The sequence below is a fragment of the Somniosus microcephalus genome, chromosome 12 (assembly GCF_052327205.1).
Source record: "Somniosus microcephalus isolate GS21.2 chromosome 12, FLI_Smic_1.0, whole genome shotgun sequence".
Taxonomy (NCBI): domain Eukaryota; kingdom Metazoa; phylum Chordata; class Chondrichthyes; order Squaliformes; family Somniosidae; genus Somniosus; species Somniosus microcephalus.
The window spans coordinates 141,149,534-141,293,712 of record NC_140998.1 but is presented as its reverse complement, the minus strand read 5'-3'; the positions used below and the strand labels follow the sequence as shown (position 1 = coordinate 141,293,712).

The 144,179-nt window shown below is 47.5% G+C and overlaps 1 long non-coding RNA gene across 1 annotated transcript; it reads right to left on the bottom strand.

The window, feature by feature from the left end:
• Positions 1–37,421: 37,421 nt before the first annotated feature.
• On the bottom strand, positions 37,422–121,212 carry LOC147109568 (uncharacterized). The gene is made up of 4 exons (XR_015080436.1): positions 121,142–121,212; positions 120,677–120,762; positions 116,534–116,589; positions 37,422–37,713 (listed from the first exon to the last, which is right to left on the bottom strand). It is a non-coding gene; the product is annotated as an uncharacterized LOC147109568 (long non-coding RNA).
• Between the last annotated feature and the right edge of the window lie 22,967 nt (positions 121,213–144,179).

The following is a 144,179-nucleotide window of genomic DNA, read 5'->3' as shown; positions in this document are numbered from 1 at the left end:
CCCCGAGCCCTCATTCCCGTGAGCCTCCATACTCCAATCTCCCCGAGCCCTCATTCCCGTGAGCCCCCATTCCCCAGTCTCCCCGAGCCCTCATTCCCGTGAGCCCCCATTCCCCAGTCTCCCCGAGCCCTCATTCCCGTGAGCCTCCATACTCCAATCTCCCCGAGCCCTCATTCCCGTGAGCCCCCATTCCCCAGTCTCCCCGAGCCCTCATTCCCGAAAGCCCCCATTCTCCAGTCTCCCCAAGCCCTCCTTCCCGTGAGCCCCCATTCCCCAGTCTCCCCAAGCCCTCCTTCCTGTGAGCCCCCATTCCCCAATCTCCCTGAGCCCTCATTCCTGTGAGCCCCCATTCCTCAGTCTCCCCAAACCCTCATTCCTGTGAGCCTCCATACTCCAATCTCCCCGAGCCCTCATTCCTGTGAGCCCCCATTCCTCAGTCTCCCCAAACCCTCATTCCTGTGAGCCTCCATACTCCAATCTCCCCGAGCCCTCATTCCTGTGAGCCCCCATTCCTCAGTCTCCCCGAGCCCTCATTCCTGTGAGCCCCCATTCCTCAGTCTCCCTGAGCCCTCCTTCCCGTGAGCCCCCATTCCCCAGTCTCCCTGAGCCCTCATTCCTATGAGCCCCCATTCCCCAGTCTCCCCAAACCCCTATTTCCCTGAACCCCCATTCTCCAGTCTCCCTCTCTCCCCAAATCCCCATTCCTCCGAGCTCCCACTCCCCAGTCTCCCTCTCTCCCCCCACTCTCAAGCTCCCTCCCCAATTTCAGAAGCCTTTGATTTCAGAGATCCCCTCAATATCAGAGGCCCCCCAATATCAGAGACCCCCAATATCAGAGACCCCCAATATCAGAGACCCCCAATATCAAAGAGCCCCGATTTCACAGCCCTTTATTGCAGAGAATCCTGCTTTCAGAGACTGACGATTTCAGTGACCCCCAATTTCTCAGCAGACCCCGCCCCCCGCAATTTCAGAGACTCCTTGGTGTTGGGCTCCGTGGAAAATGCAGAAAATTATTGTTTAAAATTAATATGGTTTAATCTTGTTCTCACTACCAATGCCAGGCTAACAGTTAGTCATTACATACACTGCCTCACGAGGCCCCTTGGGTCGGAGCGATCATAATATGATCGAATTCTTCATTAAGATGGAGAATGAAGTAGTTGACTCAGAGACAAGGGTCCTCAATTTAAATAAAGGAAACTACGATGGTCTGAGGAGCGAGTTGGGTAGAATTGATTGGGGAATGGCACTCAAAGGGTTGACGGTGGATAGGCAATGGCAAACATTCAAAGACCGAATGGATGAGCTACAGAATTTGTTCATCCCAGTTTGGCATAAAAATAAAACAAAAAAGGTGACTCAACCGTGGCTAACAAGGGAAATTAGGGATAGCATAAGATCCAAGGAGAGGACATATAAATTGGCTAGAAAAAGCAATAATCCTGAGGATTGGGAGCAGTTTAGGAGTCAACAAAGGAGGACAAAGGGATTAATTAAGAAAGGGAAAATAGAATATGAGAGTAAACTAGCAGGGAACATAAAAACTGACTGTAAAAGCTTTTATAGATATGTGAAGAGAAAAAGATTGGTGAAGTCAAGCGTAGGTCCCTTACAGTCAGAATCAGGAGAGTTTATAATGGGAAACAAGGAAATGGCTAACCAACTAAATACATACTTTGGTTCTGTCTTCACAAAGGAGGACACAAATAACATCCCAGAGATGCCAGAGAACATAGGGTCTAATGAGAGGGAGGAACTGAAAGAAATCAGTATTTGTAGGGAAATGGTGTTAGGAAAATTGATGGGACTGAAGGCCGATAAATCCCCAGGGCCTGATGGTCTACATCCCAGGGTACTTAAGGAAGTGGCCCTAGAGATAATAGATGCATTGCTGGTCATCTTCCAGAACTCGATAGACTCTGGAACAATACCCATGGATTGGAGGGTAGCTAATGTTACCCCACTATTCAAAAAAGGTGGTAGAGAAAAAGCGGGGAATTATAGACCGGTAAGCCTGACATCGGTAGTGGGGAAAATGCTAGAGTCTATTATAAAAGATGTAATAGCAGAGCACTTGGAAAGCAGTGACAGGATCGGACAAAGTCAACATGGATTTACAAAAGGTAAATCATGCTTGACTAATCTACTGGAATTTTTTGAGGATGTAACTGGTAAAATAGATAAGGGGGAACCAGTGGATGTGGTGTATTTGGACTTTCAGAAGGCTTTCGATAAGGTCCCACATAAGAGATTAGCGTGCAAAATTAAGGCACATGGGATTGGGGGCAAGGTATTGACTTGGATAGAGAACTGGTTGGAGGACAGAAAGCAAAGAGTTGGAATAAACGGGTCATTTTCCGAGTGGCAGGCAGTGACTAGTGGGGTACCGCAAGGATCGGTCCTAGGACCCCAGCTGTTCACAATATATATTAATGATCTGGGCGAGGGAATTGGATGTAATATCTCCAAATTTGCAGACGACACAAAGCTGGGTGGGAGGGTAAGCTGTGAGGAGGATGTCATGAAACTCCAGTACGATTTGGACAGGTTGGGTGATTGGGCATGTAATGAAATCTGTTTGTCTTGATCCTGTATTCGTTTTGCACTCATGTATATTACCCTCCCCCACTTTGTATAGTTTCACTTCCTCTTTCCCGACTAACCTGGGAGGTTCCAGGTCTTGGCTCTTGGCTCCGCCCCTGACTTCTCTTACATAAAGATCCCAGGATCTGTATGACTCATTCCTGTGAACCAGTCGGCGTGTTGAGATGTTAGCTCTGATCTTAGTGATTAAAAGCCAACTTGTTTAAGTCTATAACTTCTAGTTTTGTGGTTATTGAAGGCCCATCAGTGCAGAAATATGGCAAATGCACTATAATGTGGATAAATGTGAGGTTATCCACTTTGGTGGCAAAAACAGGAAGGCAGATTATTATTTGAATGGCAATAGATTGGGAGAAGGGGAAGTGCAAAGAGATCTGGGTGTCCTTGTGCACCAGTCGATGAAGGTAAGCATGCAGGTGCAGCAGGCGGTTAAGAAGGCAAATGGTATGTTGGCCTTCATAGCAAGAGGGTTCGAGTACAAGAACAAGGATGTCTTGCTGCAGTTGTACAGGGCCTTGGTGAGACCGCACCTTGAGTATTGTGTGCAGTTTTGGTCACCTTACCTGAGGAAGGACGTTCTTGCCATGGAGGGAGTGCAACAAAGATTCACCAGGCTGATACCTGGGATGGCAGGAATGAAGTACGAGGAGAGATTGTGTCGATTGGGCTTATACTCACTGGAGTTTAGAAGATTGAGAGGGGATCTCATCGAAACCTATAAAATTCTGTCAGGTCTGGACAGACTAGATGCAGAAAGGATGTTTCTGATGGCCAGGGAGTCCAGAACCAGGGGTCATAGTCTAAGGATAAGGGGTAAGCCATTTAGGACTGAAATGAGGAGGAATTTCTTCACCCAGAGAGTGGTGAACCTGTGGAATTCTCTGCCACAGAGGGCGGTGGAGGCCAATCCACTAAATATATTCAAGAAAGAGTTGGATATATTTCTTGAGGCTAAAGGGATCAAGGGATATGGGGAGAAGGCAGGGACAGGGTACTGAATTTGGATGATCAGCCATGATCTCATTGAATGGCGGAGCAGGCTCGAAGGGCCGAATGGCCTACTCCTGCTCCTATCTTCTATGTTTCTATGTTTGTATATATGTCTGTTATTCATGTGGGTGCACTGCGGAAGGAAATGTAAATTGCTGATCTCCCAGGCTGCCAGAGGCATCGCTCAGGATAGGAACCCCCGATTCCGGGAAACTCCCGGTCATCCCAGGAGGGTTGGGAAACCCACAACCAGACCAGAAGGACCTGGATTTTCATTGAGGAGTCGGGTTGGAGGCGGGACTTCAACTTTCGGGGTTGTAGTCCCGTTCCATCGAGTTCTAGCCAACCCACGCGATTTTGACTTGATTGACCTTGTTGAGCCCACCCAGCGGGCTCAGCAGGCCAATTAATGGCCACCCAGCAACAGGTGACATCATAGATTGAAATTTCATCTGTCAAGACCTTTTGACAGATGAAATATCAGCGTTTCACAGCTATTTGAAGCTGTCAAACACTGACAATCTGTACTACAAGTTAATTCCTTCCTCTCAGGGTGATTTAGAGATCTCCCCGGAACAGAAAGCTGAATGCTGCAATTTTTGACAGCTCGCAGCCATTCTGCCTTCTGTGCCGGTGAGGTGAGGGACTCCCAAGACCTGAAGGAAAGAAGGCTGTAAAAGTAAGTAAAGCTATGTAAAACTTCTTTAAACACTTTAGACACACCAAACACACTTACCTTTGCACTCATGCACCCATCACTCACCTGAACATCGGACATCTCAGCCCCTCCAAGCCCTTCATCCCGACGGTCCGCCTCCTCTAACTTGGCGTGGTTTGGAGCCATCGGGAATCCCACACTTCAACCTTAAAAATAGGGATTAGGCTAAAAACTGCCTGTTAACTACCTGTTAACAGGCAGTTAATTGGCACTAATCCCCTTCCCGCCTCGGGGAGGCGGGTCCCAGTGCGGGGTGGGTACCCGCCTCCTTTGAAACTGGCATGGAGGTGGGTTGGGGGCGGGATGATGTCGGGACCCCCGATTTCGGAATTTTAAACCCCCACATGCCTCCAATCCCGCCTCCATGGCTCAATGAAAATCCTGCCCCGGTTTGATTCCTGGTCTGCGGTGAGTTAGCCTTAATCTCATCCCAGGTGGTAATAGGGGCTCGACCACTAGCCTTAAGCTAAGGAGAGGAACATCAGGCATGGTTCCCAGCATTCTCACCTCTGAGTCAGAAGGTTGTGGGTTCAAGTCCCAATCCAGAGACTTGAGCACAAAAATCTCGGCTGACACTCCAGTAGCCTGATCCTGCTCCTATTTCGTGTGTCCAATTCTGTTAGATACAGGAGATGGTTCTGTGATAGTGGATTGGCGGTTAGGATCAGATCAGCCATGATCTTATTGAATGGCGGAGCAGGCTCGAGGGGCCGGTTGGCCTACTCCTGCTCCTATTTCTTATGTTCTTATGTTCTTTTGTACAGTGCTGAGGGAGTGCTGCACTGTCAGAGGTGCTGTCTTTTAGATGTGACGTTAAACCGAGGCCCCGTCTGCTCCCTCAAGTGGACGTAAAAGATCCCATGCCATTATTTTGAAGGAGCACTGGGGAGTTCTCCCCGGTGTCCTGGCCAATATTTATCCCTCAATCAACATCATTAAAAAACAGATTATCTGGTCATTATCACATTGCTGTTTGTGGGAGCTTGCTGTGCGTAAATTATCTGTCACGTTTCTTACATTGCAACAGGGATTGCAATACAAAAAGTTCTTCATTGGTTGTAAATTGCTTTGGGACGTCCTGAGGTCATAAAAGGCACATGTCTTTCTTTTCTTTCTCCTGAATACAATCCAGTGCACCATGTTTTAACAGTGGGCTTGTGTGAGCATTAGATGAGGGCAGGATTGAGTTCTTTGTGATGCGGCCCCCTCTACAGCCGGATAGCCTGATTACACTGCCTGGGCTCACACGTGAAGAATAGTCACTCAGTCTGTAAGGGGTTTTAGATCACAGAGCTTTCTCTCTCTAGAGGCCTCTCTCTCTTGCACAGTAAAACCTTGAGTGGTTCGACCCACTCGCCCCTTAGATTCTATACTCTGGACTTTGGGGCAGGAACTACAATGTAGAGAAAACTCTTATAGACCAAGTTTGATGAAACAAAATGAAATTTTATTGCAAATGGAAACACAAATCAAATGCAAGCAGATAAGAGAGTACATGGGAGGGAAAAACACAAACAAATCATAATGACACAATACTAACTGTCACGGGTATGGGGAGCCATGGGGCCGTGCTCTCCGGGTAATGTAGGTTCTGGACCCAAGTGCAGAAACGAGGCGAGAGGCAAATATACAGTACTTTGTTTGAACTTTACTAGATTCACACATAACTAGATTCACACAAGGAACACAACAACATACATAAGAACTCGAGACAAGTTACAAAACGGCTAGTCAAGATAGGAACTCAGGACAGCTTCCATGAGGCAACCTACTTGTCCATACTGAGCTGGGATAAGCTTACCACAAGCGTAACCAGCTTGCCGAGACGAGACTCGAGACAAGCTATCACAAGGGGCTACCACAAGGGTAAAGGCTTATCAATACAGAGCTCAAGACAAGCGCCAGCATGGCAACACGCTAGTCCAGCCCAGCACCTTATCAAGACTAAGAACAACAAGAACACAGACTTAGATACATCTTAAATACAGAGCTCGAGAACCATGGCAGCCAGCTAGTCAAAGCCAGCAGCCACAGAGCGAAGGCTAGTCCCCGGTTCCCCGGTTAGGACTGAGCACAGAGGAAAGCAACCACAGAACTTATATACCAAGAAAACCAGGTGAAACCCATGAACAGCTAACAGGCCGTTAAGAATTAACACAGGAGGCTAGGAACAATTAACAAAGGGCTAGAAACAAACAAGTGAAGGTGCCATCTAGAGGTTACAGAAGGAACTGACTGGCACCCTCACAACTAACTAAGGCAAATACAGGCATATTATACTCTACAAAAATCATCATGAAATAGGGAAACACACGGAACATTGAGGGATAACAACTCATGTTAATTATACCCTTAAATATCCACCCCCTTAAACCTATCTAGATCTGGTTATGGAGGGCCAGAAACATGCTCACCAATCCAACTAGGAAGTGCAAGGATTTTGAACCAGTCTGCATTTGGTCCTTTCAGGCGTCCCGTCTCCACGTGGATCGTGGAGCCCCAGCGAGCTGCGCCTCACCTCTCTCCTGAGGTGAGGGTCGGGGGCGGCTTGACACCGGCTGCTTCTGTCGTTTTATTTTGTCTCTTCTCCCGAGCCGGAGCGGGTCGATGGCCTCTCGTTTTCGTCAATGGCCCGGGGTTGGTCAATGATCTCCTGATGTTTGACCCCGGGGTGGGACGTCGACTCGAACGGTCTTCTTGATGGTGGTTTGGTCTTCTTCTCCTCCCTCTCCGTCGATGGAGAGGAGTCCCGCTGATCTTCTCCCGAAGCGACTCCTCTTCACCCAGCTCAAAAAGCTGGGCAGGCCTGCAAGCTGACGAGCGTGTCTCCTGTGTCTCCTTGTCCACCTTCATCTCGCTTCTCCCCCTACCCGTGTGTCCTCACAATTATACTTCTTTTCCAGAAGCCCTTATCTCGCGCCAAATCAGGTTAGTCTTTGTTTAACTTTTGGCGGGCTTGTTGCACAACGGGGTAGTTATTATATTTTAAACTGTTCTTGGATGGCCAGTAACAGCCCATCTCTGGTCTGGAATGACCTTCATTGTTTTTAATGTCCTGGGGATGTCCTTAACGGGCCCTTGATGCTCTTCTCATGAATATGAAACTGTTCCCTTTTGTCTGGGTCAACATTTAGATGGCCTTTATCTACAGGCCGATCTCGACTGGATCTGTATCCAATCTATATGTATATGTGGGTGTCTGGTTTCATTCTCTCAGAAACGGCTTCCAGAACTTACTTTGGGCTGAATCCACAAAGCTGTCTGAGGATTTGCAGGAACCATTTTAAAGTGTCCCAATAAGTTGATCACGGGGTCTGGCGGCCATTTTGAATGCCCCCTTTTTCTGGGCTTCTTTTAAAATAGTCTTTAAAATCATGGCCTCTTCTGCCATTCGACCCTTTATAATATAAAGTACAATTTTGCGAATCCTACAAGTCAAGGCACTGGAGGGACGCTGGCATCTACAACAAGGCAGCAGCGCTAGGAGTGATTTTTTTTTTAAATTCCTGGGCCATGCATTATTCAAAGGGCAATGGGACAGTGATGCAACCTGCCCCAGACCTCTGTCAATGCCACTGGTGAGGAGCTCTAGGAGCTACTCAAGTGTGGCCTGGATGACCCCACCCCAATTTTCTCTGCTTTCCAGCACAAGAAGCATTGTGTGAGGCCAGGGGCGGGTTGACCAGGACTGGCTTCAGAAAAAAAAAAGTCTTCGTTCATTGATGCAAAGCAAACAGCAGCAGTTTTATGTACATTTAAAAAAATGCAATGGTCAAGAATTTCTTGTGGTGGGGGGGTGGGGGTTACTTCAATCAGCCACCATAACTTTGGTGGAAATTCAAAAGAAACTCCATTTGCGCGGTTCATCTGGGGTTCCGCCGAACTTCCGCCAAAGTTACAGCGGCCGATCGGGAGAACCCCCCACCCCACCTCCCCGAGGAAATTCCCGATGAATGTTCATTTGCAACAGCAGAGGTAATTTCTCCCTAACATCAGCCCAATTACAATTACCTCCCCTCCCCTTTCAGCATTCCGTAGGGACCGCTCCCTCCGAGGCACCCTAGTCCACTCCTCTATCACCCCCAGCACCCCTTCCCCTTCGCCTGGCACCTTCCCATGCAAGCGCAGGAGATGTAACACCGGCCCTTATACCTCCCACCTTCCCACTGTCCAGGGCCCCAAGCACCCCTTCCAGGTGAAACAGCGATTTACTTGTACTTCTTGCAATCTGGTATACTGTATTCGCTGCTCACGATGCGGTCTCCTCTACATTGGGGAGACCAAACGCAGATTGGGTGACCGCTTTGCGGAACACCTCCGTTCAGTCCGTAAGGGTGACCCCGAGCTTCCGGTCGCCTGTCATTTTAATTCACCGCCCCATTCCCACTCGGACCTCATCGTCCTTGGCCTCTTGCATTGTTCCACGGAAGCTCAACGTAAACTCGAGGAACAGCACCTCATCTTCCGATTAGGCACTTTACAGCCTTCCGGACTCAATATCGAGTTCAACAATTTCAGATCATAACCTCGGCCTCTATTACATTTTCACTTATTTTTTTATCCACACCTTTGTTTTGGCTTTCCACCCCACTTTTTCTTTTTTTTTCTCTCTCCCACACCGCAGAATCATAACAGCGACTCATGCTATGTCAATGAGAGAGATGGCAAACTATTCTGTCACCAGCTTGCGGGACTGCCCTGTCTCCCATTCTGCCAGTGCATTTCACACCTAATCTAGAGTCGTCTTTTGTCTCCACTAGTCCTATCACCATCTCGTCTCGTTTTGAATACCTCTTAATGTCTCTTCTCTTTTGTTCTCTCCCAGCCCAGCCTCTTAATCTATTTCATTCCCTGTGCCTCTTTAGTCTTGATAAAGGGTTTTGACCCGAAACGTCGACTCTAATTTCTCTCCACGGATGTTGCCTGGCCTGCTGAGATTTTCCAGCATTTTCTGTTGTTATTTCGGATTTCCAGCATCTGCAGTATTTTGCTATCATACCAGAAAATGATGTTGCATTCACCCTGCGGAACTGAGGGGAGGGCCAGTGGCTTCACCTTGTAGCAATCCACCCTGTCACTGGGTCTCACAAAATATGCTTCTGTGAGGGGGACAGGCAAAACAAGCCAATGCCTCGTAAATACATAGGGGAGGGGTTTTTATTTGCCTCTGCCCACCCAATGCCAATGGGTCTCTCCAATTGCGAGAGGGATCAGCATACAACAACTGCAGTGCTCTGGGAGATGGTCAGGAACCTGCTTCATATGCATCTTGTTTAACACACACATCCTTTCCTGTGGAGAGAAAGTCAACCCAGCTCTGCACTACATACAAATATTGTTTCAAAAAAACATTTATAACAGGACACAAACTGTTGAAGCTTCATAGCTCTATTGCCATTCCATTAATATAACACTGCTAAACAATGTACAGCTCTAAACTATAGCACCCTAAAGGAACACGGCTGAATATCTCAGTGGTATAATTGCCTGGCTTCTGCTTGCGCTTTGGGATGTCCTGAGGTCGTGAAAGGCACTATATAAATGTAAGTCTTTCTTTTTTTATATCTCTGCAATGGCAAAACTGAGGTTGTAAAATCCAATGCGTGGGGAATCATGGTGAATCGGCATCCTGCCGATTCATGCACGGTATAGTGGAGTAGAATAGCATGCCAAACTCAAGGATTTAGCCCACACTTCATCCCGAGTATTCAAAACATGCCAAAGTCCTGCCTGCAGCTCTGATATTAGACTGCAGGTGTATTTATGCTCCCATTGCCAACCACCCATTCCTAACAAGCAACTCCGGCGCTATCAACGTTGGAAAATTCCTATACATGCGATTTTCAGTTGTGAGCTGTATATCTGAAGTGCTGCCTTGTGTTAAAATAGAAACATGGTTACAAGTAACAATCTGTGTCTGATTGAGCCACAAGAGACAGCAGCTTGGAAAGGTCCAGTGTTGATTCACCAGGATAAAACCTGGGATGAAGGAACTTATTGTAGCTCCCCAATTGCCTGGCTGAGACAGACATGGGATTGAACATGGAACTTCTAGTCTATATAGTTTGATACTGGGGCCGTTCATTTACCCAGTAAGAGCTAATGAATAAGCAACTAGTCTGTAAAACAAATACATTGGCAGAATATAATATATGTATACTATTTGCAAATGGTTCATCCATTGATGCAATTGATCATTCAAATACACTGTTAAACTAGCCTATTGTTGATGTGCCCCTAGGAAGGTGCAAGTATATTTAGATCCAAAAGCCTGAAATATTCATGATGCAAAAATAGTTTCTTTTTACAGTGTAGGGTACTGACGTTTCATGACTGGTAGAGCAGGGGACATATGTCAGCAAGAGTCAGCATTCTGATGCTGAAGAGCTACTTAATCTCAGAAACAAATGGTGCACCAACTGAGTGTCTCTCTTAAAGCAACCACTTTAAAAGAAAGCATCGCATTTTCATGCTGGCTGGTCATTATACACCGCAAGGCCCTTTGGATAATAGTGCATGAATGTTTGAACTTATTCACCTGGAACTCCTCGTTCTGCTATTTTGGCGTTAAATCAATTTCTTATGAATGTGTTTAGCATCCGCATGTAGATATCCCACTGTGTAATTTAAGAGCCCCTGTCTATTTGAAAAATAATTTCAGCAGCTCTTCATTATTTCTGTGCCTATGTTTTTTTTAAAGTGCTGCTTCTGCTTTAAATAGCAGCACTGTTACCTTTGTGTTATATCATTGCATTGCTGCTAGAGGTTGATTGCTTGCTTTCTCTTACACACTGCAGCTATAATACATTCTCATTAAAGGGATACTGTCTGGAACTGTTTGACTGCTCAATTGTTAAAGTCACTAAACCGTACACACCAGGGCAGTCACAAATTAGATTCCTGGTCCCTCAGCTGATCTCTTGCAGGGTGAGGGTGGGGATGCTATAATGGCTCTCAATGCCTCTGGGCTAGGGAGAGAGGAGAAAATATCAGGCATGGTTTCCATTCCCTGATCACTATTTTTTTTTATGGGATGTGGGTGTCGCTGGCAAGGCCAGCATTTATTGGCCATCCCTAATTGCCCTTGAGAAGGTGGTGGTGAGCCGCCTTCTTGAACCGCTGCAGTTCGTGTGGTGAAGGTACTTCCCACAGTGCTGTTAGGTAGGGAGCTCCAGGATTTTGACCCAGCGACGATGAAGGAACGGCGATATATTTCTAAGTCAGGATGATGTGTGACTTGGAGGGGAACTTGGAGGTGGTGCTGTTCCCATGCCCCTGCTGCCCTTGTCCTTCTAGGTGGAAGAGGACGTGGGTTTGGGAGGTGCTGCCGAAGAAGCCTTGGCGAGTCGCTGCAGTGCATCTTGTAGATGATACAATCTGCAGCCACGGTACCCGGTGGTGGAGTGAGTGAATATTTAAGGTGGTGGATGGGGTGCCAGTCAAGCGGGCTGCTTTGTCCTGGATGGTGTCGAGCTTCCTGAGTGTTGTTGGAGCTGCACTCATCCAGGCAAGTGGAGACTACTCCATCACACTCCTGACTTGTGCCTTGTAGATGGTAGAAAGGCTTTGGGGAGTCAGGAGGTGAGACACTCGCCGCAGAATACCCAGCCTCTGACCTGCTCTTGTTGCCACAGTACTATCCAGTGACCCATCTTGGAAAGAGTGCTTGAGTAGATTTGGGGAAGGATAGGAAGACTCACAGAGGAAGAATGGCTACTTATGTGAAGTACCAAAGGGCAGCGGCTACTTATGGACATGTATCCCAGCAGAGCTCAGTGCCTTTAAGAGAGAAGGGATCAAAATTGGCAGGTAGAAAAAATTTAAAGTGAGGAGTGTTTGGCAAAGTTATGTTTAAAAATACACAATATAATGACATAAGTTGTTGCAGAATATATCATTGTCATGACAAACATAACGTGGCTCTCTTCCCTAACAAAAGTAGATTTTCAAATGCGTTTTCATGCAGCCTTTAAACTGGAGCTTAAATGGCACGGCCAAGAGGTGTAGGAACACTCTTCTCTTAGTCAGCATTTACCGAAGAACATTAACCCCTTCTGTTAAGTCTGTGTGTTCCAGTTGTATTAAGATTAATTACTGACACAGACTACAAGAATAAAGTTTCAACAGGTCTTTACTAGTTGGAGGTCTGGACTATACTAAATACAATATCACTACACAGTACTTAGATACCGGTGGTCACCACCGGTATTACGTATACAGCAGCCAGAGAAAGTAGTACATCACTTAAGGTGGAACAGGCTTAAGTTCTCTTAAGGTGGAACAGGTTGCATACACCACAATCCTCCCTTTTTAGCTTAACAGTCATATCCCCATTTAACATAACATAATAACATATATACATATATAACTTCAGGTATAAACAGTTCAAAGGTTCAGTCTCTCAGGAGGCCTTCTGATTCGGTTTGGATAACGCCTTTCAGTGGTCTCTGATTCTTGTTGCTGAGGTGACTCTTCTTGTTGGTTTCCTATGTATTGGACGTCATCATCAGGTACAGTCCCTGCCGAGGTAGATGCTTCAGGTTCATTAACATCTTCCACAGTTGTCTCTGTCGCAACCATGGGTTCGACCCTTGCTCTTGATTCTACCAGTTGATCCGCATGACGCCTTATCACATTGTTACCAATATCTACTGTGTACATCAGAGGTCCTTGTCTGGCCCGAATTGTTCCGGACTGCCATTTTTCGTTTCCATAGCCCCTTGCCAACACTGGTTGTCCTACGTCGAAACTTCGAGTGGACTTGTTATTAATATGCCGGAACTGTTTGTTTTCCACTTCCCTCCGCACATTTGGTTTTAACAAGTCCAACCTGGACCGCAACCTCCTGTTATAAAACATCATGGCAGGACTTTGGTTAGTCACTGCATGAGCGGCGTTTCGATATGCCATTAGGAAATTGTCCACCTTGTGTTGTAACAGAATCTGATCATCGTTCATGGCCTTTATTGCCTTTTTGAATGTTTGAACAAATCTCTCGGCCAACCCGTTTGTCGCCGGATGATATCGGGCAGAGGTATAATGTTTCACCCCATTCTTCTTTAAGAATTTTTGGAATTCTTCCGACACGAACTGTGGTCCGTTGTCTGAACATATCTGTTCTGGCAATCTGTTCCTTGCGAATATTGTTCTTAACACCGCAATTGTCTTTTCTGAAGAAGTGGTATTCATCTTGATCACTTCTGGCCATTTGGAATGTGCGTCCACCGCAATTAGGAACATGGAGTCCATGAATGGACCAGCAAAGTCAATATGTATGCGTTGCCATGGGGCTGAAGGCCATTCCCATGGGTGTAGCGGTGCGATCGAAGGTGCATTTTGCACTTTTTGGAACCCAGCGCAGATTTTTGTCAACTCCTCTATCTGTTGGTCAATGCCCGGCCACCATACATAAGCCCTAGCAAGACTTTTCATCTTAACTCCCCCCAGATGACCTCCATGCAGTTCCTTTAGAACTCTTGCCCGTAACTTCGGAGGAATAATCACTCTTGTCCCGTACATCAAAGTACCATGGCAGACGGACAGCTGGTCTCGCCTTGCCGAGAATGCCGGTAACAGAGGATCACCATGTGTTGGCCATCCCTTCACTGTCACCTCGTAAACTCGGGACAGTGTCGGGTCGTTCCTGGTTTCTCTTTCAATACTTGCATTGGTGACTGGTAAACACTCGATGATGGTCGAATGAAATAACTCAACAGGGTCAACTTTCGTCGCCTCTTCTGCTTCAGGTAGTGGCAGGCGCGACAGCCCATCAGCATTGCCATGCTGCTTTGTACCTTTGAATTCTATTTGATATTGATGTGCCCCTAGGAAAAGGGACCATCTCTGGAGTCGCTGTGCTGTCATCACCGAAACACCCTTCTTAGGGTTAAAAATGGATGCCAACGGCTGATGGTCCGTCAGAAGTGTGAATTTTTTGGCCCTGCAGGTAATGATTAAACTTCTTCACTCCCCATACAAGGCTGAGAGCCTCCCTATCGATCTGCACATAGTTGCGCTCAGCGGAGGTCAATGATCTGGATGCAAACGCGACTGGCCTTTTGCGAAATGCCTTCTTACAGTTTTCGCTCCATTCCCATGGTACCCCCTTCTGTAAAAGAGCGTTCAGCGGGTGCAGTACCGTGGATAGATTCAGTAGAAACTTATGGCAATAGTTAATTAATCCCAGAAACGACCTCAACTGAGAGACATTATCCGGAGCGGGAGCCTTTACAACTGCCTCTATCTTGTCAGGAGACTTATGAAGCCCCTCCCGGTCAATGACATGACCACAGTACGAGATCCGCTTCTGAAAGAACTCACATTTCTGCCGATTAACTCTAAGTCCATACTCTTTCAGTCTGTTGAGCACCAGTTCCAAGTTTGCGAGGTGTTCTTCATCACCATCACCTGTAATCAGAATATCGTCCAGGTAACATTGTGTGCCTGGAATTCCCTGTAATACCTGCTCGATGGCCCTCTGCCAAATTGCCGGAGCCGATGCCACTCCAAAAACCAGCCTATTATACCGGTACAAACCTCTATGCGTGTTGATCGTGAGGTATTGGCGTGACTCTTCTTCCACCTCCATCTGCAAGTACGCCTGTGCCAGGTCTATCTTGGTGAAGTGTTTCCCGCCAGACAACGAAGCAAAAATATCCTCAATCCGCGGAAGCGGATACTGCACCGTGTGAAGCAGCGGATTAACGGTGATCTTGAAATCTCCACAGATGCGAACCTTCCCTGGTTCTCCTGGCTTGTTGCTCGAAGGACGTTTCATAACGGGAACAATGGGCATAGCCCACTCACCCCAATCTACCTTAGATAGTACACCTGAACATTCTAGCGCTTCCAGTTCCGCTTCTACAGTAGGTCGTATTGCATAGGGTACCGGTCTGGCTTTGAAAAATTTTGGTTGCGCATGTTCATCAATCTTGATGTTTGCCGTAATTCCTTTCAGTGTTCCCAGTCCTTGCTGGAACACCTCTTTAGCATCATCCAATATTTTGGACAATCGTTTAGGTTTGACATCTGTTTCCCCGGAATCTACCGTTAGTGCTTTTAAGGAGTGCCAGTCCATATTCATTTTCCTAATCCACTCCCGTCCCAGTAGTGGTGGACCTCCTTCAGGTAGCACATATAAGTCCATTACTTGGCTTTCTTCGCCCTTGTGGACCACTTTTACCTCTATCTTTCCGATGGGGTACACTCTTTGCCCCGTGTATGTTTTCAATATAATCTCCGTATCCTGTAGGGGAATATGTTGGAATAACCTTTTGTAATCTTTCTTATTCATGACCGTCAATGCCGATCCAGTGTCCAATTCCATCTTTACTTGGACTCCTGCTATCTGAAGAGTGACCCAAATTTTCTGGAGATCTGCATCCTTACCAACGTTGTGTACTCTTAAGCTACCCAGTTCATTACTGCTAGCGTCTGAATCTGACTTCTGTTCGTTCGAACTGGTCTTTGTCACCTTGTGCACCTTTATGTATTTTCCTTGCCGTGACTTTTTGTTGCTGGTCTTCTTTCCTGACCGGCATACTTTAGCTATGTGGCCAAGCCTGCCACATGTTCTGCATTCTTGGTTTTTAAACCAACACTGGTTCTGATCGTGTGTTGTCTTTCCACAACGATAACATTTTACAGTACTCAAACCCAATTTATTTGTACTGAGTTCCGGTGACCGTAGCTGCATTACTGCCGTGCCTCTCGCTGCGGCTTCGTGTGCTGCTGCCATAGTGACCGCTTTCTCAAGCGTCAGCTCATTCTCTTCGAGCAGTCGCTTTTGTGTATCTTCTTTTAATAATCCACACACAAATTTATCTCTTAGCGCGTCTGTTAATCCCGTTCCAAACTGACAGTGCTTTGCTAGCTTACGCAATTCCATTAAATATTCAGCATTGCTTTCATCCTTCAGCTGCCTTCTGCTGTAAAATTTAAATCGTTCCGCTAGCATCAGCGGCGTGGGGTTTAGATGATTTTTCAGGACAGTAACAATCTCCTCGAACGTCTTATCCGCCGGTTCATCTGGTGACAAAAGGTGTTTCAATTGCCCGTATGTCTTCGCACCCATTAAGTTTAATAAAGTTAGTGCTTTCTCTGCATCTGGGATTTTATTTGCTTTACAATAAATTTGTATGCGTTCTACATACATGGCCCAATCTTCGATGTCGCTATCAAAGGTATTAATGTTCCCATGTTTAGGCATCGTTGCAATTTTTTTATTTTTTTATTTTAATTTTATCTCCAGATGGCGGCTTCCCGCTCTTGTCTTCGTCCTCCGCCTACAAAATGGCGTTTTTCCCGCGCTTGGCGGTCTTCACCCACTGGCTGCAATGGCGTTTGGCGTGCCGCTGCTGCTCCCCTTTCCCAGCGGTTAGTAACTCCCCCGACGCTGTCTCCGCTTCACCGCGGCTCCCTCGGGCATTCACGCTTCCCTGATGTCGCGCCTCGCAGCCCTTCTTGCAGCCCGGTTATTAGCACCGGCTGCGTTCGCCTTCACCGCGGCTCTCGTGCCTTCAGTCGCCCCAGACGCTGTGCCTTTTTGGCCCGAAAGCGGCCCGGCCCTTATCACCAGCTGCGATCGATGTCCCCGCGCTGCGCCTTTCGGCCCGAATGCGGCCCGGCCCTTATCTCCGGTCGCGATCGATCTCACCGCCCTTATTCCTCCATCTTCCTCCCCCCCCGTCTGTACAGCCAACGCGGCCGACTTTCTGCTCGCGTCGCTGACCGGCTTACCCACCACCGAGGTAGAAAGAAGATAGCTGACTGCCGCTGATGGAGGCTTCGAGTTCAGGATGTCTTCTGCACTCCGGGTTCTCGATGCCTGCCGCGCGACGTGTCTTCCAGCAGGGTGATGAGGGTGGATGCCTCTCTTCGACGCCCGTTCTGTGGACGAAGCCGCCGTGGATATAAACTGCCGCAGGGTAAGAATCGGACTCGTCGCCACTGTTAAGTCTGTGTGTTCCGGTTGTATTAAGATTAATTACTGACACAGACTACAAGAATAAAGTTTCAACAGGTCTTTACTAGTTGGAGGTCTGGACTATATTAAATACAATATCACTACACAGTACTTATATACCGGTGGTCACCACCGGTATTACGTATACAGCAGCCAGAGAAAGTAGTACATCACTTAAGGTGGAACAGGCTTAAGTTCTCTTAAGGTGGAACAGATTACATACACCACACCTTCTGTACTATTTCTCTGTGGTGTTTAAAACCTGCCGCTTTTCATCAGCAAACAAATGAATGATATTGAATCAAGCAATTATGTCAAGTATTGCAAAATTGCCTCCTGATAAGAAACAGGATTCCCACAATTTTCTCCCTTTTCTCCCCCTCGAAGATTGCGAGTCGCTCTGGTATACGAGTGCCGGCCACACTTCAGCACCTCACCCAAGTGTGGCCTTTGACAGTAACCTTGAGCAGGTTATTCGATTGTGGAGCCTTATATCAGTTAAAGTCCACATAGGTGCTTTTTCCACCAGGAGTCACTGGATAGCGATCAGAAAAGGAAGCCTGGCTTAGTCTTTCCATTTCTAACCCAGAGGTGCTGTGGCCAATTGTGCTTGTACTAGGGTTGCCAACTCTGGTTGGGCATGTTTCTGGAGGTTACATCACATGACCTCCCGCTTCCAACCACCTCGTCCAGTCAAACCGCCTTTTGTCCCAATCAAATACTATACAGTGTGGCAAAGCCACCAACGGACTCCTGTACAAACGTATAACTGTCTTTAACAGAGTGCTACAGCACCTATTCACAGAAATTCACAGAAACCCCACAGTGCAGATAGAGGCCATTTCGGCCCATCGAGCCTGCACCGACACATATCCCACCCGATCCCTGTAACCCCCCGTATTTAATCCCCCGAACACTAAGGGTCAATTTATCATAGCCAATCAACCTAACCTGCACATCTTTGGACTGTGGGAGGAAACCGGAGCACCCGGAGAAAACCCACGCAAACACGGGGAGAATGTGCAAACTCCACACAGACAGTCACCCGAGGCCGGATTCGAACCCGGGTCCCTGGCGCTGTGAGGCAACAGTGCTAACCACTATGCCACCGTGCCGCCCACCTATGTTTGTTTACTGCATGTAAATAGCCTTTCTGGAGAAGTCCCAGAATCAACGCGATGACGTCATCACGTTGGTCACGTGATGCCCCGAACGGCGGGAAACGTGATGACGTCATGACGTCAGAGAGTGGGAGATTCCCAAACCAGACCTCGTGAAACCAGCACCTGAAATGACCTGTTTACTGTTGCTCCTGCATGCCTTTGTTTTGTTCTCTAGTTTTAATTAAACTTCGTTTATTTATCGAACTGACTCGACCTCAGTACTTTAGTTGGGGATCGGTCGATTCCTACAACAGAAGTGTTCAAGGAAATTTAAAAAAAAAATGTTTTTACTGCCTCTATGCATTTTCTCCCAGGTCTCTCTCAGCAGCATCCAGGAGATTAATCTTCAGTTGACTCCAGGACAGTGCTGGAGGGTTGGCAACCAATGTTTCCGGTTAGCTGCATGGCCGCACCACTGTCTGAAGCTCCCGCGCAGGCCGCTTGCCGGTCTCTCAATGGAAAAACCGTGCGTGCACGGAGATTTGAATGGGCCGCACAGCCCCCACCCAAAAAAAGTTAGAGGGAACATTGTTGGTACCCCTAGCCCCCTACTGCTACCGAAGCTAACTCAACAGAGTGCGGACCTGAGCGGGAGTGGCGGTAGCGGAGGCAGCGGCAGCATGAAGGGAGCTGAGCGGCGATTCACAAAAAACACAAGGAGCGACGTCACAGGATAGCTGGTAACTGATTGGTTGGTAAAGGTCACACCAGTTTCTTTTCTCTTCAGGTTAGGGGCTCGGGTTAAATAGTTGGTTAGGGTTAAAGCAGGAGCTTGGAGATTAATAGCTGTTAATACTATATTAAATTAGTAACTGTTAATACTATATTATATTAATAACTTGAATTAGATACATCGGCCTAGAAATTCGGTTGGTAGCACCAGCGATTAGCGCCTAAAGAGCCCGAGAATTGGGGCGTTACCCAATTTTCAGGCGGGTGCAGTGAATATAGCGCCACCTCCCATATTGAGTATCCTTTTAGCGCCGGCGCTAACTCTTTTCGCTCGCCCACGGGCGCAGGCAGATCATGAAGTCATTTCAGTGTGCAACGCCTTTTTGGCGCCCCGGATCAAATATTTGGTGGCGCCCGCAACCTTTTCGCCTGGCGCTATTAGTGACAGTTGGATGGAGCGTTCCCAGGCCCTTCTCGGACTCGGGGGGCGCTATTTAAAGGGGACAGCACTAGTATAAAAGCTGCAGCCATTTGGGCTGGCCATTCTGATCGTTGCTGGAGAGAGTTGCTGACCTTCTGTTGGACAGTAATTTTCTCATTGAGCCTTCGGAGGCACTGGCACTGGCAGCTTGAGGGCCCAGCTCCCGAGCTGGTGATGCAGCATCTGAAAGCAGGGAGGTGGAAAAGTGGCTTTAGCAAAAGGACAGCTTGGCAGCAAGGGATGCCAGATTGCGGCAAGGATATGACATGGGTCCACAGTGAGAAAGCATGCTAGAGGGGGGAACAAGTGGAAGGAGACAGTTGTAAAAGGTGAGAACCTTACCATTGCTATCGACAATGGGGTCGGCAGCTGCAGTGGTTACAGGACCACTCAGACGTCCTCCAAGAATCTGGCGAACTCTCTCCTCGAGATCCGTGAGAGTGACTACTTGTGGAGGTCCTCCACCGGTGCGAAGCTGGTCCTTGCCAATCCTCGCCAGCTTGGACTGCAGGGGAAAGGAGGGGAAGTTATGTTACATGATGCCCTGAGTGATCATCTCATCCCCCCCATGGTGCAAGAGCCTTTACATGACGCCTTGAGTCAAATGTGCATGTGTGTGCCCAGAAAGGGCCATGGGTGCTTGCTGGCAGATGGCCAATGGGGCACAGCCCACCCTGTAGCCATAAAGTCAGGTGCAAATGAAGGGATGCAGAAGTTTGCAGGAACAACACTCACCCTCACGACCCGAGTGAGGTCGTTGAATTTCTTTCTGCGTTGGACAGGGCTTCTGGTCACCATGCTGCTGGAGTTGACCCTCTGGCATACATCCCTCCAAGCTCGTCGGTAGTCCTTATGATTCGGCCTCGTGCCATTGTTTGGGTAGAGAACATCTCGCCGGCGCTCCACTGCGGCCACCAATTGCTCCAGAGCCTCATTGGTGAAGCGCTCTGCTCTCTGTCTCACCTTCTCCATCTGGTCCAAGTTTTTAGCGCCAGAGAAGGGCCTGCGCCGATTCTGAGGCCTGCAAGGTGAAGAGTGTGCATGCTGAAGCTGACTGACCCACCCCTTTAAGAGCTGGCCGGCGCCTGGAAGTCTCGTGGCCATCAGTAATTGAGAGCACCTGCGCTGCGCCTGTCCGCTCCGATATTGGGTTGCGCCGGAAGTTTAGCGCCTTAGGAGTCCCGTGTAATGCCTGAATTCGCGCCTCAATCCCCTTATGGGGCGATGCAACCCAATATCGCGCCAGGTGGCGATAAGTTTCGTCTGGCTATAAACTTTGCGCAGCGCCAGTTCTAACGCCTCAAGCGGGGCTAAACCCAATTTCTAGGCCATCATATTCTTAAGTTTCTGTAAAGTTAGTTAATGGTCGAATAAATAAAGGCATGGTAGGGCAGCTCAGTCCCGTGGAAAGCATATCCTGTGCCATGTGGGAACTCCAGGACGCTTCCCATGTCCTGGGCAACCACATGTGCAGGAGGTGTCGTCAGCTGGAGGAGCTTGAGCTCCGGGAATCAGAGCTTGAACAGCAGCTGACGTCACTGCGGTGCATCCGCGAGGCTGGGAGCTACGTGGATAGCACGTTTCAGGAGGTGGTCACCCCACAGCTAAGAAGTGAGCAGGCAGAGAGGGAATAGGTGACAGCCAGACAGAAGAGGAGGACCAGGCAGGTAGTGCAGGAGTCCCCTGTGTGCATCTCACTCCCCAACCAGCATTCTGTTCTAAGTACTGGTGAGGGCGATGGTTCCTCTGGGGAGTACAGCCAGAGCCAAGTCCACAGCACCACGTGTGGCTCAGCTGTACAGGGGGGAGAAGGAAGAAATGGAAAGCAATTGTGGTAAGGGATTCGTTAGCTAGGGGAGCTAGGGGAGCTAGGTTTCTGCAGCTGCAGGCGTGACTCCAGGATGGTATGTTGCCTGCCTGGTGCCAGGGTCAAGATGCCACTGAGCGGCTACAGGACACTCTGAGGGGGGAGGGTGAACAGCCAGAGGTCGTGGTGCATAACGGTGCCAACGACATAGGTAGAAAGAGGGATGAGATCCTGCAGGCACAGTTTAGGAAGCTAGGAAAGAGGTTAAAAAGCAGGACCTCAAAGGTTGTAATCTCTGGATTACTCCCGGTGCCACGCGCTAGTGAGTATAGAAATAGGAGGATAGAGCAGCTGAATGCGTGGCTGGAGGGAGGGTTTCAGATTCCTGGGGCATTAGGGACAGTTCTGGGGGAGGTGGGACCTGTACAGGCCGGACTGTTGCACCTCAACAGAGCCGGTACCAATATCCTCGCGGGGAGGTTTGCTAGTGCTGTTGGGGAGGGTTTCAACTAAGTTGGCAGGGGGATGGGCACCAGGATGTAGCATTAGGAAGGAGAAACAAAGGGCAAAAAGGATTGGGAGAGAAGGATAGCACTAAAGTAAGAAATAGTAAGGTATTAGGTGGGATCAGACTAAGAGAGAACACAGGATGGTTTACAGTGTACGTATGTGAACGCACGAAGCGTAGTAAACAAGGTAAGTGAGCTGCAGGCGCAAAACAGCCACATGGGAATATGATGCTGTGGCAATAACTGAGACCTGGCTCAAAAAAGGGCAGGATTGGGTATTAATTTTTCCTGGTTATAAGGGGCTGGATTTTCATTGAGGAGTCAGGTAGGAGGTGGGACTACAACTTTCGGGGTTGTAGTCCCGCCTCCATCGAGTTCTAGCCAACCCACGCGATTTTGACTTGATTGACCTTGTTGAGCCCGCCCAGCAGGCCAATTAAGGGCCACCCGGCAACAGGTGACATCACAGATTGAAATTTCATCTGTCAAGACCTTTTGACAGATGAAATATCAGCGTTTCACAGCTGTTTGAAGCTGTCAAACACTGACAATCTGTACTCCAGGTTAATTCCTTCCTCTCAGGATGATTTAGAGATCGCCCCGGAACAGAAAGACCTGAAGGAAGGAAGGCTGTAAAGGTAAGTAAAGGTTAGTAGAACTTCTTTAAACACTTTACAGACACCAAACACACTTACCTCTGCACTCATGCACCCATCAATCACCTGAACACCGGACACCTCGACCCCTCCAAGCCCTTCATCCCGACGGCCCGCCTCACTAACTTGCCGTGGTTTGGAGCCATCAGGAATCCCACATTTCAAGAATGAAAATAAGGATTAGGCTAAATACTGCCTGTTAACTACCTGTTAACAGGCAGTTAATTGGCACTAATCCCCTTCCCGCCTCGGGGAGGTGGGTCCCAGTGCGGGGCGGGTACCCGCCTCCTTTGAAACTGGCATGGAGGCGGGTTGGGGGGCGGGATGGGGTCGGGACCCCCGATTTTGGGATTTTAACCCCCCACACGCCTCCAATCCTGACTCCACGGCCCAATGAAAATCCAGCCCAAGGTGTTCAGGAAAGATAGGGAAGAAAAGATAGGAGATGGTGTGGCAGTATTGGTTAAGGAGAATGTTACAGTGCTGGAGAGGGAGGATGTCCTGGAGGGGTCAAGGACAGAATCTATATGGCTAGAGTTAAGAAATAATAGAAGTGCCATTACACTACTAGGTGTATTCTATAGACTGTTGAGATACCGCGGCAAACGTGGGAGTCGAGACCAGAGTTGATGGAACACAACTGCTTTTATTTACATCATGGCAAAAACAAGTGCTTAAAAAGCCCGCTCAACCACTTAAATACTCCCCAGACAGGAAGTGCTCCCGGCGGGAAACAAGCTGCCGGAGGAAAGGGCCCACGGCTGGGGGCGACTGCTACCGGCAGTGCGCCTGCGTAAACTGTCCGTGCCGCCGTGAGCGGATTATGTCCAATGGTGGCATGTCGCCACAAGACCACCAAATAGTGGGAAAGATATGGAGGAACAAATTTGTAGAGAAATTACAGAGAGATGCAAGGACTATAGAGTTGCGATAATGGGGGACTTCAACTATCCTAATATAGACTGGGATAGTAATAGTGTAAAGGGCAGAGAGGGGGAAGAATTTCTGAACTGTGTTCAGGAGAACTTTCTTGATCAGTATGTTTCCAGCCCGACGAGGGAGGAGGCATTACTGAATCTGGTTCTGGGGAATGAGGTGGACCAGTAGGCGAACATTTAGGGAACAGTGATCATAGTATCATAAGGTTTAGATTAGCTATGGAAAAGGACAGGGAGCAATCTAGAGTAAAAATACTTAATTGGAGGAAGGCTAATTTCAGTGGGATGAGAACAGACCTGTTCCGGGTAAATTGGAATTAAAGATTGGCAGGCAAAACTGTAATGGAACAATGGGCTGCCTTTAAAGAAGAGATGGTTTGGGTACAGTCAAGGTACATTCCAACTAGGGGGAAAGGTGGGGCAACTAAAGTCAGAGCTCCCTGGATGACGAAAGAGATAGAGGCCTAGAAATTCGGTAGGCTTAGCGCCGCATTTGAGGCGCTAGAGGGCCTAGCGCCGGAGTTATGGCCAGTTGAGAAATTCCCTGGGGCCCTAAATCGGCGTTGCACCAGTAGCGCTGCGCCGGCACCGATGACGTCATCGGTGTGCGCAGCGTCCCGGTTGCCGTGGTAACCCGGCCCCAAGCCGAAATTCAGTTGCGCCCGCCTCGCCCGTGGCAGGCGCAACTAAGACTCTGGCAACAGAGTCTTCCCCCAGTGTGCGCCGGCGCATAAAGGTGGAGCGGCGGCCGGCCGCGTTCCCGGCGGCCGCCTGCCCGCACCTCCCTTCCCGGACTCCTGCATTCCCCCCCCGCGGCCCTGATCAGTGTCTGATGCGAGCCCGGCACTTCCCCGAGGTGCCGGGCTCAGATGTCGGGTCAATCCGCTGGACAGTTGTCGGCTGCAGGCAGCTCCTCCTTAACAGGAGGAGGAGGCCTGCAGTTCCCCCGCCTGCCGCACCGCATCGGGTGCCGCAGCGGGGGATTAGCGCCGGGAAACCCAAGTTCACGCCCGTTTTGAGGCGCTAAAGGAGGGTTTTAGCGCCCGCCGCCGTCTGGGCCCGGCGCACCCGAATTTTCGTCGCGCGCTGCCACATTACCGCTGGCGCAAACTTTCTGGCGCTACAGCCCTGGCAAGACCAAAATCCAATTTCTAGGCCAGAGAGTAAGATGAAGCAGAAAAAGAGTGCATATGACAGATGTCAGGTCGAAAATACATCTGAGAATCAGGCTAAATATAATTGTTCAGGGGAGAAGTGAAAAAGAAAATAAGAGGAGCAAAGAGCGGTTATGAGAATAGAATGTCAGCTAACATAAAAGTTAATCCAAAAGTCTTCTATAGGCACATAAATAGTAAACGGATAGTAAGAGGAGGGGTGGGGCTGATCAGGGTCCAAAAAGGAGACCTATGCATGGAGGCAGAGGGCATGGCTGAGGTACTAAATGAGTACTTTACAACTGTCTTTAACAAGGAAGAAGATGCTGCCACAGACATAGTGAAGGAGGAGGTAGAGGAGATACTGGATGGGATAAAAATTGATAAAGAGGAGGTACTAGAAAGGCTGGCTGTACTTAAAGCAGATAAGTTACCAGGACCAGATGGGATGCATCCTAGTACACTGAGGGAAATGAAGGAAGAAACGGGGGTGGTGCCAGAGGACTGGAGAATTGCAAATGTCACACCCTTGTTCAAAAGAGGGTGTAAAGATAAACTCAAAAACTACAGGCCAGTCAGTTTAACCTCAGTAGTGGGGGAGCTTTTAGAAACAGTAATCAGGGACAAAATTAACAGTCACTTGGACAAGTGTGGATTAATTAAGGAAAGCCAGCACAGATTTGTTAAAGTCAAATCGTGTTTAACCAACTTGATTGAGTTTTTTGATGAGGTAACAGAGAGAGTTGATGAGGGCAATGCAGTTGACGTGGTGTACATGGATTTCCAAAAGGCATTCGACAAAGTGCCACATAATAGGCTTGCCAGCAAAGTTGAAGCCCATGGAATAAAAGGGACAGTGGCAGCATGGATATGAAATTGGCTAAGTGACAGGAAACAGGGAGTAGTGGTGAAGGGTTGTTTATCAGACTGGAGGAAGGTGCACAGTGGTGTTGCCCAGGGGTCCATTCTAGGACCACTGCTTTGCTTGATATATATTAATGACTTGGATGTGGGTGTACAGGGCACAATTTCCAAAATTTGCAGATGACACAAAACTTGGAAGTATAGTGAACAATGAGGAGGGTAGTGATAGACTTCAAGAGGACATACACAGGCTGGTGGAATGGGCGGACATGTGGCAGATGAAATTTAACGCAGAAAAGTGCGAAGTGATACATTTTGGTAGAAAGAGTGAAGAGAGGAAATATAAACTAAAGGGTACAATCCTAAATGGGGTGCATGAACAGAAAGACCTAGGGGTATATGTGCACAAATCATTGAGAAAGCAGTTAAAAAAGATTACGGGATCCTGGGCTTCATGAATAGAGGTATAGCGTACAAAAGCGTGGAAATTATGATGACCCTGTTTAAAACACTGGTTTGGCCTCAACTGGAGTATTGTGTCCAATTCTGGGCACCACACTTTTGGAAAGGATGTGAAGGCCTTAGAGAGGGTGCAGAAAAGATTTACGAGAATGATTCCAGAGATGAGGGACTTCAGTTACATGGATAGACTGGAGAAGCAGGGGTTTTTCTCCTTAGAGCAGAGAAGATTGAGAGGAGATTTGATAGAGGTGCTCAAAATCATGAGGGGTCTAGACAGAGTAGATAGAGAGAAACTGATCCAATTGGCAGAAGGGTCGAGAACCAGTGGATACAGATTTAAGGTGATTGGCAAAAGAGCCAAAGGAAAAACTTTTTTACTCAGCGAGTGGTTAGGATCTGGAATGCACTGCCTGAAAGGGTGGTGGAGGCAGATTCAGTCATGGCTTTCAAAAGGGAGTTGGATAAGTACCTGAAGGAAATTTTTTTGCAGGGCTACGGAGAAAGGGCGGGGCAGTGGGACTAGCTGAAGTGTTCTTGCAGAGAGCTGGCACAGGCTCAACGGGCCAAACGGCCTTCTTCAGTGCTGTAACCATTCTATGATTCTATGGTTCTATGAACACACAAGGAATGAAACCTGGGATCTACTGGTCTGCATTGCTCAATAATACACGGTTTTCACCAACTGAGTCACTAATGGAACCACAAACTCCTGTTAATGTATTTTGATCTACAATTCGCAGAATTCTGCACTACCACTGTTATCTCCCAACACTAGGTAACACATCAGATAGAAGCAGCCTCTCAAAGGTTCTTTTGTATTCTTCACACCAGCAGTTGCTTACTTGGAAGGTTCCTTATTGGCAGGAGAAGGTAATGAGCAGAGGGAGGCGGAGGCGGAAAAAAAAATCAGTCACCTCAAGGAACCCTTGTAGCTCCACCTTGGCCCAGTTCAAGAATGGCAAAGGAAGAGGCAACAGGTTTGGTCACTGTCATTCTCCTGAATCCCTGCCATTATTCTAATGCAGTGTTTTACTTTTATTATCATATGTTGATGGATCTTTGTGTCTTTGTGAGGAAGGGAAATAGAATCAGCCCAGATTCAGAGCTAAGCCCCCTCTACTCTGTGTCAACAGCTTGCCTTTCATTATTACACTTAATAAATTAATTTTTTTAGAAGAAACGCAAGAGAATTACCTAGCTCACAATTCCGTTTCCCACACCATTCATCCTTAGGGAACCTCTGAGTGATACCATTAATTAGTGCTGAACAATGAGGCATTTTATGCTAAACCCCCAGCACCAAACCTGGCCATAATTTAGCACTAATTAGCAGTAAAGCTCAGACAGACTGTAATGATGTCTGGTGTGGGAAATGGAAATGTTCTTCAATGGTATAGTGGACAAAAGGCCTTCCCAGTGTAGTACTGAGCCATTCACAGCAGAAAGTGCCGTGCTCAATTCCAGATCTGTGTCTACCTAGTTGATCTCAGATGGGGCAGCACCTAGAGAGTTACAATTGACCACAGTGCCTTTGGGTTGTGGAGGAAAAACTCAGCCTGGTTTTTGGCGCTTGTTTGTTGTTCCCTGATGGAAGGTGTCCCTGTTTGTGTGTATGAATATTGAATGAAAATGGGATGGGGAGAGATTTCCTCTGTGTATTCTGTAGCAAGGTCATAAACGGGTTCAACAAAGGGCTTCAACTCTCTTACACTTGCCTCACAAGAAATCTCTGCCCATGGTCGGGTTCTGTTGTGATGTCTGTAAAGGCAGACTAGCTTTCCAAAGACTTATGGTCTAGGCTCATAAATGAAGAGGTATTAGAGAGCTGGGTGAGGTATTAGAGAGCTGGGTGAGGTATTAGAGAGCTGGTTGAGGTATTAGAGAGCTGGGTGAGGTATTAGAGAGCTGGGTGAGGTATTAGAGAGCTGGATGAGGTATTAGAGAGCTGGGTGAGATATTAGAGACCTGGGTGAGCTACCAGAGACCTGGGTGAGGTATTAGAGACCTGGGTGAGCTGCCAGAGACCTGGGTGAGGTATTAGAGACCTGGGTGAGCTGCCAGAGACCTGGGTGAGGTATTAGAGACCTGGGTGAGCTGCCAGAGACCTGGGTGAGGTATTAGAGACCTGGGTGAGCTGCCAGAGACCTGGGTGAGGTACCAGAGACCTGGGTGAGCTGCCAGAGACCTGGGTGAGGCACCAGAGAGTTGTCAGCACCCATGGAATCGTACTTCAGCGAGAGTTAGCATCTTCAGGAGAGGAGTGGAGAAAAGGTTGCTGGTGCAATAAGGGTGCTATGTTGTGGACATCAAGCACATAGTTAGTGCACAGTAGAGGAGCTGTTCTCTGTATCTGGCCTGCCCTATTGCTGACCTAGAAGTGTTTGATACTGACAGTGGTTGACAGTAGTAGAAAAATGGCACCACTTTACAGCATTGACATCTTGGAACTGAGCATTTGTTAGAAGCTGAGGTAAGACTGTCCAAAGACTGTCATTTAATTTGCAGTTGTCAGAAAGAGGAGAATTTTAGCTTGACTTGAAGTTAAACCCAGGTCTCAGAGCTGAAAGGACGGGTGCTGGCTGCCCAGTGTTGTTATGATAAGCACTGGCGTGCCCCAGTTAGAATAAGTGCAGCAAAATCATTATAGATGAGATGTGAGATTATAGAGCTATACATTGGGGACCCATTAGATACAATAATTATCCAACAGGCAGACATGACAAACAACTTAATGTTCAATCTGTTCAATATTAATATTGTATTAATATTGTATCCAAGGCAGTACCAGTAAAAAGATACAATTTATATATTTGAAATAGGTCCAAAATTGAAGCATAAATAATAGGGACGTACCCTCGTTTAACATGATGCAGGAAACAGCGACAACAGGACTTTGCTGATGCCAAAAGAAGTGACAAAATTATTAGTTCCATAAATTATAACAGGCGCTGTTTTAATTGGATTACTTTGGTTTCCTGTTCATTAATAGCAGGGTTGTTGCTAGGGAAACATTATGGTTTCAGATATGATTGTCAGACTGAGTGAGCAAACAGGAGGCAATTATTAAAGTTTAAACAGTGAATACAGGATGGAACTGGTTGTGTAAAATGATAGCTCCGATTTTAACCTGGAGCGGTAATCGGGTGGGCGGGCGGGCGAGGGGCATGGGGTGAAGGGGTAGGCAAACAGCAAAGTTCCCCACCCATCCCCCAGTGGCACCAGTGTGAGGCCCAGGTGATTTCAACACTCACGCCTCATTATTTTAATATGATGACTGGCTGCTCACCTGATTGTATCAGGTAACCGCTAGCCCGCCCATTCTCGCAGCACCGAGGCCTAGTTAAAATGGGAATGCACCTCTTAAGGTGAGGTCACAGTCCTTGCGTTCACGGCCTAGAGATTTGAAGGCGCTGTGCCCATTTTGCAGTCATAAAATGCAATTTGGCGGGCGGCATGGGCACGCCAGAACTGCACCACCCGCCGTATATGGATCATTTAAAGGCCTCATTATCAGATTTAAATAAGGGTCCTACATTTGTTCTAAGGCCCTTTTATGTAATTGGTCTGCCCCAGCGCCTGACTCACCATGTGATAAACTCACCCAACAACTTGTGGCGCTAGCAGGCAGCAAGGACCCTTCAGCAGTGCTTCTTAAAGGGCTCATCCACTCCATACAAGTTAGTTGCTGGTTTGTCATTTTAAGCTGCAGGTTAACTTTTGCATACTGCGGATGCTGGAAATCCGAAATAACAACAGAAAACGCTGGAAAAACTCAGCAGGCCAGGGCAACATCCGTGGAGAGAGAAACGGAATTAATATTTCAGGTCGAAGACCTTTCGTCAGAACTGGAAAAAAAGCAGGAAAAGGAATAGATTTTAAAGCAAGTGGGGGCTGGGAAAAGGGGGAGGGGATGAAAGATCAAAAGGGAAGGTCAGAGATAGGTTAAAAGCAGGAGAGATTAAGAGACATTAAGAGATATTCAAGGAATAAAGGATGGCTCTAGATGAAGTGTGAATGGCCCGGGCAGAATGAAGGACAGCTGCCATGTGGGAGGAAAGAAAAAAGCCCAGACAAAAATGTGGATTAAAAAAAAAGAAAGGGAAAATATATATATGTGATAGGGGCCGAGGTTATGATCTGAAATTGTTGAACTCTATGTTGAGTCCAGAGGGCTGTAGAGTGCCTAATCGAAAGATGAGGTGCTGCTCCTCGAGCTTACGCTGAGCTTCCGTGGAACAATGCAAGAGGCCGAGGATGGTGAGGTCTGAGTGTTAACTTTTGTGTTGTTTTTTGCCTTTGGGGCTGGAGGACGAGGGGAGCATACCAGTCTGTGCCCGCTATCCTGGCAGCAATCATGACTCTTTCATCCTGTGCTAGTCCTCTGTACTGCCTTTATTCCAACCAGGCCATCAGGTTACAGGATGACTATTGGGCAGCAAGGGCTTTCTCCTCTGGACATGGCTCATGACTCCTGTCAGGGACCCGGAACCAGCTGCAGAGCAGGCCTACAATGAGAGCCATGCCGCCACCAGAAGCGTCATCGGCGCGCTCAGGCAACACTTCCACTGCTTGGACCGTTCCAGAGGAGCTTTGCAGTTCATCCCTGGGCAGGTATCCAGATTTGTGCTGGTCTACTGCATGCTGCACAACTTTGCGATAATGAGGGATCAGTTCCTACCAGCACCTGGGCAGCAAGAAGTGCAGGAGAAGGAGAAGCAACTCGTGCTGGTTGCTGAGGCTGCTTCTGTTGCTCATCTTGCTTCACCTCTTCTTCCATTCAAGCCAAACTTGCAATAACAACACCCATGATAATCAGTTGGAGCTTACTGAGGTAAGGTAAAAAAAAAATCACAGAAAGAAGCAATCTCTAAGCTGGAAGCTCTCCTGGCAATCCAAACAGCACAATGGCACACAGATCCTATTAATGAATAACCTGCAGGTAAATGTCCCTTTAAATACTGCTTCCACTGACTCTGAGAGACCAATCTTGCTAGGTTTTACTGGCGGGTTGGGCACTGACTGGGATTTCCATGATTTTGCATTAAAATCACGTTGGGGTCCCAATGACATCATCGGACCGCGATTTGCATGTATTGATGAGGGTCCCGCCTGTTTCTGGCAGGTGCCTTGACTGAGCAAAAGAACTGCGTGGTTAAACAGACAGTTGGCAGGACCAAAGCGGCACGTGCTCTGAAGAGATTTTGCCGCCCGCCCATCCTGTTGCCTCCAGATGGGCCGGGTTAAAATGACCCCTAATATCTCAAAGCTAAACACCCTACTTCAAAGCACCGTTATGATTTTCATTTTAGGATACAGGGTTAGTGCGAGATTAATATTCTTCTTTCTCCTCCGGGATCTGGAAATTATTTGAGACTCAACCAATGGGATATGAACCTCTGTCTGCTGACTCTAAAGAACCTATACGTGAAATGAGTTTGGAAAGATTCAACTCAGTTCCTATTGGGTTTGGACACAAAGCAAAAAATTGTTTTTCTTCAGATCTTCACCTGTAATCAAGCTCCCCCTTTTACCCCCCGCCCCCCACTCCATGTCACACGTCATGGCGGAGCTGATAAGGTGACTTTCCCCCAGCCTTTTGTCAATGTAATCAAAATCTATTGGTGTAACACACCAGATTGCATTGACTCACCGTCTAGTTTTACCGTCTTCCTGGACAAAATGACACTGCCCCCTCATTAATTCTACATGGATTTTAGCAATGCTTTTGACAAGGTTCCACATGGCAGACTGGTCAGAAAAGTAAAAGCCCATGGGATCCAAAGGAAAGTGGCAAGTTGGATCCAAAATTGTCTCCGTGGCAGGAAGTAAAGGGTAATGATCGAAGGGTGTTTTTGTGACTGGAAGGCTGTTTCCAGTGGGGTTCCACAAGGCTCAGTACTAGGTCCCTTGCTTTTTGTGGTATATGTCATTGATTTAAGCTTCAATGTAGAGGGCATGATTAAGAAGTTTGCAGATGATACAAAAATTGGCCGTGTGGTTGATAGTGAGGAAGAAAGCTATAGATTGCAGGAAGATATCAATGGACTGGTCAAGTGGGCAGAAAAGTGGCAAATGGAATTCAACCCGGACAAGTGCAAGGTAATGCATTTGGGGAGGGCTAACAAGGTAAGGGAATACACAATAAATGGTAGGATACTGAGTAGTGTAGAGTAACAGAGGGACCTTGGAGTACATGTCCACAGATCCCTGAAGATAGCAGGACAGGTAGATAAGGTGCCAGGAAAAAGACCAGAACAATGAACTCCTTTAAGAAAGAGATAGATGATCTATTGGGAAGAGAATAGGGTTGGCCTTCTGGAAGGTGGAGATCAAACAGGCAAAGGGGCTTCTTGATCTGAAGCCATCTTGTGAAGTCAGTTCCAAAGCTAATCGGTTGGCAGTAGATGCTGTTCGAGTGGGAGAGCTGGAGAGTGTTACTTTCCCCTTTCCCACCCGCCCTCCACAACACATGTACCGGGTATCTCCCACCTGACAATACAAAATAGCATCCTAGCTGAGAATTCACTCAGTTTAAGTGAGAGACAAGCCTTGGACCCATTATCTGCTGGCCGGAAAGCAACTGCTCACAGTCCTGAGCCGTCTGATAATTTGAAACCTCTGGCAGTTTTCCAATTCACAGTATTTCTGAACCCTTTTTCACCTTTAATTACAGGAAAAGGTGTCAGTGATTGGTATGGAGTTTTGGCACAAATTATGCCGTTTGATTTGTTTGTACAAGTGATAGCCAGTGGGGAAACGAATCACATCAAGAAAGTGCATAGTTGTGGAAACAGCAAACTATGAACCTCAAGGTCAACATCAATGACTGCTATTTTTTTCTACAAGCTGTAACCAAAATTTTCTGAGTCCATGTGGGCACATTGCCCAAGATTGTTCAATTAGTGCTGGCAGCAGGCGAGGTATCTCACTGCTGCCATGGGCTTGGAAATTTTGTCCCTGTGGGTTATCTTTTCTATTCCATTTTCTCCATTGTTCTCCTGAAGGCGCTGGCTTGTACTGGGTTATTGTTCCACTGATAGTGGCATCCTATTCCCATTTGGCTGTGAGTCTCAGTAGGTTATCATGGCAGGCACTAAAGTCAAACTAAATCCTGTCCTCAACCGACATCCAGGCAAACTCCCCTTCAGTCACGGGTCGCTGGATCGCGATCCAGGTGGCAACCTTGACTGATATTTACCCTTTCTAGCCTTGGGGTGCTGAGGCCTATTGCCAGCCTGGCCAAGATCAGCTAACTCAGCACAGACTATGGATTGAACTAGGTACCTTCTGGTCCTTATGACTCAGTTGCTCACTTTAAGCAGTCCTTCCCTGTAAAAACCGGAGTTGTTTTGCAGGCTGTTCTTCAGCCATTAATAATAGAAGTTTCCTCTCTGTACCAAATGATGAAGAGCACCTTGTGGAGGTATCTGCAATTCAGCTGACATGAAGTTGAAGTTAATTGCTAACCTTCAATATAATTCAGTGTTTTAGTATTCACATGGCCTTTCACTTGAAACAGTGACAAAATGCTTTTGTTATTAAGGGCTGGCATGTACTGTTTTCCACAGAGTACTCTGGCAATAGAAAGTTGCTATCTATCTTTTTCTGGGCTTCATTAAAGATATTCCTTATGGATTACCCCAGCACAAGCGAGCACGGTCATAATTCTTTTTCGCACAACATAATTGTATCGACATAAGAATAAAAAGCTTGAGACAGCGGAATTTGCCTAATTTTCAGAATGCCATTACCGATAGTCCAGTGATACATTTTGTATTTGCTTGGGATTATTTAGAATTATTTTAAAGCTCCCACCAACTACTGCATCCCTTCTCAGATAATTCCAGTTGTTGTAACAAGCTTGCCAAAAAAGCAGGTCATATATCATTAGGTTAGTGACTTAAAATCCAGTGCGTCTATGGCTGGCAGAAGAGCCAACTCATGCTATTGCGTGTAATGGGGGCATCAAGGGTGATGTCTGTTAGAAAGATGGTGGGGTAGAATTTCTGCGGAGCTCTCCTGATACCCTGATGAAATAGCTAAACCGCGTTTAGCGCCAGTTCTCGAGGTTTCCGCTGATTTTCCGTCAAAGTTGTAGCTAGACGTCTGGAAAACCCTTGAAGAGCACCCATACTCATCCAGACTCCAAAAAGGAAATGTTTTCACTTGCCTGGAGATCCTCTTCGTAATGATGTAATAGGACCCTGATCTGCATAAATTCATGAGGACCTAACCTGCTTTAGGTGGATGCCTCAACCACCAGCAGAACCCTGAAGGTTAAAATTGGAAATGGCAGGACAGGGTCGAGATCCGAGCAGGTAAGTAACTTGTTCATTTTTAATTGCCCAACCGTCCTGTTTCCGCAGGGCAGGTGGGGTTAAAATAGGCCCCAAATACGTGTAATACTCTCACTGTCCTCGCTGTGATCAGCGAACTCACACTGACCAGGTACTGAACTGGTAATCTGTGTGGCTCAGTACCATAGCAAGCAGTCATTTACACACTGAGCCATTGGGAATGTCACAGCTTTCACTGTCTGAGGCTTGGCGAATAAGGAGCTGATTGGGGTTTGAATTTCACTGAAAGCTATCAAACCATACTCATTAGGATTAATGCTCATTTCGGGTTAATAATGTATCCTATTTTGTTGCACAACATTCTAAAAAGTAACATGGCTCCATATATTTTAATTAGTTTGCAATCTGTCTCCTACGTCGTGATCATAAATCTCATTCCTAATATTTCCTCAGTGCCGACAGCCCGGCGTTCATTTGCTTTTCAGTCTGCTCCAACAAGCAGTAATTTTGTAAGTCATGAGCAGGACAGAAAATTAATCTGCCTTGTTGTTTTCTTGGAAGTGCTCAAGAGTCATGATTGAATAGTTCCATCTCGGCTTGAGGTCTTTCCAACTCAGTAAATGGAATAATACAAACACAGAGGTCTCAGTTCAGTTTGGAGTAAGCAATGATGCTAAAATAATGAAATCAATGTAGGTGCACTTGTGATCATATTGATAGCACCATCTAGGACCATTAAAAAAGCTGTAAATTATACAAGTTGCAAAGGTTAATCTTGACTGTTTCCAAAGCTGGCTGCCAAACAGGACCATAGCTGGAGCCAAGCAGGCCCCATCCTTGGCTCCAACTTAACTAGCTAATTCACTTTGAAGGCAATTGTATTTATTCAAGTGTTTTCCTCATTGCCAGCATCTCCCAGCCCCAGCAGTGACAGGAGGTGAAAACTTGATTCAGCAACCCTTGCTTCTTCATACTGTGAACCGTAAAACTCCCAGCTATCATTGCTTTCTTGGCTCATCCAGAGGGTGAGAGACACTGAGAGAAAGGGACAGATTCCCTGACCTCGCTCTACTGTTTAGTTTCAGAAGCTGAAAGAAAATTTCAGCGAGAGTCAGTGGGAATTTTAACCTCCTTGAAATGAGCGGGTTGTGGGTCGGGTGGAAAGTAAAAATGTTAATAATCTCAAACCCACCTCAAACCCGCCTACTTCCGCTTTTAACGGAGGCAGGAATAAGGGCGGGTGACCAACACATTTTCAGGTGGCAGGTCGCTCATTTAAATATTTTAATGAGGCTGCATGCCTCAGATTTTTTTTCTCTGTTCCAGTTTTAACGCTGGTTGGCCGGGTTAAAGGCGCCATATAAATGCAAGTTGTTGTTGTTGTTGTTGTAGGTAGGTTGGCCCGGTACCTGATATCACACAGTGACAGCACATGGTTTTACAACTACACCGGGGGTACAGTAGAGTAAGTGGTTATGGTACTGGACGAGCAACCCAGAGGTCACAGGTTTAAAATCCACGATAGCAAGGCGTAAAATTCAGTTCAATAAACCTAGTTAATTGTATTATAGCGCCAGAAGAAATAAGCAAGATAAGCTGTTTGACTGTTGTAAAAGCCCAACTGGTTCACTCAGGTCCAACTGGCCACCCCTGCCTGGTCTGGCCTACACATAACTCCAGCTCCACATTATGTGGCTGACTCTTAATGTCCTCAGGGCAATTGGAATGGGCAATAAATGCAGCCTTTCCAGTGTTGCAGAACAAATGTGCCCTGAAGATTTGTATCCTGCACTTGCTACTTCAATTCAGTCCAGCAATCATAAAAATCAGCATTTATATAGAGAGGTACTAAGATTAAATCAGAATGAATATGTGATTCAATTTGAGGAGAAACATTTACAAATCCAAAATGAATCTGAATTACATTGAGTCCTGATGGATTCAAATAGAATTTGACTCTAGTATTGAACATATAAATTGACCATTTAGTTTATTTTATTTTTATGGTATTGCCTTTGAATTAGAGCATAACAGTTAAGAGTCCTAATACAAAAGCAAAATACTGCAGATGCTGGAAATCTGAAATAAAAACAGAAAATGCTGGAAATACTCAGCAGGCCAGGCAACATCGGTGGAGAGAGAAACAGAGTTAACATCAGAGTCATCGACCTGAAACGTTAACTCTGTTTCCAGCATTTTCTGGTTTTATTTTTGTTAAGAATCCCTATACTTTCAGTTCTGGAAACTGTGTTGCCAACCAGCCTAAACTCTCCTCTTGGTTAGAGCTCTGTTAAGGATCCAAAATAAAACATGTCTGAACAGTCACAATCCATTCCTAATGAGTATGTAACCACAGCACCAACCTGCTCATAATTTGGAACTAATTAGCATAATTTACACTGTCTCACTCAAATAGGCCAATGGGTGGAGGAAATGTCAACGTCGGACAGGTATAGTAGGAGGTACCCTTCAGAGTTTAGGGTTCAGACATACTGAGGCTATTTAAATAAAGCAATTAGGGCTGAGAATAATATTTTAAGCACCAGACCATTTAAGCACAGGAGTCCTGTAATATCAGGTGCAGAGTAGGCCTGAGGCTCACTCCTTACCTGCTGGCGTGAGTGCTTGGAAATTCAGGTAGGCAGCACTGAGCAGGCCAGGAGCCTGCGTGCTGACTTTGCATTAGACTCTTCGAGGCCCCACATTGCATGTAAATTAAGGGGCTTACCCAAATGTGGCTGGAATGTCAGGACAGCAGTCCAGATGTTGAGCACTTGATTTCAACAGGCACTTCAGGAAGACTGGCTTTAAAAATTAGACATTTTAATCGTGGTTGGCCCTCTCCTAATCGGGCCACCGTTCCTTTCTGTCCTAGTTATTCCTTGGTCTCCAATAGTCAATTCTGTGAAGGAAATTTTGTGCCATCTAACATTGAAAACAAAATAACAGCCCTGCAAGGACAGCCAGCAACCCTTCACTAGCTGCTAGCGTTGACCTTGCATTATCGAGTAAGGCTGATGCAGTTTGGGCACGGGTGCTGAGCATGATTGCATTATTGGCCCCATTCTGCTCTTTATGATGGTTTTTTTAATTCTCATTTTTAAATAATGCAAAGGCTAGTTTAATTTAGTCGGTAAATTTCTCAATTTAGTCAAAAAAACACTCATTAAAATTCATCAACACAAACGAGCCACTTCTGTTTACCTGGTGCCCATAGGTCCTGCAAACTGGTTGCTAAACCACTCAACACATTTAAATTGTGCGACTTTTGTGAGCCAACAGTTTCCTGCCTTCAAAAAATTTGATACACATTTGCTGATCGCTTCTGGCATTGTGCACTGGCAGTCGAGGTCTGTAGCATGGCTGTGATGTATTGTACAGTACTTGATGCTAGTAAGGCATTTAATACGGTTCCACTGGAAAGGCTGGTTCTGAAAATAAAGAAAGCAGGAATCAGTGGAAATATTAAACGGGCAATATGAGCCGAAGTAGTGAGTTCATCCTGCCACTTTATAAATCATCGGTGCTACCGCACTTCGAATAATGAGTACAGTTCTGGTCATCACAGTACAAAAAGGATATTGCAACTATTGAAGGGATGCAGAATGATTGAGGGGATGGAGAGATTGGATTATGGGGAGCAATTAAGTAAATTGGGCACGTTCTCACTGGAAAAGAGTTGAGAAGTGATATGATTGCTGCATTTAGGAGTCTAAAAGAACGAGATAATGTAGACAATAATGAGCTATTTCATTTTGTGTGGAACAGTAGAATCACAGGACATGGTCTGCGCTTGAAGGGGGGTAAATTCAAAACTGATCTGCGGAAACAATAGCGGTCAATCTCTGGAGCAGCCTCCATAGAGGAGACGCTGGAAGCAGTTAGAATTGATTCATTCATAAACAAATCAGATAGATTTCTTTCAAAATATAACATTTTGGAATACTTTATATTAGTAATTTGAGACATGACATGTGGTAAGTGTAGCATGCTTGGGAGGAACAGGTGACTTTGGACCTATGGGTCTCAAAGCTCTCCTTGCCTCATTTCTGGGTCTGTTGCAGACTAATTGGTGGAGATTGATTGTCATGATTAATCAACAACTCCATTATTGTTGTATCATGTGACTACAAGGATGGTAGTGGTGAATTAGGTGCACCGTAGTCTTTTTTAGTCTAGCAATTCCTATGTTCCTATGAGATTTGGCTGCTAAGATGGAGTTGGCCTTTCCCTTTGAGCCATTGCTCAGGGCAACTAAAAATGGAACTAACTGTGGAAAAGTGGAGTTGGAAGTTGGTAGTGTGAGCTGTTCTGCAACCACTTCTGACATTGAATACACTCCCCCATTTTTGGGTGGCATAATTAAGTGATGCATTAATGAGCGGAATATGTTATCCAATGTATTTCCTATTATTATTGCCTTAGTGATGCAGGGCCACAGGTATGCAATTGCATTCCAGGCATTCAACATTACCAGGATGTGGGGGAAGGGTAAAAACCATAGGCTCCCTTGCCTAGTGGCACAACGATTGTTTGCACTAGCCAATCAGCAAGTTCTTTTTATATCTGTAACCCTGGGGTCTGCACTACACTGCAGTAGTGATAGAGCCATTTACCTCCCTCCCCCATCCAAGATAGGTGAAATGAAGGCGGCAGAAGTACCACCAAAAACATTACAAATGGGCATGACTCCAGGAGCTCTGCCAGGGTCAGAACTCAGGGGTAACAACAGACGAAAGGTCCCAGACCTGAAACGTTAACTCCACGGATGCTGCCTGGCCTGCTGAGTGTTTCCAGCATTTTCTGTTGTTATTTCAGATTTCCAGCATCCGCAGTATTTTGCGATTGTATCAGAACTCAGGGGGATGGGTGGGTACAAATCCTGCCCACCACTAGTCCGGCAGGACTCCAACCCAATTGGAAAATCAAAGCCGTGGTCTAAATTGGCACATCCTAAGGTTAATTTTTGAAGGAAATTTCTGTAGTTGCTTGTAAAGGGAAGAGGCCAGGTTATCAAGGTCAAAACAAAAGAATCAGCAGAAAATTAGGTTTTGATGGATTTGTGCTAAATGTAGGATTATACATGAGTAAAAATCCTGCTTCTCTGCTCCCAGCACACACCAGAAGTACAAACCACGAGATAATGCATCACCAGCGCATGACTTTATGTCCATTAATTTGAACGGGATTGTGCAATTTTGTGATATGTGTACCTGACACGTGCTAGGAATGCAGAAATGGAATTTTTACACTTATACTGCATGACGTTGTAGGTCCAGCTATAGGTGAAGTTGAGAGATGAGTGGTGGAGGATGGTAGATGTTGGTAAACGCATCGCTTTATTTGTCCATTTACTGTTGACCAGCAATCTATGAAGTGAAAAGAGTGGAGAATTATATTGCTAAGTCGATGAAGGATGTTGGTATAGGTCAGAGGATGTCATGCTAAAACTGAATATAACTCTGGTCAAACTGCATCTTGAGTACAGTATCCAGTTTTGGTCACAAAATGGCACATATGAAACACCAGGTCCTGGAGTTGGGACAAAGAGGTACAGGGTTGGTACCCAATGTTAGAGAACTGAGCAACAAGGGATAATTGGAGAAATTGGGGCTCTTTATTTTTGAGTTAAGATTATTATAGGGGACCAAGATGCTAAATAGTATTGAAAAGGCAAATTAAGAGCATTATTTTAAGATAAGCCATGCCATGGGGAACAAGTCTAATTGGCTCACACTTGTGAGAGCTGCGATTAAGACTGACATCAAAAAGATTTTCTTCACACAAAGAGCAATTAACACTTGGAATAGACTTTCAGATTGTGTAGTGGAGACGGGATGTGATGGGAGATTTTTCTTTTCAGGCAGATGGGCTAAGATGGCCTAATTGCTGCCTTTTCCCTTATTCACCTTGTGAACAGAAGTTGGGAAATTCAAGAACTGTCAGCAAATCATTTATCAACTCAAAGTTTGTCCACAAATTTTTGTGATGGCATGTAATAGGTTAGTTCAAAATTTTTGCTTCCATTTTATCAACAGGCTCAAACATTCAGCAAAATAACTTGTATCAGTGTCACATAGACAGATTGAAAATAATAATCGGCTTCAATTATAAGATCATGGGTCTGGTACACTCTTTCCAAACATAAATTCTTCGAGCGGAGCCTACAGGACAAAAAAAGAGGAAAATGAGACGTTCTCTGAGATGAGTAATAATATATAGTCAGGTCAGAGTAAAGCCTTACTTAATGGGGAAGAGGAGAGAAAGGGAAATAAAATAATGATTTGTTTTCATGAGAGAGAAGTGATGGGACGAGCTGCGTCTCGTCTTGCTGTAGATTGGCCGATGTCCAACCTGTTTATCATCATGTAATTTATTTTCAACATACCATTGTCGACAGGTGTTTGAAGAGGGATAATACTGTAATAAGCAAGTGATTAACCCAGCTAACTATGATTAAAGCAGCATTCCATATAGGGGCGATAAAGTCACCTTTCAGGGTACAAATATTCATGTTACTTTAGCAAGCAGCTTTTCCCTCCAGCCAGTAACTGGTTCCTTTCTATGTGAATGCAATTCCCTGTAGATTATCAAGGGTTTCTGGAGATAGAAGCCTGACCACCTGGTTGGCTCCTGCTATTCAATTATTAAAACTCAATCCCGCTTGCCTAAACCAAGCAGTGTTAGGGATTGAATGGCTGCGATTTTGCAACTGGACGCGACTTGGGAACGGGTCAGCTGGCTTCCGGGTTCCAGTCCCGCCCCCAACTGCATCCGGCCAACGGACGTGATTTTACGTCGAATGGCCTTGTTAAGCCCACCCTGCGGGCTTGCCGGCCAATTAAGAAGAAGCCGGTCAGATGATGTCATTTGATGATGCGTCATCTGCCGGTTTTCTTAAAAGGACCACGCACAATTTTTCTTTGACAGCTCATTTCTCAGTGTTTGACAGCATTGAGGTGCTGCAAACACTGACAATGAGTGTTCCCAGGTGAGCTCTTGCACCCAGGCTCTCCAGTGACTCCCTCCTCAGGCTAGAACAGATGGCGGCTGCAGGTGAGGTTACAGAAGCGATCTGTCACTGGTGAGAGAGGTTCTCCCAATGAGGTGGGACTAGACAGCCAATTCAAAACTTGTTACCGACAGAAAAGTGTAAAAGCATTAAAAATTATTTTCCCAACATTTCCTTACCTCTGAAACTCACCAGTGCACCATTGGATCCTTCACACCACTTCTGCAGCTGTCATGAATGCAGAAACATTACAGTAGACTCACAACACGCCACACTTACCTGGCGTGGTGTCCGGACATCGGGGAGCCCAAGGCAGAAGTGGCAAAATTGAAACAGAGCCTGTTAACAAGTATCAAGTACCTGTTAACAGCCAGGTAAGTGGCTATAATCCTCTTCCCGCCGCTAGATGTCGGGTCCATGTGCAAATCGGGGACCCGACACTTGGGAAGATTGATTGGAGGTGGGTTGACAGCGGGTTTCCTGCCCGCTGTCAATCTTTGCCATTTTGACAGCGGTCCCACCGCCAATCCCGCACTCTGAGGACCGGCAAAATTCTGGCCAATGTGTGTGTTGACTGTGCTCAGTCCATTTGCCCAAACAGCTAGCAAATTCAGCCCACAGAGGACCATACTGAAAGGTTTATGTGCCTTGTTATGAAATGAGAACTCTTTCCCAAAAATATACTGAAAAACCACAAATAGTGCAATGAGAGTGATATTACAGTGAATTGGGAGAGACAGGAGTTATAGGAATATAATCTTGCGATACACTCCAGCAGTGAGAGTGTAGACTGTGGTGTATGTAACCGTTCCACCTTTAAGAGAACTATTTTAAGAGATGCACTACTTTATCTTGGCTGCTGTATACTGTAATACCGGTGGTGACCACACCGGTATATAAGTGCTGTGTAATGATTTATTGGGCAGTTCAGCCTGACCTTCGACTAGTAAAGACCTGTTGAATTTATTCTTGTGGTCTGTGTGCAGTGATTCTTATTAACAATAACTAGAACACACAGACTTAACAGTGGCGACGATGACGATCTTACCCTGCGGCAGAGATATATCCAAGGCAGTTTAACGGGTGTCGAGAAGAGGCATCCGCCCTCATCATCCTGCTGAGAAAAGACTCAGGTCTGAAGAGCAAGGAAGAATCCTGACACGAAGCCTTCCATCAGCAACAGGCAGTGATCATCCCTTCTACCACAGGTGATTGCAAGGATGCCTAAGCGTGGTAACATCAACGATTTCGATGCCGATGTTGAAGATTGGGCCACGTATGTAGAACGCATAGAGATTTATTGTAAGGCAAATAAAATATCAGATGAAGATAAAGCACTAACCTTACTAAACTCAATGGGTGCGAAGACATACGGGCTATTGAAGCATCTTCTATCACCAGCTAAACCGGCGGATCAGGCTTTCGCTAATATTGTTGCTGTCCTGAGAAATCATTTGAACCCCACACCGCTGATGTTAGCGGAACGATTTAAATTTTATGTGAGAACGCAACTGAAAGAGGAAAGCAACGCGGAGTATTTAATTGAACTGCGTAAGCTAGCGAAATACTGTCAGTTTGGGGAAAGACTGACAGAGGCACTGAGAGACAAATTCGTGTGTGGATTGTCGAAAGAAGGAACACAAAAGCGGCTACTTGAAGAGAATGATCTTACACTTGATAAGGCTGTCACTATTGCAGCATCACACGAAGCCGCAGCGAGAGGCACTGCGGAAATGCAGCTGAAGGCAGCGGTACTCAGTGTAGATCAAATGGCTTTGGGTACAGCGAAATGTTATCATTGTGGAAAGACAACACACGATCAAAACCAATGCTGGTTTAAAAATCAGGAATGTAGAAAATGTGGCAAGCTTGGTCACATAGCTAAAGTATGCTGGTCAGGAAAGAAGACCAGCAACAAAAAGTCACCACAGGAAAAGTGCAGAAAGGTACATAAGGTGGCTGAGAAGAGTTCGGATGAACAGAATTCGGATTCAGACTCCAACAGCAAGGAACTGGGTAGTCTGAGAATTCACAATGTGAGTAAGGAAGCTGACCTACAAACTATCTGGGTCACACTTCAGATAGCAGGAGTCCAAGTGAAGATGGAATTGGACACCGGATCGGCGTTGACGGTCATGAATAAGCAAGATTACAAAAGGTTATTCACACATATTCCCCTACGGGATACGGAGATAGTATTGCAGACATACACGGGGCAAAGAGTATACCCCATCGGAAAGATAAAAGTCAAGGTGGTACACAAGGGCAAAGAACACCAAGGAATGGACTTCTATGTACTACCTGAGGGAGGTCCACCACTTCTGGGACAGGAGTGGATCAGGAAAATAAATATGGACTGGCACTCCCTAAAAGCAATAACGGTAGATTCCGGAAAAAAAGATGTCAAACCTGAACGATTGTCCAGAATATTGGATGAGGCTAAAGAGGTGTTCCAACAGGGACTGGGAACACTGAGAGGAATTACGGCAAAAATCAAGATTGCAGAACATGCAAACCCAAAATTTTTCAAAGCCAGACCGGTACCTTATGCGATACGACCTGCTGTGGAAGCTGAGCTGGAAGGGCTAGAACGTTCAGGAGTACTGTCTAAGGTGGACTGGAGTGAGTGGGCCACGCCCATTGTTCCCGTCATGAAGCGTTCATCGAGTAACAAGCCAGGGGAACCGGGGAAGGTCCGCATCTGTGGAGACTTCAAGATCACGGTTAATCCGGTGCTTCACACGGTGCAATATCCGCTTCCGCGGATTGAGGCTATCTTTGCTTCATTGTCTGGCGGGAAACACTTCACCAAGATAGACCTGGCGCAAGCGTACTTACAGATGGAAGTTGAGGAAGAGTCGCGCCAGTATCTCACAATCAACACGCACAGAGGCTTGTATCGATATAATAGACTGGTTTTTGGAGTGGCTTCGGCTCCAGCAATTTGGCAGAGGGCCATGGAGCAGGTATTACAGGGAATTCCAAGCACTCAATGTTACTTGGACGATATCCTGATTACAGGAGATGACGATGAGGAACACCTTGCAAATTTGAAACTGGTGCTCACCAGATTGAAGGAATATGGACTTCGAGTTAATCGCCAGAAATGTGAGTTCTTTCAGAAACGGATCTCGTACTGTTGTCATGTCATTGACCAGCAGGGGCTGCACAAGTCACCTGACAAGATCAAAGCTGTTGTGAAGGCTCCCGCTCCGGAAAATGTATCCCAGTTGAGGTCGTTCCTAGGGTTGATTAACTATTACCATAAATTTCTGCCAAATCTATTCACGGTGCTGCACCCACTGAACGCACTTTTGCAGAAGGAAGTACCATGGAAGTGGAGCGAGGACTGTAAGAAGGCCTTTCGCAAAAGCAAGGCATTGATCACCTCAGAGGAAGTGTTGGCTCACTTCAACCCAACGCTACCTATTCGTTTAGCTTGTGATTCTTCTCCTTATGGTATTGGAGCAGTACTCTCACACAAGTTGCCAAATGGCTTGGAAAGGCCAGTCGCATTTGCATCCAGATCATTGACCTCCGCTGAGCGCAACTATGCTCAGATAGATAGGGAGGTTCTCAGCCTTGTGTGGGGAGTAAAGAAGTTTAATCATTACCTGCAGGGCCAGAAGTTTACACTGCTGACAGACCACCAGCCGTTGGTATCCATTTTTAACCCTAAGAAGGGTGTTTCGGTGATGACAGCACAGAGGCTCCAGAGATGGTCCCTTTTCCTAGGGGCACATCAATATCAGATAGAATTCAAAGGTACAAAGCAGCATGATAATGCTGATGGGCTGTCGCGCCTGCCACTACCTACTGAGGAGGAGGCACCGACGGTTGACCCGGTGGAGTTATTTCACTCGACCATCATCGAATGTTTACCTGTCACCAATGCAAATATTGAAAGGGAGACTAGGAATGACCCGACACTGTCCCGGGTCTACGAATTGACAGTAAAGGGATGGCCAGCCCATGGTGATCCACTGTTACCGGCATTCTCAGCAAGACGAGAACAGCTGTCCATCTGTCAGGGAACATTGATGTATGGAACAAGGGTGATTATCCCTCCTAAGTTAAGAGAGAGAGTTCTAAAAGAACTACATGAAGGTCATCTGGGGGGAGTCAAGATGAAAAGCCTTGCTAGGGCTTATGTGTGGTGGCTGGGTATCGACCAACAGATAGAGGATCTGACGAAAAGCTGCTCAGGGTGCCAAAAAGTCCAAAATGCACCTCCAATTGCACCGCTGCATCCATGGGAATGGCCTTCAACCCCATGGCAACGTGTACATATTGACTTTGCTGGTCCATTCATGGACTCCATGTTTTTAATTGCGGTGGACGCACATTCTAAATGGCCAGAAGTGATTAAAATGACTACCACTACCTCGGAGAAGACGATCGCGGTGCTAAGAACGATATTTGCAAGAAATGGATTGCCAGAGCAAATATGTTCAGACAACGGACCACAGTTCTTGTCAGAGGAATTCCAGAAATTCCTGAAGAAGAATGGGGTGAAACATTATACCTCTGCCCCATATCATCCAGCTACGAATGGGCTGGCCGAGAGGTTTGTACAGACGTTCAAAAAGGCAATAAAGGCCATGAGCGAAGATCAGATTCCACTGCAACACAAGGTGGACAATTTCCAACTGGCATATCGAAACGCCACCCATGCAACAACAAACCAAAGTCCTGCCATGATGCTCTATAACAGGAGGTTGCGGTCCAGGTTGGACTTGTTAAAACCAAATGTGTGGAGGGAAGTCGAAAACAAACAGTTCCAGCATATCAATAACAAGCCCACTCGGAGTTTTGAAATAGGACAACCGGTGTTAGCCAGGGACTATAAAAATGAGAAATGGCAATCTGGAACAATTCGGGCCAGACAAGGACCCCTGATGTACACAGTAGATGTTGGTGAAAACGTAATGCGACGTCATGCTGACCAACTGGTGGGATCGAGAACAAGGGTCGAGCCCATGGTTACGACAGAGACAACCGTGGAGGAAGTTAGTGAACCTGAAGCATCTACCTCAGAAGTGAATATACCTGATGATGATGTCCTATCCATAGGGGATCAACTAGATGAGTCACCCCAGCAATGAGAACCAGAGACCCCTGAAAGGCGTTATCCGTCTCGGATCAGGAGGCCTCCTCAGAGACTGAATCTGTGAACTGTTTTTACATGAAATTGTGTATATATGTTATTATGTTATGTTAAATGGGGAATATATACTGTTAAGCTAAAAAGGGAGGATTGTGGTGTATGTAACCGTTCCACCTTTAAGAGAACTATTTTAAGAGATGCACTACTTTATCTTGGCTGCTGTATACTGTAATACCGGTGGTGACCACACCGGTATATAAGTGCTGTGTAATGATTTATTGGGCAGTTCAGCCTGACCTTCGACTAGTAAAGACCTGTTGAATTTATTCTTGTGGTCTGTGTGCAGTGATTCTTATTAACAATAACTAGAACACACAGACTTAACATAGACCACCTCCCTCTTGCATAGCTTTGTACTCAAAGAGTAGCTATACACTTGTATACTTGAATCCATGCAAAGAGCTCCACTCAATAGTTCCTCAAGCTAATGAAACGTTTATTTAAAGATAATAAATAGCAACTGCCCTGTCAGCACGCTAAAAGTTTAAATTGGCACTGGGAGCTTTATATTTTTTAAAGTTCCCTTTGAACCATTGTAGGTATACTGCAATCTGTGCAAAACTGAAATGTGGGCTCACCTTACTTCTGAGAAATTACTTCTGGTTTGAACAGTTACCTTAAAGACCAGTTACATAGAATTACATAGAATGTACAGCAAAGAAACAGGCCATTTGCCCAACTGGTCCATGCCAGTGTTTATGCTCCACACGAGCCTCCACCCACCCCTCTTCAGCTAACCCGACCAGTAAAGCCTTCTTTTCCTTTCATAAGAACATAAGAACATAAGAAATAGGAGCAGGAGTAGGCCAATCGGCCCCTCGAGCCTGCTCCGCCGTTCAATAAGATCATGGCTGATCTGATCCTAACCGCCAATCCCTCACGTGTCTAGCTTCTCTTTAAATGCATCTATTCTATTCACCTCAACCACTCCATGAGGTAGTGACTTCCACATTCTAACCACTCGCTGGGTAATGAAGTTTCTCCTGAATTTCCTATTGGATTTATTAGTTATAGGACTGGACTATCAACCTGGAGCAACCATTTTATGCCTTACATTATACATGGTGTTGAAATGATGCAGGAACTGCAGTCTAACTGGCCTTTAACACCATAATTAGGTCAACAAGTAGAGATACTGCAATTTAAAAATACAAACCAAGCTGAAGTTTTAATGAAAATACAGACTTATTAGTGGCAACAAAAATGCTTTTCTTTGGGTTTTTTTTAGCTGAAGACTTTTTAACAAAGAAAAGCTTGACAATAAATTCCTTACAATTAATCGGGCGTGCCTGGATTGTGTGCGTCTCTGGTTTAATTCGCTGTTTATTGAAGCTGTGACCTTTCCCTGCCATTCAACAAAAGGACACATTTCTGAGATGCTCAGTGGGCCTGGAGACAGTCGATGTATTTGTTCCCTGCAGTTGCTCCCCCGACAGCCATGTAAACAATAATAATCTGGTGTATTAAATTCACGAATGCAATACATGGAGCATTTTTCCAGCCAGTGAAGTGTTCGACTTATGAATTTGAAAAGCAACAAGTTAACAACGGCTGCGAAGAGGATGCGCACACTATTCACATTAGATGGGCTGAAGGTGGTCAACAAGTTTGAAATGGAAGTCTCTTCCAGTTTTATTAATGTCTTTCCAAAGTATATCTATTTACGTAAACTTGAGGTCATACAAAACTCGGCTGCCCGTGCCCTAACTCGCACCAAGTCCGTTCGCCCATCACCCCTGTGCTTGCTGACCTACATTGGCTCCCGGTTAAGCAACGCCACAATTTTAAAATTCGCATTCTTGTTTTCAAATCCCTCCATGGCCTCGCCCCTCCCTATCTCCTTCAGCCCCACAATCCTCTAAGATATCTGCACTCCTCTAATTCTGTCCTCTTGAGCATCCCTGATTATAATCGCTCAACCTTTGGTGGCCGTGCCTTCTGTTGCCTGGGCCCTAAGCTCTGGAATTCCCTGCCTAAACCTCTCTGCCTCGCTACCTCTCTTTCCTCCTTTAAGACGCTCCTTAAAACCTAACTTTTTGACCAAGCTTTTGGTCACCTGCCCTAATTTATCCTTATGTGGATCAGTGTCAAATTTTTTGTCTTAAAATACTCCTGTGCAGCGCCTTGTGATGTTTTACTATGTTAAAGGTGCTATATAAATACAAGTTGTTGTTGTTGTTGTAGCACACATACTGAAATAGTTGTGGGCCAGTAAGATGAAATTAATGCAATACAGAATGCGCAGTAACTATCAGAAACCTTGTTCCAGATAACTAATAGGACCACCAGTTGCATAATGATTGAGTTTGCAATTGAGTTATGGGTGAAGTTTATTTTGCAATGTAAAAAAAAAATCACATATGCAAATTAGGTCTGATTAGCACACCTCATTACCCTGGTTCTTTATTAGCATACTAGATTTACCCATGACGTGTTATCAAGCTATGATTTATGGTTTTGAATTATTGAGGAAAATCTATTTAGTAAGCAAAGGTCCATTTAGAGTAATTGATTAAAATGTTATGGATTTTGCAAAGGAACGTAGGAACAGGAGTAGGCCATTTAGCCCCTCGCGCCTGTTCTGCCATTCAATGAGATCATGGCTGGCCTGCGATCTAACTCCATATACCCGTCTTTGGCTCATATCTGTTAATACCTTTGGTTAACAAAAATCTATCAACCTCCGATTTAAAATTAACAATTGATCTAGCATCAATTACAGTTTACGGAAGAGAGTTCCAAACTTCTACCACCCTGTAGCAATGTTTCCTAACTTCACTCCTGAAAGGCCTGACTCTAACTTTTAGGTTATGTCCCCAAGTCCAAGACTCCCCAACCAGTGGAAATAGTTTCTCTCTCTCTACCCTATCAGTTCCCCTTAATATCTTGAAAACTTCAATCAAATCACCCATTAACCTTCTAAATTCCAGGGAATCCAACCCTAATTTGTTTAATCTCTCCTCATAATTTAACCCTTGAAGTTCTGGTAAACCTACACTGCACTCCCTCCAAGGCCAATATCCTTCCTAAGGTGTGGTGCCCAGAACTGCTCACAGTACTCCAGGTGTGGTCTAACCAGGGTTTTGTACAGCTGCAGCATAACTTCTACCCCCTTGTATTCTAGTCCTCTAGATATAAAGGCCAGCATTCCATTAGCCTTTTTGATTATTTTTTGTACTTGTCCATGTCATTTTAACGATCTGTCTCTTTGGACCTCCACTGTTTTTAGCTTTTCACCATTTAGAAAGTACCCTGTTCTATCCTTTTCTATCCTCACAGTTTCCTACATTGAAATACATTTGCCACAGTTTGGCCCATTCACTTAATCTGTCGATATCTCTTTGTAATTTTATGCTTCCATCTACACTGCTTACAGTGCCACCTGTCTTTGTATCTTCGACAAACTAGGATATGTGGCTTTCTATCCCATCATCTAACTTGTTGATAATACTGTGAATAGTTGAGGCCCCAACACAGATCCCTGCGGGACATCACTAGTCACATCCTACCAATTAGAGTACCTGCCCATTATCCCTACTCTCTGTCTCCTGCCGCTCAGCCAATTTCCGAACCAGACCAATAATTTGCCTTGAATTCCATGAGCTTCAACTTTAGCTAACAGTCTCTTATGAGAGACTTTATCGGATGTCTTCTGGAAGTCCCTATAAATAACATCCATAGACATTTCCTTGTCCAATACTTTAGTCACTGCTTCAAAAAATTCAATCCGGTTCGTCAGGCATGACCTACTCTTTACAAATCTATGCTGGCTCTCTCTGATCAGCTGAAAATTTTCAAAGTGTTCAGTCACTCTATCCTTAATTATAGACTTTAGTAATTTCCCAACACAGATGGTCGGCCTCACTCACGTTTCTTAAATAGTGGAGTGACATGTGCAATTTTCCAATTGAAAGGAACGTTTACTAAATTGAGAGAACTTTGGAAGATTATAGTTAGGGCATCTGCAATGTTCTCACCTACTTTGTTTAAAACCCTGGGATAGAAGCCATCTGGTCCTGGGGATTTGTCACTCTTTAGTGCCATTATTTTCTTAATTTCTTCATTATTTTGCTTACGTTACTTTTAGTGAGTCCCTGTTACTGATTCAATTTTAGTTTCCTTGGGATTTACTCTACTGTAAATACTGACAGAAAGTAATTATTCAACATGTCCGCCATTTCCTTATTTTCATTTATAATATCACCGTTGTCAGTTTTCAAGGGGCCCACATTGCTCCTTACGCCCCTCTTTTTCCTAATATAATTTTAAAACAGATTTGTGTTGATTCTAACATCCCTTGCAAGTTTCTTTTCATATTTCCTTTTTGTAGCTCTTACTATCTGTTTTGTTACCTTTTGTTGTTCTTTGTATCTCTCCCCGTTGCCAGGATCTGTGCGATTTTTTGTAATTCTGTATGCTTTTTCTTTTAGTTTTCTGTTGTCCCTTACCACTAGTTGGCTTTTTTGGGGGCAAGTAGAGCTCTTAATCCTTAGGGGTATAGATTGGTTCAATATCGCGTTAAATTCTTTTTTGAACACCGCCCACCGATCTTCTGTTGATTTATCCGTTAACAGACTTGTGGGCAATCTCTGTCTCGTCCCATTGAAGTTAGCTATTGAGGAAATTATTGAGGAAAATGTATTTAGCAAGTAAAGGTCTATTTAGAGTAATTGATTAAAATGTTATGGCCCGGATTTTGCTGGGGACTTGCGCCATTGTAACGGAGCATCTACGTCGTAGGGACCCTTGAACAGTGCAACGTAAAGAGGAAATTATGCAGTGAGTGACTTACCGCCACTCCATATTTTCCTGGGACCTTTACGCCGCTTCGCCATTACCCTCGTTGACACAGTTAGAAGGCATACATCATAGCTCCGCCCCCATTAAAATCAATGGGATTACGATTTTCCTCCATTTAAGCTCATTTTCATGCTGCTGCCACTGAGACTGAAGAATAATGGGGCTGGAGACCTGGCACCAGCGTGATTTATTATTCCATGATTGGCTTCCTTTAAACATGTTTGCTTAGCTCCTAGTATTTCTCGTTTTTTCACTTCTGAGGTGTTTTGAAAGATTTACAAGTAAAATAGCTCTGAAAACTTTTAATTGGCTACTGGAATCTCTAATCATTTCCTTTTTTTAGTTTTATAGGAGGAGAAATTGTGTTAGCCAGTAAAGTTGCCAGTGTCACTGGCAACTGGAGTTAACGGCTGCTGAAAATGGCCGCAACACAATGTTGGCACAGCGCTTACCTTCCATGCAACGCTGCCCTGGTGGCATTACTGGAGGCATCCAAGGTGAAGTTCGTGTGCAGGTGTGACACTGCAGCTTCCCACAGCCTCTGGAAGTGAGGCTGTGGAGCTCGCAAGGAATTGTGGGCAATTAAGAGGCCTGAGAATTAAAGGGGCCATGCACACCGAGCACTACAAATTAAAATGAAGTGAAACAATGCAGTTTTCAGACCTTTATGAATTAAAAAAAATGTAACATTAAAAAGAAGTCTCAAATGTGAATATTCAGCTCTTAAAGCTGAGTTCCCTTCCTAACTTCAAAAAATGGGAAAAATGCCTCAGCACTAACACAAATGGCTCAGCAAGCCAGGGAAGGGGCACCCAGGATCTCGCACGCAGCACTCCAGCTTTGTGCAGGAGGTCAACACGACAAGAGAGGCCCTCTACCCACAGGGGCCAGGAGGCCCTCCAGAAAGAATGATGTGGGACCAGATCACCAAGGCCGTCACTGCCAGCAGTGTGGTCTCCACCACCTGGCTCCAGTGCCCAAAGAATCTTCATGACCTCAGACCACTGGTCAAGGTAAGTGAATGCATCTTCAAAAGCCATCTCCTACCAACTGCACCACTAGCCTCACACACTGCTCAATGCATGACCCCCCCTCCCACCGCAATCACTCACCTACCAACAATCTGCACCAATCACGAGGAACATCCCCTATTCCAAGCCTCACCTCACCTCCTTGAAGGAGACAGTTCAGGCCATTCTTGGCAGGAGCATGGCTGAGCCCTTGGCCAGCGGCGGGGCTGAAAGGATACAAGATGCTGGTATCCTCATATGTTATCCTCCTTCTGGCACGCACTAGGAGCAGTCATAAACCTAAAGATGCGGTGGTACCTGTAGTGTATGTAACCTGTACCACCTTAAGAGGATACCTTAAGGTGATGGACTACTTTTTGGTGGCTCCTGTACATTGTAGTACCGGTGGTGACCACACCGGTATATAAACCCTGCGGAGCAAAGTTTATCCCAGTTCAGCCCTGACCCTCAATCACTAAAGACCTGTTTAATTATTTCTGTAGTCTGTGTCCTGTTATTCAGCATAACTACATTTGAAAACACAGACTCAACAGTACCTTCTACTCTCCCTCCTCCACCAAAATAGTTAAACCTGCCTGTGCTGTATTTCATTGTATCCTTTTCTTTACTTGATAAAAACCAGCCTTCCTCCGTGAGATATTGTTTGTTCCATTGATGTAATAATTCTTACTCAACGATGTAACAGAAAGTTTAATGCACACTCAACAAGGAGTCTGAGAACCAGAATCAGGCATGGCAACACGTAGGTTAAAAAAAATGAATGGCCATTAGGGCAAATGATTTGTTATAAGGGATTTGTTGCCACTCAGATCTGCTTAGTAACCTACACTTTCATTGTCACCAGTGCATTATTATGTGAAACTGGGGAGCTTGCTGAGCAAACCATGCACACAGAAATGATAGAAATTCAAAGGATGTCAAAGCACTTGCCGTAATGTCAGTTGATTCCAACAAATGAATTCAACAAATGAATATCTTCAGAATATGGATTTGCTTTTCATTTCCAGGAGGTGCAGAGATTTGCTGACAATCATTAGTATTGTAGAAAGCCATAAGAGAAAACGCTGGAAATAATCAGCAGGTCAGGCTTTTCTGAAATTGTTGAACTGGATGTTGAGCGCGGGAGGCTGTAAAGTGCCCAATTGAAAGATGTGGTGCTGCTCCTCGAGCTTACATTGAGCTTCATTAGAACAGCATAGGAGGCTGAGGACAGAGAGGTCAGAGTGGGAGTGAAGTGGAGAATTAAAGTGACAGGTGACCGGAAGCTCAGAGTCACGCTTGCGGACTGAACGGAGGTGTTCCGCAAAGCAGTCACCCAATCTGTGTTTGGTCTCCCCAATGTCGAGGTGACTGCATCGTGAGCAGCAAATACAGTACACTAAATACAGTATACAGAAGTATGAGTAAATCGCTGTTTCACCTTTGAAGAAGTGTTTAGAGCCCTGGACGGTGGGAAAGGAGGAGGCGAAAGGGCAGGTGCTGCAACTCAGGCGCCACTCAGCCTGATCTGCATTTTCTCTTTTTATTTTCTACTGTATTAATCAGTCAGCAAATCCCTGCGCCTCCTGGAAATGAAAAGCAAATCCATATTTTGAAGATATTACCAGAACATACAAAGAATTCACTTGTTGGAATCAACTGTCATTACAGCAACTGCTTTGACATCCTTCGAATTTCTATCGTTTCTGTGTGCGCGGTTTGCACAGCAAGCTCCCCAGTTTTGCATAAAAAAAGCATTTTCTCTTTTTATTTCAAATTCCAGCATCCGCAGTATTTTGCTTTTGTATTAATGCAGTAGATGTAGGCTGGAGAGAGATCTATAGTGCCTATATCAAACGTTCATGTGCTGAAACGGCAGTCATAATGAATTACCATCCTGGGGAGGAAGTCAGTTGTGGTTCAATGCCTAAGAGCGACACCTAAACTTTGGCAACTCAAGTAACATTTGCAACATAGTGAAGCACCTTCTAGCCGGTTTCTCAGGCAACTCAAGAATTCTCTCCCAGATGCAAGATATTTCAGAATGGGTCAACATAGAAACATAGAAACATAGAAGATAGGAGCAGGAGTAGGCCATTCGGCCCTCCAAGCCTGCTCCGCCATTCAACGAGATCATGGCTGATCATCCAAACCCTAGCACCCGGTCCCTACACCGACAGCCATCCCACCCAAGCCCTATCCCCGTAACCCCGTAACCAATCCCCCCTAACACTAAGGGTCAATTTAAAATTTTTTTTTTTTATCATGGCCAATCAACCTAACCCGCACATCTTTGGACTGTGGGAGGAAACAGGAGCACCCGGAGGAAACCCACGCAAACACGGGGAGAATGTGCGGGAGAATGTGCAAACTCCACACAGACAGTCACCCGAGGCCGAATTTGAACCCGGGTCTGAAGAGTTTGTGAATAGTTCTGCTATTAGCAGTCGGTAGCACACTCGCCTCTGAGTCAGAAGGTTGTGGGTTCAAGTCCCACACCAGGGACTTGAGCACATAAAGCTAGGCTGACTCTCCAGTGCAGTGCTGAGGGAGTGCTGTACTGTCGGTGGTGCCGTCTTTCGGATGGGACGTTAAATCGAGGCCCCGTCTGCTCTCTCAGGTGGACATAAAAGATCCCATGGCACTATTTTGAAGAAGAGCAGGGGAGTTATCCCCGGTGTCCTGGCCAATATTTATCCCTCAACCAACATAACAAAAACAGATTATCTGGTCATTATCACATTGCTGTTTGTGGGACCTTGCTGTGTGCAAATTGGCTGCCGCGTTTCCCACATTACAACAGTGGCTGCACGTCAAAAAGTGCTTCATTGGCTGTTAAACGCTTTGAGATGTCCAGTGGTCGTGAAAGGCGCTATATAAATGCAAGTCTTTCTTTTTTAGCAGGTAGTATTGGTTGTGTAATTCATCATTATGTAAATCATTTCATGGATCAAGTTGAGCTCCCAATAAACAATTAGAAAATATCAAGTAATGGAAACAAACACATTGGAAAGATTAGAGCAGGAAATGAAATCTATAGCCAGTGATTTCAGCATTTGTATTTTTACCCAAGGGAAAGAAATTCAAGCATAATAATCCTTTTACATTTTTACAGCAGAACAGGCAAATTACTTTTTGGGGAGGAGAACAGTTTATTTTATGCTTCCTCTCCGTTTTCCCCAAGCCAAGTGCTTTCCCCCAACTATGATGGCAGGCAAGTGAACTGTGCTCAGTGCTGCTCACTGGGAGCCAAGGGCGATTAATGCTTGGATTCGCTCACTCTCCACATGAGGCAGCCCCGGCCTCCACTCAGTGTCCCAGTGGCACGAGCGAAATGGAAATTGATAACTTGCACTAAGCTCTTGGTGAAGGGGAAACACAGATGCAAACATTAGATAGAATTTACAGCACAGAAACAGGCCATTCGGCCGAACTGGTCCGTGACGGTGATTATGCTCCACACGAGCCTCCTCCCACCCTACTTCATCTCACTCTATCAGTGTATCCTTCTATTCCTTTCTCCCTCACGTACTTATCTAGCTTCCCCTTAAAACCTACACACATCCACCCTATCACATCACTGTGCTTTCCCTCTGTGTGCTATTTTTAGTGTACCAGTTAACCCTTGCACATTAACTTTCTGTGTCCCCTATTCCAACACAATCATTTAGCTGTTTACTTTAAATGGATTGATGACACTGTTAAAATGGAGACAGCAGTTGTAAACAGGCCCATTAAGCTGTGCAATAAAGAGAGCATCCAGAGAGAAGGAAATCCCCTAAAGTACACTTTATATATTTCACCTCCATATGTTTTTTTAAAGTTCCTGTATTTTAAAATATTCTTATTTTGTCTCAGGAAGCACTTACATTCTACAAGGTTATAGAACCAGATTTCACTTACTAGGAAAATATAAACTGTGATGTGCAATTCATTTGAATAAAACCATTTCATAGTCATAAACTTAATCACCATATGCCTCCAAAAAAAAACTCCAAATGATCTGATTTAAGCCTGCTCGAGTTTTTGGAAAGCTGCCTCAATTGGAATGTTCTAGTTTCTAGGCAACCTGTTTTGCTGAGACCTTTCCTGAAGGAGTAACGATTTCTTGCTGCGCATACAGTTGCAGATTTCAGATTTTATATTTACAGTTTGCCTAAAGCTATACTCATTCTTTGTTCCATCACAACTTAACTGCTAGTTTAGCTTTACTTTTGGCCCATGTGTGCACACGTAAATTAAAATTTCACCAACCAAGCTTTCACCTAGCGTCCCCAGTGGCTCAGTTGCTGGATGCACACTGTGCAGTATGGAACTGACATCCCGATGGAAAGGGCTGAGATTCTAGCGTTGGGCTCCGCTGCTCGACTTGGAAGCCCATTCCAACTACTGATCACTCCTTGTGCTAAGAAGAGCTTCTCAACATCGGTCCTAAATTTTCCTTTTTCTAGTTTGAGCCAATATCCCTTCATCCGAGTCTCTGGCTGCGATTTTGCCAGCCGTGGCGAGTCCAGTGTGGCCGGAGCAGAGAGCGGCCGTAAACTCCACACCCGTCTTCATCTCGCCTCCTCCAAGTGATTTTGCCCTGATTTGGCTTGTTGCGCCCAGCCTGTGAGGTTCCTGGCCAATTAAAAGGAAGCGGGTCTGGTGACGTCACTTGATGACGTGTCATCAGCCGGTTTCCTTAAAGGGGCCATGTCAAAATTGATTTTGACGGTTGTGCTGTCAGTGTTCTACAGCATTGAGATGCTGCAAACACTGAGAAACACTGCACAGAGCTGCACGCCTGCACCCAGGCTCGCCCATGACTCCCTCCATAGCACGCAGGGAGGTTCACTTCCCTTCCAATGGGCGGAAGAGACCTCTCCAGGAGACCAACGCAGCATGGTTGCACATTGCACAGGAGGACACAAGCAGGGATATGGTCAGGAGGACCAGGCTGCAGTGGCGCAAACCTTTCAATGATCTCAGTAGGTCATGAAACGTTACTGCAAAGCCACACTCAACCTCATCCTGCTGTGCCACTCAGCACATCCACATCACTCTGCCTTCCCTACCCTACTCCTGCACATCCTTACTCACACCAACTTACCTTCCCCATCTCACTAGCCACCCTTCAACACTCACCCTGATCCTAGTGCAATCATACCAACTAACAACACACAAGGGTAGGCACTTGTGTGTTTTAGCCAATGGTTGTGTAAGCTTTCTCTTAATGTGTTGTCAAGCATTGAAATTCTTATTGCCAGCACTTTGCCTTCTTGGACAGATTTGTGTGCAACTTTGAAAGTGTGTTAGTGAGTTCCAGTGAATGGTGAGATATAACATTCCACCCGCCCCCCCCCCCGCCAATGGTGATGTGTGTGAAAGGAATGGCTTGGACATTGTAGGGATGCTTTATGGTGCTGGTGTGGGGTGGTATCAACCTGGTGCATCATGTGGCAGCCAGGGTGTACAGTATTAAATGAAGCAAATCTGGACATGGTGAGGCCATCGCTGGCATCCTGGACAGCAATGTGCATGGGTGATGATGCCCTGTGTCCAGTGCAGCGTCAGTTGATTGCGGAGAAGGCTGGTGTGGGTGTTGGTGCTGCTGGTGTGCCCAGTGATGCTGGTGTTGGGGCCAATTCTGCTGGTATTCTGAGGACCAAGGTGAGATTTTTTCAAGGGCACCGATGCTGATGGAATAGATGACATAGAAGGTTGAGATGACAAGCAATCTGTCAATGTTGAGATAGGTTGTTCCAAGGAGATGAGAGTGGATAGATAGATTACTCCAAACACTTCCAAAGTGCATAAAACTCAAAAGTGGGTTCCAAATCATTACTGCTCCAGCTTCTAAGATTGGGAAGTGAACAGCTGTGAAATGGTAGGTTTTATACCATTTTTGCAGCTTTCACCTATTCACAGCAATGGAGAGTCATTGAGAACACGACATACTTGACGTGATACCCGCTCTCCGGGAACCTCGTTATAAACCTGGTAAAATGGTAAGTACGTGGAAAAATGGCGCTTAACTACCTTTTAACAAGCTTTTAACTATCTAAATTGGCTGCCCTGCCACTTGGTGTCGGGTCTGTTCAGGGATGACAGATCTGACAATTGGGAAACTGACAAGGTAGCGGGTTTACAGCGGGATACCGACCCGCTGTCAATCTTTGTGATATTGACAGCGGACACGCCTCCAAACCCACACTCTGAGTGCCAGCAAAATTCAGCCCTCTATTTCTGTATGGTCGCTTCTCAAATTCATCTCCTTTCAACATTGAAAATCTCAAGTTTCTCCAGTCTATCTTCAGCCCTTTGATGTTAGGGATCAGTCTCATGGCTCCTCTCTGAACTGCCTTCAAAGAGTGAATGATTCCCTTGTGTCTCGGTGACTAGAATTGGACCAGAGCACGACTTCCTCTATTTTGTATTCTGTCTCTGTCTTCTAGTATATAGTTCAGCATTCTATTTGCTTTTTGGTTCTGTAATGGTTGATGTTAGAATTATAGAATCTTACAGCACAGAAGGAGGCCATATAGCCCATCTCCCTAACATCTGTCTGAGGCTGAGCCACACTGTTCGCAACCTTGGTGTCATATTTGACCCTGAAATGAGCTTCTGACCACATACCCGCAGCATAACAAAGACCGCCTACTTCCACCTCCGTAACATTGGCCGTCTCTGCCCTTGCTTCAGCTCATCCACTGCTGAAACCCTCATCCATGCCTTTGTTACCTCTAGACTTGACTATTCCAACGCACTCCTGGCTGGCCTCCCACATTCCACTCTATGTAAACTTGAGGTCATCCAAAACTCAGCTGCCCGTGTCCTAACTTGCACAAATGTAAGAAGTCACACAACACCAGGTTATAGTCCAACAGTTTTATTTGAAATCACAAGCTTTCGGAGCGCTGCTCCTTCGTCAGGTGAAGTGGAGAGATGCATAAAGACACAGCTCTGACTATATAAGCTGTGTCTTTATGCATCTCTCCACTTCACCTGACGAAGGAGCAGCGCTCCGAAAGCTTGTGATTTCAAATAAAACTGTTGGACTATAACCTGGTGTTGTGTGACTTCTTACATTTGTCCACCCCAGTCCAACTCCGGCATCTCCACACCATAACTTGCACCTGTGCTCGCTGACCTACATTGGCTCCCGGTTAAGCAATGACTTGATTTCAAAATTCTCATCCTCGTTTTCAAATCCCTCCATGGCCTCGCCCCTTCCTATCTCTGTAATCTCCTTCAGCCCACAACCCCCCAAGATATCTGCACTCCTCTAATTCTGCCCTTTTGAGGATCCCTGATTATAATCGCTCAGCCATTGGTGGCCGTGCCTTCTTTTGCCTAGGCACTAAGCTCTGGAATTCCCTGCCTAAACCTGTCCACCTTGCTACCTCTCTTTCCTCCTTTAAGACGCTCTTTAAAACCTACCTCTTTGACCAAGCTTTTGGTCACCTGCCCTAAATTATCCTTATGTGGATTGGTGTCAAATTTTTTTTTGTCTTAAAATACTCCTGTGAAGCGCCTTGGGACATTTTACTACGTTAAAGGTGCTATATAAATACAAGTTGTTGTTGTTGTTGTGCCTGTGCCAACTGTTGAGTCCACTAAACTCTAGATTTCCTTCAGGTTCATCCTGAACTACTTTACCATTCATGTATATATATATCGGCATTTTTCATCAGATGCTTTCCACATTAAAATAATCGACTGACACTCACTGTATGGTTGACTTATAAAGTACAGTTGTGTGGATGAGGTGCTCAGAAGACCCCTGGCACCTGTGGAACTCTAGCACAATATAAGTCCGCACCTGTAGAGATGATGGGGAGAAGAGGAGAAGATCTACATTTATTGAAGATCTGCAGGTTTCATAAGGCTGTTTTTCCAGGCCACGAGGGAATCTTTTAAAGCAAACTGAAGGGTAACCAGATGCATCCAGTCTGAAAGTAACTTTGCCCATTCTGGGACTTACCATATTGTTTATATATTAAGTGAGACGATTTAACTGGAATGAGTTCCAAAGCTATTTAATTTAGTTTGAATTTGAGCTGCTGTATTTATTTTAATTTGAGTGTATTTTACGTCCCGTTTCCTGAAATCCCTTGGACCGAGTTGGCTCCCATCTCTGTACAATGCTTTGAAACTAGCTGCTGGGATAAGCATCAGTGCAGCCTAAAGACAATACTGCATATGGTTTAATTTCCAGCTTCCCTTTTGAGAAATGTCTCAGCCTAGTTGAGTGTTTTCCCATTCAAGTTATACAGTAAGCGCATTTACAGATGTTCCTTTATTTTAGTAATTGTCAATATTTCCTATCCGTTTGAGTAATTAATTTCGAGACCTTCCCTTAACAATCAGTGTCTGATAAGGTATCAATTAGCTGACTGGTTTGAGGCAGACTACCACCGTCAGAGATACAGCAAGATGGATTTCTGTCATCCAAGGCCTGAATAAAGTTATTCCTCTTCATTCAAACTCAGATTAGTACAATGAACCCGAAAACAAGCTTGAAACAAGAGCATTGCTTCCAAAGGATCATTGGTGCAGACAGCTGTCTCATCTCCTTGTCTTTGCCGCTTTATTCAAATTCTTAAAATCGAGCCCTTTCACATGACTCAGACTACTCAGACTATTCAGATACTGGTGTGTCAGTTCTTGACCCTTCAGGAAAATGGCACAGGCCATGGGGAGTGGGACAATTTGTTGTTTTTCTGTCTATTCTGCACATGCATATTTTTGTTAGTATCCCACCAACGTTCAGTGCATCACCATGTTTCACAGGCTTCTGGTGTCCAACAGTGAAAAGAAGTGGCTGACAGGCCTTCTTATCCTTTTGTTGTCAAGGAGGCTCATTTATATGGCTGTCAGTGTGGAGATAGTCAAGTTCCTGTTAGTACAACTGATGTCAGAAGAACATGAATCTTTGCAGAGAAGCTAGTATTATCTCCTAGCTGATCTGATTGTAGAATAAGTAGTTTCTGAGATAGTATTTAACACATCTGCAGCTAATGTCAATAGGCCACATTAAAGTCGCAATTTTGTCCCTCCAGTTAGGTTAGACATTTAAGCCTAGAAATTAATATTTGAGATATTAGCCTTTAAACAACAGACACATTTATATGATATTCCTGATGCGATTTTATTGCAACTGTTTGGTTGAATCCTCTTTAAAGTAACAGAGGAATGATTGCATTAAACGTTTGCTAATCTCACAAACAGTCATTTCTGGGCTTTATTTTCCCCCTCTCCTTTCTTTTTGCTGTGTCTCTTTTTGTTGCACTCTTTGTTTCTGCTTATACTTTCTCTGCTCTCACTCATTTTTTCAAACGTTTATTTTTTCATCTGATTCTATTGACTATTGTTCCCTGCTCAAGGACAGGCAACTCATTGCGAGGACATGTTGGTGAACAGCCTGGCTGACTCAGCCTGTAGTTTTCTCTCCCTCTTTGTGAGGTTGACATGGACGCTCATGGGTCCTAATCTAGTTGATTATTTGACAGCATTTTACATTGGCACATTAATGTGTTACGTGACTGGATCACCCCAGACGACTACTTCCTTGTATTTTGATGAACTTAGTGTTGAATGACTCCAGTTGGAGAGTCCAGGAAAGCTCCTGAAATAGCATGGAAATACAATAGAAAATGTCATGTCAGAAAGAAATAAACATTGCCTGCTTGGGACCGGAAGGATAATATGTATAGAACTGATCACCTCTCAGCCAAGTGTCCAAAGTCCAGAAATCGGAACAAAGGCAAACTTCAGCTATCGTAAATAAAGCTATTTGTGACTCAGATGAAAATCACATTCGCTTGCTTGAAGTTATTAGATCTGTAAATGACCAATACATCAAAAAATTGTATGCCACCATGCTCATAAACAACAAGCAAGGCAGCTAATCAGTCTTGTGCAATCCCTTACTGTTCTCTGCAGCCGCGACCGAGAGTTCCGAAGGTCGTGTTGCCTGCCCAGTGCCAGGGTTAAAGACCTCTCCTTGCGGCTGGAGAAGAACATGGAGTGGGAGGGGGAGGATCCAGTTGGCATGGTCCACGTAGGAACCAACGACATAGGTAGAACTAGGAATGAGGTTCTGCTGAGAGAGTTTGAGGAGCTAGGATCCAAATTAAAAAGCAGAACCACAAAGGTAATAATCTCTGGATTGTTACCTGAGCCACGCGCAAATTGGCATAGGGACAAACAGATTAGAGGTTTAAATGTGTGACTCAAAGAGTGGTGTGGGAGGAAGGGGTTTCAGTTCATGGAGCACTGGCACCAGTGCTGGGGAAAGAGGGAGCTGTTCCGTTGGGACGGGCTCCACTTAAACTGGGCCGGGACCAGTGTCCTGGTGAAATGAATAACTAGGGCAGTAGACAGGGCTTTAAACTAATGAAGGGGGTGGGGGGGTGGGGTGGGGGGAGGATTCAGGAAAGAGTAAATTTAAAAGCAGCAAGAGAAATTTCAAGGCTCTAGAGCAGAGTAGAATTTTGGGTAAAAATAAGCAGAGTGGGTCAGGAAGGGTCAGAGAGTAACAAAGGTAATAGGGCATCAGTGACTAAGGTGACATCAGGCAAAAATTAAAAAAACTCAAAGCTAAAGGCACTGGGCTGGATTTTGATTCAGGGGCGGGCTGGGGTCGTGTGATCCGCATTTCGTGTTAGCCACCCGATTCTAAATCGATGTGGGAGAATGATGCGATTTTAACTTAATTGGCTAATTGTTCCAACATGTGGGAACCCATGGCCAATGAGTTTTTCCAGTCTGAAAGTCGCCCCCGATGATGTCATCATTGCTGCTGCATTTAAGGTCTGCAACAAGCCTTGCTTCTTCTGCAGACTGCCAACCTTTTGGCCTTTGCAGTGAGAGGGACCTGGAGGAAGAATGACCAGCCAGAGACCTAGGGCTGCTCCCAGGTTCGATGACGTTGTCCTGCAGGCTTTAGCAGAGGGAGCAAGAGCACATAAAGAGGTGCTCTTCCCTTCTTCAGGGAGGAAGAAGCCTCCCCAGCAGACCAAGGATGTGTGGATCCAGGTGGCAGAGGAGGTCAATTCATTGTCAGTAACCCACAGAACCTGGCTTCAATGCAGGAAGAGATTTCATGACCTTCTGCGCACTGGAAAAGTGAGTATGAATTTCCCATCACTCTCAATCTGATCCCCATTGCCTTTCCTCACCAGCACTCAGCTTTAGCAATCTCTTCCTCCACATCCCACTTGACACTAACATCCCTGCACCCTTACCCATTCCCTCTCTCTCTATGGTCACATTTACCTAACTATTCGACTATGCAGCCCTCACTCTCCCTAACACTGAGATGCTATGAAAACAACTGACAACACACAGGGAGGGCCCTTGGTCTTGCCACCTCACTCCATCTTTGTCTCCTTCTAAGTATCTATGCTGTGGAATCTCTACACTCACTCCTTCATTCTCACTCAACCTCCACTTGTCTCCCTCATTGCAAGAAAAGAGAGCTCACAATCAGAGAGAAAGAGCGAGGACAGGAGGAGGGCCACCCTCAGTAGCCCACCTCACCCCCTGGGAGGATGCAGTCCTGGAGATCGTGGGAGTGAAGGACGATGCGCAAGTGGGGGACGGACAGACGGGTGCATCACAGCAAGCTGGTGACAGAATAGTTTTCCATCTCTCTCAATGACATTGCATGAGTCGCTGATAATGATTCTGAAACTCTAACAGATGGACTTATGATCATCTGCAATATGCAATGTGCATGTAACCTTGGCATCACATCTCTGACTCTTTCCTTTACTCCCTCACAGGACCATCGCAAGCACCCGTCCCCACTAGGCATGAGGAAGAGCCTGAGCTTCCAGGCTCCTCAGAGGAAGCTGCAACCTCTGAAGGCGCAGCGTCAGCAGAATTCAGCGCACCCAGCACCAGCGCAGACACTCACACCTCAGTGGGACCACCGCGAAATAGAGTAGTGTTGACACCTGGTGTATCACAGCTCAGAAATGAGCATCAGCAGATTGTGGAGACAGGGACAGCAGTGGAGAGTCCAAGTCGGAGGGCGCAGGACTCTGCCAGCTTGGCTCAGCTGCATGTCGACCCTCTGCCTTTGGATCCATCCACAAGATCAGCAGTGCTGGAGCTCCAGGAACAGATGCAGGAGTCTCTGGCAGGTTTCGTCTCCAAGGTCACTGTGAGTGCGAAGTGAATGGAGGAGTCCATTGCGAACATGAGCAGAGCCTTTGTGGAGTCATTGGCGCATGAACGCATCACCATGGAAAGGATGGCAGCCTCCATGGAGGTGATAAGTCGCCAGAGTGCAGAAAAAATGGTGACTGTTCTGAATAGAATGACATCTCTGGAGGAGCAATGGTCATCTATTGAACAGAAAAACCAGACCTTCATGGAAGTCCTTCTGAGTAGGACTGCCAGTGCAGATACAGGTCCCCATGGCCCCCCTGATGTGCAGCAAGATGCTCTCAAGTCACTTGCAAGCGCTGAGGGGGACCTGACCCATGAGAGGGAAGTTGGTGGCAGACATCAAGGAAGTGGGGGCTCCTCTCCAAGCACTCACACTTCCATGCCACTGCAGAGCCCTCGGTCAGAGTTCCACCAGAGTCCACACCCAACTGAGATCGGCATCTTAACCCCTGCACAGCCGCAGGAGCAGCAGTGTGTTGGCGAGCCCTCACAGGTTCGCAACCCCAGAGGACACCCGCCAAAGGTGTCGAGACAGGAACAGCAAGAAACTGAGCAAGGGGCCTCCACATCTGCTGAAGCCACAGGGGAAGCACCACGTAAGAGCACGCGTAAGAGAAAGATACTGCACAAATAGTCACAAGGGTAGTCACTTGGGTGAAATTTGATGTTTTATGTTAAAAAGCCATCAGATGATTACTGTAAATATAAATTCTGATGGCTACTGCTGTAGTTGTGGCGTGTGTCATTTCGCTAATGAGGCTGCCACATTGAGGGCTTAGGATTACTTGCAATTGTCAGTATGGTGGTCAAATTGCTAGGAATCCGCTGGTTCTTGGCCATTGTCGATGCTCAGGTAAGAAGCTGCGAGGCAAAAGCGCTTGATTGGCTAGGCTAAGCAAATCTGGCCAAGATGAGTGCGTTCCTTGCATCCCGGGCAGCAGTGTTCTCGCGTACTGCTGCCGCTGGTTGATGGGCCTCTGCAAGATGTTCATTTTCACTCTCCTCCTCCTCCTCCTCATCTGAGGAGGATATGTGAGGAGCCACTTGGTCCTCAGGAATCTGCAAGCCACGACGCTGTACCATGTTGTGAAGTGCACAGCAAACCACGACGATTCTGGAGACCATGGCTGCTGAGTACTGCAGGGCTTCACCTGATCTATCCAGGCATCTGAAGCACATCTTCAGCAAACCAATGGTTTGCTCGATTATGGCTCTGGTGGACATGTGGCTGGAGTTGTAGCTCTCCTCAGCTTCGTTGGATGGGCTCAACAGCATCATTAGCCACGTCTTCAGGGAATAGACTTTGTCTCCGTAGCAGGCTCAAGGGGCCGAATGGCCTACTCCTGCTCCTATCTTCTATGTTTCCAAGTAGCCATCTGTTAAGTTGGTCTGGTGGACTGAATAGCGGAGGCACACTAGACTGGCGCAGTATGAAGGAGTCATGGCAGCTGCCAGGGTACTCGGCACAAACATGCAAAATTTCCTTCTTGTGGTCACACACCAGCTGAACGTTAAGGGAGTGGAAGCCCTTGCGGTTGACAAAAATACCTGGATTGCGATGGGGTGCCTTAAGAGCCACATGTGTGCAGTCAACGACGCCCTGCACTCTTGGAAAGACTGCCAGATTAGCTAATCCAACCGCACGCGCCGTGACACTTGCTTGATCCTTGGTGAAATGGATGTGATGGTGCGCGATGGCAAAGAGGGCATCAGTTACCTGCGTGATGCAACTGTGTGCGGCCACCTGGGAAATGCCACTGATGTCTGCTGCTGATCCCTGGAATGAGCCTGAGGCAAAAAAGTTGAGTGCGGTGGAGACTTTGACGGCCTTTGGTAAGGGTTGTCCACCTGGTCCTCTGGGCTGCAGGACTTGTTGCAGCATTGCGCAGATGTCACCCACTACCTCTTGCGAAACTCGGAGCCGCCTTTGGCACTGCTGCTCAGACATATTGAGGTAGCTGACCCTGTGTCTGTAGACCCTGTTTGGGTGGTATCTCCTGCACCGACAGGTTTCCATGCACTGGCCCCTTCCAGCCTGTGCAGCTTCAGGTGGTTGAGCAGCAGCTTGGTGCTCCTGTTGGTGCTGCTGCTGTTGATGCTGCTGCTGTTCATGGTTCTGCTGGTGCCGCGGCTGATCTTCATCCTCATCTAATGTCCAGAAGGGAAGGAAATAAATGGCTCCCATGCTTCTGGTATATGCCTCAGTTGAGGAAGCGCTCAGTGAAGGTGGCGAGAGGGGTTTCCCAGGAGGTCACACTGGAGATGGGTGTCAGGCTCCAAACTACCACAGCTGTGGTTATGCCTTCTAAAAGTTCCCCCAGACCTGAGACTACAAAGTCCTGCCACCTGCAAATGATGGCTGATCAAATCTCTTTAATGGTTGACCTGCAGCTGAGAGTCAGTAATCCAATTGTGCTCCCGCCAGGTTTCATCGTTGTGTTTCAGAACAGGCGTGTTTCACGTGGGAGAAGGGTTAAAATCACAAAGGCCTTTCAAAATGGCATTATAGAGGCAATTTAGTACTTGTTAAGTGCCTTAACGGCCTATCCCGCCTCTTGGAGGCGGGAGAGAGACGGGACCATTAGACACGATTTAATGAAAATTGCTTGGAGGTGGGATGGAGGCGGGGTTGGGCCTGCCCACCAGTTTTTGCAATTTTAACCCTCCACACACCTCCAATCCTGCCTCAACGGCCCAATGAAAATCGAGCCCACTATATCTGAATGTGTGAAGCATTCACAATAAAATAGATTAATTAATAGCACAGATAGAAATGAACAGGTTTGATCTAATAGCCATAATGGAGACATGGTTGCGAAGTGGCCAAGTTTGGGTACTAAATATTCCAGTGTGGCGACACGCCACCACTGGACATAATCCGCTCACGGCGGCACAGACAGTCTAAGCAGAAGCCCCCAGCCGGGGGCCCTTTCCTCCAGCAACTTGTTTCCCGCAGGGACAGGCTGCCGGGAGCACTTCCTGTCTGGGAAGTATTTAAGTGGATGCGCGGGCTTTTCTAGTTCCTGTTTGTCATGTGGTTGGAATAAAGCAGTTGTGTTTTCAATAGCTCTGGTCTCGACTCCCACGTTTGCCGCGGTATCTCAACACTGGTGACCCCGACGCTCAGGACGAATCCTAAGCTAGCATGGCGGACACAAACGCAGTCACGGTTAAATTACCAGACTTTTGGGAGAACCTCGCCGAAGCCTGGTTCGTTCAAGCTGAGTCCAGATTCCGGCTGAAAGGCATTACAGTCGACGCCACGAAGTACGACTACCTCGTCGCCTCGCTCACCTACGCTACAGTCCCCAAGGTTTGGGCAGCGCTGCAGAATCCACCAACGGAGGGCAAGTACAAACATCTGAAGGCTGCGCTACTTAAAACATTTCAAACGTCCTCTTACCAGCGCCACTGCCAACTCCTGGACCTCCCCGGCCTTGGTGACGCTTCACCATCAGACCTGCTTTCCCACATGCTGTCCCTCTCAGACGACAAAAATCCCGGCGCCCTTTTTCGCACGCTTTTCATTCGGCAGCTCCCCGCCAGCATCCGCCCGCTCATTGTGGAGTCTGACTCCACGGACCTGAATGATATAGCCGAAAAGACCGACCGGCTGCTCTCTGCACAGGCCGCTCACGACGTCGCGCCCGACCTCACGGCAACGACCACGCGTTCTTCCCAGGCCGCTAGGCCCGACCGCCCGACCACTCCGGGTCACTGCTACTACCACACCCGTTTTGGCGCTAGGGCTCAACGCTGCACGCCACCGTGTTCCTTCAAACCCCCCCCCGCACCGGCCCCCGCGATGGCCGCGGGGCAGAAGGAGCCCCTACTGTACGTCACTGACGACAGAACCAACCGCCGATTTCTGTGCGACACAGGGGCCCAGCACAGCATCACCCCCGCCTCCGCCCTCGAGATCCAACGCGGCACACGGGGTATCACACTGGCTGCAGCCAACGGCTCTGAAATCCGCACATATGGCACCCGCATGGTCACGCTCGACCTCGCGGGCCGCCGCTACCGCTGGGAGTTCCTCACAGCCAAGGTCCTCTGCCCACTCATCGGCGCCGACTTCCTACGCGCCCACGGCCTCCTTGTCGACATTCCGAGGCACCGCCTCGTCGACATCAACACTATGGCCCCCATCCCCGGCGCCTTTACCCCGGCCCGTTCGGCCGGCCTGACGACCTACTGCCTCGCCAGAGCCACGGACGACTACTCGGCACTCCTAGCTGAGTTTCCCGCCCTCACTAACCCGACCTTTTCGGCCAAAGCCGCCAAGCACAGTGTGGAACACTATATCCCCACCACCGGCCCCCCAGTTTCTGCCCACGCCCGTAGACTCAACCCGGCCAAGCTGGAAATCGCGCGGGCCGAGTTCACCAACATGGAACAACTCGGCATCATCCGCCGCTCCAGCAGCCCTTGGGCCTCGCCCCTCCACATCGCCCCCAAGCCCGGCGGAGGCTGGCGCCCTTGCGGGGACTACCGCCGCCTCAACGACGCCACCACCCCCGATCGATACCCGGTGCCACACATCCAGGACTTCTCGGCCCGACTGGCCGGACGAACCGTCTTTTCCAAAGTCGACCTGGTGCGCGGGTACCACCAAGTCCCCGTACACCCCGCGGACATCCCCAAAACGGCCGTCATCACCCCATTCGGCCTGTTCGAGTTCCTGAGGATGCCCTTCGGCCTCAAGAATGCAGCACAGGCTTTCCAGCGCCTTATGGACTCAGTCCTCCGGGACCTGAACTTCCTATTCGTCTATCTAGACGACATTCTCGTGGCCAGCTCCTCCAAACAGGAACACCTCGAACACCTTCGCATCCTGTTCGGGCGCCTAGCCCAACACGGGCTCATCCTCAGCCCGGCGAAGTGCCAATTCGGCCTAACCGAGATCGATTTTCTCGGTCACCACATCACCCCTGCTGGGGCCGTCCCCCTGCCCAACAAGGTGCAGGCCGTCCAGCAATTCCCCCGCCCCACAACCATCAAGGGCCTCCAGGAATTCCTCGGGATGGTGAACTTCTACAACAGGTTCATCCCCAGAGCCGCAGCCCTCATGAAGCCCCTATACGACTCCCTCCGAGGAAAATCCAGCAAGATGGACGTAGCCTGGACCACTGACACGGCAGCCGCCTTCGACGCCACCAAAAACGCGCTCGCCAACGCCACTCTGCTCGCGCACCCGAGGGCCGATGCCCGGGTCGCGCTCACCACCGACGCCTCCGACCACGCGGTCGGGGCCGTGTTCGAGCAGTGGGTCAATGGCGCGTGGCAGCCACTTGCCTTCTACAGCCGCCAACTGCGCCCCCCGGAGGTCAAATACTCCACTTTCGACTGCGAGCTTCTCGCACTCCACCTGTCGGTCCGCCATTTCAGGTTCCTCCTGGAAGGCCGCCCCTTCACCGCGTATGTGGACCACAAGCCACTCACATACGCGATGGCCAAGCACACCGAACGCCAGCTCGCGGCCGTCTCCAAGTTTACTACGGACATTCAGCACGTCTCCGGTAGAGACAACGTGGTCGCCGACTGCCTTTCCCGTCCCGCCATCTGTGCGAATCACCTCGCGGTCGACTACGCACAACTAGCAGCGGCCCAGCTCACGGACCCAGACCTCCTCTCGGCGGCTACCAGCCTGCCAGGGCTACGCCTAGCCAAGGTCGTGCACGGGCCCGAAGCCACGGCAGTCACGTGCGACGTCTCACTCGGCCAACCCAGGCCGGTCATCCCTGAGACCTGGCGCCGCCGCGTCTTTGATGCGCTCCACGAGCTCTCTCACCTGGGTTCCCGCACATCCGTCAAACTCCTCTCCAAGCGCTTCATCTGGCGCGGCCTCAGCAGAGATGTTCGGACTTGGGCCACCTCCTGCCTCGCCTGCCAACGGGCTAAGGTACAGCTGCACACCAAAGCACCCCTGGGAGACTTCGAGGTACCCAGCCGTCGCGTCGACCACGTACACGTTGACATCGTCGGTCCCCTGCCGCCATCGCAAGGCCAAACTTATCTCCTCACGATGGTCGACCGCTACACACGCTGGCCTGAGGCAGTGCCGCTGACCTCCACCACCACAGCCGACATCGCCAGGGCGTTCGTTAACACCTGGGTTGTGAGGTTCGGCGTACCGGCCGACATAACCTCCAACAGAGGCGCCCAGTTCACCTCCGAACTCTGGACGGCCACAGCACGCAACCTCGGGGTGACGCTCCACCGCACCACGGCGTACCACCCGCAGGCCAACGGACTTTGTGAACGCTTCCACAGGTCACTCAAGGCCTCACTCCGCGCCGGCCTGCAGGACAGTACCTGGACTGACCGCCTACCGTGGGTGCTACTCGGCCTACGCACCGCGGTCAAGGAAGACCTCCAGTCCTCGGCAGCGGAGTTAGTCTACGGACAACCGCTGCGCGTCCCAGACGAATTCCTTCCGGAGCCTACCAAGCCTTGGTCGGCCGAACAGCAGCGGCTTGACTCTTTCTCTTCCGTTCAGCAGTTCGCCCCACTTCCGGTCAACCGACACGGCGAACTCGCACCTCACATCCCGCCAAATTTACAGCAGGCGCGCTTCGTCTTCGTGCGACACGACGCGCACCGCGGGCCCCTGCGACCCCCGTACGACGGTCCGTATGAGGTACTACAAACCGGGGACAAGGTCTTCAAGCTGCGACTCGGCGACAGGGTCGAGACAGTCTCCATCGACCGGCTCAAACCAGCACACACAGAACCAGGGGAACAGGTCCCCGTGGCCCAGCCTCCAACTAGAGGCCGTCCCCCCGGCAAGCCAGCACAGCCGGCGGCGAACCGCCCGACCCAACCAACCAGACCGGTGACCACTCAGAGCCGCTGCGGCAGAACCATTAGACCACCGTCACGACTCGTCCACTCCTCCTAAGCGGATTCTGGGGGGAGCTCTGTGGCGACACGCCACCACTGGACATAATCCGCTCACGGCGGCACAGACAGTCTAAGCAGAAGCCCCCAGCCGGGGGCCCTTTCCTCCAGCAACTTGTTTCCCGCAGGGACAGGCTGCCGGGAGCACTTCCTGTCTGGGAAGTATTTAAGTGGATGCGCGGGCTTTTCTAGTTCCTGTTTGTCATGTGGTTGGAATAAAGCAGTTGTGTTTTCAATAGCTCTGGTCTCGACTCCCACGTTTGCCGCGGTATCTCAACACCAGGATACTTAACTTTTAGAAGAAATAGGCAAAATGGAAAAGGAGGAAAGGTAGCGCTGATAATAAAGGATGGGATAAAGACAGTTGAGAGAAAGGATCTTAGCTCCGAAAATCAAGAAGTAGAATCAGTTTGGGTGGAGCTAAGAAACAGCAAGGGGCAGAAAACATTGGTGGAAGTTGATTATAGGCCCCCAAACAGTAGTTGCAGGGCAGAGTATAAATCAGGAAATTAGAGGTGTATGTAACAAGGGTAATACAGTAATCATGGGAGACTTTAATCTACATTTAGACTGGGCAAACCAAATTTGCAGTAATAGTGTGGAGGACGAATTCATGGAATGTATGCAAGATAGTTTTCTAGATCAGTATGATGAGTTACCAACTAGGGAACAAGCTATTTTAGAATCCCCATGAATCCAAAAATCTATCAATCTCAACCTTGAATATACGATTCAGCATCCACAGCCCTTTGGGGTAGAGTATTCCGAAGATTAACAACCCTCTGAGTGAAGAAATTCCTCCTCATCTTGATCTTAAATGGATGACCATTTACCCTGAGACTATGCCCCCTAGTTCTAGACACTCCAGTCAGTGGAAACAACCACTCGGCATCCACCCTGTCAATCCCCCTCAGAATCTTATGTTTCAATGAGATTACCTTTCATTCTTCTAAACTTCAGAGACAGTCGACCCAATCTGCTCAATCTCTCCTCATAGGACAACCCTCTCAACCTAGAAATCAACCTAGTGAACCTTCGTTGTACCGCCTCGAAGGCAAGTATGTCCTCCCTCCGATAAGGAGACCAAAACTGCACACAGTATTCCAGGTGTGGTCTCACCAGAGCCCTGTACAATTGTAGCAAGACTTCCTTACTCTTGTACTCCAACCCCTTGCAATAAAGGCCAACATGCCATTTGCCTTCCTTTTTGCTTGCTGTACCTGCATGCTAACTTTCTGTGTATCTTATACGAGGACACCTAAATCTCTCTGACACCAACATTTAATCGTTTCTCACCATTTAAAATAAATTCTGTTTTTCTATTCTTCCTACCAAAGTGAATAACTTCATATTTCCCCACATTATACTCCATCTGCCACCTTACCCTCCCACCTAGCTTTGTATCATCAGCAAACTTGGACGCATTACACTTGGTCCCTTCATCTCAGTCATAATATAAATTGTAAATAGCCGAGGCCCAAGCACTGATCTTTGCGGCACCCCACTAGTTACAGCCTGTCAACTGGAAAATGACCCATTTTATTCCTACTCTGTTTTCTGTCCGTTAACCAATCCTCTCTCCATGCTAATATATTACCCCCAACCCCATGAGTAAATGTCTTGCGTAACAACCTTTTATGTGGCGCCTTATCGAATGCCTTTTGGAAATCCAAATATACTACATCCACTGGTTCCCCTTTATCTACCCTGCTAGTTACATCCACAAAAAAAATAAGTTTGTCAAACACGATTTACCTTTCGTAAAACCATGTTGACTCTACCTAATCATATTATGATTTTCTAAATGCCCTGTTACCACTTCCTTAATAATGGATTCCAGCATTTTCCCGACAACTGATGTCAGGCTAACTGGCCTATAGTTCCTTGTTTTCTCTCTCCCTCCTTTCTTGAATAGTGGGGTTACATTTTCTACCTTCCAATCCACTGAGACCGCCCTAGAATCTGGAAGCTTAGTTGCAAGAACAAGGCCTGTCGTGCTAGATAGCACCAAAGCTGAAAAGAGTGCAGGTGAGGTTAATCAGCAAGTAGTGCAAGGGTGTTTCTCAAAAGTATGTAGACAAGAAGAGAAGATTGTGACAATAAGAGTTCTACTTTTTTCAGAAGTCCTGGAAGAGAATGAGTTTCCAGAGTAAAGGTCTTCACACTGTGAGTGTATAGGTATACCATATAGATGGCATTTTGCAAGTTTAGGAATAAGGGAGCAAGAAACCAGAAGAGCACTGTTACGAGGTTAGATTACTAGTTTGTAGGGTTGCGAAGGGGTGGAAAGTTTCCGGTAAATTTCTGGAAATTTTCCACGGGACGTTTAGCTTGGGAATGCCCAAAAAAAGCACATGCTAGCATAATATTGTTTTTTTTTTGTATTTCTTTCATTTTTTTTCACAGGTCCTCTCTTAAAATTACTAGCAGAGATGGAATCTTAATTATTAAGGAATTTCTTAATCAATATATGTTTATCTTCTTACTTGGCTTGTTTTAATAATTAAAAGTTTTGTGTGTGACTGTGAACAAATGTGTCCTGATTGGTTGGATGAGTGGATGAGCGATTAGCTCCCTCTATTGGTGATGTAACGTCGTGCGTGCACAGGTCATGTTTCCATCACATGGAGCATCAGGAAAAATTTACTCACCCTGTTGCAATCGTGCTGATCGACCGCAGTTCGACACAGAGATGAATGCCCTTTATTTCTCTGCATAGAACAATGCCACGTTTACCGTCGGATGTGTGGAAGCATTTTACCCCAGGCATTAAAGATGGAAAGACTGTGTACATGTGCAAACACTGTACAAAGCCATATGTAAAGAATGCCACAAAGATGCAGCAGCATTTATCCAAATGCAACAACTTCACTCAAAGCTCACAGCAGTCAGCCCAGAGTTCCTCTGCTTCCAGTCAAGAAGATGATGGTTCACATTCAGCATCAGGCTCCTTATCATCAGCAACTCCTGGCCCACTTGGAAAGTTCTTTGATACAATGGATAACCATAGCCAGAAGAATGCAGATGAGTGCCTTGCTCGAGCTGTATATGCGACAGGCTCACCCTCATGCTCACAGCCAATGTGTACTGGAAGAGATTTTTCAATGTTATTCGCCCTGCATACTGTCCTCCCACCAGACATGCTTTGTCTACAAAGAAACGATTGAGATGGCAGACTGTGTTGCAGTTATCTCAGATGGGTGGTCAAATGTACGAGGGGAGGGCATCATGAACTAGACCGTCTCCACTCCTCTCCCAGTGTTCTTCAAGAGCACAGACATGAAGGACAACATACACACAGGCACATACATTGCTGATGAGCTGAAAGCGGTCATCAATGATCTTGGATCACAAAAGGTCTTTGCAGTAGTTACTGACAATGCTGCGAATATGAAGGCTGCTTGGGCTCAAGTGGAGGAAGCCTATGTCTATTGGGTGCACAGCTCATGGGCTCAACCTGCTCCTCAAGGACATCATGGGTTTGAGAACCATGGAAACACTGTACAAGAGAGCCAAGCAAGTTGTTAAGTACGCCAGGGGAAAACAGGTAGTTGCAGCAACCTACAACTCCAAGCAAACGACAAAGAACAAGAGCACCGCACTGAAGCTGCCCAGCAACACTAGATGGGGTGGCGTTGTCATAATGTACAACAGCCTTCTGGAGGGTAAGGAGTCGCTGCAAGAAATGGCAATGTCCCAGTCTGGGGATATGGAAAGCATCATCAAGAAGATACTGCTGGATGATGTGTTTTGGGAGAGAGTGATTAGCAGCCTTAAACTACTCTCACCAGTAGCATCTGCAATTGCTCAGATTGAAGGAGATGACGCTGTCTTGTCAGATGTTCTCAGGCTTTTTGCTGATTTAAAAGAACAGATCAGCATTGCCCTACCCACATCCCTGCAAATCACTGAAAGTTAACATGCAGGAACAGCAAGTAATTAGGAAAGCAAATGGTATGTTGGCCTTTATTACAAGAGAATTTGAGTATAAGAGTAAAGACATCTTACTGCAATTATATAGGGCCCTGGTGAGACCACACCTGGAGTATTGTGTACAGTTTTGGACTCCTTACCTAAGGAAGGATATACTTGCCATAGAGGAAGTGCAACGAAGGTTCACCAGACTGGTTCCTGGGATGGGGGGATTGTCCTATGAGGAGAGATTGAGTAGACTAGGCCTATATTCTCTAGAGTTTAGAAGAATGAGAGGTGATCTCATTGAAACATACAAAATTCTTACAGGCTTGACAGGGTAGATGCAGGGAGGATGTTTCCCCTGGTTGGGGAGTCTAGAACCAGGAGTCACAGTCTCAGAATAAGGGGTCGGCCATTTAGGACTGAGATGTGGAGAATTTCTTCACTCAGAAGGTGGTGAATCTTTGGAATTCTCTATCCCAGAGTGCTGTGTAGGCTCAGTCATTGAGCATATTCAAGACAGAGATCAATAGATTTTTGGATATTAAGGGAATCAAGGGATATGGGGATAATGCAGGAAAGTGGAGATGAGGTAGACGATCAGCCATGATCTTATTGAATGGCAGAGCAGGCTCGAAGGGCCAAATGGCTTACCCCTGCTCCTATTTCTTATGTTCTTATGTTCTTATGCCTGTTGTTCGGGTGCCCTTTCCTGATCTAGTGCTCCTACGAATTGATCGCCCAGTGGCTGCAGCAGGGCTGGTGGAAAGCTGCTGAGTTTCCATGGGGCAGTTAAAAGCGGCGGCAGATTCAAATCGGCGGCAGTTGCGAGGTGAGGCCCGATCAGAGCATCGGACCTGTGAAGGGGCAGTGACCGGCGGCAGTTAAAAGCGGCGGCAGATTCAAATCGGCGGCAGTTGCGAGGTGAGGCCCGATCAGAGCATCGGACCTGTGAAGGGGCAGTGGCCGGCGGCAGTTAAAAGCGGCGGCAGATTCAAATCGGCGGCAGTTGCGAGGTGAGGCCCAATCAGAGCATCGGACCTGTGAAGGGGCAGTGACCGGCGGCCGTTAAAAGCGGCGGCAGATTCAAATCGGCGGCAGTTGCGAGGTGAGGCCCGATCAGAGCATCGGACCTGTGAAGGGGCAGTGACCGGCAGCAGTTAAAAGCGGCGGCAGATTCAAATCGGCGGCAGTTGCGAGGTGAGGCCCGATCAGAGCATCGGACCTGTGAAGGGGCAGTGACCGGCGGCAGTTAAAAGCGGCGGCAGATTCAAATCGGCGGCAGTTGCAAGGTGAGGCCCGATCAGAGCATCGGACCTGTGAAGGGGCAGTGACCGGCGGCAGTTAAAAGCGGCGGCAGATTCAAATCGGCGGCAGTTGCGAGGTGAGGCCCGATCAGAGCATCGGACCTGTGAAGGGGCAGTGACCGGCGGCAGTTAAAAGCGGCGGCAGATTCAAATCGGCGGCAGTTGCGAGGTGAGGCCCGATCAGAGCATCGGACCTGTGAAGGGGCAGTGACCGGCGGCAGTTAAAAGCGGCAGCAGATTCAAATCGGCGGCAGTTGCGAGGTGAGGCCCGATCAGAGCATCGGACCTGTGAAGGGGCAGTGACCGGCGGCAGTTAAAAGCGGCGGCAGATTCAAATCGGCGGCAGTTGCGAGGTGAGGCCCGATCAGAGCATCGGACCTGTGAAGGGGCAGTGACCGGCGGCAGTTAAAAGCGGCGGCAGATTCAAATCGGCGGCAGTTGCGAGGTGAGGCCCGATCAGAGCATCGGACCTGTGAAGGGGCAGTGACCGGCGGCAGTTAAAAGCGGCGGCAGATTCAAATCAGCGGCAGTTGCGAGGTGAGGCCCGATCAGAGCATCGGACCTGTGAAGGGGCAGTGACCGGCGGCAGTTAAAAGCGGCGGCAGATTCAAATCGGCGGCAGTTGCGAGGTGAGGCCCGATCAGAGCATCGGACCTGTGAAGGGGCAGTGACCGGCGGCAGTTAAAAGCGGCGGCAGATTCAAATTGGCGGCAGTTGCGAGGTGAGGCCCGATCAGAGCATCGGACCTGTGAAGGGGCAGTGACCGGCGGCAGTTAAAAGCGGCGGCAGATTCAAATCGGCGGCAGTGCGAGGTGAGGCGTACCAAATCAACAGCAGAGGAGAGAGGTAAAAAGTAATCCAAGTGTGACGTCACTGTAGTTTATAGTTACTAGGGTCTTTTCTGGTGTAGCAGGGACTGTTGGTAGACTATACAAGCGCCTTAGAGATATCTTTAATTGGTGATAGTAAATTAATTTAAATTAAGTAAAGGGAAGGTCATGCCAGGTGAGCCCAGCCCCGTGATATGCTCCTCTTGCTCTATGTGGGAATTCAGGGACCCCGGTGCCCCCGATGACCACGTGTGCCGGAGATGCATCCATCTGCAGCTACTAGCAGACCGCATTGAGGCGCTGGAGCTGCGGGTGGATGGGTTGTTGAGCATTCACGATGCTGAGAGGGTCGTGGATAACACGTTTGGTGAGTTGGTCACACCGCAGGGAAGGGCTGCACAGGAAGATAGGAAATGGGTGACCACCAGGCGGAGCAATGGAAGCAGGCAGGTAGTGCAGGAGACCCCTGTGACCATTCCCCTCTCAAACAGGTATACCGATTTGGATACTGTTGAGGGGGATGACTCACCAGGGGAAGGCAGCAGCAGCCAACTTCCTGGCACTGGGGGTGCTCCTGCTGCCCAGGAAGGGAGGAAAAAGAGTGGGAGAGCAATAGTGGTAGGGGATTCTATAGTAAGGGGAACAGATAGGCGTTTCTGTGGCCGTAGACGTGAATCCAGGATGGTTTGTTGCCTCCCTGGTGCCAGGGTCAAGGATGTCACTGAGCGGCTGCAGGGCATTCTGGAGGGGGAGGGTGAACAACCAGAGGTCGTGGTCCACATTGGTACCAACGACATAGGTAAAAAGAGGGATGAGGTCCTGCAGCAAGAATTTAGGGAGCTAGGTGGAAGATTAAGGAGCAGGACCTCAAAGGTTGTAATCTCTGGATTACTCCCGGTGCCACGTGCTAGTGAGTATAGGAATAGGAAGATAGAACAGATGAATGCGTGGCTAAAGGGATGGTGCAGGAGGGAGGGCTTTAGTTTCCTGGATCACTGGGTCTGCTTCTGGGAAAGGTGGGACTTGTACAAGTCGGACGGTTTACACCTGAACCAGAGGGGAACCAATATCCTTGCGGGGAGGTTTGCTAGCACTGCTGGGGTGGGTTTAAACTAACTTGGCAGGGGGATGGGGTACAGAGTGGAGCTATAGTAGGGGGTGATTTACAGCCAAATACGGAGGAAAAAACAAGTCAGCTGGGAAGGCAGAGCAAACATGTGAAGGCAAAAGGGAATATGGCAGGGCTGGAAGGCATTTATTTTAATGCAAGGAGTCTTGCAAATAAGGTGGATGAACTGAAGTTGTTGTTGAACACATGGGAGTACGATATTGTTGCTATCACAGAGACATGGTTGAGGGAGGGTCAGGACTGGCAGCTCAATATTCCGGGGTATAGAATCTTCAGGCGAGACAGAGGGGGGTGTAAAAGGGGAGGGGGTGTTGCAATATTAATTAAGGAGTCAATTACTGCTGTAAGGAGGGATGATATATTAGCGGGTTCCTCTAATGAGGCCCTATGGGTAGAACTTAAAAACAAAAAGGGGGCAAGCACTTTGCTGGGAGTGTACGATAGGCGCCCAAACAGTCAGGGGGAGATAGAGGAACAGATATGTAGGCAAATCTCAGAGAAGTGCGAAAATAATAGGGTAATAATAGTGGGGGATTTCAACTTCCCCAATATTAATTGGGATAGTCAGAGTGTGAAAGGCTTAGAGGGTGCAGAATTCTTAAAGTGCATCCAGGAGAGCTTTTTGAGCCAACATGTAGAAAGTCCTACAAGAGAGGGGGCGGTACTGGACCTAATTCTGGGGAATGTAGCCAGGCAAGTGGTGGAAGTGTCAGTAGGAGAGCATTTTGGCGACAGTGACCATAACTCGGTGAGATTTAAGGTGGTCATGGAAAAAGACAAAGACGGCCCGGAAATAAGGGTTCTAAATTGGGGGAAGGCCGATTTTAATACGATAAGGCAGGATCTGGCCAAAGTGGACTGGGAGCAGCTACTTATAGGAAAATCCACATCAAAACAGTGGGAGACTTTCAGAAGGGAAATAGAGAGAGTACAACGCCAACATGTTCCTGTAAAGGTCAAGGGTGGGACCAACAAGCAAAGGGAACCTTGGATGACAAGGGATATACAAAAATGCATTAGGGAAAAAAGGGGGGCTTTTGGCAGTTACAAAAGACTAAAGACGGAAGAAGCCCTAGAGGAGTATAAAAAGTGCAGGGGCATACTTAAAAAAGAAATTAGGAGGGCGAGGAGGGGCCATGAAATAACACTGGCGAGCAAAATAAAGGAAAATCCTAAGATGTTTTATAAGTATATTAAGGGCAAGAGGATAACCAGGGAAAGGGTAGGGCCCATTAGGGACCAAAGTGGCAATCTGTGTGTAGAGCCAGATGATGTAGGCGGGGTTTTAAATGAATTTTTTGCATCTGTGTTCACTATGGAGAAAGACGATGTAGACATAGAAATCGGGCAAGGGGACTGTGACATACTTGAACATATTAGCATCGAGAGGGAGGAGGTACTAGCGGTTTTAGCAGGCCAAAAAGTGGATAAATCCCCAGGCCCGGACGAGATGTATCCCAGGCTGTTGTATGAGGCAAAGGAGGAGATTGCAGGGGCTCTGACACAAATTTTCAGAACCTCTCTGGCCACAGGGGATGTACCAGAGGACTGGAGAACAGCTAACGTAGTACCATTATACAAGAAGGGTAGCAGGGATAAACCAGGGAATTACAGGCCAGTGAGCCTAACATCTGTGGTAGGGAAATTATTGGAAAAAATTCTGAGGGACAAAATTAGTCTCCACTTGGAGAGGCAAGGATTAATCGGGGATAGTCAGCATGGCTTTGTCAAGGGTAAATCATGTCTGACAAATCTGATTGAATTTTTCGAGGGGGTGACTAGGTGTGTGGATGAGGGAAATGCTGTGGATGTGGTTTACATGGACTTCAGCAAAGCTTTTGACAAAGTCCCGCATAGGAGACTGGTCAAGAAGGTAAGAGCCCATGGGATCCAGGGTGCCTTGGCGCGTTGGATCCTAAACTGGCTGAGTGGCAGGAGGCAGAGGGTGATGGTCGAAGGTTGCTTTTGTGACTGGAAGCTTGTGTCCAGTGGGGTACCTCAGGGATCGGTGCTGGGTCCCTTGCTGTTTGTGATCTACATAAATGATTTGGATGAGAATGTAAAAGGTATGATCAGTCAGTTCGCGGATGACACGAAAATTGGTGGGGTGGTAAGTTGCGAGGAGGAAAGCCTCAGGCTACAGGACGATATAAACGGGTTGGTCAGATGGGCGGAAAAGTGGCAAATGGAATTTAACCCTGAAAAGTGCGAGATGATGCATTTTGGACGGACAAATAAGGCAAGGGAATACACAATGAGTGGTAGGACCCTAGGAAACATAGAAACATAGAAACATAGAGATAGGAACAGGAGTAGGCCATTCGGCCCTTCGAGCCTGCTCCGCCATTCAATGAGATCATGGCTGATCTTCGTCTGAGATCATAGCTGATCTTACCAGTTCAGTACCCCGTCCCCGCCTTTTCTCCGTAACCCTTAATCCCCTTAGCCTTCAGAAATATATCCAATTCTCTCTTGAAAATATTTATTGAATTAGCCTTCACAGCCCTCTGTGGCAGGGAATTCCACAGGCTCACCACTCTTTGAGTGAAGAAATTCTTCCTCATCTCTGTTTTAAATGATTTGCCCGCTATTTTTAGACTGTGGCCCCTGGTTCTGTGCTCCCCGGCCATTGGAAACATTCTCTCTGAATTCAGCCTGTCCAGGCCTGCCATAATTTTATATGTTTCGATGAGATCCCCTCTCAATCTTCTAAACTCCAGTGAGTACAAGCCCAAACTATTTAATCTCTCTTCGTAGGTCATTCCCGCCATTCCAGGTATCAGCCTGGTGAATCGCCGTTGCACTCTTTCCATGGCAAGAACATCCTTCCGCAGATGGGGCGACCAAAACTGTACACAATACTCCAGATGCGGTCTCACCAGCACCTTGTACAGCTGTAGTAAGGTATCCCTATTCCTATACTCGAACCCCCTTGATATGAAGGCCAACATACCATTTGCCTTCTTAATCGCCTGTTGCACCTGCATGCTCTCCTTCAGTGACTGGTGCACAAGAACACCCAGGTCCCTCTGCACTTCCCCATCTCCCAATCTATTGCCATTTAGATAATAATCTACCCTCCTGTTTTTACCCCCAAAGTGGATAACCTCGCATTTATCCACATTATAGTGCATCTGCCACGTATCCGCCCATTCCCCCAACCTGTCCAAATCGCACTGTAGCCTCCTGACATCCTCATCAGAGCCCACCCCTCCTCCTAGTTTAGTGTCGTCAGCGAATTTGGAAATATTGCATCCAATTCCCTGATCCAGATCATTTATATATATTGTGAACAGCTGGGGTCCCAGGACAGATCCTTGCGGCACCCCGCTGGTCACTGCCTGCCACTCCGAAAACGAGCCGTTTATTCCAACTCTCTGTTTTCTATCCGCCAGCCAGTTCTCTATCCACGTTAATACTTTGCCCCCAATCCCATGAGCCTTAATTTTGCATGATAATCTTTTGTGTGGAACCTTATCGAAGGCTTTCTGGAAGTCAAGGTACACCACATCCACTGGCTCTCCCCCATCTATTTTACCAGTTACTTCCTCAAAAAATTCCAGCAGATTAGTCAAACACGATTTACCCTTTGTAAATCCATGTTGACTCTGTCCGATCCTTTCCCCATTTGTCAAGTGCTCCGCTATTTTATCCTTAATAATGGACTCTAGCATTTTGCCCACAACCGATGTAAGGCTTACTGGTCTATAATTCCCTGCTTTCTCTCTACCCCCCTTTTTAAATATTGGGGTAACATTAGCTACCCTCCAATCCACGGGTACTGTTCCCGAGTCAATGGAGTTCCGGAAGATGATCCTTAGAGCATCTGCTATCTCCAGGGCCACCTCCTTAAGTACCCTAGGATGTAGTTTATCAGGCCCCGGGGATTTGTCGGCCTTCAGTCCCCTCAACTTACCCAACACCATATCCCTAGAGATACTAATTTCTGTCAGCTCCTCCCTCTCATTAATCCCTATGTTTGCCGATATTCCTGGGAGGTTATTTGTGTCCTCCTTTGTGAATACAGAGCCAAAGTATGAGTTTAATTGGTCTGCCATTTCCTTATTCTCCATTATATATTCTCCCGAATCGGACTGCAAGGGACCGACTTGGGATTTTACCAGTCTTTTCCTCCTGATATACCGATAAAAGCTTTTGCAGTCTGTCTTTATGTTTGCTGCAAGTTTACTTTCGTATTCTATTTTCCCCTTCCTGATTAATCCCTTTGTCCTCTTTTGCTGTATCTTGTACTGCCCCCAATCTTCCGGTCTGGTGCTTTTTTTTGCCAGTTGATATGCCCTTTTTTTTGATTTTATGCTGTCCCTAATTTCCCTCGTTATCCACGGTTGAGTCACCTTTTTAGGTTTATTTTTATGCCAAACCGGTATAAACATGTTCTGGAATTCTTCCATTCTATCTTTGAATGCTTGCCATTGTCTATCCACTGTCAATCCCCCCAGAAACACCACCCAATCAATCTTACCCAATTCCCGTCTCATACCCTCGTAATTCCCTTTATTTAAGTTCTGGACCTTAGTCTCTGATTCAATTTCCTCACTCTCCATCTCGACTGAGAGCTCGATCATATTATGATCGCTCTGACCCAAGGGGCCTCGTACAAGAAGATTGCTGATAAGTCCCTTCTCATTGCACAATACCCAGTCTAAAATGGCCTGATCTCGAGTCGGCTCCTCGACATATTGGTCCAGATAACCGTCCCGAAAACATTCCAGGAATTCCTCCTCCTCAGAATTTTTACTAATTTGGGTAGTCCAATCAATATGTAAATTAAAGTCACCCATGATGACAGCTGTGCTCTTATCGCACGCTTCTCTAATTTCCCTTTTTATGCCTTCCCTCACCTCCATATTACTATTTGGAGGCCTATATATCACACCCACTAACGTTTTCCTCCCCTTGCTATTTCTCATTTCTACCCATACAGATTCCGTTTCATCCGAGTTAATATCCTTCCTTTCCATTGCATTAATCCCCTCCTTTACCAGCAATGCTACCCCACCTCCCCTACCTTTTTGCCGATCCTTCCTAAATATTGTATATCCCTGGATGTTAAGTTCCCAGCCTTGCCCACCCTGCAGCCACGTTTCTGTAATCCCAATCAAATCATACTTGTTTACCTCTATTTCCACAACTAATTCATCCACCTTGTTCCTAATGCTTCTAGCATTAAGATACAAAGCCTTCAGGCTTGCTTTTTTCACACTCTCATTATGAATTAGTTTGGCCCTTTGTGTTTCTCTCCTTTGCTTATTGCTTATCACCTTTCTACCATCTATTTCTGACTTCATATGACTTCCCTCTTTTCCACTACCTAGGTTCCCATCCCCCTGCCAAATTAGTTTAAATCCTCCCGAACCGCCCTAGAAAATATTACCCCGAGGACATCGGCTCCCTCACAGTTCAGGTGTAGACCGTCCCCTTGGTACAGGTCACTCCTCCCCAAGAACTGGTTCCAATGCCTCAAGAATTTAAATCCCTCTCCCTTGCACCACTGCTCAAGCCACGTATTTAGCTTATCTATCTTACTCCCTCTAAACTTATTAGCTCGTGGCACTGGTAGCAATCCAGAGATTACTACCTTTGAGGTCCTACTTTTCAATTTAGCTCCTAACTCCCTAAATTCAGCTTGTAGGACCTCCTCCCTCTTTTTACCTACATCGTTGGTACCTACATGTACCACGACAACTGGCTGATCCCCCTCCCCCTTCAGAATGCTCTGCACCCGCTCCGAGACATCCTTGACCCTTGCACCAGGGAGGCAACATACCATCTTGGAGTCTCGGTCTCGGCCACAGAAACTCCTATCTATCCCCCTTACAATTGAATCCCCTATCACTATAGCCCTATCCCTCTTTTTCCCGCCCTTCTGTGCAGCAGAGCCAGTCATGGTGCCCTGAACCTGGCTGCTGGTGCCTTCCCCTGATAAGTCATCTCCCCCAACAGTACCCAAAACGGTAAACCTGTTTTGGAGGGAGATGACCGCAGGTGACTCCTGCACTACCTTCCTGCCTTTACCCTGCCTTTTGGTCACCCATTTACTGTCTGAGCTAGCCTTTACCTGCGGTGTGACCAACTCACTGAATGTGCTATCCACAACATCCTCAGCATCGCGTATGCTCCAGAGTGAGTCCATTCGCAGCTCCAGCGCCGCCATGCGGTCCGCTAGGAGCTGCAGCTGGACACACTTCCTGCACACATAGTTGTCAGGGACAGTGTCCCTGATTTCCCACATGGCACAGGAGGAGCATGACACGGGTCCGAGCTGCCCTTCCATGACTTAACCCTTACAATACCCTTTTATTTACTACGATTTAGCTTAATTATTGAATTCTACTTAGAATAAGTTTGTGAAAGTACTCACCAACCAGTCACCTACCTGTTTTCTGGTGTTGTATTTTCACTGCCGCCTCCTGTCCTGGAACCTTTTCCACCTAGGTTAGGCTCCTGAAATAAAATAAATTGAACCTACCTTTTCAACTTCCCCTAACCCCTAAAAGGTTAGAGGAGGTGGAAGGGTGGGAGACACTACACTGTAGTGTTTCGGGTTTAGCAACAGCTCCACCTATATAAGAGTTACTGGCCTCCTGCTCTCCCGACTGCACCAGCTGTGAAAGAAAAAGCCCGCGAAAGGTGAGCTTTTAAACTCACCAGTTACTGGCCTCCTGCTCTCCCGACTGCCCCAGCTGTGAAAGAAAAAGCCCGCGAAAGGTGAGCTTTTAAACTCACCAGTTACTGGCCTCCTGCTCTCCCGACTGCCCCAGCTGTGGTCTCGGGCCTCGCCTCTCTCCGGTTTTTATACCGGGCTCCGACTCACTCACTGCTCCCGACTGGTCTCGGGCCTCGCTGGTCGCCGGGTTTTCTCCCGAGCTCCTCCTCGCTGCTCCCGCTGGTCCCGACTGGTCTCGGGCCTCGCCTCTCTCCGGTTTTTATACCGGGCTCCGACTCACTGCTCCCGACTGGTCTCGGGCCTCGCTGGTCGCCGGGTTTTCTCCCGAGCTCCTCCTCGCTGCTCCCGCTGGTCCCGATTGGTCTCGGGCCTCGCCTCTCTCCGGTTTTTATACCGGGCTCCGACTCACTGCTCCCGACTGGTCTCGGGCCTCGCTGGTCGCCGGGTTTTCTCCCGAGCTCCTCCTCGCTGCTCCCGCTGGTCCCGACTGGTCTCGGGCCTCGCCTCTCTCCGGTTTTTATACCGGGCTCCGACTCACTGCTCCCGACTGGTCTCGGGCCTCGCTGGTCGCCGGGTTTTCTCCCGAGCTCCTCCCGAGCTCCCGCTGGTCCCGACAGTGGGGGGGTCACGGAGTATTGTACAGAGGGTCAGAGGGACCTTGGTGTACATGTACATAGATCCCTGAAGGCAGCGGAACAGGTAGATAAGGTGGTTAAAAAGGCATATGGGATACTTGCCTTCATTAGCCGAGGCATAGAATATAAGAGCAGGGAGGTTATGATGGAGCTGTACAAAACGCTGGTGAGGCCACAGCTGGAGTACTGTGTGCAGTTCTGGTCACCTCACTATAGGAAGGATGTGATTGCTTTGGAGAGGGCGCAGAGAAGATTCACCAGGATATTACCTGGGATGGAGCGCCTCAGCTATGAAGAAAGACTAAACAGGCTGGGGTTGTTTTCCTTGGAGCAAAGAAGGCTGAGGGGGGACCTGATTGAGGTGTACAAAATGATGAGGGGCATAGATAGGGTAGATAAAGAGGAACTTTTCCCCTTACTAGGGGGGTCAATAACAAGGGGGCATAGATTCAGGGTAAGGGGCAGGAGATTTAGAGGGGATTTGAGGAGGAACTTTTTCACCCAGAGGGTGGTTGGAATCTGGAACTCACTGCATGAAAGGGTGGTAGAAGCAGGAACCCTCACAACATTCAAGAAGCATTTGGATGAGCACTTGAAATGCCATTGCATACAAGGTTATGGACCAAATGCTGGAAAATGGGATTAGACTGGACAGGGATTGATGGACGGCGCAGACACGATGGGCCGAAGGGCCTCTTTCTGTGCTGTATAACTCTATGACTCTATGACATGACCTTGTAGGATGACCTCAAGCAACTCTGGACCTAAAGGGTCTGGCTGTAGACTGCACCACCTCAGCATGGGCGACAGCAGTCTGGGCAGGCTGGCTGACAGGCAGCGACAAGGGCAATGGCAGAGTGGCAGTGGTGCAAACAAGAATGCTGTCACCTGAGAGAGGACAGCAGGGTCCTGCTTCATTGACCCACTGCCACTCCCCCGGGGCAGGGCCTCAGCATTCCTAAGCAATCTGTTGAAGCACAGGCTGCTGGGCTGCTGCGACACCCTGCAAGCCCTGGTCAACACTGGTAAATTCAGTTAGGATAATACCAGCCTGAACTTGGGTGGCAGAAAGCTGATATTGCATGAGAGCAGTCTGAGCTTGCGTTGCAGCAAGCTGGCACTGCAGGACATCAGTCTGCGCTTCTGCTGCAGCACTAAGACGTTGGGTTGCTTCTACCTGTGCTACAATGGCAGCCGCGCCATCACCCATCACACGCAGCATCATGTCTGGGTCCATACGGTCGACTCTCCGGAATTTTCCATAATTTCCAGCCTGGAAATCCTGGGCTCCAAGCACTGCGCAAAGCCCCGTGCAATGTTGGAGGTGGACTCCTCCATGCTGCTTGACATTGCCAAGTGCCTCTCTGACAGGTTTGCCATTGCACCTAGCAATTTGGTGTGCATGCCCATCACCCTTCTTCTGAAGGCCGCCTCATCAAGGTCCTCATCTGCTACATGTGCTGCAGAACTCATGCGTGAACTTGCCCTCCAGGGAGCTGGCCGCCAACTACTCTTTCCCCCTGGCCTTGCTGCAGCCCACTAGGGAGGAGATTTGTGAGGCATTATTGCTGATTATGAAGGAATAAATGAGCACTGCATTGGTACAGTTAAACTGGAAACAGGCTAACGTGGTGCTATTATCAAAATGGGTGACAAAATAAATGCAGGCAACCACACATCTGTTAGTCTTAGTTCAAAATCATGTAAAATAATGCAATCAATTATGAATAGTAAACTTGAGGATTATCTGTACAATCTTAACTTAGTAACTGTAATGATATCAGCAAATAGAGATGGTATTTGCCTGTTCGATTATGATGCCTTACCAGCATGATTGCATGTATTGATTGCTTGTGCCTGACCAGCAGAGGGCATGTGACAGAGACAAGCAAGGCAGTTCAGTTTAGTTTCAGTTTCGCTTTAGATGGATTTCTAACATGATGTCTCCTGTAAATGCTGTTAACTGAGTTGAACATACTTTAGATAAAAACTCATTCTCTTTCATAAATGTCTCGTCATTGAACCCACAAAGAAATCAATACATGGTGTCAGAAGTGATTGAAAGAGATGAAGAGGAAAAATCTGAAGTTAAATCAGCTCTCCACAGATTAGCAAGCCAAAGAGAACATCGTTACTTACCATTAGAGAATAGCTAACGAAGTGAAAAATGGAAGGTTTACTCCCACCGGCGATGCTTCAGTTGACAGGTAATGTATGTGGCTGAAAATTGGAGAAGGTTCAAACAACGTGTGGGGTTGTATTTATCAGCAATCGGAGCTGACGAGAAAAGTAATAAAAGGAAATCGTCACTGTTCTTACATGTCGTGGGTGATGAGGCGCTGGAGGTGTATAATAACTTCACATTCGCTGCTGATGGAGACAAAATGAAGCTAGATAAAATAATGGAACAGTTTGAGGCCTACTGCATACCTAAACATAATGTGACATTTGAGAGGCACAGATTTTTCACATGTGTACAGAAAACGGGTGAGACTATTGATCAGTATGTGACTGAACTGAGAAACAGAAGCAAATCGTGTCAATTTGGGGTACTGACAGACTCACTGATAAAAGACAGACTGGTGTGTGGTATTCCAGATAATGGTCTAAGGGAAAGACTGCTAAGAGAGCAAGATCTAGACCTGGGAAAAGCCATAGCACTGTGCAGGGCTACAGAGACTGTGAAGTCGCAGGCAAAGGAGCTGTTCAGTGACAGTAGCTGCAACGTGGATGCAGTGAGTAAGAACGGACACAAACCGTTTAACAAAAAGAGCGCCAATGTGAAAAAAGAGGCGTGGCCAGCGAGCAAAAATGAAAGGGGCAATCGAAAGGCATGTAGTCGATGCGGTACACAGCATACACCAAAAAAGTGTCCAGCATATGGTACAACATGCAATAGTTGCAACAAGAACAACCATTATGCCCGTTGCTGTAAGAACCAAGCGCAACAAAGCAAGATCCATACAGTAGATGAAAGCGAGATAGAGGAGTTCTATGTAGATGTTGTGTCTGAAAACAAAAAAGAAGAAAGAGACTGGATGTTGACACTAAAAGTGAATGACATACATATTCCATTTAAATTGGATACTGGAGCACAAGTTAATGTGATATCAGAGACTGATTTTAAGAAAATTAGACCCAGACCAAAGATACATGGAATAAAAGTGAAAGTGACAGGATACTCAGGTACTGATATACCAGTGAAAGGAAGATGCATTGTCAAAGTAACACACAAGGACAGAGAGCACACGCTAGCATTAATCGTGGTGCCAAAGGATGTGCAAGCCATACTAGGTTTAAAAGCCTGTGAGAGACTGAACCTGGTAAAGAGAGTCCTCATTGTGGAAAGCGAAGGAGAGACAGTCTATGATGAACTCATGAAAGAGTACAATGACCTATTTAAGGGTCTAGGCTGCATTCCAGGAGAACACACGATCAGAGTAGATAAAAGTATGACACCGGTCATACATCCATGCAGAAAAGTTCCGTTTGCTCTTCAAAAGCAACTGAAGGCAGAGTTGGACAGGATGGAAAGCCTGAACGTGATTCAGAAGATAGATGAGCCAACTGAGTGGGTGAGTTCCCTCGTCGTAGTGGACAAAAAGAATGGAAAGCTCAGAATTTGCCTGGATCCAAGAGATCTAAACAGAGCAATAAAGAGTGAGCACTTCAAGCTTCCTACACGTGAGGAAATCATGTCACAGTTTGCAAATGCAAAGTATTTCAGCAAGTTAGATGCATCATCAGGATTTTGGCAGATGAAATTGGACAAAGCAAGTTCAAGACTGTGCACGTTCAACAGTCCATTTGGCAGATACAGATTCCTAAGGTTACCATTTGGCATTGCCTCAGCTCCTGAAGTGTATCACAAAACTATCCATATGATCTATGAGCACCTGGAGGGAGTTGATACATCAATGGATGACATCATAGTATGGGGAACCACGAGAACTGAGCATGACGAGAGACTGAAAAAAGTGCTGGAAGCAACAAGGAAAACAAACCTGAAGCTGAATAGAGAGAAATGCCAGCTCGGGGTGACAGAACTGACATTCGTGGGAGATATCCTTAGCAGTGAGGGCATCAGACCAGATCCCAGAAAGGTGTCCGCCATTGAGAATATGCCAAAGCCACAATGCAAAAAGGACGTGCAGAGGTTTAATGGAATTATCAACTACATGGGGAAATTCATATCCAACCTCTCAGAAAAGATGGCGCCACTGAGAAGACTAACTGAAAAGAACATAGAATGGGAATGGAATCATGAGCATGAGAAGTCATGGAGCGATCTAAAGAAACTGCTCACAGAGGAACCAGTTCTGAGGTTTTATGACCCAGCAAGACCCATCAAGATATCATCAGATGCATCACAGAGTGGGCTCGGTGCCGTTCTTCTGCAACACTATGACTACTGGCAACCTATTGCATATGCATCGCGCTCAATGACAGACGCAGAGACGCGATATGCTCAAATAGAAAAGGAGCTGCTCAGCATCACATACGCCTGTGAAAGATTTCACCAGTTTGTGGCAGGACAAGCAATCAGTGTAGAGACTGACCATAAGCCCTTGATTGCATTGTTCCAAAAGCCACTAAATAGCTGTCCGCTTAGAATACAAAGAATGATGATCAGGCTGCAACGCTATACACTGAATGTTGCGTACACACCGGGTAAACTGATGTATACAGCAGACACGTTGTCCAGAGCTGTTGACCCAAGTGAGCCCGCAAACACCACAATAGATGAAAAAGTGAACGCCGACGTGGACATGATCACAAGTGCACTGCCCATAGCAGATGCAAAAATGGAGCTCATAAAGAATGAGACAAACAAAGATGAAACAATGAGACGGCTGAGGAAAAGCATCTTGGATGGATGGCCCAACATGAAGCAAGACTGCTCACCTGACATGGCAGAGTACTGGAACTGCAGGGCAGAACTATCAGTGGTCGAAGACATCATCTACAAAGGAAGTAAAATAGTTATCCCAAAGAGTCTGAGAAAAGAGATGTTAAAAAAGATCCATGGAGGACATCTGGGAATCGAAAAGTGTAAGAAAAGAGCACGAGAGGTGATGTACTGGCCACGAATCAACCAAGATGTGACAAATGAGGTGTCAAACTGCACAATATGCCTGAAATATCGAGCAAGCAATCCAGTAGAACCACTAAAGCCACACCCAGCGCCAGACAGACCTTACCAGAAGGTAGGCGCTGACCTATTCGTATGTCAAGGGAAGGACTATCTTGTAGTCACAGACTATTACTCCCTGTATCCAGAGGTTTGTAGACTGCACACCACCACTGCAGATGCTGTGATAACATGTATGAAAGCCATATTCTCCAGACATGGCGTGGCAAGCGAGGTCTTCACAGACAACGGACCTCAGTTTTACAATGCAAGTTTCCGACACTTTGCCAAAGAGTGGGACTTTGTCCACACAACGTCAAGTCCTCACTTTCCACAGTCCAATGGTCTAGTGGAAAAATTGGCCCAGACAGTGAAAAGACTGATGTACAAGGCAAAAGACAGTGGAACTGACTTCTACCAGAGCATGCTTGTATACCGCACAACGCCGCTCGAGTGTGGTATGTCACCAGCCCAACTCCTAATGGGACGTCGGCTAAGGTCAAACCTACCCATCCCGGAGAGCCTCCTGAAAACAAAAGAGGGGGAGAAAGTGAGGAAGTTCAAAGAACAACAGAAAGAAAAGCAAAAGTACTACTATGACAGAGGAACACAAAACCTACCTGAACTCCACACTGGTGACCAAGTAAGGTTCAAAGACAAAACAAACACATGGACTCAGAAGGGAACTGTCCTGAGTGAAGTTCAACCAAGATCATACACCATTCAGACAGATGAGGGTGCTGTTCTGAGAAGAAATCGTCGCGATCTTCTCATGGGACCAGCCACAGCAGGTCAAGAGACTGATACTGTTGAACAACCTGATCACACAGCTGAGAAACCATCATCTGAGGCAACAACTCAGATTCAAGGACAATCAATCAGAAAATCCTCAAGACACGTGAAGCCTCCTGAGAGACTCATTGAGCAAATTTAAGGACTATTGTTATAGAAGGAAGTAATGTTATCTTATTCTTTCTTCAAGTTCTAGTGTATTGACATATTTCATGTGAACACACAAAGCAAGGTTAAAAAACCTTGATCATGATAATGATAATGTAAGTTCATTAAGTGTTACAGTTAAAATGCAGATTAATACAAAGAAAACATGTTGTTAGTTAAAAGTAAAATACTTTTGTTTTAAGAAAAGGAGATGTAATGATATCAGCAAATAGAGATGGTATTTGCCTGTTCGATTATGATGCCTTACCAGCATGATTGCATGTATTGATTGCTTGTGCCTGACCAGCAGAGGGCATGTGACAGAGACAAGCAAGGCAGTTCAGTTTAGTTTCAGTTTCGCTTTAGATGGATTTCTAACATGATGTCTCCTGTAAATGCTGTTAACTGAGTTGAACATACTTTAGATAAAAAGTCATTCTCTTTCATAAATGTCTCGTCATTGAACCCACAAAGAAATCAATACAGTAACAGCAGTCAATATGGATTCAGAAAGGGAAGCTCTTGTCTGACCAACCTCCTTGATGTTTTGGAGAAGTGATATCTCAAGTGGACTATGGTGCATCTAGACTTTCAACAATGTTTCACACAAAAGGCTACTATTTAAGCTAAGAACTGTGGAGATTCAGAGTAAATCTTGGGAATGAATAAGTAATTATTGAATGGCAGGTTCTTGTTAGCTGGGATATGTCAGGGGTGGAGTGCTGAGTGGATGCTCCAGGGCTTGGGACCACTACTGTTTCTAATTTAATCAATGACTTGGATTCAGAAACTCAATACAAATTGATCCAATTTACAGATTGTTCCAAACTGAGAGAGGCAGTAGGTTCTGAGATGGCAGCTTGGGAAATACAAAATGAGTTGCATAGGAACAGGTGTCGGCTATTCAGTTGCTCAAGCCTGTTCCGCAATTCAATTAGATCATGGCTAATCTGTATCTTAACTCCATTTACCTGCTTTGGTTCCCAAACCCTTAACACCCTTGCCTAACAAAAATATATCAATCTCAGTTTTGAAATTTTCAGTTGTGAATTTGTGGAGTTGTGAATGGCATTGAACACTGTGCAGTCATCAGCGAACATCCCCATTTCTGACCTTATGTTGGAGAGAAGTGTTGTGTATTTTGAATGTTGTATTTGAATTGTCCCACATAGCTTACCGTAGTTGTGATGTGCAATGCACTTTGGGAAATAGAGTGCATTGAGTTGAGAAGATTCTGGAAAGTGATGGCTGTGAACTGAAATCTGTCTCCTGCGTACTCTTTTAATTGTTATACAAGCAAGGTTATTAAACTCTTGAGATTTAACAAAAGGGGCGACGAGGACGTCTGAACTTACGTGGCTCTGCTGTGCAGTGAGTAAATCGGGAAGGACATTTATTCAACTGTGAAACGATCTGTGAATTGAAGCACTAAAATACTGATAGTGATTTTAGTTGAGTTCAACATTGGAAGGATCCTTAGTGAATGATAATTAGGAGCCTGAGAGAAGGAAAATGGCTGGAACTATCGGTAACATTGGATCGTTTGATGAGAATGTCGAACAATGGAGCTCATACACAGAACGATTTGAATACTACACACAAGCAAATGACATTGGAGGGAACAAAGTAGTACCTACATTGTTAAGTGTGATGGGACCAAAGACTTTCAATATTTTGCGTACTTTAGTGCATCCAGATAAACCAGGGACTAAACAATATAGTGAAATTGTGGAGATACTAAAAGGGCATTTTTCACCCAAACCCCTAGTCATAGCTGAGAGGTTTAGGTTCCACAGGCGTAACCAGGAAGAAGGAGAAACAGTGACCATGTTTGTAGCTGCACTAAAAAGACTATCAGAGCACTGTGAGTTTAATGACGTGCTAAATGAAGCCATAAGAGACAGGCTAGTGTGTGGTATGAGAACTGAAGCCATACAGAAGAGACTATTAATGGAGAGTAATCTGTCTCGACAAAAGGCCATTGAAATCAGTATTTCCATGGAATTGGCAGCTAAGGAAGCTCAACAGTTGGGTGCAACAGAAAAAGTGCACCAAGTAAGAACAGAGAGCCAAGGGCCATGCTTCCGTTGTGGCAAAACGGGGCATCTTGCGTCTGCATGCTGGTGTGTGGACATGGATTGCCACAGCTGTGGTAAAAAGGGACATATTCAGCACGCATGCAGAAATAAAAAGGACACAGAGAAAACGTCAAAGACGGAAGGAAGAAAAAAAACATTCAGACAAAAGATAAAGGCCTAGAAATTGGGTTTTGGCTTAGCCAGGGCTTTAGTGCCGGAAGTTAGTGCCGGCGCTAAGTCCCCTGCGCGCGCCAAAAATTCAGTGGCGCCGCACCCAAACGGCTGCCGGCGCTACTGAAGGGTCTTTGCGGCGGTACATCGGCGCTAACTGCCGTTTCGCGCCGCAATTCCGGCGCTGCGGCACCCGATGCGGTGCGGCAGGCTGGGGGCGTGCAGGCCTCCTCCTCCCGTTAAGGAGGAGCTGCCTGCACCCGGCCGCGGCCCGCGCAAATCAGCTTAAAAATGAGCCCGGCACCTCGGACAAGTGCCGGGCTTGCATCTGTTCCGGGGGGGGGGGAGAAGTCCGGGGAGGGAGCTGCGGGCAGGCGGCCGGCGGGAAAGTGGCCGGCCGCCGCGGGGCCTTTAATGCGCCGGCGCAAACTGGAGTAAGGCACCTCTGCCAGAACGTTGCTTGCGGCTGCCACGGGCGAGGCGGCCGCAACTCAATTTCGGAGTTCGGGCGGGTTACCACGGCAACCGGGACGCTGCGCACACCGATGACATCATCGGTGCCGGCGCAGCGCTACCGGTGCAACGCCGATTTAGGGCCCCAGGGAATTTTTAAACTGGCCATAACTCTGGCGCTAGTCCCTCTAGCGCCTCAAAAGCGGCGCTAAGGCTAGTGAATTTCTAGGCCAAAGAAGCATGACAGCTCTGTAGAACAGGACAAAACAGAGGCAAGTGACACTTCAGAGGAGGAACTATCACTGAACGTGCTGACTATAGCTGGGGATTCGCATGGCTACTGGGTCTCACCCTTGCTAGAGGGGCAGCCTGTGCGAATGCAGATCGATACCGGGGCAGCAGTATCTCTTATGTCAGAGACAGTCTACAAAACGACATTAAAGCACCTTCCACTTCAGCCAGCTAACCTAGAGTTAAAGACATATACCGGTGAAAGAGTAACCGTGAGAGGTATCACTGAGGTCACAGTTCAGTTGAATGGACAAACTAGGAAGTTACCACTCTACGTAGTTAAAGGAGACTACCCCTCTCTGCTGGGGCGTTCGTGGATGGAGAGAATAAAATTAGACCGGTCATCAGTCTACATAATGTCACACAATGATCCAGGCTTACCCGCCATCTTAAAGAAACATGCAGAAGTCTTTAATGGAGAACTGGGTAGCATGAAAGATATTACTGTGAAGCTTCGTATTAAGCAGGATAGCAAACCCAAGTTCATGAAGGCACGACCCGTACCTTATGCCATCAGACCAAAAGTCGTGGCTGACTTAGAAGCCCTAGTTGAAAGCGGAGTACTAGAACCAGTCAGCGTGAGTGAATGGGCAACGCCCATCGTACCAGTGCTCAAGAAAGGGGGTGGAGTTAGGATATGTGGAGATTTTAAAGTAACTGTTAACCCTGTATTGTCAGTGGAGCAATATCCGCTTCCCCATATTGATGATTTGTTTGCGGGACTTGCTGGGGGCCAGAAGTTTAGCACAATCGACCTCTGTCAAGCCTACCTGCAAATGCATGTGGATGAACAGTCACGAGAAATGCTGACTATTGTGATGCACAAGGGCCTATTTAGGTATTGTCGACTTCCTTTCGGAATTACATCAGCTCCAGCGCTTTTCCAACGTGCTATGGACCAGATCCTTAGTGGATTACCTGGAGTCCAGTGCTACTTAGATGATATCTTAGTTACTGGGTGTGATGACCAAGACCATCTGCGTAACTTGGACGCAACGCTACAGAGACTGAGGGATTACGGACTCAGAGTTCGCAGGGTGGTATGGTGCAGCCCTGATATGTTGTACGCCATTCACCTGCAGGAATGTAGCCATTTCTTGTGACACCCACTGTGGACCGTTGTCTGAGACAAGTTGCATCGGAGATCCAAATCGGCTGAACACCTCACCTAACTTCTCGATGGTCTTCTCAGCGGTGATGGACCTCATTATAACAACCTCTGGCCACTTATTGTGCGCGTCAACAGCCACCAGGAACATTCTCTCCTCGAATGGACCTGCAAAGTCTGCATGAATGCGGTGCCATGCTTCCTCCGGAAAGTCCCAGGGGTGAAGAGGTGCAAGCTGTTGCACATTACGAACTCTCTGACATGAGGAACAGGTTTTAGCTTTGTCCTCAATCTGTCCATCCATACCCAGCCACCAGAAGTAGCTCCTCGCTATTTCTTTCATACGGACCATTCCGCAGTGTCCGGAGTGTAGTTACTGTAACACTGGTTATTCCACCATCGCTACGGAAACCAGTGTTACAGCAACTACACTCCGGACACTGCGGAATGGTTCGTATGAAAGAAATAGCGAGAAGCTACTTCTGGTGGCTGGGTATGGATGGACAGATTGAGGACAAAGCTAAAACCTGTTCCTCATGTCAGAGAGTTCGTAATGTGTCACAGCTTGCACCTCTTCACCCCTGGGACTTTCTGGAGGAAGCATGGCACCGCATTCATGCAGACTTTGCAGGTCCATTCGAGGAGAGAATGTTCCTGGTGGCTGTTGACGTGCACAGTAAGTGGCCAGAGGTTGTTATAATGAGGTCCACCACCACTGAGAAGACCATCGAGAAGTTAGGTGAGGTGTTCAGCCGATTTGGATCTCTGATGCAACTTGTCTCAGACAACGGTCCACAGTGGATGTCACAAGAAATGGCTACATTCCTGCAGGTGAATGGCGTACAACATATCAGGGCTGCACCATACCACCCTGCGACCAATGGTCTAGCTGAGAGGTTTGTTCAGACCATGAAACACTCTCTAAAGGCATCGCAAGGCCAGGGAACGCTTCATCAGCGCCTGAATAGTTTCCTGTTGAGTTACAGGAACACACCACATGCGACCACAAAAGCATCACCTGCCACTCTACTGCTCAAAAGAGAGCTACGAACCAACTTCGACCTGCTGAAACCGCCAAAGGTGAAAGACGTGGTACAGTATCAGCAGGACAAGCAGATCAAGCGACGTGAACAAAGCCACAAAGACAAAGTCTTCAGTCCAGGTGAACATGTGTTGACACGGAACTACAGTGGTGGACCTAAGTGGGTTCCTGCTACTGTCATTGCACAGACTGGTCCAGTATCCTACACTGTACAGACACCCGAGGACATTGTCTGGAAGAGACACACCGATCAGCTTCTACGAAATGCAGCAACACCCACTGAACCACCAACAGCAGTTTATCTGCCATTGGGTGATGCTGTGGGTCATCCGCCTTCTACACCGAGAGACTCACCTTCTGAAGAAGCAGCCACTTCAGCCCCTATCTCATCAGCAAGGGAGACCTGTATACAGGCACCTCAGCCGCCTACAGCTGTGTTGACGTCACCTGTGAGAGACAATGAACTGGAGAGCCAGGTTGACCGCCGGTATCCTACCAGAGAGCGGCGGGCCCCTATATGTTTGAACTTATAGTTCAGAGGCTTACCCTTTATCTGGGGCAGAATAATCCCCATGGGTATAGCCATGGTTGGAGGAAGTCTACCCTCACTTCCAGGTTATTGTGTTTTAAAAATGTTGTGGTTCTATTGGGACATCTAATGTAAGAGGGGAGGAGATGTGTATTTTGAATGTTGTATTTGAATTGTCCCACATAGCTTACCGTAGTTGTGATGTGCAATGCACTATGGGAAATAGAGTGCATTGAGTTGAGAAGATTCTGGAAAGTGATGGCTGTGAATTGAAATCTGTCTCCTGCGTACTTTTTTAATTGTTATACAAGCAAGGTTATTAAACTCTTGAGATTTAACAGGAAGGTCATTGATAAAGCAGCTGAAGATGGTTGGGCCTAGGACACTGCCCTGAGGAACTCCTGCGGCGATGTCCTGGGGCTGTGATAATTGACCTTCAATCACCACAACCATCTTCCTTTGTGCTAGGTATGACTCCAGCCAGTGGAGAGTTTTCCCCCCGATTCCCATTGACTTCAGTTTTACTAGGCTCCTTCATGCCAGACTCGGTCAAATGCTGTCTTGATGTCAAGGGCAGTCACTCTCACCTCACCTCTGGAATTCAGCTCCTTTGTCCATGTTTGGACCAAGGCTGTAATGAAGTCGGGAGCCAAGTGGTCTTGGCGGAACCCAAACTGGGCATCAGTGAGCAGGTTATTGGTGAGTAAATGTTGCTTGATAGCACTGTCGATGACACCTTCCATCACTTTGCTGATGATTGAGAGTAGGCTGATAGGGCTGTAATTGGCCGGATTGGATTTGTCCTTTTTTTTGTGGACAGGACATACCTGGGCAGTTTTCCACATTGACTAGTTGGGCCGAACGGCCTGTTTCTGTGCTGTACATGCTATGTAATTCTATCTAGTTATGACCCTGATTGCCATCTTAAGGGACACATACAATTCACCCATGTCTTATGATCTTTTGCTACTCCTGGCTTCATAAAAACCCTGCGGGTCATTGCCGGACCAGGCTCTTCACCCCCCCCCTCCACCCCCACCCCCCCCCTCCACCCCCACCCCCCCCCCCCGCCAGCTGTTCTGAGGACCTACCTACGGGAAGCTCGGCATCGGAGCCGACTGGTACTAAGGCCTCAAACTGGCAAGCTGCATCGGGATGCCCATTTGGCGCCCACCACACGCTGGTTCTATTTAAATAAGGCCAAGGCCTCTTCACTCCCAGAGCAAGTGGCCAGCCAGCACCATCACAACTGAGCCCAGCCCCTTCCTCACCTGTCATTCACACATCCAAAATTCTAGATGGATGCTAACCTGGAGCAGCAACCCTGGTTTTTATTCCCTCCTCCTAGCCTGTGTATGCAGAGGACCAGTTGTAGCAAATATAATGTAACACAGACCATGGGACCAGCTTAGTTTCGACAGCTTAAAACCAGAGGTGCTTTGCATGTACTGACTGCTCCCATGCCTGCCTCTCAATCACAGTTTCAAAGGATAAAACATGGCAACAAGGTGTTACTGAGAGAAAGTTTAGTCAGATTTCTGTCACTTTAAGGTTACCTTACTGGGGAACTGCGTTCCCGTCAATAATAAAGATACAAAGATCATTAAAAATGATTGACCGTGTGTCTGCTTGTAAAATTAGGCGTAAATCTTTTTTTACTTCAGGCATCACAACAGCTCCATTTTCGGATGGAAGAAAACATTACAAATTGCCCTTTCTCTCTTTTTGAAATGCTTTTGACATTTAATGATATTAATAAAACATGCATCTCTGGAAGAAGTGCAATAATTTTCTTTGCAGTCGATAGTTAGCCCGCAGACACATTTAAGCGACAGCATAAATAACTGAGTGCTAATGTAGTTTATGATCTATCAGGTAATCAAGTTTACCACTGAGCGCTGAATAGCTGGAGGTGATGCACTGGGTAAGTGAAAAAAGAAACTGCACGCTGCAATTCGCAAACAATTTCTGTCAGACTGAAAGTAGACCCACACATTGCTCATAAATTACTCAACAATGTAATATTCTAGATAGAATCTTAACCCATCCAGTGGGATCTAGCTATACAGTGAAAGGGGGAAATAGCTGCCTTCAGGACGGGATTAACCTTTACTTAAGCTTACACTGCTAGTTTCCTTTACTTCCGAAATCATTAAAATGTCACATCTGTTTGACATTCTGTGAATGAATGAATTAAATTGAAAAAAAAACACACACAGATGGAATAAATTTAGTTTTAAGAAAGACTTTGCAGATCACTATACCTCCCTTCAATAATAAAGGGAACATTTCAAAATGATCCAACAGCAAAATACTGCAAATGCTGGAAATCTGAAATAACAACAGAAAATGCTGGAAAAACTCAGCAGGCCAGGCAGCATCCGTGGAGAGAGAAACAGAGTTAACGTTTCAGGTCGAAGACCCTTCGTCAGAAATGGAAAAAAGCAGGAAATGGAACAGATTTTAAAGCAAGTTTAGGGGCTGGGAAATGGGGGAGGGGATGAAAGTACAAAAGGGAAGGTCTGTGATAGGATGGAAGGCAGGAGGAGTAAAGCGGCATTAACAGATAGTCAAGGCAAGAGGAGATGGTAATGGGACAGGTTAAGAAACAAAGGATGGCTCCAGATGAAGTGTGAATTGCGCTGGCAGAATGAAAGACAGCTGCCATGGGGAGGGAAGAAAAAAAGCACAAACAAAAAGTGTGGATAAAAAATATATATATGATAGGGGCCGAGGTTATGATCTGAAATTGTTGAACTCTATGTTGAGTCCACAGGGCTGTAGAGTGCCTAATCGAAAGATGAGGTGCTGTTCCTCGAGCTTACGCTGAGCTTCCATGGAACAATGCAAGAGGCCGAGGACAGTGAGGTCTGAGTGGGAGTGGAGCAGAGAATTAAAGTGACAGGCCATCGGAAGCTCGGGATCCCCCGAATCCTTTTGAAAGGATTATTTCAAAATGTACCTTTGCTCAGGTAGATGTTTGTGCCCCGTTGGGGGAGGCAATACACTGGTGAAGGGGATATTCAACAGAAATACATCCTCTGGAGTACCTGATACATATTTATGGATCAGTGAATGGCAGCTGTCAGAAGGGAGGTTATAAAATGTGTAGAGTTTTGATTGACAACATTTTTACTTCAGCCTTAACGGAGCAGCCACCAGTGGGGTTAATTTCATCTTTTGAAAGGCATTGACATTTGGGACCCTCCTTGTCTCCTGTTGAGGAGTTCTTGATGAAAATTCAGCCTAATTACAGGGCTACAATAAAATACATACTATTATCCTTGTAAGGCAGAGGGGGGACATATGGCTGACGTGCACTTTAATCAAAGAGACCTCACAGCAATAAAGAAGATTGAATTATAGGGTTTAAGAATAAGGTTATAAAGGGAAGATTAGCATATCAAAGCTGTACATATCTTGTGGGATCTTACTCAATTCTGTGAGACAAATTGGAAACCCTTAGGTTTTTATGTTGCGCATAAAACATGTACCAAATCAAACTGAGCAAAGAATCAATCTACATATCGAGCAACTAGGGATTCAGTGTGATCCATCGCTAACATTGATGAACCAACGCCACAAAGCCAAAGGAAAGAATCTGTCTCTGAAATGATACTGCAGCGTTGTGCAAGGTGTATAGTCCAGTGACATGACTTGACTAAATAATCTGTTTTTGTTTTAAGACTTGTACTGAATATGCTGAAGGTTGGTGAACACTGTGAGAAAGAACTTACAATGTTAATAGTATGTATTTTATTGCAGCTCTATAGGGCCTGATCAATTCTCTCAGAGATATCGCAAAGCATTTCATAAAAAGTGCTGTTATGCCAGTAAATCCAGCAATTAAATAAATGACCAGTTAATATATTTCTGCTGGTATTGGTTGAGGGAGGAATGTTAGTCAGAGCATCAAAGAAATGTTCTGTTCTTTGCCAATACCATGGGATCTTTTACATCCACCTAAACAGTCAGATGAACCTTGGTTCAGCTTTCCATCAGTAAGATGGCACGCCTGACAATTCAGCACTGCACTGAAATGAGAGCTGGGATTTTGTGCTCAATCACGAGAAGTAGGGCTTGAACCCAAAGCTCTCTGGGGGAGAAATTCGGTTGCTTTGCGCCTCCAGTTAGCACCCTAAGAGGGCGCTAACAGGGCACAAAGCAACTAGCGCCAATGCCTCCCGCGAAATTCATTGGGAGGTTAGCAGCGGCGGTAACCGTTAGTGCCCCACGGCGCTGCACCGCCGGCGATGACGATATCGCCGTGCACAGCGCCCCGCTCGCGCCCCGGCCGCGATCTTCAGTAGCCCCCCTGACTTACCGCCAGACGCTATGTCAGACGGGGTCAGGGGGGCCTACCTGCAGCTGGGGCAGCGCTAGTTAAAGGCGAGATGCCGGGCGGCCATTTTTGTTGCTGGCTGCCTGCCAGCACCTGCCTCCGTTGCCGTCCCCGGCCTCCTGAGCACCGTACCCCCACCTCCCCATGGGCCCGGCACGTCTCTTGAGTGCCGGGCTCTTTTGCTGGCACTCCGATCTGTGGTGGCCCAGTTGGGCCCTGGGTTGTGCTGCGCAAGGCCCCTCCCCTTTAAGAAAGGGAGGAAGGCCTGCAATACCGCAGCACAGCCTGCCCTAGTGTGCTGCACAGCGGCACGCAGTGCCGCAAAATTCCCTTGCAGCGCCCCAAGAGGGAGGCAGGACTCTTCCAGTAGCGCCCCACTTCCCTCTTGGGGTGTTACCGATGAATTTCAGCCGCAGGGGTGCTAATTTTTTCGGGGAGCTAAAAGTAGCGCCCCGGCGAAGTAAGCGCCCCAAAGGGGGCGCGACTCAACTTTTCCCCCTCTAACTCAAAGGTGAGTGTGGAACCAAGTAAGCCAAGCAGATGGTATCCAGTGGCTGTCATTAGAAAGACCCAGGAATAATGCAGCGTGCGGTGTAATGTACTTGACTTATAATATCAAAGCAATTCTTAAAAAAAACCTCCAATACATCAAAGGGCTGTTTTAATAACATGAATTATTTTATATACAAGCACATGTTGCGAAGATATAAATCACATTGGAATGCGTTGTGGTATAAACTTTGCACTTGATGTTGTCTGACAAAAACACACATCTCTTCAGGTTCTTCTCCCGCTCCAAAATTAGATCTGCTGAATTATTTCCCGCAACCACCACGCCTCCCTCCCCCACACACCCCACCCCACCCCAACCCCTGATTTTTCTCCCATTTATTGCCTTCCTCTCCTAAAGGTACTGGGGGTAATTTTAACTTTTATGGCCAGGCAAAAAATGTGTGATAGCGAATTAGCCACCTTATCCAATCTTCTTTCCCAATACAAACGAAAATCGAGTGAAAAGTAACCCACCTGTACTTTGCCTGGTGATAGTAGTTAAAGTTACCCCCACTGTCTCATGTGCAGCCAACCCTCTCACCCAAGTGGCCACTCTTCCTGTGTGAAAGAAAGAAAGAATTAGCATTTCATGTCTTCAGGACAACCCAAAGGGGTCCATTTCCTGGCCGCCGTCAGGCGGCTTTTCAGGCAGGCGGTATTGAATCCGTGATTCTTAAAGTATGATGTTTTCCCAATAACTAGACGGAGGCTGTAAATTAACAATCAACAGGTGTTTACTGGAGGAGGGTACTCTAAAGACTAACAGTACAGAGGCATGCTCAAGGCTTATATACAGGTGTGGTCACTGCCGGTACTACAGTATACAGTAGCTGTAAAAGTAGTTCTCTCTTAAAGGTACATACACTACAATTCCTCCCCTTTTAGATTAACAGTACCCATAACATTCAAATAACAGTTCACACTTTAACATGCACATGAAACTGAAATAGTCCATTTATAGATTCAGTCTTTGGGGCGGCTTCCTGATCCTTTCTGGATAGCGCCTTCCTGAGGTTCTTGTTCTTGGTGCGGAGGCGATTCTGGCCCCCTTTCGTCGGTTAGTTCATCAGGTTCTGCTGCTACTGTTTCTGAGGTAGATGCTACCGGTATGTCGGGTTCATCCCCAGGTACGCGAGACATGGGGTTGACTCGTTCCTGTGACGCTAGGATCTGGTCGACGTGGCGTCTCACAATGTTCTCCCCGACATCCACTGTGTACATTAATGGCCCCTGCCGTGTGCATATTGTTCCAGGTTGCCATTTCTCTGTTCGGTAGTCGCGGGCCAAGACTGGTTGTCCTACATTGAAGCTCCTTGTCGGCTTCTCATTGATGTGCTGGAATTGCTTATCCTCAACATTTCTTCGCACATTTGGTCTGAGCAAATCCAGACGAGATCCCAACCTTCGGTTAAAGAACATCATGGCCGGGGTCTGGTTGGTAACTGCATGTGTCGCATTTCTGTAGGCTAACAGGAAATTGTCCACCTTATGCTGTAGTGGAATTTCATCATCGCACATGGCCCTTATCGCCTTTTTAAAGGTTTGTACGAACCTCTCAGCCAATCCATTTGTGGCTGGATGATACGGGGCGGATGTGTAATGCCTTACCCCATTCCTTCTCATAAATTTCCGAAACTCTTCGGACACAAACTGTGGTCCGTTATCAGAGCAAATCTGCTCTGGCAAGCCGTTCCTGGCAAATATGGTCCGTAGTACTGCAGTCGTTTTCTCTGTAGTGGTTGAGGACATTTTGATCACCTCAGGCCATTTCGAGTGCGCATCCACTGCTATTAAGAACATTGAGTCCATGAATGGACCAGCAAAATCAATATGCACCCGTTGCCATGGAGGGGAGGGCCACTCCCATGGGTGTAGAGGGGCATGTGGTGGTGCATTTTGGACCTTCTGGCATCCTGAGCAGCTCTTTGTTAGGTCCTCGATTTGTTGATCGATCCCCGGCCACCACACATAAGCCCTAGCAAGGCTTTTCATTTTCACCCCTCCCAGATGGCCTTCGTGAAGCTTATTGAGCACTCTCTCCCTTAACTTGGGTGGAATTACCACTCGGGATCCACACATCACTGTTCCCTGGCACACTGACAGCTGTTCTCTTCTGGATGAGAATGCTGGCAACAGTGAGTCGCCATGTGTTGGCCATCCCTTCACCATCAAATCATATACCCGAGACAGTGTCGGATCATTGCGGGTCTCCTTCTCTATATCCGCGTTAGTTACTGGCAATCGTTCAATTATCGACGAATAAAATATTTCGATAGGGTCCACTGCTGGTGCTTCCTCCACAGTAGGCAGTGGCAGGCGTGATAGCCCATCAGCGTTTCCATGCTGTTTCGTGCCCTTATACTCTATTTCATATTGGTTCGCCCCTAGGAAAAGGGACCATCTTTGTAGCCGTTGCGCAGTCATCACCGGAACGCCCTTCTTTGGATTAAAGGTGGAGACAAGTGGTTGGTGGTCAGTCAGCAAGGTGAACCTCTGCCCATGCAGATAGTGGTTGAATTTTTTTACTCCCCATACTAGGCTGAGGGCCTCCCTGTCGATCTGGGCATAGTTGCGCTCGGCTGAGGTTAGTGACCGAGATGCAAAGGCTACTGGCCTCTCCAACCCGTCTGGGAATTTGTGCGGCAGCACCGCTCCAATACCATAGGGTGATGCATCACATGCCAACCGAATTGGTAGTGCTGGGTTGAAATGGGCCAACACCTCTTTTGACGTGATCAATTCTTTGCACTTCTAGAAGGCTCGTCTACATTCGTCATTCCACTTCCATGGTACCCCCGTTTGCAGTAGGGTGTTCAGTGGGTGTAATACTGCAGACAAATTTGGTAAGAACTTATGGTAGTAGTTCACCAGCCCGAGGAACGACCTCAGTTGTGACACATTTTCCGGTGCTGGAGCCTTGACTACTGCCTCAATCTTTTCAGGGGACTTATGTAACCCCTCTTCATCAATAACGTGGCCACAATACGAGATCTGCTTCTGGAAAAACTCGCACTTGTGGCGATTAGCTCGTAGCCCATATTCCTTTAATCTAGTGAGCACCTTCTCCAGGTTGGCGAGGTGATCACTGTCATTTTCGCCCGTGACCAGGTTGTTGTCCAAATAACACTGGGTCCCTGGAATCTCTTGCAGGACTTGATCCATTGCCCTTTACCAAATAGCCGGAGCCGATGCTACCCCGAACACCAGCCGGTTGTATTGGTAGAGACCTTTATGAGTGTTGATCGTGAGGTATTGTTTCGAGGCTTCTTCTACCTCCATTTGCAGGTATGCCTGGGCCAGATCAATTTTGGTGAAGCGTTTACCTCCAGATAGCGAGGCGAAAATATCCTCAATCCGTGGAAGTGGATATTGTACCGTGTGAAGGAATGGGTTCACTGTCACCTTAAAATCCCCACAGATGCAGACCTTCTTTGGTTCCCCAGGCGTATTACTCAACGACCTCTTCATTACAGGAACGATGGGTGTAGCCCACTCGCTCCAGTCTACTTTGGACAGTACTCCTGAACATTCCAACCCTTCCAGCTCTGCTTCGACGGCGGGTCGGATCGCATAAGGCACCGGTCTGGCCTTAAAAAACTTTGGGCTTGCATTTTCCTCTATTTTAATCGTCGCTGTTATGCCTTTTAGTGTTCCGAGTCCCTCCTGGAACACTTCTTGTGCGTCAGTTAGCATTTTTGACAGTCGTCCAGGTGTAATGTCGTCATCCTTTTTGGCCTCAACCTTCAGTGCCTGTATGGAATGCCAATCTAATTGTATCTTCTGGATCCATTCACGTCCTAGTAGTGGTGGTCCTCCATCTGGCAATACATATAGGTCCATTTTGGGTATTTCCTGGCCTTTGTATATCACGTTCACCCTTATTTTTCCTTTGGGGTAGACTTTTTGCCCCGTGTACATCTTCAAGACGATCTCTGTAGCTTTCAAGGGTATATGTGAAAATAGACGCTTGTAGTCCCTTTGGTTTATGACTGTTAGGGCTGATCCTGTGTCCAATTCCATTTTCACTTGGACTCCGTCTATCTTGAGTGCGACCCAGATAGTCTGGTGATCCTCCATTTTGATTACCTATGTAGTTTCAGACAACCCAGCTCCTTGCTTCCGGAGTCTGTATCACTTTTCTGTTCGTCTGAACTACTCTCCATCACCTTATGTACCTTTGTGTACTTCTCCTGTGGAGATTTCTTGCTGCTGGTTTTCTTCCCTGACCTGCAGACTCTTGCTATGTGTCCTGCTTTTCCACACTGTCTGCACACTTGGTCCTTGAACCAACAATCCTTCTGGTCATGTGTTGTTCTGCTGCAGCGATAACACTTCCCTGCTCCATATGACATTTCATTGGTGCCATATGCTTGCGGTCTCCGTTGCATCTCTGCAGCGCCCCATGCGGCTGCTTCGTGTGATACTGCCATGCTGAAAGCCTTGTCCAGCGTAAGATCCTTTTCGGATAGAAGCCGTTTCTGGGTTCCTTCACTTTGAAGCCCACACACAAACTTGTTCCTTAACGTATCTGCTAGTCCCAATCCAAACTGGCAGTGTTTTGATAGCTTGCGCAGTTCCGTTAAGTACTCAGCATTACTTTCGTCTTTATGCTGGTTCCTTTTGTGGAACTTAAATCTTTCTGCTATCAGCAGCGGTGTGGGGTTTAAGTGGTCCTGTAGGATTTCCACTATGCTTTCGAAATTCTTATCCACTGGCTTCTCTGGGGTTATTAGGTTTCGCAGTAACCCATAAGTTTTTGCACCCATGGAATTCAACAAAACCAGTGCTTTCCTAGCATCTGGCACTTCATTCGCCTTGCAGTACACCTCAATGCGTTCCACATATGTCGCCCAATCTTCGACTTCATTGTCGAATGCAGTGATACTGCCACTCTTCGGCATCCCTGGGTGTGATTAAACTGTCTAAAATGGCGTCTCCCGCGCTCTCCCTTCTTCTCCGCTGGCACAAAATGGCATCTCCCGCGCTTTCCTTTCTTTCCGCGCTCGCCCTTCTTCTCCGCTGCGACTTCTAAAATTGCGTCTCCCGCGCTCTCCTTTCTTCTCCGCGGCTCAATGGTGTCTCCCGCGCTTCGTTTCTTTCCCCCGCGGACGCTGTTCAGTCCTTGAGCCCTGGCTGTGCTCTGCGCGTTCTCCTGTGCGCCTCTCTCATTGCCGCCGCTCGGTCCTGAACCCGGCTGCTGCTTTACCCTCTCTCTCTTTTTGTTTTCCGTCGACGCCACTCGGTTTTCAACCCCGGGCTGCACCCTGTGTGCTTCACCCTCTCTCTTACCCCGTTGAAGCTGCTCGGCCTTTTCTGTGCCGTCGGTCGGCTCCAGCCGCCGCTGTCCGGGAAGGGTCTGCGCTGTACCTGTTGCCAGTCTGTTGCTGGATCGTCGTGGCTGGAGAACCAAGCCCAGCTCTCAACAGCCTCCCCTGCGATGTTCACTCTCTGCCAGATGACTGGGCGGTTGCTCGTGGTCGACGCCCGTGCTTCTGGCCTCGACTTTCTTCCACCGTCCTCCCGGAGCGAATCCTTGAAAGGAAATGCATAGTTGCAGGTAGATTCAAATCGACCTCGTCGCCACTGTTGAATCCGTGATTCTTAAAGTATGATGTTTTCCCAATAACTAGACGGAGGCTGTAAATTAACAATCAACAGGTGTTTACTGGAGGAGGGTAGTCTGAAGACTAACAGTACAGATGCCTGCTCAAGGCTTATATACAGGTGTGGTCACTGCCGGTACTACAGTATACAGGAGCTGTAAAAGTAGTTCTATCTTAAAGGTACATACACTACAGGCGGGGGCCGAAAACCGCCGAAAAAGTGGGTCGGACGCCCCCCCGCCTGATTCCCCGCCCCGTCCGACTTTCGGACCGCCATTTCCCGGCGACCCGCTTCAGTCCCGGCCGCCGCTGGCGGGACTGGTCGTCGGCACACTAATGACCAATAATTACTTTGTTGAAGAAGATTTTCCGGGGCCGTTGCGACTTTGGGGCTTTCCCCACATCAAACACGCCTGCGGGGAACCCCGCTGATGAGACCTAGCGTGAAGCTTGCCGGCTTGCTAGCTGTCAGCTGCAGGTCAGGGAAAGCTGCGATTTAAAGGGACAGCACTTGTATGTTGAAGGACCTTGTTGTTGCAGGTTTGGGGCTACTTCTTCAAGGCTTAGGCACAGCTGTGGAAGGTTGGAGCCTCACACACTTCTCCAATGCGATCTCCTGGGAAGCCCCTCTCGCCACCCTCACTCAGCGCTTCCTCAGCGGAGGCATCTACGAGAAGCATGGGACTCCTTTTTTTCCTTCCCTTCTTGCCATTACAGGATCTCCAGCAGCAGAGACGGCAGCAGCAGAACCAAGAACAGCAGGATGAGCACCAGGCTGCTGCTCACTCACCTGAAGCTACACAGGCCAGAAGGGGCCAGCACTTGGAAGTGGCTTGAGAGCACCTTGCTGCGCTTTAGGGGGCCATGAGGACTCGTTTCTGCACTGGTAGTCCTACTCAGAAGGACTTCCATGAAGATCTGGGGGTCAATTTTCTGGCAGCTGTCGGGCGGCTTTTCATGTGGCCGGGTGCCGAAAATCAGCGAAAAGCGGGTCTGGTTTCTCTGTTCAACAGATGGCCAACGCTCCTCAAGAGATGTCATTCTCTTATGAGCACTCACCATGTTTTCCGTACCCTGGCAAGTTATCTCCTCCATGGAGGTTGCCAACCTTTCCATGGTGATGCGTTCATGCGCCAATGACTCCACAAAGGCTCTGCTCATGGTCGCTATGGACTCCTCCATTCGCTACACACTCGCAGCGACCCTGGAGACAAAACCTGCCAGAGACTCCTGCATCTGTGCATGGAGATCCATCACCTCTTCTCTTGCGGATGGACCCAGAGGCAGAGGGTCGACATGCAGCGCAGCTGAGCTGAGCTGGCAGAGTCCTGCGCCCTCCGACGAGGACTCTCCACTGCTGTCCCTGTCTCCAGAATCTGCTGAGGCTCACTTGTGAGCTGTGAAACACCAGGTGACAACACTACTCTATGTCCCGAAGGTCCCCCCGAGGTGTGAGTGTCTGCGCTGATGCTGGGTGCGCTTACTTCTGCTGACACTGCGCCCTCAGAGGTTGGAGCTTCCTCTGAGGAGTCTGGCTGTACAGCCTCTTCCTCCTCCACAGTGAGGACGGGGGCTCTGGATGGTACTGTGGGGGAGTAAAGGAAGGAGTTAGAGATGTAATGCCAAGGTTCTTCTGGTGACTCCCAGCGAGTTGGCATCTGCTGACACCTGCATCCATGCAGCATTGGTCTCAGTGGGAGGCCTCTTCCTCCCTGACCTAGGGAAGAGGACCTCCCTGTGGGCCCTAGCCCCATCCAATAATGCCTGCAGTGAAGCCTCGTCGAGTTTGAAGGCAGCTCGGGGTCTGGCACTGGCCACAGCTGCTGCAGGCTCCTCTGCCATCCTGTATGGTTCGTTTGGAAGCCTTCAGAGGATGCAGTGCTTGCTATGGAACTTGAAAGCACCACGAATGATGACATCATACTGTGGGGATTTCTGACTCGAATTGGACAATTAGCAAGGCTTTCCACATGCTGGGAATTAATTGGCCAATTGAGGGAAAATTGCGTGGAGATGGCTGACACTTTTTTATGTGCGTCAGAAACCCCACATTCAGGGAAACCCGACCATTCCCCACACAAGCCGAAAATCAGGGCCAAAGAGATTCACAGCCAATTAATTATTTTTCAAGTGTAGTTGCTACTGTTATGTAGGCAAATGCGGCAGGCAATTTGTGCACAGCAAGGTCCCACAACCCACAAATGAGATAAATGACCAGATAATCTATAAGTTTTGGCAACAGTTTTGGCCAGGATATCAGAAGTCTCCTGCTCTCCTTCATGTTATGCCATGCATTTATTATGTCCCCCTGAACAGTTTAACGTCTCATCTGAAAGAAACAGCAGCCTAGAAATACGAGTGGTTTGCGCCACCTGTTAGCGTGGCCTAATGTCGATATTTGGTGACTAGGAGTGTCAAATCGAGTTATGATGTTTCTTCTTCTTCTTCTTCTTCTTCTTCACCCGCCTCTCCCTCTTCTTGGCTAATCACTGGCTGGGCAGGCTGCATTTCTTGGGTGTGTGAAATGAGGAAGGCACAAGGGTGGAGTTGTGAGGTGAGGGCGGGAAAGCAAGAGGTGCATGCCAGAAGGAGGATAACGTATGAGGATACCAGCATCTTGTATCCTTTTTGACCCACCGCTCAGCCATGACACTGCAAAGAATGGCCTGCACCATCTCCTTAAGTGGGTGAGGTGCAGCTAGGAATGGGAGATGTGCCTCGTGATTGGTAGAGATTGTTTTTAGGTGAGTGATTGCGGGGGGAGTCGTGCATTGAGCAGTGTGTGAGGTTAGTCATTCAGTTGGTAGGAGACAGCTTTTTTAAAATTTGTTTATGGGATGTGGGCATCGCTGGCAAGGCCAGCATTTATTGCCCATCCCTAATTGCCCTTTAGAAGGTGGTGGTGAGCCACCTTCTTGAACCGCTGTAGTCCGTGTGGTGAAGGTACTCCCACAGTGCTGTTAGGTAGGGAGTTCCAGGATTTTGACCCAGCGACGATGAAGGATCGGCGATATACTTCTAAGTCAGGATGGTGTGTGACTTGGAGGGGAACTTGGAGGGGGTGGTGTTCACATGCGCCTGCTGCCCTTGTCCTTCTAGGTGGAAGAGGTCGTGGGTTTGGGAGGTGCTGCCGAAGAAGCCTTGGCGAGTTGCTGCAGTGTATCTTGTAGATAGTACACACTGCAGCCACGGTACGCTGGTGGTGGAGGGAGTGAATGTTTAAGGTGGTGGATGGGGTGCCAATCAAGCGGGCTGCTTTGTCCTGGATGGTGTCGAGCTTCTCGAGTGTTGTTGGAGCTGCACTCATCCAGGCAAGTGGAGAGTATTCCATCGCACTCCTTACCTTGTTGATGGTGGAAAGGCTTTGGGGAGTCAGGAGGTGAGACACTCACCACAGAATACCTAGCCTCTGACCTGCTCTTGTTGCCACAGTATTTATGTGGCTGGTGTTGATGGTGGGGGATTTGGCGATGGTAATGCCATTGAATGTCAAAGGGCGGTGGAGATAGTCATTGACTGGCACTTGTGGCGCGAATGTTACCTGCCACTTATCAGCCCAAGCCTGAACGTCGTCCAGGTCTTGTTGCATGCGGGCATGGACTGCTTCATTATCTGAGGAGTTGTGAATGACACTGACTACTGTGCAGTCATCAGCGAACATCCCCATTTCTGGCCTTATGTTGGAGGGAAGGTCATTAATGAAGCAGCTGAAGATGGTTGGGCCTAGGACACTGCCCTGAAAAACTCCTGCAGCGATGTCCTGGGGCTGTGATGATTGACCTTCAATACCACAACCATCTTCCTTTGTGCTTGGTATGACTCCAGCCAGTGGAGAGTTTTCCCCCCGATTCCCATTGACTTCAGTTTTACTAGGGCTCCTTCATGCCACACTCGGTCAAATGCTGCCTTGATGTCAAGGGCAGTCACTCTCACCTCACCTCTGGAATTCAGCTCTTTTGTGCATGTTTGGACCAAGGCTGTAATGAGGTCAGGAGCCAAGTGGTCTTGGCGGAACCCAAACTGGGCATCAGTGAGCAGGTTATTGGTGAGTAAGTGCCGCTTGATAGCACTGTTGATGACACCTTCCATCACTTTGCTGATGATTGAGAGTAGACTGATGGGGCGGTAATTGGCCAGATTGGATTTGTCCTGCTTTTTGAAGATGCATTCACTGACCTTGACCAGTAGTCTGAGGTCATGAAGCTTCTTTGGGCATTGGAGCCAGGTGGTGGGGCGACACTGCTGGCAGTGACAGCCTTGGTGATCTGGTCCCAAATCATTCTTTCTGGAGGGCCTCCTGGCCCCTGTGGGTAGAGGACCTCTCTTGCAGTGTTGACCCCCTGCACAAAGCTGGAGTGCTGCGTGCGAGGCCTTGGGTGCCCCTTTCCCTGGCTTGCTGAACCATTTGTGTTAGTGCTGAAGCACCTTTACCAGTTTTTGAGGTTCAGAATGGAATTCAGCTTTAAGTGCTGAAGAGTCCCATTTGGGAATTCTTTTTAATGTTATTTTTTTTAAAGACAGTAAGGGCTGTAAACTGCATTTTTTTACTTCATTTTAATTTCTATCAGTTCTGAATGAACTTCCCCTTTAATTCATAGCCTTTTTAATTGCCCACAATTCCTAGCAAACTCCACAGCTTCCCTCCCAGAGGCTGTTGGAAGCTGGACCACCACTTCAGGACGGGAACTTTGACTTCCAGGCCTGCACTGACGCCACCAGGAGGGCGTTACACAGTAAGTTAGCGCTGGGCTAAAAATCTTTAGCCCCTAGCGCGAATTTTTCTCAGGTGTCGCTGCGTTCATTTTCAGCAGCTCTTAAACCGAGGCAACTCTGGTGGGGGCCACGAATTTCCAGGCCAGCATCTCCTACAATGCAGCACTCCAGCAATACTGCACTGAAGTGTCAGCCTGGATTACATAGCTCAAGACTAATAGTGGAGTTTCGAACTCACAATCATCTGACTCAATGGCCCCGATTTTTGGCTTGTGTGGGAAATGGTCGGGTTTCCCCGAATGTGGGGTTTCTGACACACATAAAAAAGTGTCAGTCAGCTCCATGCAATTTTCCCTCAAGTGGCCAATTCATTCCCAGCATGTGGGAAGCCTTGCTAATTGTCCAATTCGAGTTAGAAATCCCCACAGTATGATGTCATCATTCATGGTGCTTTCAAGTTCCATAGCAAGCACTGCATCCTCTGAAGGCTTCCAAACGAACCATACAGGATGGCAGAGGAGCTTGCAGCAGCTGTGGCCAGTGCCAGACCCCGAGCTGCCTCCAAATTCGACGAGGCTTCACTGCAGGCATTATTGGATGGGGTTAGGGCCCACAGGGAGGTCCTCTTCCCTAGGTCAGGGAGGAAGAGGCCTCCCACTGAGACCAATGCTGCATGGATGCAGGTGTCAGCAGATGCCAACTCGCTGGGAGTCACCAGAAGAACCTTGGCATTACATCTCTAACTCCTTCCTTTACTCCCCCACAGTACCATCCAGAGCCCCCGTCCTCACTGTGGAGGAGGAAGAGGCTGTGCAGCAAGACTACTCAGAGGAAGCTCCAACCTCTGAGGGTGCAGCGTCAGCAGAAGTAAACGCACCCAGCACCAGCGGAGACACTCACACCTCGGGGGGACCTTCGGGACATAGAGTGGTGTTGTCACCTGGTGTTTCACAGCTCACAAGTGAGCCTCAGCAGATTCTGGAGACAGGGACAGCAGTGGAGAGTCCTCATCGGAGGGCGCAGGACTCTGCCAGCTCAGCTCAGCTGCGCTGCATGTCGACCCTCTGCCTCTGGGTCCATCCGCAAGAGAAGAGGTGATGGATCTCCATGCACAGATGCAGGAGTCTGGCAGGTTTTATCTCCAGGGTCGCTGCGAGTGTGGAGCGAATGGAGGAGTCCATAGCGACCATGAGCAGAGCCTTTGTGGAGTCATTGGCGCATGAACGCATCACCATGGAAAGGTTGGCAACCTCCATGGAGGAAATAACTTGCCAGGGTATGGAAAACATGGTGAGTGCTCATAAGAGAATGACATCTCTTGAGGAGCGTTGGCCATCTGTTGAACAGAGAAACCAGATCTTCATGGAAGTCCTTCTGAGTAGGACTGCCAGTGCAGAAACGGGTCCCCATGGCCCCCTAAAGTGCAGCAAGGTGCTCTCAAACCACTTCCAAGCGCTGGCCCCTTCTGGCCTGTGCAGCTTCAGGTGAGTGAGCAGCAGCCTGGTGCTCCTGGTGCTCATCCTGCTGTTCCTGGTTCTGCTGCTGCCACCTCTGCTGCTGGAGATCCTCTAATGGCAAGAAGGGAAGGAAAAAAAGGCGTCCCATGCTTCTCGTAGATGCCTCCGCTGAGGAAGCGCTGAGTGAGGGTGGCGAGAGGGGCTTCCCAGGAGATCGCATTGGAGAAGTGTGTGAGGCTCCAACCTTCCACAGCTGTGCCTAAGCCTTGAAGTAGCCCCAAACCTGCAACAACAAGGTCCTTCAACATACAAGTGCTGTCCCTTTAAATCGCAGCTTCTCTGATTGACCTGCAGCTGCAAGCAAGCAAGCCGGCAAGCTTCATGCCAGGTCTCATCAGTGGGGTTCCCCGCAGGCGTGTTTCACACGGGGAAAGCCCCAAATTCGCAACAGCCCCGGAAAATCTACTTCAACAAGGTAATTATTGGTCATTAGTGTTCCGACGACCAGTCCCGCCAGCAGCGGCTGGGACTGAAGCGGGTCGCGGAGAAACGGTGGTCCAAAAGTCGGACGGGGCAGGGAATCAGGTGGGGGGGTGGTTGCGACCTGCTTTTTCGGCGATTTTCGGCCCCCGGCCGCTTGGAAAGCCGCCCGACGGCTGGCAGAAAATCAACCCCAATGGCTTCGCCAGTCTATTCAGCCATCAAAGACAGCAGAGCTGAGCGCAATCCTGGTCTCACCCAACACCCACCATCAATTTTCAGTGCAGGCCGCTTGATAACAACTTTCTTTAGTCCAGAACTAGCCAATTGTAGCATCACACGATGCTTCAAACATTTTTTTTGCTGTAAACAGTGCTCCTATAGAGTTTCACCTTTTATTAAACCAAGGGTAATTTCAAAAAGAAAATGGGGTAAATCTTGACTTTGCGCGAAAGTGTAAAACGGGTGATAGCAAATCGGCAGCTTATTTTACACCTCTCCCGATTTTCATTTCTATTGACTTCAGTGGAAATAAACATTGGGAGAGATGTGAAAGGAGCTGCCGATTCGCTATCACCCATTTTACACTATTGCACAAAGTGATGATCTGTCCCAATGTTACTACCAGCAGTGTCAGTCGTGTCTGAGCGGGTACCACTCGCACCTCTGACGCAGAAAGTCGTGGGTTCAAGTCCCACTCCAGAGACTTAAGCACAATATCTAGGCTGACGCTCCAGTGCAATGCTGAGGGAGTGCTGCACTGTCGGAGGTGCCGTCTTTCAGATGAAACGTAAAACAAAGGCCCCATCTGCCCTCTCAGGTGGACATAAAAAATTCCGTGGCACTATTTCGAAGAAAAGCATTGGAGTTTTCCCCAGTGTCCTGGCCAATATTTATTCCTCAACCAACATCACTAAAACAAATTATCTAGTCATTATCACATTGCTATCTGTGGGATCTTGCTGTGTGAAATTGGCTGCTGCGTTTCCCACATTACAACAGTGACTCCACTTCACAAAGTACTTCATTGGCTGTAAGGCGGTTTGGGACATCCTGAGGTTGGGAAAGGTGCTATAAAAATGCAAATTCTTTCTTCCATTCACATATCAACTGATATTCCCTGTAACATTTTTCACTCTGTATTACAGGTTTTGGATCTCTGCTCATAAACACACTGCAACATGTGTCAGTATTAAAACCCAGTTTTAATAAAAACTATTATTGTTCATTTGCTGTCAAGTTACACTATTACAACTCTGACCTTACATTATGCACTCATAAAAATTGTCCTTTCCAGTCACATCATGAAAGCTGTCCCTGGGGCAGTCCAGTCACATATCACATTGAAACTCACATAAACCGTGCCATACATCAATAGGGTATCTCATTGTACCTCCAGTTCCAAGCACAATGAGATCCCACCCTCAGTTGTGTCCTCATGGGGAGGTCTAGAGCAGGAGCCATTCCACAGGGTGGGAGAGGAGAGTCGTAACAAGATCACACACCCTCCTAGCAATCCGCTATGCAGCTGCAATGGCAGAGGTCAACTGCCTTTTCCCTGCAGTTGTTTTAATGTCTCTTCCTCCTTATGGATTAAATTTAATTTACAATTGCGTTTCCGAGTTGTCATCAACTATAAGATTGATTTGTACCGTGCCCATCCTGTCAATTCCTTACATTTATCTGTGAGTGTGATGTTAATGCCACTCATTTTTTGCTTTACATTGTTCATTCATACATCAAAATAATTAATTCAGTAAAGAGAACTGTCTCCTGCAGGGAGCAGAAGGCAGCTTTCTCCACTCACATAGCTGAGGAGATGGTCATTAAGCATAGTGAGGTATAGTTGTGCAGCGTGGAGACCTAGAGAGAAGAAAGTGGTTTTAAAAAAACATATAAAGGAAAAGCAAATCTGTCCCCATTATGATACCTGTCATTACAGCCATCTCACTCTTGTGATCCCAAGTAAGTCTGGTTAACATAAAAAATTTCAAATACAGATGGAGGAATTTTAACCCCCAAGAAGTGGTGGGTTAGGGATGGGTGAGGCGTTGAAATGAATGGTTTTTCAATCGCGACCGCAACCCGGCTCCAATGCATCCACTTCCAGGTTTAATGGAGGCACTTCTGGATGCCTGCAAGTAAACTATTCGTTGAAGTTGGGGCTTTAATTATTGCAGGCAGGCGGATACTTATTGGTGCAATTAACGTCCTGCTGCCCGGGTCCTAGCTCACATCAAATCCCATTCACCCATCACCCCTGTGTTCGCAGACCTACATTGGCTTTGGGTTAAGCAACACCTCGATTTTAAAATTATCAGCCTTGTTTTCAAATCCCTTCATGGCCTCGCTCTTCCCAATCTCTGTAATCTCCTTCAGCCCCACAACCGCCCCCCCCCCCCCCCGAGATATCTGCGCTCCTCTAATTCTGCCCTCTTGAGGATCCCTGATTATAATCGCTCAACATTTGGCGGCCGTGCCTTCAGCTGCCTGGGCCCGAAGCTCTGGAACTCCCTCCCTAAACCTTTCCGCCTCGCTACCTCTCTCTCCTCCTTGAAGGTGCTCCTTAAAACCTACCTAGACTTTGACCAAGCTTTTGGTCATCTGCCCTAATATCGCCTTATGTAGCTCGGTGTTAAATGTTGTTTTATAACGCTCCTGTGAAGCACCGTGGGACATTTTACTACGTTAAAGGCACTGTACAAATACAAGATATTGTTGTTGTTGTTGTCCTTAGAATGAGGTGTCTTAAATTAAATTTTACTTAGGTTTACATTTAACGTCTCCAGCACGGGTTTCCCAGGGCTCGGGAAACTGACCAGGGAATCGAAGGTGAGATTGAGCCGCAGTTCAGGTGGGTGTTTAAACTTGTCATTGACCCATCGGAATAAAACCTCACTGATTATAGCTGGTGTCTCAGTTCCCTCTGGCCAACATTTTCTCTCAACTTTGGAGGCATTCAAACTGACAAGGTCAGGATGGGAGGCACATTGGATGTGTTTGGGAGCACATCGAAGAGGAAGACCATCACCATCCACGGCAGTGACGTGCTGTAGTGGGATCAGCACGAGGACAGGAGAGAGTAGCACAGGAGAGGGCTGTACAGGAGAGAGGTGTACAGGAGAGAGGTGTACAGGATAGAAAAACACTGGACAGAGGTGTACAGGAGAGAGGTGTACAGGATAGAATAGCACTGGACAGAGGTGTACAGGAGATAGGTGTACAGGAGAGAAAAACACTGGACAGAGGTGTACAGGAGAGAGGGGCACAGGAAGGAGGGGCACAGGAGAGAGGTGTACAGGATAGAATGGCACAGGAGAGGGGGGCACAGGATAGAATGGCACAGGAGAGGGGGGCACAGGATAGAATGGCACAGGAGAGGGGGGCACAGGATAGAATGGCACAGGAGAGGGGGGCACAGGATAGAATGGCACAGGAGAGGGGGGCACAGGATAGAATGGCACAGGAGAGGGGGGCACAGGATAGAATGGCACAGGAGAGGGGGGCACAGGATAGAATGGCACAGGAGAGGGGGGCACAGGAGAGGGGGGCACAGGATAGAATGGCACAGGAGAGGGGGGCACAGGAGGGGGGGCACAGGAGGGAGGGGCACAGGAGGGAGGGGCACAGGAGAGGGGGGCACAGGAGAGGGGGGCACAGGAGAGGGGGGCACAGGAGAGGGGGGCACAGGAGAGGGGGGCACAGGAGGGAGGGGCACAGGAGGGAGGGGCACAGGAGGGAGGGGCACAGGAGGGAGGGGCACAGGAAGGAGGGGCACAGGAAGGAGGGGCACAGGAAGGAGGGGCACAGGAGAGAGAGGCCGAGGACGCAGGAGGCACTACCCATGTCATAGGGTTTACAGACAGAGGCTTAGCATTCTTGACCTCTCGGAAGAGCAGTGCTTCCGCAGGCTGAGATTATCATGTCAGGTGGTCGCTGAAATCTGCAGCCTCCTAGAAGAAGACCTGCTCCCTGCTGGACCTGGTGGACATGCATTTGAAGGAATGAATTGCCAGTGGATAAAGATTGTATCATGTGGGGAGCAAGAGTAGTTATCCCAAATAGGTTCAGGTCTAAAGTGTTACGAGATCTTCATGACTAGCACCTGGGAATGTGCTTGACCAAGAGCTTTGCCCACAGTTACTTATGGTGGCCAGGTTTAGATAAAGAGATAGAGTACATAGTCAGTCAATGTACAACATGTCAATCGGTGAGCAAGAAACCACCATCAGTACCATTACAGCCATGGAAATGGCCTCCCAGATTGTGGCAAAGGTTACATGTAGATTTTGCTGAGCTAGAAGGACAGCAATTGTTCATCATGATAGATAGTCACTCGAAGTCGGTAGAGGTGTTTCCGATGCGGATAATAACAACAAGCAAATCACTAGACAATTTGCGAAGATTGTTTTCTTCATACGGCCTCCCAGAAGAAATTGTGTCTGATAATAGGCCGCAATTTTGTTCAAAAGAGTTCACACTGTTCATGAGCAGAAACGGTGTGAAACATACCAAAGCTCCACCGTACCACCCTGCTTCAAATGGTGCAGCAGGGCGCACAGTACAAATTGTCAAACGCGTCCTCATCAAGCAAATGTTGGATCCAAAGCCAAAGAAACGTCAGTTGTCGTTGGGCCACAAACTGGCAAATTTTCTGATTACCTATTGGAATACTCCTCATACCACTACTGGTAGAAAACCAGCAGAGTTGTTTCTCAAACGACAGCCACGAACCAGGTTCTTGTTGTTAAAGCCAAAATTCGCACAGTCCATAGAAGAGAAACAATCAAGGCAGAAAGAGAGTCATGATAAAGATAGAGTTAGAGAGAGAAATGTGAAGTTGAACCAGAAGGTTAGAGTGAAGAACCATCACCATAAATGGTTAAAGTGGTTACCGGGAAGAGTAATGAAGATATGCGGCCCTCGCACATATTTGGTCAAGATGTTTGATCATGGAAAGGTTAGGTTTGTTCACATTGATCATATCTTACCTACAGATGTGGAAGGAGTTGAAAGCTGGGATGATTCAATTTATTCTGATAAGTCAAATAGTCTTGTTACAAGTAGAGTACCAGTAGCAAATCCTACATCAGACGTACCAGAAACAAGTCCAAGACAAAGTCAGAATTTAAGTCTGAGGCAGACAAACAGTCTGAAAGTGTAGAGAGTCCAAATGTAGATCAAGGTCAGCCCTTGGAGAAAAATTTTCCGCGGGCTCAGCCTAGAATGAGGCAGCGTCCTACAACAAGATCTGAAAGTTCTGTTCAAGAAAGAATTTATCCTCTTCGAAACAAAAAAAGTGTGGTTAAGTTTAATCTGTAAATATGGAAAATAAGTTCATACTAGAACTTGGAAACATAAAATGGGTTCCATTTGAGAAATGTATACCAAGAGTTGTGTATACCATGCAAGTCATGTACAATGATTATTTGCTCTGATTAACTTCTTCAATAAGGAGGGAAAAGTGTAATAGAGCTACCTGGTGGACTACTGATGTATATAATAATAAAGCCATCTGCAGTACAGTTCTTACCAGAAGCCATGTTTTGCTGTTCTATATATATGCTGAGTCTCAAGATATCACATCAGACATGGTACCCGAGCTGCGTGATTCCTGTGATCATCCAGGGATATTTGAAAGGTAGGATTAAAAGATACGTAAGGGACTGACAATGACCTAATAATCATCAAAATTAGCTCGGCCGCCTCTGCCGTTCGGGTCGCTGCCGCGCTGGCAAACGCACCCGAGGGAAAGGCGTGTGGGGGCGGGATGACGGCGGGTTCCCGACCCGCTCCAAGTTATTTCAACATTCCCTCCCGACCCGCCTCCAATCCCGCCCGCACGGACGCCAGAATATTCCGGCTGTTAACTTTGTTTCGCTCTCCGCAGATACTGCCTGACCTGCTGAGTATTTCCAGAATGTTCTGTTTTTATTACTGGGAGAACTACCTTGATTTTCATTGATTATTGCCATGAGATCTTTTACATTCATCGGAGCAGGGCCCACTTTAAAGTACACAACATTCTGTCAGTATCTGAAAAGAGAAAAAAGAGATTAACATTTTAGATGATTACCTTTAATTAGAAATAAATAATTGGTTTGCGCTGTGTCCTGCAAGACTGAGCACAGTCTCAGGGTTGAGATGATTTTAGGTACGACTGATGCTTTGGTCTCACTGTAGATGAAATCAAGGAACAAGAAAAAGTTAGTCAGCCCTTCAGCCCACTCCTCCAAACTACAGATTCGATTTGTGACTGTACTTAAACTATTTACTTGACCCATCTATTCTCATAACAAAGGGTTTCCCCAACTGTGACTACAGGCTTGATTTTACTAATGGAGGCGGGTTGAGTGCGGATCCGCTGCTCGGAGGCTTTCCGACCCGCTCCTGGCTGCCGCCTCCCAGAACTTACTATTTTCGCTTGATTGGCCTCGTTACAGCCGACGTGCGGGTCCCTCCAGGCAATTGCTTGGAGGCTGTCAGTTTCTCGCCTCTGATGACGCGTTGTTTGAATGAAAATTTAAAGGGGCCATGTCCCCTTTGGGAAAAATGTCAATGGGCTGGATTGGTGCTGTATTATATAGAAAGGGGAGTTGACAGCGTCTGTTCTGAACAAAATTTAATGAATGAAATTGCTGGTCATATTATTCCAGAAAGATATTTATGATTTTTTTATATATCAATTTATTATCTGACTATGAAATGAAAAAGATGCCAGATTTGTTCCAATCATTGGCTTAGTAATATTAATGCTTTTATCTCTTAAAGGTGCTGGCTGCTGCAGGAACAGCAGCCCCAATAACTAAGGCTGCACCCAGGTTCAATGAGGGCTCTCTCCATGCTCTTGTTGAGGGAGTTAGAGGACGTCAGGAGCTCCTGTTCCCTGGAAATGGAAAGAGGAGGCCTCCTCAGCAAACCAAGGCAGCTTGGCTGCAAATTTCTGAGGAGGTGAGCTCGAGGTCTGTGTGCAGACGCACATGGGTTCAGTGTGGAAATGGTACCCGGTAAGGCAAGTCAGGATTTGGGGTGCTGCAATCGGGGGTGGGTGGGGGTGGAAGCGGGGGAAAGTCCGGGACTGGGGAGGTCCAAGGCATCCTTGTGGGACTCCTGCTCCTCCTGGTCCACAAGGGACCTTTAACATTAAAATCAATAGTCAGGAAGCTCGTACTCCTCTGACCATGATCCCTGCTGACGCAGCATTCGCTGGGGCAGTGTGAGCCTTAGTCGGGCCTCTTGTTAAAATGGCATGGCTTTCCGATGACATCATCAGGACATCACACTGCCGTTTAAGTTAGGGTCCCGCTCCTCTGGGGTGGGCGGCCTTTTCCTGCCCGAAATGAGGCAAGTAAAATTGGTGGGGGTGTTGCGTTTGCAAAGATAATCCAGAGACCGTTAGCAGAGTTCAGTTCATGGTGCTTTTATAATGGCTGCCACACACACACACTTCCAGGCACAAGCAATCGAATCCCTATGCACAATACAATGATAACAGCACTATCAAACTCCATGTGCTCAGGCCAAGGCAATCGAGTACCTATCACCAATGTCAGACATAACATTTCCTCCCCCCTCACAGAATTTCAAACATGAAATGTAGTGACAAAGTCCTGTAGGTGGCCAGGGCGAGAACGTGTACGAACAGGCCGAGGTGTGGACTAGTGAAGAGCAGGCCGAAGTGGGGACTGCTGAGGAGCAGGCTGAGGCACAACATCTGCTTGGGGGTTGGCTGGCTGAGCCACATGTGCATCCCACCACTCTGGGGGTAAGGCTTGGGGGTTAGGTCCGTATAATCCCGCATCAGGGGGTGCTGGCACCTTCCGAAGGCGGCTGGCATGCCACCGAGAGCCGTCAGTGAGGCAGAAAGTGGCTAGTCCAAGTTGGCGGCTGATTTGGAGAGGGGAGGACCAGAATGATGCCATCTTATTATTGCGATGAGGCCTGCGGACTCTGACCCAGTCAGAGACTGAGATGTTGGGAGCCTTGGCCCTCTTCGACTGGCCGAAGCGGAGTTTCATCTTCTCCTGCTGTCTAGCGACTGTGGCTTGAGCCGGTGGAGCAGGGCTCTGAGCTAGCGAGGGGCGGAGCCTGCCAAGGGGCAGCATGAGCTCACGGCCTAGCATGAGGGATGCGGGTGAGACCCCTGTAGTGGAATGCTGGGAGGCTCTGTAGTGCAGCAGTGTGTGGAGGAGGGCCTTGTCAAATGCACACCCCTGGGATAGGTGTGCTCTGAGGCCATTTTTCAGTGTCTGGTTAAAACGCTCCACCGCCCCCCCCCCCCCATTTGACTCGGGGTGGTAGTACGCTGTGCGAATGTGACGGATGCCCTTGCTCTCAAGGTAAGAGGAAAGTTCCGAAGAGACCATTTGGGGGCCATTGTCTGTGGTGATGGCCTTTGGATGCCCCCAGCGGGAGAAGAGGGACTCAAGGATATCAATGATGACCCGAGAGGTGACGGAGCCCACAGCAGTGACCTCTGGCCATTTTGAGTGCAGGTCATAGGTCACCACTAGGAACCATTGATGGTGGGGGACACCATGGATCTCCCCACAGACGTCCAGCTGCAGGTGCTCCCAGGGCTGAGAGGGCCAGGCAAGGGGTTGCAGGGGTGGGGGAGCTTGGTGGCCAGTCTTGCCACTTACAAGGCAGGCTGCACAGTCCTTGACCAGGGCCTCGATTTCCCTGTCGATACCCGGCCACCACAGTAGGTCTCGGCATCGTTGTTTGAGCTTCACTATGCCCAAGTGGCCCTCATGCGCCATGGATAAAACACGCGCACGAAGGGCACTTGGGACCACAGTGCAGAGCCCACGTGCAACACAGGAGTCATTCCAGCAGGAGAGCTCCTCTTTAACTCTGGAGTAGGCAGACAGTTCCTCAGGCACCTTGCGAGACCAGCCATCTCTGATGAAGGTGCACAGCTGGGAGAGGGCCGGATCCTGTTCAGAGGCCTCTTTGAGTTCCTGGAGAGAGACTGTGGTTTGGAGAGGCGTGTGCAGCATCTGGACGATATCCTGTTCCACATGTTCAGACCCAACGAGTGGGGCTGGGGCAGAGACAGTGCGGGAGAGCAGATCTGCAACAACATTGTCACGTCCTGGTGTGAACTGGAGACTGAAATTGTGTTGGCGGAGGCGGTCAGACCAGCGGTGTAGACGCAGTGGTCTGTGGCCCATGCCGGATGTCGACAGCAGGGCAGTGAGAGCCTGGTGATCGGTTTGCAGGGTGAAGGCACGGCCATACGTGTACAGGTGCCACCGCTCACATGCCCAGACGCACGCCAGCGCCTCACGCTCGCCTACTGAGTACTTCTGTTCAGTGGGGCTAAGGGCTCGGGAGGCAAAGGTGATTGGTTTCTCCACTCCATTCTATATCTGCGATAACACCGCCCCCACAGCTGCAGCGGACGCGTCGCAGGTGACGAGGGTGGGGCTGGCGACGTCAAAGTGAGCCAACACTGGAGGCGACGTGAGCTGCGATTTGAGGAGGCGAACAGCTTCCGTACAGGCTTGTGACCACACCCAGGGCTCATCCTTTCGCAGGAGCTGGCGCAGTGGGGCTGTGGTGGCTGAGTACTGGGGCAAAAACTTCAGGTAGTACCCAGTCATGCCAAGGAAGGAGGCAACCTGTGCTGCAGAGCTGGGTTCTGGGATGCTGTGAATGGCATCCACGTTTGACTGGAGTGGGGATATACCATCAGCCGACAACCGAAACCCCACAAATTCGATCTCTGAAACAGCAAAGACACACTTTTCGCCATTCAGTGTGAGCTTGTGTTTTGCTAGAGCTGTGAAAACTCTATGAAGGCATTCGTCGTGAGTGGAGGTCGAGGGCCCATGCACGACGATGTCATCCAGGTAGATGGCCACCCCAGGAATGCCCGCGAGCACAGAGGACATCAACTTTTGGAAGCAGCTGGGTGCAGAGCTAAGTCCAAATGGCATCCTGGTGTACCGAAAGACGCCAGCATGTGTCACAAAAGCAATGAGGTCCCTGCTGCTGGGGTGGAGGGGAACCTGTAGATAGCCCTGTCGAAGGTCCAGTTTCGAGAACAGGATGGAACCATAGAACTGCGCTGTGAGTTCCTCTGACGTGGGCATTGGATATTTGTCAGGGATTACGGCCTTATTCACTGCTCGAAGATCGACACAGACGCGTAGACCACCTGACTTTTTCGTTGCGACCACCAGGTTGGAGACCCATGGGGAGGCATCAACTGGTTCGATGATGCCGGCTTCCAGTAGCTGCTTTAGTTCAGCTGTGACCCCATCACGGAGAGCAAGCGGGATGCGGCGCAGTGGCTGAATGACAGGGGTAACGGTGGAGTCAACCATGGGCTGGTGGGTGAAGGCAGTCAGGCAGCCCAGACCCTCGAAGAGTGCTGGCCATGTTTGGCGCCACGGTGAGGCGACGTGCAGAATCGCAGACCCACCGGTGTCCAAGAGAGAAAAACCCAGGTCAGTGAAAAGATCCAGTCCCATCAGGTTAGCTCCTTGGCGTGCCACATGAAAACAAAAATCTGGCAAAACTTTTGTTCCATAGCGTACAGTGAGGTTGACTGAGCCCACTAGTCCAATTTTCGAATTACCATACCCGCAAAGGGCAGTGGAGGGCGCAGAAAGTGGCAGGGAGCTGAAAAAGCATTTGAATGTGTCCACATTCAGCAGTGAGATGCTGGCACCGGTATCCAATAACAGAGGGATGCACACATCATTCAGGTTAATTGTGCATGACTTGAAAGCCACTCCTGGCCCAGAGCTCACGTTGTGAATTATAGGCCAACTGCTTGAGGACTGAGAGTGTTCATCTGTAGCAACAGGGGCAGAGCGGCAGACCTTGGCAAAGTGATTTTGTTTTCCATAATTGCGACAGGCTTGGCCACGCGCGGGGCAATTCTGCGCTCTGGTAGCATGTGAACGAGATCCGCAGTTTCCACACTGTTGCCGCGGTAGCGCGCGTTGCTGCCGTCGCGCGAGCATTACAGTGTCAGGGCTGTCGGGGCCGAGGGCGCCGTCGCTGGGTGTGTGTGCTAGTTTCGCTGCACATTCGGCTGCAGACTCCACTTGAAAGGCAATGTTGACTGTCTGTGACAACGACAGATCATCGGACTCGAGTAACAGTCTTTCACGCACTCTCACGTTGTTGGTGTGCTCTATTAGTTGATCACGCACCATCTCATCTTGTAGCGCACTGAACTTGCACGAGCTAGCTAACCCCCTCAAATTAGCCACGTATTGATGCACCGACTCGCCGGGAAGTTGGTGACGCTGTCTAAAAATGAATCGCCGCAGGAGGGCACTTTGTGGGGCAGAGAAGTGTGTGCTTAACAGAGCCACAGCCACATCATACGTTTGAATTGAGTCTGCTGTGCATAATGTCCCAAGAACACGCTGGCCCTCTGCTCCCAAGCAATGGGATAACAGTGCCTTTTTCTGAGCCATACTCACAGTTTCTAGTCCAAGAGCAATGAGGTAGGTTTCAAAGGACTGTAACCAGCGAACCCATGGGATCGGGGGCTCAGCTGGTAGTGCAAGGAAGGGAGGAGGTAGTGGAAGAGAGATTTCAGCCATCCTCATCACCAAATGTTGCGTTTGCAAAGATAATCCAGAGACCGTCAGCAGAGTTCAGTTCATGGTGCTTTTATAATGGCTGCCACACACACACACTTTCAGGCACAAGCAATCGAATCCCTATACACAATACAATGATAACAGCACTATCAAACTCCATGTGCTCAGGCCAAGGCAATCGAGTACCTATCACCAATGTCAGACATAACAGTGGGTGCAGGATCACGGTGCAAAGCCTCCCTCCTGACCACTCCATGCCCTCTGGCTGGGGGGGGCGGGGTGGCAGGGAGGGGGTTGAGGGGGTCAAATTCGGCCCTCTACATTCCACGTTACACATTGTTGTTTTTCTCAGTATGAGACTTCCACGGTCATGGCAGCTCAGGGGGCATCGTGTGTCTTGCTGAATTTGATCATGTCTATCAGAGACCCCTGACCCTGAGAAACAATCCAGCAGCTGGGTAATATGCCAGTAGTGTTTTTCCAAAGGTCAGGTAGCTCTGGGTCACCTTCCTGGCTGGACTGAAGTTGGAGCCTGACTGAGATTATTGGGGTTGCTCTGGAACTCAGGCACCTCTTTGCTATCGTTGACACCACTGCAGCAGTTCTGAAGGCAAGAATGTGGGAAATATGTGGGGAAAGGTTTTCTTACAACTCAGAGAGACTAGGGCAGCAACTCGACGAAACGTTCTACCTCTGATTCTCCTTATCCTTTAAGAATGCAATGTCATCAAGGTTTTTTTACTCTGTACAAAGTTTGTGGCGGTAAATATATTTTCCAAATGTTACTCAATTTAAGACTGATTGTAAAGTTCTATCCTGGGTATTAAATCTCAGTTTTGCAGTTTTAAAGCCAAGTCACATTCTTGTAGTTACTGGAAGTGTGTAAAGAAAACACCACTTGTGTGAATCGAGTTCAGTTTGGTAAGTACTCCATTTTTGGCTGCTATTCCTTGCAACACCTGTGTGATAAATCACACTCAGACAGGGATTTAATGTTATCATTGGACTAAAGGCTGACTGTTTTGAAGCCAAAAGTGATGATCTCACCACAACTGTATTTGCATTTATTTTGTCGGAGAAGGAGCAGAAGGAAAGGGTCGTGTGACAGTGGATGAGAGGGGAAGAGCCAGGACCAGGCCTAGTGCCAGGAAAATGTACAGCAGCGCAGGTGTTGGGGATATAGTTAATTTGTTGGCCTGACTGGGACTCTGGGAGAAAGAAGTCACGTCAAATGTGCAGTTGTGTGTGTGGTGGTGATGAAGGTGCTCAGCAGCACCCTGTGATCTCTCAACAAAGGGGCACAGAATGGCTTGAACATTTCCAGTGCAGTTTTATGCCCTCTGGAGGGGAAAATATCCAAGGATATATTGTTTGGACTCTTTATCATCATCATTGACATTATCACTGTTCCTGAGAACCAGTTGCAAAAGCAAAATACTGCGGATGCTGGAAATCTGAAATAAAAACAGAAAATGCTGGAAACACTCAGCGATCAGGCGGCATCTGTGGAGAGAGAAACAGAGTTAACGTTTCAGGTGACTGATCCTTCGTCAGAACTGGCGAAAGGTCATCGACCTGAAAGTTCTGACAAAAAAAATCATCGACCTAAAATGTTACCTCTGTTTTTCTCCACAGATGCTGCCTGGCCTGCTGAGTATTTCCAGCATTTTATCTGAGAATCAATGTCCTGTCGAGCGTAATGCAGACTTTGTAGAATTTTGTTTGGAGGATCTTGAATGCCACCAGTAATCTGGCTGACATCAGACTGAATGACGTCCGTAGCCGCTGACAAACTTTCCCTTGTCAATGACCATAATTCCTCTCCAATTTCCTCATCACTACCCTCAGAACTGCCTGGAAACGTAGCCTGATATCTGACCAGAGGTCAATTCTGTCCCATGTTGCTGTGTCCATGTGTCACTGAAGATTCCACTACAGCCATTTGTTGGGTATTTGGCTTCAATGTAGCTATTCTGTTTTCCCGAACAACTGGGGGCATGATTGACTTAGATGTAGCACCACCTCAAACCATCCCTATTCGTGACAGTAGTAGTAGTAGGTTTGTATGACGGGTAAAGCTTGCAATGGGATGTCTAGTTTGGCTATTTATTCAATGACCTCCTGAGATGCTGAGTGGAGAACTGAGGTGCCTCCCACAACAGATCTTAGTGGGCAGAGTGATGTGATGTGTTCCGTGGTCTGGGACTCATGGCCACAGTCGCACTTCGGATCGTCCCTCATCTTCCACTTGTGGAGCAGATGGCCACATCATCCATATCCTGTGCGGATTCAGTTGAGCACTGCCCACTGTCTTCAACAACCTACACGTGGTCTCCCTGTGTGTGCTAGTTCACCGAGAACTTGTCAGCTAATGTCAACAAGAAGACGACCGAGCACCTGAAAGGGGTTTGAAAATCGTGAAGGCATCGAACATTCATGACAGTTAGATAATAGGACTCTAAATATTCATGGCTGGATTTTGCCAATGGGGAGCTTTTGGAAGTGGGGCTCCCACTTGTCAGGTTTTAGTCCCACCTCCATCGACTTTTGGCCAACCCATGCTATTTTCCCTTGATTGACTTTGTTAAGCCCGCCCAGCGGGCTTAGCAGACCAATTAAGGGGAAGCCGGTTACAGAGAACGTCAACGTATGACGTTTCATCTGTCAAAAACTTTTGACAGATGAATTGTCATCGTTTGACAGCTCTGTGAAGCTGTCAAACACTGACATTCTCTGTAGTTTGATGAGTTCTTGTATTCAAGACTCATTAAACCTCTTTCTTTAGCAGAAATTAGATGGTTGTTGCATTGGAGAATGCAGCAGCCATCTGTCATCTCTGCCGCGGAGATGCAAGACTCTCCGCATCCCCAACTGTTGAAGCCTGCAGGAAGAAACAAAGGTAAGTAAACATTTTCTAACACTTTCCACTTACTTCACATACTTACCTCTCCACACTTGCACCCATCACTTACCTTCACAGCGCACCTTTGCACCACTCCGACCCCCGCAGACCCACTGCTTGCCTCAGTGACTCTGGCGGGGTTCGCAGCCTTCGGGAAACCTGCACTTGTGTGGGTAAAATGGGGATAATCCTATTTTCTGCTTGTTAACTACCTGTTAACAGGCAGTTAAGTAGCTGTAATCCCCTTCCCGCCTCCAAGGAGACGGGACCCGGCGCAGGTCGGCTACCCGCCTCCTGGGAAGATGACACGGAGGCGGGTTGGGGGTGGGTTGGGCAGCCGCCCCCAGATTCTGCCATTTTCCTGACAGTCCCGCCTCCATACCCGCCTCCCCAGGGCTGGCAAGATCGCGCCCTGAGTCTTGTTTTTCACTTTCTTTCACCCTTTGTGGTCTCCTGGCATTGTCTTCCTTTCTCTCCATGTGATCGAACAGCTGCACTCAGCACACTGAACCTGCTCACCACGTATGGTAGCAGCAGGAGTGAAAGGGGACGAGGCAACATCTTGTAACTGCAGGAAACACTGTGTAACTGTGCACGATGAAGCAGGTCACTATAGTTATAAATAATCACATTTGAAAATAGTATTGAATGAATGAATTTTATTACATTGGCTTCTTCAGAGGGATGATGAGAATTAGAATTACTGAAGCTTCAGTTATTAAGCAATATGTGCATGATCAAAGTGTCACTGATTAGTAATTCACAGTATGTGTACTTGGCACATCTCACAATAACAAATTAAAAACGAGGAAAGAATTTATAATCATTTCAGGGGTAAAAGGATTATTTGAAGAATTTAGTATTAGTCGCCTTCTCCTCTGATGTTCTGAAAGGAACTATGTGGGCTTTCCTGGTGATGACACCTTAAATTGAACAAACCTTTGATATTGTAAAGGCCTATTGCAGTACCTGAATAATTTAAGCTGATAGACTAAAGAAGAAATAACTTGCATATATATCGTGCCTGTCATATCCTTAGGATGTCGCAAAGCATTTCAGAGCCAATGAATTACTGTTGAAGTGTTGTCACTGTTATTATATAGGTAAACGTAGCAGCCAATTTGTGCACAGGAAGATCCCACAAACAGCAATGAAATGAATGACCATGACTGATCTGTTTTTGGTGGCGTTGGTTGAATGTTGGCCAAGACATCAGAATATTTTTCTTTGAACAAATACAATGGGATCTTATGCACCAACCTGAGCAGACAGACTGGGTCTCGGATTTAGGAGCATAGGAACATAGGATCAGGAGTAGGCCATTCAGCTCCCCGAGCCTGCTCCACCATTCAGTTAGATCATGGCTGATCTGTAACTTAACTCCATTTACCCACATTGGTTCCATAACCCTTAATACATTTGCCTAACAAAAAACTATTAGTCTCAGTTTTGACATTTTTAATTGACCCCCCTCCAGCCTCAACAGCCTTTTGGGGGGAGAGTTCCAGATTTCCACTACCCTCTGTGTGAAGAAGTGCTTCCTGACATCACCCCTGAATGGCCTAGTTCAAATTTTAAGGTTATGCCCCCTTGTTTTAGACTCCCCGACCAGAGGAAATAGTTTATCTCCAGCTTCACGATCATATCCTTTAATCATCTTAAACACTTCAATTATATCATCCCTTAATCTTCTATACTTGAGGGAATACAAGCCTAGTCTATGCAATCTGTCTTCATAATTTAACCCCCTAAACCACGGTATCATTCTGGTGAATCTACGCTGTACCCCTCCAAGGCCAATACATTCTTCCTGAGGTGCGTTGCCCAGAACTGAATGTACTAGTCTAAATGCGGTCTAACTAGAGCTTTATACAACTGTAGCATAACTTCCACCCCATTTTATTCCAACCCCCTTGAGATAATGGCTAACATTCCATTAGCCTTTTAAATACTTTGGGGACGATTTTCCCGAAGCTGTCGGGAAGAAGGCGGGACTACAACTTTCGGGTTTTAGACCCGCCTACATCAACGTCCGGCCAATCCACGCGATTTTCCCTTGATTGACCTTGTTGAGCCCGCCCAGCGGGCTCAGCAGGCCAATTAAGGGCCACCTGGCAACAGGTGATGTCACAGACTGCAATTTCATCTGTCAAGAGTTCTTGACAGATGAAATATCAGTGTTTCACAGCTGTTTGAAGCTGCCAAACACTGACAGTCTGAGTTCTAACATGAGTCCTTCTGCACAGACTCAGTTAGAACTCGCAGCAGCACTCAAAGCTGAAGGCTGTCACTTTTCACAGATCGCAGCCATTCTGCTTTAAGTGCCGGCTGAGTGATGCGCTCCCGACGCCTACAGGAAGAAAGGCTGTTAAGATAAGTACAGGTAAGTAAAAGTTCTTTACACACTTTAGACACACCAAACACACTTACCTTTGCACTCATGCACCCATCACTCACCTGAACACCGACATCGCGACCCCTCCAACTCCTTCAACCCGACGGCCCGCCTGCTCTAACCTGGCGTGGTTTGGAGCCATCGGGAATCCCACATGACACCCCTCAAAATAAGGATTAGGCTAAAAACTGCCTGTTAACTACCTGTTAACAGGCAGTTAATTGTCACTAATCCCTTCCCGCCTCGGGTCGGCGGGTCCCAGTGCGGGGCAGGTACCCACCGCCTCTGAAACTTGCGTGGAGCGGGGTTTTGGGCGGGATGGTGCCGTACCCCCGAATTCAGGATTTCCCCCCCCCACACACCTGAAACCCTGCCTGACGGCTCCAGGAAAATTGACCCCTTTTTGTTCCTGTCCACTAGTTTTTAGTGATTCTGTACATGGACCCCTAAATCTCTCTGCTCCTCCACAGTTCCTAGCTTCTCACTATTTAGAAAATACTCTGATCTATCTTTCTTAGGTCCAAATTGAATGACCTCACACTTTGGCTCAGAAAAACAAAATGTAGAATCAGTTTGGGTGGAGCTAAGAAACAACAAGGGGCAGAAAACACTAGTGGGAGTGGTTTATAGGCCCCCTAACAGTAGTTGTAGTGTTGGGTAGAGTATAAATCAGGAAATTAGAGATGCATGTAACAGGGGTAATACAGTAATCATGGGGGACTTTAACTTTCATATAGACTGGGCAAACCAAATTTGCAGTAATAGTGCAGAGGAAGAATTCATGGAATGCATTCAAGATAGTTTTCTAGAACAGTATGTCGAGGAACCTACTCGGGAATTGGCTATTTTAGACCTAGTATTGTGCAATGAGACAGGGTTAAATAATACACTAGCAAAATACTGCAGGTGCTGGAAATCCGAAATAACAACAGAAAACGCTGGAAAAACTCAGCAGGCCAGGCAGCATCCGTGGAGAGAGAAACAGAGTTAATGTTTCAGGTCGAAGACCTTTCGTCAGAACTGGAGGGTTAAATAATAACCTTGTAGTAAAGGAGCCTCTGGGGAGCAGTGATCATAATATGATAGAATTTTATGTTGAGTTTGAAAGTGATTTAGTTAAGTCCGAAACTATGGTCCTAAATCTGAACAAAGCAAACTAAGTAGGTATGAGATGCGAGTTGGCTAAGGTAGATTGGGAAACCAGATTAAGATATGACAGTAGAAAGACAATGGCAAACATTTAAAGTAATAATTCATAATTCACAACAAATATACATTTCCTTAAGGAATAAAAACACAAAGGGAAAAATGGAAAATAAAATATGAGAGTAAACTAGCGAGAGACATAAAAACAGATTGTAAAAGCTTCTATATGTATGTAATAACTTAAAGATTAGCGAAAGTAAATGTGGGTCCCTTACAGGCTGAGACATTCCATAGATTCTAGAACAATTCCCGCGGTTTGGAAGGTAACAAACGTAACCCCACTATTTAAGAAAGGAGGGAGGGAGAGGGGGGGAAACTACAGACCAGTTAGCCCGACATCAGTAGTAGGGAAAATGCTAGAATCTATTATTAAGGACGTGGTAACAGGGCACTTAGAAAGAAATAATAGGATTGGGCAGAGTCAACACAGATTTATGAAAGGGAAATCATGTTTGACAAATCTGTTAGAGTTTTTTGAGGTTGTAACTAGCAGGGTAGATGAGGGCTAATCAATGGATGTGGTGTATTCGGATTTTCAGAAGGCATTCGATAAGGTGCCAACAAGAAGTTATTAAACAAAATTAGGGCTCATGGGGTTGGGGGTTATATACTAGAATGGATTGAGGATTGGTTAATGGACAAAAAACAGAGAGTAGGAATAAATGGGTCATTTTCGGGTTGGCAGGCTGTAACAAGTGGGATACCACAAGGATCAGTGCTTGGGCCTCAGCTATTTACAATCTATATCAATGATTTGGATGAGGGGACTAAGGGGGAGAAATTCAGTATCGCCCTGTTTGGGGCGCAATTATCGGCCGGGCACAAAGATTAGCGCCTGGTGCTAATTATCGCCTTCGACTGCAAATTTGGCTTCCATCACCCCTGGAGGTGATTTGAGCGCTAAATCAGGCGCTACACACTGTTAAATCCGTGAATCTTAAGGTATGGTGTTCTTCAATAAATAGACGGAGACTGCAGATGAACAATCAACAGGTGTTTACTGGATGAGGGTATTCTAAAAACTAACAGTACAGATCCCTACTCAGGTTTATATACAGGTGTGGTCACTGCCGGTACTACAGTATACAGGAGCTGTAAAAGTAGTTCTCCTCTTAAGGGTACATACACTACAATTCCTCCCCTTTTAGATTAACAGTACCATAACATTCAATTAACAGTTAACACTTTTAACATGCACATTAACGGAAATAGTCCATTTGTAGATTCAGTCTTTGGGGCAGCTTCCTGATCCTTTCTGGATAGCGCCTTTCCTGAGTGTCTTGCTCTTGGTGCGGAGGCGATTCTGTCCCCCTGTCGTCGGTTAGTTCATCAGCTTCCAATGCTACTGTTTCTGGAGTAGATGCTACCGGTATGTCGGGTTCATCACCAGGTACGCGAGACATGGGGTTGACTCGTTGCTGTGACGCTAGGATCTGGTCGACATGGCATCTCACAATGTTCTCCCCAACATCCACTGTGTACATTAGTGGCCCCTGCCGTGTGCATATCGTTCCTGGTTGCCATTTCTCTGTTCGGTAGTCGCGGGCCAAGGCTGGTTGTCCTACATTGAAGCTCCTTGTCGGCTTCTCATTGATGTGCTGGAATTGCTTATTCTCAACATTTCTTCGTACATTTGGTCTGAGCAAATCCAGACGAGGTCTCAACCTTCGGTTAAGGAACATCATGGCCGGGGTCTGGTTGGTAACTGCATGTGTCGCATTTCTGTAGGCTAACAGGAAATTGTCCACCTTATGCTGCAGTGAAATGTCATCATCGCACATGGCCCTTACTGCCTTTTTAAAGGTTTGTACGAACCTCTCAGCCAGTCCATTTGTGGCTGGATGATACGGGGCGGATGTGTAATGCCTTACCCCATTCCTTCTCATAAATTTCCGAAACTCTTCGAACACAAACTGTGGTCCGTTATCAGAGCAAATCTGTTCTGGCAAGCCGTTCCTGGCAAATATGGTCCGTAGGACTGCAATCGTTTTCTCTGTAGTGGTGGAGGACATTTTGATCACATCAGGCCATTTCGAGTGCGCATCCACTGCTATTAAGAACATTGAGTCCATGAATGGACCAGCAAAATCAATATGCACCCGTTGCCATGGAGAGGAGGGCCACTCCCATGGGTGTAGAGGGGCATGTGGTGGTGCATTTTGGACTTTCTGGCATCCTGAGCAGCTCTTTGTTAGGTCCTCGATTTGTTGATCGATCCCCGGCCACCACACATAAGCCCTAGCCAGGCTTTTCATTTTCACCCCTCCCAGATGGCCTTCGTGAAGCTCATTGAGCACTCTCTCCCTTAACTTGGGTGGAATTACCACTCGGGATCCACACATCAATGTCCCCTGGCACACTGACAGCTGTTCTCTTCTGGATGAGAATGCTGGCAACAGTGAGTCGCCATGTGTTGGCCATCCCTTCACCGTCAAATCATATACCCGAGACAGTGTCGGATCATTTCGGGTCTCCTCTTTATCGCGTTAGTTACTGGCAAGCGTTCAATTATAGTTGAATAAAATATTTCGACAGGGTCCACTGCTGGTACTTCCTCCGCAGTAGGCAGTGGCAGGCGTGATAATCCATCAGCGTTTCCATGCTGTTTCGTGCCCTTATACTCTATTTCATATTGGTTCGCCCCTAGAAAAAGGGACCATCTTTGTAGCCGTTGTGCAGTCATCACCGGAACGCCCTTCTTTGGATTAAAGATGGAGACAAGTGGTTGGTGGTCAGTCAGCAAGGTGAACTTCTGCCCGTGCAGATAGTGGTTGAACTTTTTCACTCCCCATACTAGGCTAAGGGCCTCCCTGTCAATCTGGGCGTAGTTGCGCTCGGCTGAGTTTAGTGACCGAGACGCAAAGGCTACTGGCCTCTCCAAGCCGTCCGGGAATTTGTGTGACAGCACCGCTCCAATACCATACGGTGATGCATCACACGCCAACCGAATTGGTAGTGCTGGGTTGAAATGAGCCAACACCTCTTTTGATGTGATCAATTCTTTGCACTTCTGGAAAGCTCGTTTACATTCGTCATTCCACTTCCATGGTACCCCCGTTTGCAGTAGGGTGTTCAGTGGGTGTAATACTGTAGACAAATTTGGTAAGAACTTATGGTAGTAGTTCACCAGCCCGAGGAACGACCTCAGTTGTGACACATTTTCCGGTGCTGGAGCCTTGACTACTGCCTCAATCTTTTCAGGGGACTTATGTAACCCCTCTTCATCAATAACGTGGCCACAATACGAGATCTGCTTCTGGAAAAACTCGCACTTGTGGCGATTAGCTCGTAGCCCATATTCCTTCAATCTAGTGAGCACCTGCTCCAGGTTGGCGAGGTGATCACTGTCATTTTCGCCCGTGACCAGGATGTCGTCCAAATAACACTGGGTCCCTGGAATCCCTTGCAGGACTTGATCCATTGCCCTTTGCCAAATAGCCGGAGCTGATGCTACCCCGAACACCAGCCAGTTGTATTGGTAGAGACCTTTGTGAGTGTTGATCATGAGGTATTGTTTCGAGGCTTCTTCTACCTCCATTTGCAAGTACACCTGGGCCAGATCAATCTTAGTGAAGCGTTTTCCTCCAGATAGCGAGGCGAAAATATCTTCAATCCGCGGAAGCGGATGTTGTACCGTGTGAAGGACTGGGTTCACTGTCACCATAAAGTCCCCACAGATGCGAACCTTCTTTGGTTCCCCAGGCGTATTACTCAACGACCTCTTCATTACAGGAAAGATGGGTGCCCTGAATTCAGAAATTTGAATGACGACCAAAATCTCCCATACCTACTAGGGGAACAGAGAAACTGTATAACCTTAGCGGCACACTATGTTACAGCTTGCCATAAACAGAGGGACAACCAGTAAACCTAAGAAAAGAGTATATACAAATTATACGAATGTATATTTGTACACTCAGGGATATATCTGTTTATACACTGTATGAATAGATCTGCGTTTATGTGTTCAACCATAAATGTTTTTCGATGCTTTGGCAACATAAGATGTACCTTATCATGCCAATAAAGCGATTTGAATTGAATTGAATTGGGTGTAGCCCACTCGCTCCAGTCCACTTTGGACAGTACTCCTGAACGTTCCAAATCTTCCAGCTCTGCTTCGACGGCTGGTCGGATCGCATAAGGCACCGGTCTGGCCTTAAAAAACTTTGGGCTTGCATTTTCCTCTATTTTGATTGTTGCTGTTATGCCTTTTAGTGTTCCGAGTCCCTCCTGGAACACTTCTTGTGCGTCAGTTAGCATTTTTGACAGTCGTCCAGGTGTGACGTCGCTTTCCTTTTTGGCCTCTACCGTCAGTGCCTGTATGGAATGCCAATCTAACTGTATCTTCCGGATCCATTCACGTCCTAGTAGTGGTAGTCCTCCATCTGGCAATACATATAGGTCAATTTTGGGTATTTCCTGGCCTTGTATATCAACGTTCACCCTTATTTTTCCTTTGGGGTAGACTTTTTGCCCCGTGTACGTCTTCAAGACAATCTCTGTAGCTTTCAAAGGTATATGTGAGAATAGCCGCTTGTAGTCCCTTCGGTTTATGACTGTTAGGGCTGATCCTGTGTCCAATTCCATTTTCACTTGGACTCCATCTATCTTGAGTGTGACCCAGATTGTCTGGTGATCCTCCATTTTGATTACCTTATGTAGTTTCAGACAACCCAGCTCCTTGCTTCCGGAGTCTGTATCACTTTTCTGTTCGTCTGAACTACTCTCCATCACCTTATGTACCTTTTTGTACTTCTCCTGTGGAGATTTCTTGCTGCTGGTTTTCTTCCCTGACCTGCAGACTCTGACTCTTGCTATGTGTCTTGCTTTTCCACACTGTCTGCACACTTGGTCCTTGAACCAACAATCCTTCTGGTCGTGTGTTGTTCTGCTGCAGCGATAACACTTCCCTGCTCCATATGACATTTCATTGGTGCCATATTCTTGCGGTCTCCGTTGTATCTCTGCAGCACCCCGTGCGGCTGCTTCGTGTGATACTGCCATGCTGAAAGCCTTGTCCAGCGTAAGATCCTTTTCTGATAGAAGCCGTTTCTGGGTTCCTTCACTTTGAAGCCCACACACAAACTTGTCCCTTAACGTATCTGCTAGTCCCATTCCAAACTGGCAGTGTTTCGATAGCTTGCACAGTTCCGCTAAATACTCAGCGTTACTTTCATCTTTATGCTGGTTCCTTTTGTGGAACTTAAATCTTTCTGCTATCAGCAGCGGTGTGGGGTTTAAGTGGTCCTGTAGGATTTCCACTATGCTTTCGAACTCCTTATCCATTGGCTTCTCTGGGGTTATTAGGTTTCGCAGTAACCCATAAGTTTTTGCACCCATGGGATTCAACAAAACCAGTGCTTTCCTAGCATCTGGCACTTCATTCGCCTTGCAGTACACCTCAATGTGTTCCACATATGTCGCCCAATCTTCGACTTCATTGTCGAACGCAGTGACACTGCCACTCTTCGGCATCCCTGGGTGTGGTTAAACTGTCTAAAATGGCGTCTCCCACGCTCTCCCTTCTTCTCCGCTGGCTCAAAATGGCGTCTCCCGCGCTTTCCTTTCTTCCCGCACTTGCCCTTCTTCTCCGCTGCGGCTTCTAAAATGGCGTCTCCCGCACTCTCCCTTCTTCTCCGCGGCTCAAATGGCGTCTCCCGCGCTTCCTTCCTTTCCCCGCGGACGATGCTCAGCTCTTGAGCCCTGGCTGCGCTCTGCGCGTTCTCCTGTGCGCCTCTCTCGTTGCCGCCGCTCGGTCCTGAACCCCGGCTGTGCTTTACCCTCTCTCTCTTTTTGTTTTCCGTCAATGCCGCTCGGTCTTCAACCCCCGGCTGCGCCCTGTGCGCTTTACCCTCTCTCTTACCCTGTCGACGCTCCTCGGCCTTTTCTATGCCGTCGGTCGGCTCCAGCCGCCGCTGTCCGGGAAGGGTCTGCGCTGTACCTGTTGCCAGTCTGTTGCTGGATCATCATGGCTGGAGAACCAAGCCCAGCTCTCAACAGCCTCCCCTGCGATGTTCACTCTCTGCCGGATGACTGGGCGGTTGCTCGTGGTCGATGCCCGTGCTTCTGGCCTCGACTTTCTTCCACCGTCCTCCCGGAGCGAATCCTTGAAAGGAAATGCAGAGTTGCAGGTAGATTTGAATCGACCTCGTCGCCACTGTTGAATCCGTGATTCTTAAAGTATGATGTTTTCCAATAACTAGACGGAGGCTGTAAATTAACAATCAACAGGTGTTTACTGGAGGAGGGTAGTCTAAAGACTAACAGTACAAATGCCTGCTCAAGACTTATATACAGGTGTGGTCACTGCCGGTACTACAGTATACAGGAGCTGTAAAAGTAGTTCTCTCTTAAAGGTACATACACTACACTGGGGTTACTAGGTTTCGCAGTAAGCCATACGTTTTTGCAACCATGGAATTCAACAATACCAGTGCTTTCCTGGCATCTGGCACTTCATTCGCCTTGCAGTACACGTCAATGCGTTCCACATATGTCGCCCAATCTTCGACTTCATTGTCGAACGCTGTGACACTGCCACTCTTCGGCATCCCTGGGTGTGGTTAGACTGGCTAAAATGGCATCTCCTGCGCTCTCCCTTCTTCTCCGCTGGCTCAAAATGGCATCTTCCGCGCTTCCCTTTCTTCCCGCGCTCACCCTTCTTCTCCGCTGCGGCTTCAAAAATGGCATCTCCCGCGCTCTCCCTTCTTCTCCGCTGTGGCTCAAATGGCATCTCCCGCACTTCCTTTCTTCCCCCACGGACGCTGCTCAGCCCTTGAGCACTGGCTGCGCTCTGCGCGTTTTCCTGCACGCCTCTCTCGTTGGCGCCGCTCGGTCCTGAACCCCGGCTGTACTTTACCCGCTCTCTTACCCCGTCGACGCTGCTCGGCCTTTTCTGTGCCGTCAGTCGGCTCCAGCTGCCACTGTCCGGGAAGGGTCTGCGCATTGCCTGTTGCCAGCCTGTTGCGCTGGATCGTCGTGACCGGAGAACCAAGCCCAGCTCTCAACAGCCTCCCCTGCGATGCTCACTCTCTGCTGGATGACTGGGCGGTTGCTCGTGGTCGACGCCCGTGCTTCTGGCCTCGACTTTCTTCCGCTGTCCTCCAGGAGCGAATCCCTGGGAGGAAATGCAGAGTTGCAGGTAGGTTCGAATCTGCCTCGTCGCCACTGTTAAATCCGTGAATCTTAAGGTATGGTGTTCTTCAATAAATAGATGGACACTGCAGATGAACAATCAACAGGTGTTTACTGGATGAGGGTATTCTAAAAACTAACAGTACAGATCCCTGCTCAGGGTTTATATACAGGTGTGGTCACTGCCGGTACTACAGTATACAGGAGCTGTAAAAGTAGTTCTCCTCTTAACATAGAAACATAGAAACATAGAAACTAGGAGCAGGAGTAGGCCATTCGGCCCTTCGAGCCTGCTCCGCCATTCAACGAGATCATGGCTGATCATCCAAACCCTAGCACCCGGTCCCTACACCGACAGCCACCCCACCCAAGCCCTATCTCCGTAACCCCGTAACCCCACATATTTAATCCCCCCTAACACTAAGGGCCAATTTTTATCATAGCCAATCAACCTAACCCACACATCTTTGGAGGTGTGTGTAGTGTATGTAGGGTACATACACTACACACACCTCTCTTAAGGCGCTAACACCGAGGAGCAAGGCGCTAACTCAGAGCGCTGGCGAAGCTCATGTGGTGTCAGTCAGCATTGGAACACAGACACACTGGCGCCAGCCAGTTCTTAAAGGGGAGGGTCGATCTTGCTCTCCATCCACACCTTGCTCATTGCAGCCTTGAATCTCGGCCTGGAGAGACCTGTACATCAATTCTGCTGGAAAGAACAACAGAGAGGCCCAGGGAAAGAGCTCAGAGTGCAGCCCCCATAGTCTATTCTAAATTGATGCAAGGAAGGTCAAATCAAAATGAACCTGCAAAGTGCTGCTCAGTACCCCAAACTCCTTCACATAGCGTTGAATCTCTCCAGAAGTCTCTCTCTCTCTCTCAGAATACATGGTGCAAAAATGTCGCCGACAATAAAAGGCAGGAAGCAGCCATCTTTAAATAGCGCTCCCCCTTGTCCCTTCCCGACTGCAAAACATTCCCCTCAAGCTGTCATTGCTAGCGGCAGGCGGTAAGGCAGGGGGCGCCACTCAATATCGGGTCCGGGGTGCTACCAGGGCGTTGCACCCTCAACTGATGTCACGATCTGCGGGCGCAGGAGATCGTGGCGGTAGTGTTTAGAGCTGCTGCAAAATGTCTGGTCAATTTCGCAAGCGGTGTAAACATCTCCACGTCCGGGCGCTAGTTGCTTTGCGCCCCAACGGGAAGCGAAAAGCAACCAAATTTTCCCCCCTAAATGTAATATATTCAAGTTTGCTGATGATACAAAGCTAGGTGGGAATGTAAGTTGTGAAGAGGATGCAAAGAGGCTGCAAGGGGATAGACACAGGTTAAGCAAGTGTGCAAGAACATGGCAAATGGGATATAATGTGGAGAAATGTGAAGTTATCCACTTTGGTAGGAAAAATAGAAAAGCAGTGTTTTTGTAAATGGTGAGACATTGGGAAATGTTGGCATTCAGAGGGACCTGGGTGTCCTTGTACAAGAATCACTGAATGTTAACATGCAGGTACAGCAAGCAATTAGGAAAGCAAATGGTATGTTGGCCTTTATTACAAGAGGATTTGAGTATAAAAGTGAAGACATCTTACTGCAATTATATAGGGCCCTGGTGAGACCACACCTGGAGTATTGTGTACAGTTTTGGTCTCCTTACCTAAGGAAGGATATACTTGCCATAGAGGGAGTGCAATGAAGGTTCACCAGACTGGTTCCTGGGATGAGGGGATTGTCCTATGAGGAGAGATTGAGTAGACTAGGCATATATTCTCTCGAGTTTAGAAGAATGAGAAGTGATCTCATTGAAACATACAAAATTGTTACAGGACTTGACAGGGTCGATGTAGGGAGGCTGTTTCCCCTGGCTGGGGAGTCTAGAACCAGGGGTCACAGTCTCAGAATAAGGGGTCAGCCATTTAGGACAGAGATAAGGAGAAATTTCTTCACTCAGAGGTTGGTGAATCTTTGGAATTCTCTACCCCAGAGGGCTGTGGAGGCTCAGTCATTGAGTATATTCAAGGCAGAGAGCGATAGATTTTTGGATATTAAGGGAATTAAGGGATATGGGGATACAGGAAAGTGGAGTTGAGGTAGAAGATCACCCATGATCTTATTGAATGGCGGAGCAGGCTCGAAGGGCCGAATGGCCGACTCCTGCTCCTATTTCTTATGTTCTTAAGTTCTTATGTTCCCCACATTGAACTCCATCTGCCACAGTTTTGCCCACTGATTTAACATTTAATTTATCAATATCCCTTTGCAACTTTATTCTCCCATCTACACTAATTACTGTGCCACCTAATTTAGTGTCATCAGCAAACTTGGATTTTCAGCGCTCCATTCCTTCATCAATGCATTGATAAATATAATGGAAAGTTGTGGCTCCAGTACAGAGCCCTGGGGGACACCTCTACACATTCTTCCAATTGGATTACATGCCCATTATCCCAACTCTCTGTCTCTTACTTTCTAATCAATGTCCTACCCATGTCAAAAGATTGTCTCCAATTTCATGCGCTTTCATTTTTTTTAACAGTCTCTTGTGTGGAACTAATTGGAATAAGTTTTTTTATAGAGAGCTTGGACAAAATTTGCATCTGTATGGTTTATTGTCTCATTGAAAAACAACACCTCTGACAATGTAGCCCTCCCTCCGTACTGCCCCAAAGAGTCACCCTGGATTATGTGCTCACATCCAAAGTGGGACGTGAACGCACAATCTTCTGACTCAAGGGTGAGAACGATACCACTGAGCCAAACTGACATGTGAAAGGTAATTCTGACTGTTGACCTCCTCATAACATTGCCAAGGATTTCAGAGTGAGAGGAATGAAGAAGATGAGGCCCTGAATGTGCTTCAGCTGCCCTGAGGCAGGGGGAAATGGCAGGTACAATGCAATCAGAACAGCAGCTATCAGAAAGAAAACACTAATTAGCTATCATTTCAGATATGATACCGTGTGCACCAGCACTGTACCTGCTATCCCAGACTTGTAACAAGGATTCGGAAGATTGTATTCCATATCAGTGCTGTCTGTCTTCCCCCAGGTCCTCTTTCTACCACAGCAACCTTGTTAGCTTCATCTGTCAGCTCTGCTGGTTGGTCCTAATGATGACTCCAGAGAGGAAGATTTCATTCTTTGCAGAAAATCTCTTTCATCGCAGAGCAAATTTTGTCCCAAGCTGTCTATAAGAACTTTCTGCTCTTTCCAATTAATTTCAACAAGGTAGTGAAGGTTAAACATACAAATGTGTATTACTGGTTCCTTGTTCCCAGACCATGAGGACAGCATGTCCTAAAGAGGTCATTAACTCACTTGTATTCCAGATGTCTGCCCTTGAACATGAAAGGCTAGCATTCGGCTGCAGAATTAACCATTTTGGAATCAACTTTTGTAGAAATTTAAGGAAGTTTTGTTGCACTCTTGTTTGACTCCATCTCTTTTCCATAATTCAATGCAAAGGACACTGAAGCAAGCGATTCTGTGAAACAAAGCATATTCCTTTACAAAATTATTAAATGTATATCTCATCATGTCAATTTTTTGAAAGCTTGCAAATACAACAGGATGAGTATTTATTTCATGAAGAGAAAATAAAATCATGACTAATTGCAGAAAAAACAAATTAAAAGAAAAAGAAACTAGCTACTTCAGGGACTGGCCTGTGCAACTCAATTATTGACTTGTGGATGGCCTCAATGCAGCGAATATGCTTTGACTAGATAGGGCTCTTGAGATGGAAGTGGCTCCCATCAAATTGCACCCTCTTTGATTGTGTGGTACTCATAGGGTAGCTGTGACCATGGATGCCTTTCTCCTGACACCACTTCAGAAACCTGACTGCTTCACATCAATCAGTTTCCTCCTCGGGGGTACATTGCATTCATTCTCCTCGTAATGGGCTGTCAAGCAGCTCATCTTACATCATTACTAATACAGTTAACAAATGGGCCATGAATAAAGCGACTCCTCCATGAAAAGCATCAGGAGCTTTAATTCCCAGCTCATAAAGTTAACCTTGCTTTTTAGGAGCTCCGGGGGGTCACTTTGAGATTCTGATAAAGTGTTTGTGCAATCCATACTGTAAGGAGGTTAGTTCCATTACGTTCTTATACCCTGCCACCCTCAAGTCCAAGAAGAGAAAGAAAAGATCTGGTTGGTTATCATATCAGCAGAGACAAGCAATAATCCACCTTAAGCACCTTAACAAGTGGAAGTGACCTTTGACTCCTGAAAGTGAG